The sequence below is a fragment of the Pleurodeles waltl genome, chromosome 3_1, assembly GCF_031143425.1.
Source record: "Pleurodeles waltl isolate 20211129_DDA chromosome 3_1, aPleWal1.hap1.20221129, whole genome shotgun sequence".
In the NCBI taxonomy this organism is placed as follows: domain Eukaryota; kingdom Metazoa; phylum Chordata; class Amphibia; order Caudata; family Salamandridae; genus Pleurodeles; species Pleurodeles waltl.
In genome coordinates this window covers 122,809,220-122,953,398 of record NC_090440.1, presented here as the reverse complement: position 1 = coordinate 122,953,398, position 144,179 = coordinate 122,809,220, and positions in this window count along the sequence as shown.

Here is a 144,179-nt window from a genome sequence, read left to right as displayed (position 1 = left end):
TACACTTGGTTGTACAAGAGTTGTACTAATAAGCTGCAACTGATGCCATGTGTCAATGGTAAGCTGTGATAGGTGATTGTGGGAAAACAGGGCTTATTGAAGAAGCCAAAATAATAATAAGTGCGGCACTCCACTCACAGAAACAGAGCATTATCTAAAGTTCAAAAACGTAGTCTTGAAAAGAACATACACTTTTAATTTGAATTTGCAATATCCAATCAAAGTAAGCATAAATTAAGAATCTACATACAGTGGAAAACCCTCCAAAATAACTCAGTAATATCTAAATTAAATTGTCCAAACTGGTACAACCAATCATCACAAATCAGTAGAAAATTGAGAATCATCCGTGGTCATAAAGTTACAGCCAACACGTGTTTCGTCAAGGGAAATTCTTATAAAATCCCGAGCGACTTCTTCAGGGCTGAAAAGTTTTTGAACAAATTAAAATAGTTAGGAACCAAAATGCTCAAACCAATAATTGCTTGATACATTTGATAGAACCCCAATTAAACACACCAATGTGCAGGAATCATTGCAGAAACCTATGTGGTGCTTCACAGGAATATTAATTAAACCACAAAGACAAAGAAACCAAAAGTGAAAGACCCCAGACAAAAAATATTATTTTGAAGTGCTCCCCGTATATTATTTGTCTGGGGTCTTTCACTTTTGGTTTCTTTGTCTTTGTGGTTTAATTAATATTTGAGCATTTTGGTTCTTAACTATTTTAATTTGTTCAAAAACATTTCAGCCTTGAAGAAGTCGCTCAGGATTTTATAAGAATTTCCCTTGACGAAACACGTGTTGGCTGTAACTTTATGACTTTAGGATCCTAAGCGCCTGTTATACCCTAAGTATTTCACCCCATTAGTTCATTCTTATTGAAGAAGCCCCCTAACGTTTTGCCACCATTTTTCACTCATACATTTGTTTTTCTGACTCTAATGGTGTCCTTGGCACTGCTAAACAGCCTGTGCTTTAATTAAAATGGATATGCAAATTAGGATAATTAAAATTGGCTGTACCAACCTACCTATATATCCCTAGTATATGGTAGGGCATGTAGGTTTAGGGACCCCAGCATAGGTAGTACACCCATAGGTGCACTGCTGTGGTACCCAGTGTCATTGTAAAGGCAGACATGCCTTGTTGGCTATTTTAAGTGAAGGTTAACCCCAAATCCGACTTCAGAATTAATCATACTTCCAAAGTCCTAAGCTACCTTATTTTTACATATAGGTCATGCCTAAGGTATGCTCTAAATGTGCCCAGGGTTGGGTGCAGTGTAACCATAAGCAGGGGTTTTATAAAAGATGTTTTATAAGCCATGGTGAGGGACAAAAAGCTATTTTTCCCTGTTGTAGTGAATGGGCTTCACTGGCAATCATGGAGAGACTTTAGTTTGAAAACATAAAGTCTTATTTTCCATAGAAGGGAGCTAAATGTGGCAACCTTCGTATCAAATTAAAAGTTATAATAAAGCCAACAACTTAGCACTGTTGAATTTAATGTAAGTAGGACCTACAAAGAGTTTTAGAACTCTTGCTAAAAGTTACCAACTTCAGCCCTGTAGTGCCCTTCTCTGATTGCTGAGCCTCTGGCAGCCTGAGCCATGCTGCCTGGATGAGGAGTGAAGTGTCCTGGGTTGAAACAAAGAAAGCATCTGGTAGGAGGAGGTCTGCCTCAGCAGATGGTATAACAGGATCATGGGAGAGCAGCCAAACTGGACTTCAAAAGAGGGAAGGACATTTGTGACATTAATTGTACCTCCCCCATTTACTGCAGCCCCAGACAACCAGGTACCCCGTGATTAGATTAAGGAAGGGGTGTGTTAAGGGAAACTTAGCCACACCAGTGGGTGGGCTCAGCCAGATCAAAACTCTAAGATTGAATTATTGCCATGTTGGAGTTTGGAGGAATGTTGCTCCCTGGGATTGATTTTTGCCTTACCTCCCAAGAAGTGGTCACTCAAGAGGGTGGTGGCCTGCATGTGATTGGGCAGAAGCACATCCTTGATTTCCACACCAGGAGCAAGGATCAAATTGACACAGCTGCACCCCACCTCAGACCCCTACAGGAACAAGACAAGAAGAAGACAGACTGCCCTGCTGGACCCCTGGCCTGCACATGGACCCTGCACTCAGGAGGACTGCACCAGTTGCATAATTGGGCTTCACCAAGAAAGTGACTTTGTCTGGCTTCTACTGTTTCAAGAAGGGACTCCCTGTATGCTACAGGTAGCAAATAGTAGAACTGAATCTTCAGCACCAAGATCTGAAGAAACTGGCCAGTCGACCAGTGACCAGTGGTCATTTTTGGAATTGAACCAGGTGCATTCTGGAAGTTGAAGTCCTAACACCAAGGAGCAACTCAGAGCTTCTGTAGCCTTGGAGTGAGATGTGGACACCTAAAGGCCCTTAAAATAACTTCTGGAAGAAGATCCAGAAGTTTAATGATGTTTGGAGTAACTTTGGAAAAAAAGTTCTATAAGTGGACCAACCCTATGTTGTGAGTCCAGCTGGGCAACGCCAACAGCACCCCAGCCTGACTTGCAGGTTCATCCCGCTGAAGACCTCCGGAGCCCCCAGCTTCCAGGATTTCACTAGCGGCTTGTGGAAATGCAATCAGAGGATGCTGCATCAAATTCAGCTTGCTGTGGAAGGTCGTCCAATGTTGGAGAGGAAAAGCTAAAAAAATGTTTCTAAGTCCGAAGGTAAAAAATTGACCAAGGCCTCCCATAAAGTGTATCCAAGGAGGGCTCCAGCGAGGTTGGCTTCAACTTTGACTTGGTCCCAGAGAAAGATTTTTATCCTAAAAATAATCTAAATCCAAACATAGAACTCTTCATTGAGGCCTCCTGAGACGCACATCTGAAGAGGGCTCCAACGAGGTCGAATTCAACTTGTGACTTCGTCACAGTTGGTGAGAGATCTTCAAACTTTTTTACTAAGTCGAAAGGTAAAACTTTAACAGAGGCCTCCCGCTCTGTGTAGCCAAGCAGGGCTCCATTGCGGTTGCGGTCAGCCTCAACGTTTGACTTTGCCCTGGTCAAGAGTGACTAGGGGGCATATTTATACTTTTTGGTGCAAAACAGCACTAACGCAGTTTTGCATCAAAAAGTTTTGCACCAGCTTGCACCATTCCTGAGCGCCAGCCGGGCACCGTATTCATGGAATGGTGCAAGCCGGTACAAAGGGTGGGCTAGCATTAAAAAAAAATGACATTAGCAAGGTGGGTGTGGTGGTATGGGAAAAGGGGGTTTTGCACCAAAAAATGACATTAGGCAGGTTAGAGTAAAAAAAAAAAAAAAAAAAACTCTAACCAGCCTAGAGTCATTTTCTGATTCAAAACATCCATACCACATGACTCAGAGTCATGCCCACCACCCCAATGGCCAGCACAGGGGACCAATGTCCCCTGGGCATGGCAATTGCACCCTGTGCCCTGTACGGGGTCCCATTTCAGGACCCTCAACGGCACTTTAAAAGATAAAATAAAATTACTTACCTGAACTTACCTATACTTATCTGGGATAGGGTCCCCCGTCCTCTGCTGTCTATCTGGTGTGGGTAGGGGTGTCACTGGGGCATGGGAGGGAACCTGTGAGCTTATTCCATGGTGTTCTACCATGGAAATAGGCCCACAGGCCCCCTAACACCTGCTCTGACCCAGGCGTTAAATAATAGTGCAAAGCAAGCTTTGCACCATTATTTGACCCCTCCTCCACGTGCGTGATTTTAGCAGGGGGGGATAAATATGGAGCTAAGGCCATAGAGTAATTTTTTGCATGGGAACACCTACCTTGCATCTCATTGATGCAAGGTAGGTTTCCAAGTCCAAAAAATGACTTTAACTCCATAACTTTGGTGCCAGATGGGTCTAGCGCCAAAGCATATATATGGAATAGTTTTGCACTGAATTTGCGTAAAAAAATTATGCAAATTTGGCACAAAACAAGTATAAATATTCCCCTAGATGTTCAGATTGGTGCTTTTTCTATGAGTTAGAAAAATATTTAATTTTTGAAAATTCATATCTCCGGTTCCCTTTATTGTATTTTTGTAGTTATAGTGTATTTTAAAGATAAAAATCTAATCCATTTTTATAAATTTGTGTTGGATTTTTATTGTGTTTTACTTGGTTACTGTTTTGTGATTATTGAATGCTTTACACACCTGTCTCCTAAATTAAGCCTAACTGCTTTTTGCCAAGCTACCAAGGGTTGAGCTGTGATTAATTTATTGAAACTCTGACTGGACCTAGTGGGGGGATTGTAGCCTATTGCTAAGTGTAGGTGTCTACCTACCCCTACCAGTAATACACTTTCCAACAGTGATTCGATGTTGTACTGACGAAGGAATTTGTGTACACACAAAACAATCACACACATTCATTATGCCTACATTCTCATACAGCAAGCCATAATAATCATTGGAAGACAAATTTCCCTTTGTGTCAGAAGCATTCCAACATACTTATAAACCTTATCCTGCTTAGATATTGTCATTTTCTGCACTGGAGTTGCTGTGCTTTGCATCTCTCTTTTCACTGAAACACTCATTCCTGCATCAATAAAATGGACGCAATCATACATACTATAATCAAACTAATGCACACATATTTACATTTACTGCATTTACCTTGTGCAGGGTTTATGGCTTCTGTAGAATCAGAGAAGTAAAGAAAAATGAAACATTTTAAAAGGAAAGGTGAACAAAAAAAAATCAAGTCCTAAGCAGCTTTTCAAAATCTTTTGCACTATTTACAGTAGTTATTGATCTTTAAGAAAGTTCTTTAAGATTCAACTAAAATCTCAAAATAGTTCAAATATTAGATTTCAATAAAAATTATAATCACTAATGGTCACCTCCAGATTGTAATGTTTATCAATTGGCAAGGTTATTTTCAAAACTCAGTTCAAATTCAGAATGTTTAACTGCATTCTCAAGGTCAAAACCAAAGGCCATAAACTTGTTATCCCATTCGTTTGTGTTACAAGATAGATCCATTCAGGTGATGACTATCTGGGACTTGGCACCATTTTCATTTTCGTTCTTCTTACAGCACCGTCTTCTTCACTCTGATTTGACCCTTCAACTACTTCTTTTACTGATGGGAGTTTATCAGTAACCAATTCTTGTGTAACTGCAGGCCATTTATCTCCTTTTAGAGATCTCTTTTCAGGCGCTTCTGGGTTCACAATGTTTGCTGTGTCGGAAGGAATTTGTTGACTTTGACTTTGCTCTCCTGCAACCTTTGACTGCACTCAGAGTGCATGCACCTTCACTCTTTCGCACGATTTCTGCTTCAGCCACTTGTTCAGTCCTCACAGCTTGTACAAGTCGAACCCCTTCTTCTGCATTTGCTCTTGCAAGACCAGACTCTGGTGGGCATTACAACCCTGGCGGTCGGTGTTAAAGCGAAAACCGCCACAAAGACAGCTACTTTAACACTCCAACCGCCACAGCGGTACAAACAAACAGTGCGGCGGTCACCGCCAACAGACAGGTGGGTGACAATGTACCCCCCACACTATTATGACAGGCCAATCCGCCACCTTTTCCGGGGTGGATTCACTGCGGATAAAAACATGGCGGAACGGGAATCCCAAAGGAAAAACACTCACCTCTACAAACCCTATGAGGAATGAGGACGCCATGGATCCGTAACTCCAAATTCTACCTACAATAGTCTTCCTGCTCCTCTACCAGGAGCACGAATGCCGGCGGCGAAGACCACGGTGAGTACTGCACCTATGACACAGGGGAGGGGGAGGGAAAAAACAGGGACACGCAACACCCCCACCCTCACCCACCACAACACACACACTAATGCATATCAATACATCACAGTTACACCCCACAAACCCCCCGGAAGAATGCAAAGACAATAGAAAATGAGTGTAACCATTGTAATATATTAAAAGCAAGTAGGCAGAAACATATATATACACCATGTACAAAATATATACCAAGCATAGTAGTCCAGGCAGTGCTCTAATAAAGTCTGTGGAACACTGGGACCACACGGTGTGGGCGAGGCCCACACAAGATCCCTGACTATGATGGAGAGAACACTGCAGGGGCATCAGAGAACAACTAAACAGGCACCTCTGGGGGAGGGAAATGGGGGGCACCTCAGCCGCTTGAGTGCATGACGCCAAATCCACGAGGGGGCCACATGCCCACTGTTCAATCCTGGGGAGTGCAAAGCCACAGTCTCACAAGTCTCTCCAGTGGTTGGTTTGCCCACTGTTCAATCCTGGGGAGTGCAAAGCCACAGTCTCACAAGTCTCTACAGTGGGTGGGTTGCCCACTGTTCAATCCTGGGGAGTGCAAAGCCACAGTCTCACAAGTCTCTACAGTGGGTGGGTTGCCCACTGTTCAATCCTGGGGAGTGCAAAGCCACAGTCTCACAAGTCTCTACAATGGGTGGTTTGCCCACTGTTCAATCCTGGGGAGTGCAAAGCCACAGTCTCACAAGTCTCTACAGTGGGTGGTTTGCCCACTGTTCAATCCTGTCGAGTGCAAAGCCACAGTCTCTCAAGTGGATGACAGTCTCTACTGGTTCTGGAGGGGGCCTTGTGCCCAGAGTGCTTCATCCTGCCAAGGACAGAGGTAGTGGATGTGATACTCCACTGGTTCTGGAGGGGGCATGGTGCCCAGAGTGCATCATTCACCCTGTGATGGACTCAGTTGCGTCAGTGCCCTTGCCGCTCATGGGCCAGCGGTGCTTGAGATAGCGGTGCCCTGTTCAGCGGTGCTTGAGACGGCGTTGCCCTGTTCAGCGGTGCTTGAGATGGCGGTGCCCTGTTCAGCGGTGCTTGAGACGGCGTGCCCTGTTCAGCGGTGCTTGAGACGGCGGTTCCCTGTTCAGCGGTGCTTGAGAGGGCGGAGACGGCGTGCCCTGTTCAGCGGTGCTTGAGATGGCGTGCCCTGTTCAGCGGTGCTTGAGACGGCGGTGCCCTGTTCAGCGGTGCTTGAGATGGCGGTGCCATGTTCAGCAGTGCTTGAGATGGCAGTGCCCTGTGCAGCAGTGCTTGAGGTGGCAGTCTTCATTGCAGGGACTCAGCTGCCGGCGGTCCTTCGTGGCCCAGCGGGGCTTTTGCTGGCGGTGGCCTCCTGGGCAGGTGGGCTTGTGCTGGCGGTCCTGTCCTGGGCAGCTGAGCTTGTTCTGGCGGTCCTTTCCTGGGCAGCTGGGCTTGTGCTGGCGGTCCTGTCCTGGGCAGGTGGGCTTGCACTGGCGGTCCTGTCCTGGGCAGCTGGGCTGGTGCTGGAGGTGGCCTCCTGGGCAGCGGGCATGATGGCGGTATTCTCCACCGTGCTGCTCTTCCCAGACTTTCCTGGTTTCTTGTGGCGCTTCCCCACCTTGGAGGGTGTCACAGCTGAGTCCACACTCCCACCGGGACCCCTGGGAGCGGATTTGGTGGCTGAAGCCTTCCCCCTCTCCCACCGGGCACTGGCCAACTTCTGATGCTTCACAGGTGGGGGACTGTCTGTGCTGTGGCTCCGTGCCACACTGGCTGCCCTGGTGGCCGGTGCACTCCAGATTCCGGTGACTACAGGCACCACTAGTCCCGGAGATGTTGTGGCTGAGGTGCCAGTTCGGGACCTAGGAGACGTCCGGGGTGGGGGAGGTGTGGGAAAGAGGTCAAGGTTGGACAGGAAAAGTTTTTTTGACACACTGGGATGGGTAGCTGCAGGGGGTTTGGTAGTGGAGGAAGAGGTGGTGGTTGTAGGAGGTGTTTGTTTGCTGACTTTGGGTGAAGGTGCATGCGCTGGAGGCTGTCGTGAGGTGGATGGCTGTTTGGTGGGTGTGTGCCTGCGTTTGTGTATCTTGGGAGGGGGAGTCACAGACACACTGGGAGAGGACACAGGGGACGTGTGAATGGTAGTGGGGGTGGTGACTGCACGTGAGCAGGGTGTGGTGGTGGGTGTGCTGGAGAGGGATGTAGTGGCTGTAGAGGTAGTGCATGCAGGTGTGAGTGTAGACGAGAAGTGGATGGGAGGAGGGAGACAAGGAGGAGGGGGACACAGTGGAGGCAGTGGATGTTAGTGTGTCTGCATGTGTGTGGTGCTTGCGTGAGTGCCTTTGGGATGTGTGGTGCTTATGTTTGCCTGAGCTTCCCTTGTGTGTTGACATGTGTGCATGCTGGTCTGTAGGTGTGCTTGGGATAGGCTGAGGTACAGGGAATTGGGTCTGGGTGGAGGAAGTTGGAGGGGGGAGGCTAGACACAGGGACAATGGCTGCCATCAGTGCTGAGGCCAGAGTCTGAAAAGCTCGCTGAAGGGCCGCCTGACCAGAATGAATGCCCTCCAGGAATGCATTGGTTTGTTGCAACTGCCTTCTACACCCTGGATGGCATTCAAAATGGTAGACTGCCCAACAGTGAGGGACCTGAGGAGGTCAATGGCCTCCTCACTGTGGGCAGCAGCGGTGACTGGGGCAGGGCCTGAAGTGCCTGGGGCGAAGGTGATGCCCACCCTCCCGGGTGAGCGGGCATGGGGCGAAGACTGAGGGCCTGCTGGGAGGGCGTTGCTGGAAGGGGGGGTGGCGGCTGTACCTGTAGATGGGGGGGCACAGATGTTGCCACCACCACAAGGGAGCTCCCATCAGAGGACGAGTCAGTGTCACTGGTCTCAGCTCCTGTCCCCGCCGTGGAGCTCCCCTCACCCTTGGGCTCCACTGCTCAATTCCTGGGAAATGCCCTACAAGGCTATGGACGACATCTGCACACATAGATGACACAGGGGCATGACTAGGTGTACTTGGCACTCTACAGAGGTGGGGTGGGGTGCCACATGGCCTGCCTTATGGAGGTACCTTGCCTACGGAACTCTCCCTGGCCGAGGGAAACCCACAGCCCACCTCCCCCACCCAGACCCCTCCACTGCGCGCAAAGTCAGCAGAATGCGAGTGTACTCACCCCCTTGTGTCTGCTGTGATGCCCTCAAGCGCCCATCCAACTCCGGGTAGGCCACCGGCAGGATCCTGAACATCAGGGGGGTCATGGTGCGACGGGCACCCCTCCCACGTTGGGAGGCCATCCCCAGCTGAGCCTCCGCCGTCTTCTTGCTCCAGTGGCAAATGTCCTCCCATCTTTTCCGGCAGTGGGTGCTCTGTCTGTGGTAGACCCCCAGGGTCCAGACGTCCTTGGCGATGGCACGCCAAATATGTTTTTCCTGGTGGGCGCTGACCAACATGAAATGTACAGGGGGAAGAGTAAGTTATTACCAACTGCACCGTCAAAGTGATTGGCCCCCATCCCTACCCTTGCCATGTGGCACATGGATTCACCATCGTCCATACACGCAGCACTCTCCCAGCTTTCTTCTTACATCCAGCTCTCCCCACACAGGCATAACCCATACAGCATGCTCCCAGTGTACTTACCATTTTTGTCTGGAGGACTGTAGAGTAGCGTTTACTGGGGTAGGACCCCCATCCACGAGTTTCTCCCACTCCTCCGATGTGAAGGCAGGGGCCCTTTCCCCAGACACTCGAGCCATTGTCTCTTCTAGACCGAGGTCAAAGCAGCACTTGCAGTGTAGGTCTTCTCCTGTCGAAGATCAGGTATCGAGTGATTGAACAGATAGAAAATGGCAGTCACGTTCGCGGTGGTGCATACCGTCACCTCCGGCGTACATCTTCATTGGCTCCTGGGACCCATAGGGTCCAATGCTAACCAATGCAGCATTGCGCCGCGGTCTTCGACCGCTTACCGCGACGGTGTACAACACCAGCGCAGTTACATCACATCCCATTGTCCCACTTTAGAGGTCAGGCAGCCGCCATTTCAGGGGACCACATGGAGTAATTTTCAACTGCGTCACACATACCTAGGCCTAGAATCAACACACATACAAGCCACCTTTTGTGTATGAATGGTGTTCTGTGTAAACTGTGGGTACGTACCTCTGAGTTGTTTGACTCTGTGCTCACTGTTGTCCTTCATAGGCACCGTCCGCTGGGACATGTGAGGAGATGGCGGCATCCTCCGGTGTACAGACCGTTGGTGGACCTATCGACAATGGATTGTGATTATCACATACAGGCTTCACTGTGCCAGAATCCAGGAACTGTGTACCCATTTGGAGCCAGACCTGATGTCAGCAATCTGCCATCCCACAGGAATCCCCCCTCAAGTGCAGGTGCTGTCAGTGCTCTATTTCCTTGCAAGTGGGTCATTTCAAACAACAGTGGCCATAGCATCAGGGATGTCCCAGCCTATGTTTTCTAACGTGTTGTCCAGAGTGTTGTCTGCCCTTCTGAAACACATGCGGAGCTACATCGTTTTCCCTCAGGTGGAGGATTTGCCTACAGTGAAAGGTGATTTCTATGCCCTGGGACATATACCCAACATCATAGGTGCCATTGATGGGACCCATGCAGCTTTGGTCCCCCCCCACAGGAGTGAACAGGTGTACAGAAACGGGAAGAGTTATCATTCAATAAATATACAGATGGTATGTTTGGCCGACCAGTACATCTCCAATGTGAATGCCATGTTCCCTGGCTCAGTGCATGATGCCTACATCCTGCAGAATAGCAGCATCCCTTATGTGATGGGGCAACTCCAGAGGCACCGTGTGGGGCTATTAGGTGAGCACCTGGGAGCAAGACAGTGGGAATGGTTGTCTGGGTCTGTTGATATCCCTACAGGTTAGTGTGTGTCTAACAGTTGTCCCTCGCCATTTGCAGGTGACTCTGGTTACCCCAACCTGTCATGGCTACTGACCCCAGTGAAGAATCCCAGGACAAGGGCAGAGGAACGCTACAATGAGGCCCCTGGGTGAACTAGGAGGGTGATCGAGCGGACCTTCGGCCTACTAAAGGCCAGGTTCTGGTGCCTCCATATGACAGGTGGATCCCTATTCTACTCACCCTAGAAGGTGTGCCAGATCATCGTGGCCTGCTGAATGCTTCACAACTTGGCTTTGCGACGACAGGTGCCTTTTCTGCAGGAGGATGGTCCAGATGGCGGTGTTGTTGCAGCTTTGGAGCCTGTGGATAGTGAAGACGAGGAAGCAGAGGAAGAAGACATGAACAACAGGGACTCAGTAAATCCAGCAATATTTCCAGTGAGACACAGGTAAGAGTACAGACCTGCCTACTATATGTACTTTAACACTACTACCTCTCTACTGTCTGTCCTTTTCACCCAGTGTGTTGGCATTGAGCTGTCACTTTCCCTTAAGATTTCACAGATGTGGGTCCCACTGTGTCACATCTGCTTAGATTCCTCATGGGCTAGAGCTGTGTGACATAGGTATGTTGACATTACAATTGTAAGAACATTTTGTCACTGTAATTGCTAATACACTATTTCAAAATCACAGACAGACTCCAGATTGTTTTGTCCTTTAAGTGTGTTTATTTAAGTGCTCAATATTGGAGGTGGTAGTAAAATGGTGAGGGGTGATGGCGGAGGAATGTCCATGGCAGAGTCCAGTCTATTAGTCTCACAGGTGCATTGCCCAAATGGGCATAGGAAGTGGAGCTGGGTCAGTTTAAGCATGGACAGGGTGATAAAGTGGGACAGTAGGATGACAATCAGGGTGGTCTCATTTCTTGGTGGGGGTCTTGGCATCGTGCTCTGTCTTTGTCCTGGATCTCAGGGACCGTTTCTGGGGTGGTTCTCCCTCTGCAGGGGGTGGGGTGCTGGTGTGGTGGTCCTGTGGCGGGGCATCCTGTCCTCTAGCGCCGTCGGAGGTTGTGGGCAGTTCATCGTACATGCTAGTGTCAGGGGCCCCTTGTAGTGGCACAGTGTCCCTCCTGGTGTTCACGAGTTCCTTCAGCACCCCTACGATGGTGCCCAGGGTGGAGCTGATGGTTCTGAGTTCCTCCCTGAAGCCCATATACTGTTCCTCCTGCAGGCGCGGGGTCTCCTGAAACTTGGCCAGTACCGTTGCCATCGTCTCCTGGGAGTGGTGGTAGGCTCCCATGATGGAGGAGAGGGCCTCGTGGAGAGTGGGTTCCCTTGGCCTGTCTGCCCCCTGTCGCACAGCAGCCCTCCCAGTTCCCCTGTGTTCCTGGGCCTCTGTCCCCTGGACCGTTTACCCACTGCCACTGCCCTCAGGTCCCTATTGTTGTTGGGGTGGTTGGGTTGGCCTGGGTTCCCTGTAGTGGTGGACACACTGCTGATTGACGTGTCCTGGGGACGGAGGTATGGACCCGCTGGGTGGGTGCTGTGCTGGTGTTTTCAGAGGGGGGAAGTTCTGTAGTGGCCTGTGACTTTGTGAGGGAAACCAACTGTCCAGAGCTGCTGTCATCACTGTGGGCCTCTTCTGTTGGTGGTGTGGACATGTCTGGACCCTCCTGTCCGGTGACATTGGGTAGGAGTCCTGCAGGGGTATAAAAGGATGGTTATTACATCTGTGTGTGCCATAGTGTGCAATGGGTGGGTGACCGTGTACCCCAGTGCTTGCATTCCTGTGTGGGACCTTGAGTGATGATGGTTTACAGGGTTGAATGGGTATGTGCTGTGGGCATGCTTTGGTGATGGGTGTCCATGCTTTGTTGTTGCATGCAGGGCTTGGTGTTAGGATGTGTGGTTTGTGATGTAGTGACATTTGTGAGGAGTTAGAGTGATGGGGGTGAGGGTGGGAGTATGTGCTGGCATGCAGGTAGGGTGGGGGATGTAATAGTTAAGATTTGACTTACCAGAGTCTATTCCTCCACCTACTCCTGTGAAGCCCTCAGGATGCAGAATCGCCAAGACTTGCTCCTCCCATGTCGTTAGCTGTGGGGGAGGAGGTGGGGGTCCACCGCCAGTCCGCTGAACTGCCAGGTGGTGTCTTGAGACCACTGAACGCACCTTCCCCCGTAGGACATTCCACCTCTTCCTGATGTCCCCCCGATTTCTTGGGTGCTGTCCCACTGCGTTTACCTTGTCCACAATTCTTCGCCATATCTTCCTTGCAACTGAGGTGTGCTGCACCTGTGATCCGAATAGCTGTGGCTCTACCTGGATGATTTCCTCCACCATGACCCTGAGCTCCTCCTCAGAGAACTTGGGGTGTCTTTGCCGTGCCATGGGGTGGTGTAGATGATGTGTGGGGTGGAGTGTGTGGTGATAAATGTGCTGATATGTAGTGGTGTGTTGTGTGAGGTGCGTGGAAGTTCTGTGGGTGATGGTGTTGTGTGCCTAAGGATACTGTTGTTCTTGCTGGTGCTGTCTCTCTCTGGCCTTCTTTTGGAATTTTTGGTAGTAGGGGTTTGTGGGTGATGTGGGTGTGTGTTTTATATTGGATTGGGTTAGTGGGAGTGGTGTGTGTATGTGTATCAGGTGTGCGTATTTCGAATTGTCCAATGTGGCTGTGTTTTGTAAATGTGTGTGTATTTTGAGCGCAGCGGTGTGTACCGCCAATGGAATACCGTGGTTGAAAGACTGCTGCGTGGATTCGTGGGTCGTGATAGTTTGGCCGTATTTCTGTTGGCGTGACGGTGGAGGTTTTGTTATCTCCAGTTTATCACTGACCTTTGGTGTGGCGGACTTGTGTGGGTGTCTGAATTTTGGCGGATTCCGAACTGTGGGTCATAATAGCTGTGGCGGAATTCCGCGGCCGCAGCGGTGTGTTGGCGGTCTTCTGCACGGCGGTAAGCGGCTTTTACCGCCAATGTTGTAATGAGGGCCTCTATGTTTTCAATGGGACAAAACTTTGTTTGCATGGCTTGTGTGAATCCAATTCAGAAAACCAGCACACCTCACAGCTGTTGTCTTAACCAAGACAACTTGAAAAGGTCCTTTCCACCTTGGCTCTAGACAAATCTTCCTTATGTTTTGTTTACTAAAATCCAATCTCCAGTCTTCAAGCTCTTACTCTGTTCTTGTGCCATTTGAATTGTTGCTGCTTCAACCTTATGGGACAAAGAGGGAACCACATCAGTGAGACCTTTGCAACAATCCACCACTAAGTCATCTATTACGTTCACAAGTGCATTTGTAGGCACTGTTGGTAACTTCATTGCACACCCCATAAGAATCTTCTTGGGAGACAGTCCTGTCTTCCTGTCAGGGGTGCTACGCATGCTCAATAGGACAAGTGGTAATGCATCAGGCCATTTCAATGTTGCAAAAGCACAAACCTTTGCCATTTGAACTTTCAGTTTTCCATTCATCTGTTCCACCAATCCTGATGCCTCTGGTCTGTAACTGTAGTGCAATTTCTGTTCAAAGTTCAGTTCTGCACAGAATAATTTTACGATCTCATTATTAAAATGAGTTTCTCGATCTGAATCCGAAGAAGTCGGGAACCCAAACCTCTGAATTAGTTACCTGAGCAGCGGCTTAGTTACAGTAAGACTGTCATTCCTATGTGTTCGATAAGCCTCAATTCTGTGAGAAAACCTGCACACAACAATCAATACACACTTCAATCCATTCCAAACAGGCATCGCAATTAAATCAAGTTCCATTCTGTTAAATGGACTGCCTGTTTTGCATATGTGGCTCAAATTAACCTCTGTGCATTTCCCTACATTCATTTCTTGACAGGTAACATATCTGTGACAAACCGCTTCTGCAATCAATCTAAATCTGGGGTTATGCTATATCTGTTTGAATGTGCAAATCATATTATCCCTGCCGAGATGAACCTGACCATGGTAATATCTGGCCACTGAGTTCAACAAACAATATGGCAACACAACTTTCCCTTAATTTGAAATCCAGACATCATATTCTTCTATTTGAAGACAACCTGCTCTATTCCATCCTCTGTGTTCTTCTTCTGCAACCTCTTAATTTCAACCCAGGTATCAACAACTGACATCAAGAAACTTTGATTTGTCTTACCGGTGTCCCTTCCACCACTCCACTGGTCATTGAAGTTGACACAATGGAATGCACAATATCTGGCAATTTGGTCAGCATAGGCATTGCCCAATGATACATGAGTATTTTACTTTTGATGGGCTGTGCAGTTCACAACCACAATTGTCTCAGGTAACTGCAAAACATTTAACAAACTATTAATAGTTTCACCATTTCGAATGGGTTACCCGGAAAGGTCATAAAACCTCACTGGTGCCATAACTGTCACAAGTCATGCACAACATCAAATCCGTATTGACTGTCTGTGAATATTTTTGAGCTGCTCAAAAAAGCAGCATGCTCTTGTAAGAGCAATTAATTCAGCCACTTGTGCAGACTCCTTGATGCCATGAAGCTTTGTCTACTCCTGAGAGGGTACAGACTGCAAAACCAGCTCACAGAGTACCTTTGCTGTCTCTTAAACAGGAGCCATCAACAAAAACAACTTGGTAATCCTCATCTAGAGGAGTATCATGAACAGGTCTGAGTTTGGTGCATAGTTCAGTGACAATGAGGATGTCATGTTCCATTTCATTAGCATAATTTGAAGCATTAACAGTAAAAGGCAAGAATGTAGCTGTGGTTAGCACAGCACACCTCTTGATAATTACATTGGCTGATCCAAGAATCAACAACTCATAATGGGTAAGATGGGTACTGGTCAGATATTTGGTCTTGGTCCATGTCAAAGAACCTCAACTGAATTTGGGACATAAACAGTAAATGGGTGTCCCATCACAATGCCTTCACGTTGACCTATACCTAAACCAGCAGGCGCTACTGCCTTTAAACAACCTGGCAAAGCAGCAGCAACAGGATCCAATGTGGTAGGAAAATATGTTGCAGGTCTGTTCGTTTCTCAATGAAACTGTGTCAAACCAGAAAGAGCACAGCCATCACATTCATGACTAGGCCTGGGCAACGTTTGCAGAGATCTGCAGCACCTGGTGTATGTCCCACAATGTAAAATCAGTGCGAACAGCACCACACGCAGCACAACAGGGCGTTGCTTTTTTTCTGTCGCTCAAGTCGATTTTCGACTCAAGCAGCAGCTTCCTCAGCACGAATGGAAGGTTTCTCAACGCAAGTGGTAGCGACCATCAGTGACCACTCACATTGAGAAATCTCATCAGGAGGTGGTCTGGTGTAAGATTCTACTCGCTCGTGGTCGCCAACTTAACGTGGGCAAGCATGAACAAGGAAAAAACTCCACTACGCAGAGTTTTTTGCAACTCCGTGCTCTATGGGGAGTGGGAAAAACTCTGTAAACTCCATGAGCAGAGTGGAGTTCAACGCTCACTCCTAATCATGACAAAACAGTGAAAAGCCTTTCTTTTTCAGGCATTCCCAAAGCTCTAGCTTGACACAAACTCTCTGTCAACTCAGTAAGAACTCTTATACATTCTTCATCAAAGAGGACAGGGTCTGTAACTTATTTGGGCATTATCTTTTTAAGTGGTTTGGAAATCACTGAATAATGTGGGATTGTTTGGCAACAGTAACTCACCATGCCCAAAACTATTCTGACATCTCTCTGTGTAATTGAGGGATTCATTTGCATTAAAGCTGTAACTCTCTCTCAAGACACTTTACTTGCACCTTTCTCCATTTGATGACACAAATACTTTACTCTCTTCTGACAATACTGTAACTTGGTAAGGGAAACCTTATGTCCTTTTTTCGCCCACATAATTCAATATCGCTATGGTATCTTGTCTGCATGCTTTCCATATTGGATGCAACCATCAGGTCATCAATATGCTACATTGAAGCAAACTGAAATGACATGTTCAAAGACTCTAAGTTATTCTTCAAAATCTGATTAGAAATGGACGGTGATTCTGAAAACCCCTGCAGAGGATGACACGGTTGCTGAATCTGAATGAGAAAGGGAACTGTTAATCCTCATGTAAAGACACAGAGAAGATGACCTGAACAAGTCAAACTCAGAAAACCATTCTGCTTCACATAAAATTTTAAATATAATTACTGCTGGATTTGGCACTATGAGATAACAAGAAACTACAATTGTGTTCACCTTTCTCAGATCCTGAACAATGTGGTATTTTCCACTCAGCTTTCGCAATCCCATAATTGGAGAATTACATGGGCTGCTGTTACTAGCTAGCGGGACCCTGGACATAGACTGCTTTCTCCTCCACTCCCTGTCGATTCCAATTGAGGGGCAATGAAAAGGAGTGGGCGGAGTCCCCTTGGGACATCTATACTCAAAACGTCCGGGATATGGAGAGCTGAGAAGCAAAGCAAGAGGATCCAGGAGGCGGCGTGAGGAACCAGAACGACGTAAAATCACTGATGGAAAAAGTCACTGTGAGACAAAAGACTGAAGATGCCAAACATCCAGAAGCAGATGAGATCTCCGCACTTGTCAAGGCAGAAAGCATTGCCCACCCAGCCCTGGCCTAAGCAGTATGGGAAGGAGCACACTGAGATGCTTCCAGACGTAGCCACATTCCAGGAGGTACGTGACTTTGGCAGGTGCGTAGCTGATTGCAGGCTTGGGGTGAACATGGCTGATATGGGCAAAACAAACCTTGGCATGCGCACTACTTTTCTTTTCTTATTCCTATTCTTTTCACATTCTTGTTCACAAAGTAACCACTTATAGCACTACCATTTTCTGAGCTATATTTCATCTCACATCTTCTTTCTGCCTTTCTAGACAGTGACACAAAGGGAGTTGGAGTGTATCCTGCATATCCTGATCAGCCATCTGAGCTGGAGTGAAAGGAGGAGTGGTCAGTTGCACTTGAATGGGCTTTGCCTGCCCTCACACAATGTAATGCAAACCTTACAAACCAGTACATTTTTAAAAACTCAACACCTAGGGGAAACCAGGATGGGGTGACTTGTGTGGCTCTCGCCAGGTTGTTTTACCCAGAATCCCTTGCAAACCTTAAACTTTGACTAAAAACAAATGTCTCTTACATTTCTGTGATGGGAAGTTCTGGAATCTGTACAGAGCCACAAACTTCCTTCCACCCAGCATTTTTCTAAGTCTTCTGATGATAATGTTACCTCACTTGTGTAGGTAGGCCTAGTGTCCACGAAAGGAAATGGCGTGAAACACAACATGGATATGCCAGATTTTTCCATGCAAAACTGACCATTTTTTGCAAAGTGGGTAGCTGTGGTTTTTGGGTCCTATCTCAGCCGGTGCCTAGGGAAACCTGGCAAACCTGTAAAATGTTTAAAACTAGACAACTAGGGGAATCTAAGGAGGGGTGAGTTACATGGATCCTATGAAGTTTTTTTGCTTGTGATTCAAAGTCCAGCATCAAGGATACGTTGTGCAGTGGTGAATCCAACGTAGTTGGAGGGCTGCAATGCAAAGTCTGTCATCCTCATTGAGGATGCTGTTGATGAGGTGCTTGTGATGCGAAAGATCTGCATCAGGGATGTGTAGTGCAGCAGTGGTTCTGAGGAGACTGCAATGCTAGGTTCAGTTTCAGGGACGTAATGTACTGGTTGCAGTTCCAAGTAGAGCTGCGAGGAGATGCATTGCGCTGCATCGGTTATATCCACAGGACAAAAGCTGTACTGGCAGAGCACCTTTAGGCCCAGTTCCAAGGATCTTGGAGAGGGGTGTCAGCACTTGGGGGGTAGGACCCACAGCAGACAGAGTCTAAGTGCCGCTTTTAAGGTGGTTTCAGCCTTTTCTGACCCTGAGGCACTGATCAGGAGGCCAGCTAACTAGCCCATTTGCAGTTGCTCTGGTGATCTTGAGTTCAAGACTCCATCCTTTCACTCAGGCAGCATGGCACCAGATAGCAGGGCAATATAGGAGCAGTCCTTTTTTCAGAGTAGTACAACAGCCATTCTGGGTCCTCCACAGGTTCAGAGGTGTACTGAAGGGTTGAGTTAGAGCGTTCAATATTTATACCTGATGCCCACACTGAAGGTTTCTTCCCCCAGAGGTGTCTGGAATTTCCTGCCTCCCTGCCATGGCCCCCTCTTGTCTAGGGTCACAAAAGACTAGTGACAAACCCTTTGTAAGTGTGCTCAGGCGAAGCCTTTGTGATGTGCATATGTTGTAGGTGGCAACTCTTCCCTCTCACAAGTCAGAGATGGCCCATCCTGCCAGCACATATCTTTCCTTTGTCTCACTGTGTGGGAGCAATACACAAAGAACAACTGCCTACTCATGTGACCCAGGATTCAGGCACCAAATTGTTAGGGCAAGAAAACACCAACTTTCTAACAAGTGGCATTTTCAAAATTGTGACTTTACAATTAAAGACGGTTTAAAATTACAGATGGTTAGACACTAAACTCATAATTCCTACCTTCTCTCAATTGTAAGTTACCACTTATTAAAAGTAATAAGTTATTCCAAAGCTATCCTAAGGGAAAGGTAGGCTTCACAGCAGTGAAAAATGAATTTAGGATTTTGTCATTACCAGTACATGTAAAACTTAAACGTACTTTTCCAATTTTATTCATGCACTGCACCCTGCCCTCTGGCATGCTTAGGGCCTACCCCATAGGTGACCTATATGTATAAAAAAGGAGGGTTAGGCCTGGCAAGAGGTTTATCTGGCCAAGTCGAAATGGCAGTTTCAAACTACACAGACTAGCTGCAATGAGAGGCCTGAAACATGTTTAAAGGGCTACATAAGTGGGTGGTACAATTAGATGCTACAAACCAACAAGTATCATTTAATTTACAGGTCCTAGGTGCATACCAAATATGCCAATTGAGTGTAAGCCACCTGCACAGCATGTATAAATAGAGTTATTTATGACTGTTCCTGTAGTAGACATTGATTCTCTTCTATGTGCCTCTACAACAAACCTGCAGCCATATCAAAAATGTATCAAAGAGTGCTACAGTGGACTGGTGGCCAACTTTATATTACCCACTTAAATCACACCAAGGCCACACATCTGGGTACCTATTACAGAACGTGCCATGGGGTGCTGCGGGCATGTGCACCTGCTTTGTGTTCCCCATGGCACTTTGTTATGACAGAAGGGTTCGCAGACACTTGTAAGGCTCCATCTGTAATACTAATAGAGCTAGTGCATATGTAGCTCCAGTGCTATCTCAATAGGGTGTTCCCTCATTTGCATGGGGGGGTGGCTCCAGGCGAAAGAGGGAATCACTTTACCTGTGCACACGTATCGAGCTTATCTCACAAAAATGGAACATACCCGTATTTTCTGGGCATTTTTCCCCAATAACTAGTCTTAGGTTTATCAACTCATCATTCTGATATTTATATATATGCTAACAAAAGGTTCTTTCTGCACATATCAGAATTTAATGGATAACTCATAATTAGGGCCTTTGAAGGGAACGAGAAAGCACTAACCACAGATTGATGCAGTCTGTGACACCTCCTCCTGTGAGGGAGAAAACTCTAGTCCCCATCCATAAAAGTGCCACTGCTGCAAACACCTAAACCTTACCTCCTCAGGTGTGTATGGATGTTTCGTTGATAATATTGCATAGGCGAACATGCACAGAGGCACTACCGCCAGTCTGTGCAGTGGTTATTGCAGAGAGAACTGCATGCTCATCGGCGATCATTCTTCGTTTGAGGAGGACCAGGTTGTGTTACTATGTCCAATATTGTGCTATATATGCAAGTGCTTTCTTACTGAAAATGCCTTCCGATTATCCATTTATTTTGTTCTTCTTCACATGTTTTCCACATATCGTGCAAGGGCTCATTTAGAAGCGTTAACACCAAATTCGTCAACGGAAACTGGTACACGTCAGTATTATTTTTTACATATAATCTTCAATAACCGATCATACACAGCGGCATGTTTTTAAAAATGGGGCCCCATATATATTTTAGATTGTGACCGAATTGAAATCTCCATTTATTCATTACATCTTATACATCTTCTGCCATTCTGAATTTGGTAGCTGTACGAACACAGATGTCAGTGTTACTGAACATATGTTCAAGGAGGATAACCTTTGGACCTTGTTAAGCGTCATTCTCCTAAAGTATTATTGCAAATTCAGTTTTTACTATAAGTATGCAAATGTTCCAAAGTTGCGTTTGTAAAATACGCTGACAATCTCAGAAAAAGACTATACATTTTCTGCAGAAAAAAAACATACACTCTCATTTGGTAGGATTTTTGCAGGGAAAAATTACATAGCAAGATATTCCATCAAAAAATATTCTTATTCATCTACTGTCATAGAGAGGTGAAAGGTTAGGCGAAAAATACCGTATGTAACTCTCCTAACAACTTGAATTTCAAAATATAATTTCGTTCTGGCTAACACTCTGTAGTTGATCTCTTGCCACCTGCTTCTAAGTGATTAGGCACAGTGTTATCATTACTTCCATCCAATAGGCGTGAAAAACAGCTCAAAACCAGTTCACACTTATTTAAAACAAGCAGTTGCAATGCAACGGGTCTCGCATTACGTCGAGTTAGAGCTATTAGCGTTGTAAACTCTTAACCAAACTTTTCTTGCCACATTAAATAAAAAGAAAAAAGAAAAATGAGCGCGATTGCGCTGCGAAATAAAGAGTAGTCCAGAAACCATACGGAAAACATGGAGCCTCATATGTTTGCAGTAGTTTACCAGTGCTTTCGAGGAGAGCATGTGCATGCCTTTCACAAATGAAAACAAGCTGATTTTAAAAAGCAAATCCACAAACCAATGAAAGTGACTGACGTAACATGGGCGTGGTTACAATCCCCCTAAAGAGAGATTAGAAGAGGGACGGAGCGCTTTGCGCTCGCCCCTAAAAATAAAGTCTGATCTGACTCATCTTAGTCACTTCATGGCATTTGCCAGAGCTGCCTGTTTTGGAGCTGGGGAGCCAGGTTTGAGTCTCGACGCAGGCTCAGCATCCTGTGATTCTGGGAAAATCACTTAATCTCCCTGTACGCACAAAAAATGAATGTGTCCTTGTGCAATATAACTGGTGCTCATGTTATCTCTCCAGTACCATGGTTGGAGCTCACACTATATAAAACAGCAAAAACAAGAATAATTTGCTAACAATAACCATTACTTAGTGTTCGTGGTATCAGGAGTAAATTTTTAATGGGCAGAAGTTGTGTGCTTCATCAAAAATAGTGCTTGCCCTCCAGGTCCAGGCTGTTGTGATCATTTTTTTATTTATCCAGTTGCCTAGGGAACCTTCAGGAGCACACAGGACACTGTTGCTTTGTTTTTTCTATCAGCAACACAGATGGGAAAAGGGCAGTCATTAACCAAGATGGATTTTTAGGTCTGGCTTTATAGTTATATGGTTTCCATTTTCAAACCAACTCTTTTATTTGTATGCAGCTGTTTTGCAGTTTTCAACCATAAGTAAAGGTGTTTCAGGAGTCAGGCATTCCAGTTCAGGGAATACCACAAACCGATTAGTAAAAAATAAAAAAATAAAAAAAATACCAAAATATGCAAATCTTTGCTATAAAGTTCACAACTGCACATCAGTACAGATTTGTAACCTTTGGATTTTCCCAAAGCTATCTGGAAGTAGTCTGAGAAAGAAAACCTGTGTAATTTTAGTGATGCATGCTCATCACCTAGTAGCATTTCCTGCTCCAGGATTGCCCAGCCAGAGAAATCATGGAGCAAAAAATTATGATATGGAAGGCTGCACACTTCCACAAACAATAGTAGGTGCCTTGGGTGGGTCAGTCTGGACAGTACTGGGAGGCAGGGCCATTAAAGATGGATGGATAGATTGGCCAGGGAATTCCGGAAACAGACCAACAGTCCATGCATGAAACACGTTGGGCGGGTTTGGTTCATTGCACTGGCTAGTTGAGAACCTGTGCATGGGGTCAGGACCCCAGGGTAGAGGACAGGTGGACCATCAACAGGCTACACCAGTCCCATGTGGCCAAAAGGGGTTCCACATCTCATCTTGAGGACTGCTGACATTGTCTTACGTATTACATAAAAATAGAGAGCAGATTTACAAGCCCCTCGCGCCTTTTAGCGTCACCTTACCGTCATTTCATTTAACGCTAATGTGGCACTAAGTAGGTGTTAGAAATTGGGTCTCTGGTTGTCAGTCAGTTTGGACTCGGTCCAAGCAGGGACCCTGACTCTAGTCAGGGTAAGGGAGATACACAGCTCAGACAACCCTTGCTCACCCCCTTGGTAGCTTAGCACAAGCATTCAGGCTTATCTCAGATGCAATGTGTAAATTATTTGTGCAATCACACACAGTACCAAAGTGAAAGCACCACAAAAGGACTCCACATCAGTTTAGAAAAATAGCCAATATTTATCTAAATCAAACAAGACCAAAATGGCAAACATAAACAAGCAAAGTTATGATTTTTTCAAAGATTAAACTTCAATATGGAACTTAGAAACACAATTGCTACAATTTGGTGTTAGCAGGGTGTTGTGATGGAGTCATTCTCAACAATACAACTCCAATGGTGCCGGTCATGGAGTCACGTGGCCGCCCAAGTACAGAACCTTTGGTAATGAAGAAACAAGCCGGTGCAGGGAGTCAGGGAGGTGAGGTGTCACTGGATCCTGTGCGGTGTGTGTTCCTTACTATAGAGCAGGAGAGGTGCTGTAACATTGTTGCAAAGCATTGGTTCCTTACGCTCCGTTAGGGTCAATGTCAGGTGAGTAAAGACACAGTGGGGTGACCTGATGGGGTTGCAGTCACTCCATGGGGCTGTGGGCGTTGTGGCGGAGTCACGTGTCACGGAAATTGGTGACATGCACTCAGGACTCACAAAGTCACAGGACTTCAGCTGGGCTGCAGCAGTGTCAGGCCTGCAATGTCGACAGGTTATAGGCAGAGTCACCGGCTCAAGCAGCTGCGTCGGTCCGAGCATTGTCCGGAGTCGGTGCAACTGTTTTTTATTGTTTTTCAACCAGCTTTCACTCCCAGAGGCCCAGAGACTGGAGTAGGCACCACTTGGCAAGCTTGAGTCCACAACAAGTAGAACCAGAGAATAGTAAGTGAAGTCTTTGCTGTCCCTGATACTTCTTAATAGAAGGCAAGCTCCTTCCAAGCCCTAGAAGACACTTCACCAGCAGGATTGCAGAAAGCAAAGTCCAGTCCTTTCCCTTATAGGCAGAAGCAGCAACATTAGGCCAACACAGCAAAACAACAGGCTGAGTGGCGTGTCCTCCTTAAGCATCAAGCTCTTCTCCTTGGCACAGGTTCCTCTTGGTCCAGAAGTTATCTAAAAATCTGCGGTTTTGAGCCCACTACTTATACTAATTTCTACCTTTGAAGCAGGCATACTTCAAAAGAAAGCCTTTGTTATTTATAAGATCCTGTCTTGCCCAGGCCTGGCCCCAGAGACACTCCAGGGGGCTGGAGTCTGCATTGTGTGAGGACAAGTACAGCTGTTTTAGGTGTAAGTGTCAGCTCCTCCATCCCAACTCTAGCCCAGGAGAGTCATCAGGATATGCAGGACACTACTGAGCTCACTTTGTGTCACTGTCTAGAGGGAATTCACAAACAGCCCAATTGTCAGTCTGCCCCAGACATGCATTCGGCAGGCAGGCAGAGGCACAGAATGGTTAAGCAAGAAAAAGCCCACTTTCTAAAAGTGACATTTTCAAACAGACAATCCAAAAAAAAAAAAACTCTACCAAAAGATGTATTTTTAAATTGGGAGTTCAGAGACCCCAAACTCCTCATCCCTATCTGCTCCCAATGGGAAACTACACTTAACAGATATTTAAAGACAGTTTCCATGTTAACCTATGAGAGAGATCGGCCTTGCACCAGTGAAAACCGAATTTGCCAGTATTTCACTATCAGGGCATGTAGAACACATCAGAACATGTCCTACCTTGTAAATGCAATGCACCCTGCCTATGGGGCTAGCTAGGGCCTACCCTAGGGGTGACTTACATGTAGTAAAAGGTAAGGTTGGGTGCAATTGCCAGGTTGAATTGGCAGTTTAAAACTGCACACACAGACATTGCAGTTGCAGGTCTGATCCAAGTGTACAGGGCTACTTGTGGGTGGCACAGTCAGTGCTGCAGGCCCAGTTCTAGCATTTGATTTACAGGCCCTGGGCAACTCTAGTGCACTTTACTGGGGACTCATTAGTGAATCAAATATGCCAATCATTGATAACCAATTACCAATACAAATTAGGTAGAGAGCACTTGCACTTTAGCATCGGTTAGCAGTGGTAAAGGGCCCAAAGTATCAAAATCAGCTAAAACTAATTACACCACAGGACCCAAAAACAGGGAGTCAGAAGCAAAAGGTACAGGGAAATCACACCAATCACACAAACAGTTGCTAGGTCTATCAGTATGCCATTCCCCCGCCATATTTAACACTTGCATTGCTCCACTTTGTAACCCCTTGCGCCACATTATGCCTGTGCCAGGGATAATGTTTTCAAAGGGGGTGTTCCCACACAGGTAGGCCCAAAAGAATGGTGCAGTGAAATTTACAACATTTCACTGAGCTATTTGTTTCCACTAATTTTGATGCCTACTCAAGGCAGGCATTAAAATGGTATACCCATATTAACCTATGAGCCTCCCTGTGCTTTGCTGCACTAGCGTCAACATTTTTTACAGTAGTTCAACAAAGCGCGACAATAGAATCAAATATTTTGACGCTATTGTGCTAATGACCGCCATACTGCACCGTATTATAAACACGGTGTAACCATGGTGTCGTTAGGTGCCGGCAAGGGGACACAAGAAAGGTTGTGCATCGGGACTGATGCACCACTCTCTTGTAAATCTGCCATTAGTGGTGGCTATGCCCTTTTTATGATCATTAACAGAGTCAAAAGTCTTTGTAACTTTAAATGCTCCAGTTGAGAGCTGCAGTAGTTTCAAGTTTTCAGAGGTACTTTTGAAAAACATCTATGACTTCCTGTATGAAAAACTAAGAAGACACTTTGGTGCACATAACTGCTAGGTGCACAATTGAACATAGTGAAATGCCTTTCCTTTGTGCAATACAAAAATGTTTTCTTTTTTCCTCAAGGGAAAATGTAATCCCTTCAAATACACCCACGAATTGCCTTCCCTTCTATAGTTTCCCGGGAACACCTCTGCCCCCAGTTTTTTTTTATCTCAAGCAAATTATTGCCTTGCAGGATAACATTGTGCCTATTGGGTTTGGGCTGAGTTGAAGACCACTTTTGCCCAAAAAATATTCATAAAGGCCTTCTTTCTGGCTCCCTGCCACATATTCGTGGTACAGGTGACCTGATGGTTGGTGGAAAGGAGCCAGTAGTTGTTTTTTTTGTCTTCTTTATAGGTAGAGCTTTTAGGGCATTGAGGATGGAGTCGTTAGTGTAGAAAGTAGCGATGCGGCTGCTGAGCGAGGCAGTCACATGGACCTCATTGTAGGCAGGCAGCAGTCATCGAATTCAGCCCATCTGGCTTGCCCGCTATTGCAGTGGGTTCCCCATGGCCGTGATAGCATGCTTGCTGCCCAAGAAAACAAGAGCGGTATCCCCAGGAGCTAAGGTGGTAAGTGTGCGCGGCTCCTCTGCCATTATGCGAATGACCTGAGTGGTGCTGTTAAGGGCAGGGCCTCGCCGCAGGGAGGGCCCAGTGGTGGTGCTAAAACAGGCCCTTGCAGCCATGCAGCAGTAAGCGAGGCTACAGTGCATGAGAGAATTTAAGCAGCTTTGGGGACCAGAGGCGAAGTGACATTGGTGACTTCTACAGCCCAGGGCAAAGCGGATATGAGAACGGCCCGACCACACAGGATGCATGTGTACAGGGCCACTCTATGCTAGAAAAGACAGCGGCACTGGAGCATGAAGGCAGGGGGTATGATTTAGGGTGGTGAGAGAGGCTTCAGAGGGCAACAGGGACTCCAGACCTGCGGGGTTAGTGGAGGTGCTTGGGGGGTTGGGGTGCCAGAGGGGAGCAGGTTTCGGGGGATAAGCAGTGCCATCTTGGGGCAGAAAGCAGTAGGCACATAGGGGACCTGACTGGGGTCCAATTGTCGGCCACAGGGACAGCCTCTGCCTTGCTGGGGTGGAGCGGGGAAGAGGGTGAGAGAGAGACTGGGGACTAAATGGAGTTTGGGTGCAGCAGTGCGATTGGCTAGTTGGGTGGGGAGCATGGGGACATGTGGTGGCACTTAGAGGGGCACATGAGGAAGCGCTGGGCAGAATGGATGGCCAGGTGTCCCAGAAGATGACATAGACTGGGTTAGGCAGGTGAGGGGCACCAGAGCACCAGACCTGTTATTTATTTTGCAGTTTGAAGAGTGTTGCAGGTTTCCAGACTCGGAGAGCTTGAAGTGGCTCATATGCACCGATGGTTGGCGGGGACTAGAAAGTTCACCATACATCAGTGGGGGAACCCTACACAGAGGGCAGAAGTAGGTCTGGCATGGCCTCATCGGTTCCACCAGGTTTAAGGACACAGGCAGCCTCCAGCACCTTCGAGATGACAGATAGACGAGGGTGCCTGCAGAGCGGTATGGTGGGGTTTTGATTGCACCCCTGGATGCCAGGTGCCATCCCACACATGGCCAGTGCAATGGTAACATGGAGAGATGTGAGTGCAGGTCCGAGTTGGGTGAGTTCTCAAGACACCATGGGGATGTCAATGGCAGGTTATGAGAAGGACAGCCTTGAGGAAGGGGGCTTACAAGATGGAAAAAGCCTGTAGGGACACAGGATAGAGAACATTTATGGGGGGGCAGATAGTATGTTCTTATCTAGTGTGTTACAGAGAAGTGAAGAAAAGCAAGGCATGTAGTCGGGGACACCGAGGTCACTGGCGAGGCAGCAAACATCTTTACGGGCACTGACTTTGGAATCAGGTAAGGGCCAGTACGCTGGAGTGAGTCCAGTTAAGGTGTCCACAGGTGTGGATGCAGGTTGTAGGAATGGGGGGGTAAGGGAAGGGGTGACTGCAAAAAGGTACATGGCTGATGTAGGAGTAGATATGGACGAGACAGCAGGCAGCATGCCTAGTGTGTATGGGAAGGTGACGAAAGGTAGCGGAGGCAGAGTTAAAAAAAAGACAAGATTGGGGAGAGTAACAAGAATAAAGATGGGAAGTACACAGAGGAAAAAGGTGACAGAAATGATCAGCTGGAAAACGAAAGCTAAAAATTGAGTAGCTGCCCTACATGGGTATGGCAAAGCCATTAGGAGCGCACTTGATGTTGGTAACAAAGGAGAAAAAACTGAAAGGGAGAATATGTGGAATTGTTTAAGCTCCTACATCAGGAGCTGTGATCCAAGGAGGGGTCGAAGGAAGGTGAGTTTGAGGTGGCCAAGTGGCTGAGGGTTTCACTAATGATCAAGACCTGGACTGCCATGTTTCTAATTTATGCCAATGTCTATTTTGAAACTTTCCAGACCTATCCATTGTGTTGTTTAAATACTTAGATATGATATGCAAGGCTCAATTTACTATCTGGGGGGTATGCTTGGGATCAATACGATGAGGAATTCCAGGTGGCTTGCCATGGGATCCTGATGCGAAGTGGGCAGAACTTGACACAGATCTCTGGCAGCATACCATGGGCCCTGCTAACTTTGGAAAGATGATTTTCACAACCGTTGGCTTGCTTATAGACTAAAGGCCATTCAAAGGTGGCATACCCCCTGGGGATAGGGGGAAACTACAGCAAAAGGTCAGAGCAGGTCAAGGCCATGTGTTGGGACTTCAACAAAGGTCGGTGTACATGGGAGTATTGCAAGCTTAGGCTCCAAGTGTTCAGACAAGCACACACTCACCCATTTTCTTGGGGTCACAGGTGGCAGTACAGGACAAACTAGATAAAGAGGATGTGAGGGCAGGATGGTGGGCCTCTTTGATGAATGGCCAATGGATGATTTGATGGTGTTACCTATTGGTGTGGTGCCCAAGAAAAAGTGAGGGCATTTTCAATTGATCCAACACTTGTCTTGATCCAAAAGTGGGTCAATAAATGATTACATCTCTAAACTCGTGGCAACCGTATCATATTCATCAGTAGACGTGGGAATGTCCCTGGTGGTGGCAGCAGGGCATAGTGCACCAATTTCAAAATGGGATTTGAAACCAGCTTTCCAGCTGCTTCTGGTTCATCTGAACGATTTTCAGCTATTTGGCATACACTTTGAGGGGAGATGGTACATGGACAAAGCTCTGCTGAGGGGTTGCTCGATTTCATGCACACTCTTTGAGTTTTAGCTCCTTTCTGCAGTTTCTGTTACATGGCATACATATCACACACTTGTGATGCATTACCTGGATGACATTTTTCGTGAGGGCACCCGGCTCAATGGACTGCCAGCGAGTGCTGGTAAGGTTCTAGGAGTTCATGGGTGACCTAGGTGTTTCACTATCTCTGGAGAAAACAGTGGGCCCAAGTATGGTGATCTATTTCTTGGGGCTTGAACTGGACTCTGAAAGAATGAAGGCAAGATTGCTACATCATCATGTGCACAATTCAGTGCGAGTCAAAGAGGATCTCAGAATGCGGAGGTTCTTCTTGAATACCTTCAATGGAATTCCATTGGTCCAGTAGGAGGATCTTGTTTGGGACATACAGATGTTTTCCGATGCAGCAAGAGGAGTGGGATTTGGTTTGGTCATCAGTGTGCAGAGGAATGGCAGGTAGCCTGGAAGGCAGGGGGCAGGAACATAGCATTTCTGGAACTCCTCCCCTTGGTGTTGGCAGTCACATTGTGGGGAACTAAGTTGGTACATAGCAGGGTGTTGTTCCAGGTAGGCAATATGGTATTTGTGCATTTCATGAACAGACAGTCTGCAAGGGATGTGCAGGTCCTGAAATTGATGCATGTTTTTGTACTGGGTTGCTTGAGACATGACATCTCATTCAGGGCACAGCATGTTCCTGGGGTGGACAATAACATTGTGAATGCTTTGTTTCACTGGCATTGGGAGAGATTCTTGGACTGTACAAGGATGCAGAGAGATGCAAGACATCCATTCTGGAGTGGTTGTGGTCAGTTGGCAACACAGGATGGTACAATTGGTGTGGGATCCTTAGCAGAAGATATGCTGAGGGCATATGGTCAGCCATGGTCGGAATCTTTGGCTTCAGGGTCACAGCGCAGGGTGGTGGGGTTGGAAAAGGATGAAGGATGTGGTTCGATTTATTTTGGACTTGACGAAAAGGGGCCTGTTGCTAGTTATGATGGCAGAAAAACTGACTGGGATAAACTTCAATGGGAATACTGAAGTGAGGATATGCTCTGTCAGCGGGGGAATTGGTATACAGGATGATCGGAAGCTGGGCAAGGGAACAAGGTTGATTGGGACATCTCCAGAGGCTTTCAACCTGAAGGCTTTTTTGTGGGGTGTTACAAAAGTTGTCTGGGATTTGCAGGGGAACTGAGGAGGTTTGCTTATTTCGCACCATATTGTCATGGGTGTTCTTTGGCACCTTTTGGGTGTTTGAGTTGTTGGGGTGCAGGGGCCAGGGCAGAGTGTTGTGGGAAGATGTCATACGCCGTGGCAACAGGGTGAAAGTCTGGCTGAGAAGCTCTTACATTGATATTACACTGATCAAAGAGTGTGGGGGATGAATGTAGTTCTTCAGACTTCACCAGCAACAGGAAAATACCTGTTGGCTCGAGTGAATTGTGGGTGGTGCAGAGTCAGCGGCAAAGTGTTTAGGTGGCAGTATGAGGCAAAGATCACTGATTTCCAACTTCTTGAAGTCTTATGCAAAATGTTGGTGGTGCTGGGGGTACCCCCAGCTGAATACAGGACAAACTTTTTCTGTATCTACATTGCGACTGCGACTGGGTGGGTAATTGTGGCTGAGTGCGGGAAGACATCATACGGTTGGGGTGGTGGTCATCCAATTGCTTTCAGCATTATGTACACTTCCAAGGCATCCTGCGTGAATATTTAGTACTTTTTCTTGTTTCAGATTCAGTTGCAGGTCCGGAGACTTAAGAAGTAGCCATTTTGGGTAATGGGACATTCATTCATCACATGAGTGGAGCGACAAGAAGCTGAGAGGGTTTGCAGAGCTCAATTGAGTTTTGATTGGCGATTGTTTCCAGTTACATGATGGGGTAAAGGGGGCATGAGAAGGAGTGAACTGACCAGGAGTTTAAATAGCACTTTGGGGAGAATGACCACGTTTCGAGGAAAGGTGTGGTGCTGATGAAGGCCATGAAGCAAGACTTGTTGCAGATCAAGGCCCAGTGCTCGGGATGTTTTGTTGTTAGAACAGAGTTTGTACTCCACTGGCATCGAAGTTGTGTGTTAACACCTTTGGCAGTGGACAGGGGGCACAGGAAGTTAAACAGGGAGATGAGTCTGTTTTGTAGGGAAATCGGTTTTGGTCACATCAGCCATGCAGATATCAAGTATGACAATTCAGAGTTTTCTAGGAGTGATGGCGTGTAGCATTCAAGAACTGTGATGTAATAGTACTTGTTGGAGTTCAAGGGAAGTGTTGTCTTGGACTTTGAACATTCGCAGGTACAGTAAGGGGCATCAAGTCAGGGGTGTGGCAGATAAAGTCAGCAGGCAGCCTTTGCTGGGTGGCAGTGGCCTGAAACATTTTGCATGAGTTGACAGAAGTTTGATTGGCATTGCCATCAGTGACCCACGTGGAAAGAGAGGGTAACAGGGAAGTTCAAGTGTAAGGGTAGGGCGTTTAGTTGTTTATAGAGTAATATAGGCAGTTAGAGGGTGTAAGGGGGAAGTTAAGATTTAAAATGTTGAAATGAACTATAATAGAAATTAGATCGTTGTGGAGTGGGGTATATGGGTGGGCCAGTTGGGGTGGGGATAGAAAATTGGATTGTTCATTTGATGTATGGCGAGGTTGTAGTTTTGTAAGGTGGTTTGCCATATTCAGGTTGTAATGTGCACGTTTTCCACACTATACAAGTGGGTAGGTGGGCTGTGCTGCACCCTTTTCTTCCCAATACTGCAAACATGAGCGGTGCTGTCATGATTTGCTTTATGTAGGTGTTTGATGTCGTAAAGGGCAAGCACATCTAATAAAATAAATAGTTGAAACTGATTTAAACATTTATGGGAACTGATTTAAACATTTATGCAAAACTGGGATCATTACATTATTATTACAGATTCTAAATCATTTTAACAGTATTGAAAAACAGATATATATTTAAAACGTTGTCTCATAGCATCCAAATGCACGATTTATTCTTCTTGTCCATAACTCACGGTATTTTCTTCCTTACACCACACTGTTTCTTCAGTTTTTTTTTTAATATCTAGCAGCATGGTCGGTCGGATCACTTTAAATATATGGAAATATACTTCGCCTGTCAGAATGATAAATCATTCGGTTTTAATAATGGGCTTCATACGAGTGTCTATTTAGATGAAGCTATTATTACGCCAAACGAGGCCAAGCGTTAAGAGGTTTGTTTGCTTCTTCTAATTATGGCAATCTGTAATAGTCTAATCACAATCGAAGCACGCTGTGCTTCAGCTGCTATTGGACATTTTCAAGGCGTACTTGGATTTCGTGTATTTTTCCTAATAGCAGAGACAGCACTTTTTTCATGAACCGGTCAAAATGTATGCATATTGCTTCAGTAGCAGAAATATACTACTTGGAAACTAATTCTGTTTTGTTCCTCTCACCACATGTTCATTTATTATTATTTAAGTTTTTTCCTTTACCTTTTCACAAGGCATTGACCTTCACTAATTTAGACCTAGCAGCACAAAACGTAAAAAGGTTTATTTATTTTGTCCTTACAGTTTTGAAGACAATTGCAGGGCCAGTAATACTGGGAACAATTTTTTCCGCATACTGGTAAATACAATGGCTATTCCTTCCTGGATCTACACCTTTCAGGTGGTAAGTATTTAAAACAAGCATTAGAAAAGTCTTGCCTAGGAGACCTATTGACGATGGAAATGATGTATAGTCTTGCTGTAAAGCAGCATGACAGATGTAAAAAAGTGATCTGACGCAGACGTTCTATCATTTTGTTAGGCATGCACCAACATGGATGCGGGCCTACGAAAAGAAGCAACCATTTTCATCATTTTGAAATGGACTGGTAGATAAAAAGTCTCACAAATGTGCTTTTGTCGTGTAGCACTGATGTGCTTTAAAAAAGAATAAAACTAACGGGGGAGTCTGTTGGTGAAAGGAGTGGATGGGGTAGGAGGTAATGTTGGAGTGCAAATTTTAGTAACGATTTTAGGGGCTTATTTATAGGCCCCTAGCACCGCCTTGCACCACATTAACATAATTTATTTTGACCGGGAGTTACATGTTTTCCTTCGTCACCTAAATTGTAGTAATTTTTTGTACTATTGTTACTCCCATTGGGGTGTTTTTTTCTATTTATGTAACTTATATTTTTTGTCTATACTGTTCTTGGTCTTGCCAAAAGTAGGACAATATCCTGAATAGTGGTTTCCCTGTCTGTACTAGGTATACTCCTTTTTGCATTAATGTGGTTAACAACTCTGAGAGAAAAACCCTGTTACTATAAAAATTATGTGGCTATACTTCTCTTATGGGACATGTTGTTTCACATGTATGATGGTTCGTGTGCTTATAACCATCGTAGAATTTGTTGATTTCATTTTCTACAAAGTAGTACTTTATTATATTTCTCTCATTTTCTATTTTGTAATACATTTGGTTCTTGACCTAACTACACATATGGTCTCATGGCTGCATGCTAATTTTGTACATTACAGTATATGTATTTTTATTTGTTCTACCTCTGTATGCTTAACTTTGTTGCAATCTTTAGGCCTGTGGCAGGACTGGGACCGGGTCTTTTCTTTCTCTTTTCTCTTTGTCTTCTACCTTCTTTTTCGTGTTTACTACACATGCCTTCTTATAACATTTCTTTTCTTTTGTCTCCGAAATTTTTTCCTTGCATGCTAACCACCCTTCGCTACTCGTTGTTCACTTAATATTTCAGTTTTCGTTCCTCGTAAACTTTCTCTTCAAATATGGCTCCCCCTTTTCTTCACCTTTTTTTTACCTTTTGTTGCTTTTTGTTTTCAGGTAGTACTTTTATTTTTTGTGGCCAATTGTAGTCACGTGTCTCTCGGTGACTACATAGACGCGTCCTCAGCGTTCTACCCAATACAGATGAAAAGATTACTATTCCTGGGCTGACTGCTTTTTGGACTGCTATTTGGTGAGTCACAACTTTGGTTCCGCATTATACTCATGAAGATGTGTGTAGCCTTGAGGACTTCTGGTATTACTGGCTCTTACGGCAAGTTGGAACTTGAGCTCCTGGGCTCTTTTTGCTTTCTTTGTTTAAAGGCAGGCTGTGCTTCCAACTCTTTGTGGGCTGAATGGACGCCCGTATTGAAACCATTATTAACCGTACTTTGTCTTAACTTCATAAGCAATGTCACGTGTCACCTCACTGGCGTTACTAGTCGTTTTGGAGCACAGTATTATATAGCCTTAGCGGTATTTATATAAGATAATTTTTTTGACCCTACTATTATTGTCACTTGTTATTCTTTTGGCAATACTAGGCATTTTACTAGTGTAACCCCGCATTCCATAACTGTTGTCAGGGGCGGTATTTCACTTTGTTTTGACTTCCCCTTAGGAATTTTTCGTCTTTTACTTTCATATAACCATGGTCTCTTATATTTTTCTTAGAACTCTACACATGGACTTACCATGGTCCCTATTTGATTGACAATCCCCTACCTAGTATGGACACCTCTTTTCCAGTATGGCACATTAACACCTGGCATGAAATAGTTACAGTTATTTCTAATATTTGGATACTTTTGCATCCCATTATTTTTAGTTTGAAACGGTTGTTCGTGTTTAACATGATTTACTCTAGTTCACTTTGTTTTCCCCCCATATTTTTAGACAATGTAGATTATTTTTTTGTACTGGATTACTACTTCTGATACCCTTAAGACTTACCTTGTTGTTTCCAATACGTCATATTAGGTATGTTCTGAGACCATTTGTCTCCTCAATTGTCTGACTTTTTGATTTCTGCTTGTGCCTAAACCTTTTTGCTATTTTCCTTAGTTTCATCACTTGGCTTTCGGTTACCTTAATTGAGCTCTCTTCCATCCATGTCACTACACTTGGATATTTCTTCTTTTTTCCATGCTACTCCATTTGGGGAAAACTTGCAATATTTTCACCTTTATAGACTTGGGTGTTTTAGGTACTCACAGGTAAAACTTTCTGGAATTTCTTAGCCATGTCCATGGTATTTATATTTGCTTGCTTGACTTTTTTGTTTTTGTCACCACGCGCACTAATCATTTTACACAATGGCATCCGTTTGTCACATATACTTGTTTTGGTGTTTGTAAATTTTCCATTTGATACATCAAGTATATATATATATATATATATATATATATATATATATATATATATATATATGTCTCTCTTGTCTCTCTACAGCCTTGAAAAAGTCACCAGTGTAACGAAACACATGTTGGCTGTGTTTGGAATGATGCTCTTTGCTTATTGAATACAACTCCGTCCACAATAAAGGAACTCACAAGACAAGATTTGAATACCGATGTGCCTGATTTCTTCATCTACCTTTTCTTAATCTAATACTACGAAATGTTATGACTCTTCTGTTCTACTATTGCGCATTGTGTGCTGTGATCTGTTTTTGTTTATAATTTATTTTGGCGTTAATGTGGTCCAGCGAGGCCAAAATCTCTGCATCATCTTTACAGAGTGCCGCAATGCATGTATTGTGCCACTCTGTAACCCTTTGCGCTACATTATGCCTGCACCAGGCAAATTGTATGGAAAGGGGGCGTTCCCCCATTAGGGGAGCCAGAAATATATGAGATTTCCTTATCCCATTTTTTTATGCACTTTTATCGCCCGCTCAAGAACAGGCGTTAAAAGGGGCCTTCCATCCTTTATAATGGGGACTATGTACTCTGCAGGAGTGTTGCTAACATTTTGGCACTACTCCTGCAGAGTACATCAATAGCATCATGAAAGATGACGCTATTGCCCCCAACTCTGCGCCATGGTGTGCCTATTTTAAATATGACGCACACATGGTGGCGGTAGGGGACTGCTAAGGGGTGCTGCACCCGGTGCACCACCACTTTCCATAAATCTGCCCGTTAGTGCAGTAGACGTCAGCAGTTGGCATCATTTATGTTCACACATAAAAGCCTAACAAAGCTACGCTGCACTGATGTATTTTAAAAGTGTACCCATTATTATTAGTGGTGCACATAGTGCTTACCATGGCAGACGTACCTACTAGAACTGACAATGTGCTAACATGATTTAAACAATATTACAATATATTTTAATCATTACAATGCATAAATTATTAATAGTAGAAATGAAAATGATATATAATGATTTATGATTTATTTAAGTTACATGTGCACAGAAAATTAAATGCACAGCTTTGTTATATTTTATGTGATGTTTTAATAAAGTTTGCAATTATTTATGAATTGGTTTTCCATATTCTGATGAGGTATTATTAATGCAGAGTTCATAATTTTGCATATTATCTGTGTTTTATTAATGCATTGTATTTCTTGTGTTAGTATAACTAGGCCTGAAGTCTTCACATTTGCAGCAGCATAAAATGTTGAGTCATTTATTTTTCTGTAACATGAATTTTTCCACTAGGATGTTTCATAGGATGAGTAAAGAGTTCCATTGTATTACATGCAAGTTTCATTTGCAGTGACGTTGGATATTGCAACATTAGTACATGAGGACTGGAAAGTAAAGCAGTACCATTGTTTAACTGTCTATTCCCATGTGAAGGAGAAGTTTGTTATGTACCATGAGAAGGAACATTTATTGCAACAAGCGATGTACACATTTTTAAACTATTGGAGTCTCACAGAAAGGAGATTACTTCACACCCACCATGAGAGAATATTGAGATGTTTCAAATTCAATTTGTGTTATGATTTCTATTGGATATTGCCCCCTTTGCGTACTGTGAACTCATCCAACCGATGAATCGAATTGCTTTGATTTTTCCAGAATAGGGATGAACATTTACTAAGGTCTGTGGGAGGGGTAGTAATCTTTGGAGTGTCTCAATCATTTCTGTTCTCCTCTTGATGTCAATTTGTTCTGCAGTCTCTCAATCAGACTCTCATGCTACTTTTTCTCCTGCTAGCTTTCTGAAACCCTTCATTTGTATATCTCACAGATCATCTCTTTCCTCTTCAGCAGCATCATTTCATTTTCTCAGGCATGTGCTTTCTTATATTTCCTTAACCTTTGCATACTTGTACTGTTGGAAAATAGGTTATTGGTAAGGGCAGGTAGGTACCTACACTTAGCAATAGGCCACTAACCTCCACTAAGGTCCACTTAGATCTCAGTAAATTAAACCCAGCTCAACCCTTGGTAGCTTGGCAACGAGCGTTAAGGCTTAACTTAGGAGACAGAGTGTAAAGCATTCAAATATCAAAAAACAGTATTTAAATAAAACACAAGAAACAGTTTAAAAATCAAAAAACAATTTATAAAAATAGATTATATTTTTATCTTTAAAATGACACAAAAACGAATAAAATCGGATAAGGGGAACCGGAGATATGAATTTTTAAAGAATTATTGTTTTTTAGCGCCTAGAAACCAAAAGCGCCATTTGGGTCATCTGGTTGCACCTCGACCGAGGCAAAGTCAAAGTTTAAGGCCGACCGCGATGGAGCCCTGCTCGGCTACAGGCCGCAGGAGGCCTCGATTAAAAGTTTACCTTCACACTTAGGGCCATATGAAGCAAGCCGTTTGCATGTCGCAAACTGCAAAAAACGCAGTTTGCGCCATGCAAACGGCCTCCCGCGATGCTCATTCCCAAATTGCGTGTTGGTACCGACTCGCAATTTGGTAATGCGACTCGCAAATAGGAAGGGGTGTTCCTTTCCTATTTGCGACGCGCATCGCAATTCAGACTTGCTTTGTGACCGCGAATGTGGTGGCAAAGCAACTCGCAGTTACCACCAGTGTCCCATGGGACCCCTTCCCCTTTGTGAATGTCGAAAAAAATATTTTTTCAGAGCAGGCAGTGGTCCTATGGACCACTGCCTACTCTGAAAAAACTAAACCAAATGGTTTTGGTATTTTTTTCATTTTGCAACTCGTTTTCCTTTAAGGAAAACGGGCTGCAAAATGAAAAAAAAAACTGCTTTATTTAAAAAGCAGTCACAGACATGGAGGTCTGCTGACTTCAGCAGGCCACCATACCTGTGAGTGCAGGGACTCGCTATGGGGTCGCAAAAAGCGACCCACCTCATTAATATTAATGAGGTGGGTCTTTGCGACCCCATAGCGAGTCGCAGAAGGTGTCTGAAACACCATTCTGCATATGTTTTTTCGAGTCTGAAATTGTGAGTCGCACCGACTCGCAATTTCAGACTCGCAAAAGCATATCTTGCTACATCTGGCCCTTAGTCTCTTTTTCGAAGATTTTCTTCAGCGGGATGAACCTGCCTGTCCAATCCGACCTCCTGGAGTCCTTCTCTGGATACGCGATGCGGGAATCCTCGGTGGAGATTTTTACCTTCGGACGTAGTAATTTTTTCGAGGTGAAAATCCTTCGACCGGGGTAAAGCTGGATCTTGATCCGACGTCCCTGGAGCCCTCCTCGGATAATTTGGCTGGGAGGTCCCGGTCAACTTTTTACCTTTGGACTTAGGGCCTCATTACGACCCTGGCGGTCATAGACCGCCAGGGTGGAGGCCGGAGGTAGCACCGCCAACAGGCTGGCGGTCGCCCAGCCGGGTCCGGCGGTTTCCCGCCGGATTTCCCCCAGCTGGGGGAATCCTCCATGGCGGCGCTGCATGCAGCGCCGCCATGGGGATTCCGACCCCCTTCCCGCCAGCCTGTTCCTGGCGGTTTACACCGCCAGGAAGAGGCTGGCGGGAACGGGTGTCGTGGGGCCCCTGGGGGCCCCTGCACTGCCCATGCCACTGGCATGGGCAGTGCAGGGGCCCCCTAACAGGGCCCCATTAAGATTTTCAGTGTCTGCTTGGCAGACACTGAAAATCGCGACGGGTGCAACTGCACCCGTCGCACCCCAGCAAATCTGCGGCTCCATTCGGAGCCGGCTTCATCTTTGCTGGGGCTTTCCCGCTGGGCCGGCGGGCGATCTTTTGAAGATCACCCGCCGGCCCAGCGGGAAAGTTAGAATGGTCCCCGCGGTCATTTGACCGCGCGGCGGTGTTTGGGCGGTCACCGCCCGCCTGGGTCGGAATGACCCCCTTAGTCTCTTTTTTGGAGATTTTCTCTACCGGGACGAACCAGCAAATCAGGCCGGGTCGTGGTAGAGGCAGGCCGGCTAGATTTGCTGCGGCGGGTCGGTCCCTCTATGGAGCTTTTTTACAAAAGTTCTCCAAACTTCCGGGGCTTCTCCCAGATGTCCTTTTTATAAGGTTCTTTTGAGGTCCACAGCTCACCCCCAAGGGTCCAGAAGTTCTGAGATGGTCCTTGGGGGTGCGGACTACAACTCCCAGAATGCACCTGGCGCAAACTCCTTTTTGGCCACTGGGCAGTGGCCAGCTGGTTGAGTTTTTCAGGAGTTGGTGCAGGGGACTCTGGATAGCAATTTTTCACCTGTAGCAAACAGGGAGTCCCTCCTTGAACCAGTTGAAACCAGGCAATGTCCTTCTTGTGGTGAAGCCCAAGTGTGCAGCTGGTGCAGTCCTTCTGAGTGCAGGTTCCAGGTGCAGGCCAGGGGTCCAGCAGGGTAGTCCTTCTTCTCCTTTGGTTCTTCCTTGTTGGAATCTGATGGGGATCTGAGGTGTGGGTGCAGGTCTGCCAGTTTTATCCTTGCTCCTGGGTGAAAAGCAGGGGGTCCTGGTTCTCCAATCAGGTGCAGGGTCCTTCCCCCTGTGATGACCACTTCCTTGCAAGTGTGGCAAAATTCAACCCCAGGAGGCAACATTCTCCAAAAATCCATCATGGCTGAATCTGATTTTTGGAGGTTCCATCTGGCTGAGCCCACCCACTGGTGTGGCTAAAAAATCATAAACAGACCCCTCTCCTGCCCTCTCCTAATCTAATCAAGGGGGCACCTAGTTGTCTGGGGTTGCAGGATGTGGGGGTGTTGCTGGTTGCTCCAAATGTCCTTCTCTGCCTTTGTAGACCAGTTTGGCAGCCCTCCCCCTCCTGCCTCACCATCTGCTGAGGGGAGATTCCCTCCCACAGGCACATTCCTTTGTGTGAAGCCAGGCCACTTCACACCTCATCAAGGCAGCCTGGCCAGGCTGCTAGAGGCTGGCCAATCAGAGCACAGGAGCAAAAACAATGCAGGGCTGAAATTGGCAACTTTTCAGGTAAAGTTTAAAACTCTTTACCTGAACAAGTTATATTAAATCCCACAACTGGAAGTTGTGGGATTTATTACAACAATTAATTTGATACCAAACTCTTGGTATCCATCATTTAAGGAGACTTTAAAAATTAAAATAAAGTCTCCCCATTCTAGCCTATGAAAGCCATTTCCTACAATGAGGGAAAAACAAATTTGGCTGTTTTTACCTCACCAGGGCTTATAAAACAAATTTTATAAGGTCCCTGTTTATAGTTACATGGCACCCAGCCCTAGGGGCACATAGGGCACACCTTAGGGGTGACATATATGTAAAAGAAAGGTAGTTTAAGACTTTGGAACTACTTTTAATTCCAAAGTCGAATTTGCATATAACTTTAATTTAAAAGCAGCCAGCAAGGCAGGCCTGCCTTTAAAATGACACTGGGCACCTCAGCAGTGCACCTGCACTACCTATGCTGTGGTCCCTAAACCTACATGCCCTACCATATACTAGGGACTTATAGGTAGGTTAACTTAGGCAATTATAATTAGCCTAATTTGCATATCCATTTCACACAGAGCACTGGCCCTGGGACTGGTAAGCAGTACTCAGGGCACAGCCAAGAGTCAGTAACCACCAGTACCTGTCCACAAAGTGTGGGGGTGACCAGGGCAAAAAGGAGGACTTTCCTACATGTACACATACAATGCACCAACTATGCTGTAGGAAATGGATATTCTTTTAGTTTTGCCCTATCAATATTTTGACAGGTATGTACCAGTTTAAAACACTTCTGCTAAGAATCACAATTACAATTTGTATAATTGTGATCATTGGTCTCTGTGCTCAGCAGAGATGTTAAGGGTTGGCTGAGCATATCTTCTAAACCCCTTTATGACCCTCTGACGGGGCAGTGAAAAACTCACACTGTCTTCAGCCTGAACTCCATATTTCTCAATTGTGCTCCATTATAAACATCCACCCACAACCTGACCTCAGTTAGACACTCAGAGGCAATTCTTGTTTTTTGTAAGATTTTATTGGGTTATAACACCAGACGTACACCTGTGCAACAGGTAGGTTACCTCATCCATCTCAATCATAGCACTTTAAAGGACAGGAGTTCTGACATCAATGACAGGAAGAATTATTTCACTGTGGTATGAGTCCAGATAAGTATCTGTGGGTCCAACTAGAAAAAGAAGAACTATAATATTTATTAAAAGCATCATAAAATCCCTATCAAACGCAGGTCCCAGAATCTAGCGTGTATTATATCGGTACGACCAAACAATGTTATAGAACATAATACTATCATGCTTAACAAGCATGTTAAATGGATGTAGGTAAGGAAGAAACGGAGGGGCAAAGGAGTGGACCGGTTTGTCTGAGAAGGGGATTAGTTAGATCTTAGTCAACATTGCAACCACCCTCCTGCCTTGTGGTGGGCAGAGGTATGTCAGGACATGGAAAGTTTCAAGGGGCACCCCCTCAATTCTAAGGAAGGGGAACCAGATGTTGGTAAATAAGTCTACTTTGTTCTGGATATATGATATATATATGATCTAGTCAGAAGACACCACCTTGTACATTTCTGCCAACGATTTGTCATGTGTAGGCACATGCCAGGATCTCCAATGATATAATTTGCATAGTTTGGTTGTGGCAAGGGCCATCATCAGCAGTCTACATTCATGACTCATAAGATCAGAGAGGTAGTGGGTATTGTGTAGCATGGTTAAGTCCTTTGCAGCAGGAGTGACAACTCCAGGACTCAGTTGAGTGTGTTTTCCACTTGGGATCACAAGCATGACACTGCAGGGCAGTCAGATGTTTATTGCAGTAAGGCTGGACACAACTCCAGCATTGTGAGTGGTGGAGGAGACCTGAAGCCACCAGTTTCTGGGTGGAAGGAGCAATATCCGTTTTAGATGTTTTAAAAAGGCAGAGTTTTGTTTGGGCTTCAAGTGCCCCCTATCTACGGCATCTACCACCTCTTTCCATTCCTCATCCATGTACCACACTTGTATTCTGCCAGATGGTGTGGAGCAGGTTCAGAAGGAGGTGGGAACGGATATAATGAACCAGCAAACTGTAGCACCCAAACATGAACTCTTGGTAGGACCACCAACGTTTCAGATACTGTTGAAAAGAAGGAATTTGGGTATCCCATGGTCTAGCACTGAGTTTGCCATATAGGCAGTGTTTTAATTGCATATATTGCCAGATCTGTGATTGAGGCAAGTGGAACTCCTATTACAGGAGACAAATGTTTTTAGTTCCCCAGCATGGAGGACATTGTCCAGGGATATATCTGTCCTTATTATCAGACGCCCTCCCACCTGGATGGCTGCATTTTTCTGAAGGGTTGCCTGAAGGTGTAGTTGAGCATGGCACTTTAATACCTCATGGAAGTGATTCCTGACCCTTACCATCATAGTCAGTGCAAAATGTGACTTATGGCCAAAAAAAGGTCCAACCCAGGACCGCTGTGGGTAATGTTGAGTTCCAATCATATCCAAAAAGAAGTGTCAGCAGCCCCAGGACACATGAAGGACAACTAAGCCAAGTTTAGGACACTGTAGTAGTATTCCATCCCCAAGCCCCTCACTTCCACTGTGTGCCATCAGCTTGGAGAATTTCAAATGTGGCTTGATGTCACCCCAGCAAAAAGGCAATTGAAAGCAGACATGGATCGCATCCAATGCACAACTTACCATCTGATTATGCTAATAAACATGGACATGGATATACTCACCAAGGACCTGGTCCCAAATCTTATCCATGACTGCCACATAGGCTTTGTACCTGGAAGATCTCCTAGAAACCATATAAGAACAGAGCGAATGTGGATAATAAAATTCTGCTAATCCTAGGTGCCAAAAAAGCGTTCAGTCAAGTTGGGTGGGGTACTGTTTCAGTACAGTTAAGAGGGCAGGGATAGGTCCAAATGTCTTAGCCCAAAAAAAAATGGCTTTACGCAGACCCCGCAGCACAAATTGACTTTGGAGAACATATTTCACAGTCCTTTTCCATGCAAAAGGGTGTGCAGGGGACACCCAGCAAAGGTAGTCTGCTGTCTCCACTACTATTTCTCCTAGCCCTGGCTAGTATCCACCATTCAAAGTAGTCAAATTAAGGGCAATGAAACTTGCTGTTGGAAGAAATGAAAATGATATTGTATGCAGCTGATATTCTTTTCATATTAAGTGATCTGGACACTTTAATACCACCCCTTATATCCTTAACAGATGTTTTCTGGCAATAAATTAAACTGGAGCAAAAGCAAGGCACTAGCCAGAACGAAAGGCATAACCAGACATGCCAACAATAACTATGTTGTCACATGAAAAAAAACTGACAAGTCTGGATCTACTTGTTAAAAGAGGTTTATAGAGCATAGTGTCTGATTTCAAGTTTGGCACAGAGAGTTTCTCAGTCACAAATGTGATGGATATCTTCAGTGCCAGCTTTAGGGCGGTGCGACCTGTGTGCCCGCACCAGATGCTGAACTGGATTAGAGGGCACTGACCTCAGTGGGGCGCTGTGTTTAACAATAACTTACGAAACTTGTGATTTAAAAGCACCTGCTGAAAAGTTCCTTGTGCGTCTAGCCTTCAGGAAGCAATTAAAATGTCAAGATAACTCTTGTGATTAATGTTCTTGCTAGAGAGGGATCAGTGTTTTGTTCGCAGTTTTGACTTGCCATAAAGTAACATAGAGGATTAATATGCTTATTGTAAAGAATAGGACTATGTTTTATGTGGATAGCTGAGTGGATCAGTAAAACCAGTCTTTACCAGTGCTTTGAAACAAATGAAATGTATGGGAGAGGGGCTCTGGAAAGATGAGGGGCACTTTTGCCGGGTGGTAGCGAGGGAATCCGAGGAGTTGATAATTGGGTGGAGGTGCACTGGGCACCACCTGCGCTAAAGCCGGCCCTGGAGATCCTGACGAGTGTATTACAATTCAATTATAGCCTGTGGAACTTGTAATACAGCAGACCGTATATCCGTCACTTTTGTGACGGAGTAACCCCTCTGCCAAACTTTTAATCGGGCCTATAGTTTCGGACAAACTGCAACCTATGAAGACAAAGACCCAGAAAAATGTCCTTAGCTGGCACTCCCTCCGATTTTCATTAGAGGGCACAATCCAAGTGGTAGAGATGGTAACAAGCCCCAGATTTTTTTTTGTCAATTCATTTGATAACTTGTTTCATTCAAAGTAAACATCACAAATAATATATTATGTCTTTTGATTGTTCCCAGTGCATTAATATACCTATGCAAGTGACGTTACAACAGCGCCTCAGTTGTTACATGTTCATTACAGTAAGCACCATATACAGGAGGTGTTAGTCAATAACCAAACAAACAGTGAAACAATAATAACAATCATCATACCCAAATCCAGCCAAATACATGGTCAAGCACGATGTTAGACCTGACAGCCTTAGGGTGGTCATCCCCCAACTTTTTGCCTGCCTCCCTCCACTTTCCTGACACTGTTTTTACTGGTTTTAGGATTTTGCACACTTTACCACTGCTAACCAGTGCTAAAGTGCATATGTTCGGGTGGTGGTCTAGCCGTCCTGCAAGATGGGCGCCACTCTGTGAGGCTCTTCAGGGCAGTTGCATAAATCCTTTGTCAATCTGGACGGATCAGCCACCCGAGGTGGTCTTTATAATGCACACCATGTGCTGAACTTCTGAACTGCTGAGGAGGTGAGAGCTGGTGAAATGGGGCCGGCTCGTGGTGGATGGCGTCAGCTGACCCGATTGCCCTGCTGGCGGTGAGGCCTGGTGGTGAGGCCTCTGCCTCGTGAACCGCCGGAGGATGTGCTGGCCGGGCGGGGCCCCGAGGCGGGCTGGTGGTGACGGAGGACAGCGTGGGGGGGTATTTCTTGCCCCCCGGAAGACGAGAGCTGGCAGTCAGGAGCCATGATTCCCCTGAAATGGGCGGTGGGTGCCTGAGGGCCAGGCTGACGGCGAGGGTCGGACTGCGGGCCCTGCAGGTGGTGTGCTGGCGCAGCAGGCCCAGGATCAAGCAGGTGGTGGCGAAGGTCGGTGCGGGTGTGCACTGCCTGGCCCCACCCCCCAGCACTGGATGCTGGCGGCTGACAGAGGACCCGTTGAGTGCATCTGACGGCGTGCCTGGCTTTTTGGAAGAACCGGCACTTGATGGACACTTACTAACTGCGTGCCCTGCCTGGCTGGCCCCCATGACATGCCGCCTTGGCCGGGGCCGCTGGAGGGGTGGCATAGACGGAGAGCGCAAAAGCACCTGGGAGTGCCTGGTCCTGGACTGGGTGTCTGCAACATACGCTTTGGACTGTGTGGCCTCCCCAGAGGGTGAGATCCTTCTATGACGGCGAAGGCTGACCACAAACAAGCTAAGCTGTAATTTGAAGGCAAAAAAAGGGCAGCCAAGTGGGCAAATCGACAGACGAACTGCCTCAGGAAGAAGACTCCCAGTCGACCTCAGTGAAAAGCCTGGCGGGTATAGATGCTAAGCTAGACCACCTGAGGGATTGAATGGATTGCTTAAAAGATAGGGTGGATGATCATGTTACCAGCCAGGTGGAATCTCACACTTCATCCTTGAAGGACAGCCGTCACGGGGAGGGTGAGCGTCTTCTTCAAATGGAGCAGGTGCTGGAAGTAATCTGGGATAAAAATGAAGATCTTGAATCCTGCTCAAGATTAAACAACATCCACATTTTAGGTCTCCCGGAAGCAACAGACATGGAGAGCATGGAGGACTATGTGGAGGCTATGTTGTATGCACTTTTCCCTGTTGAGCTTTCCACTGTGCTGGTAGTGGAGCAGGCTCACAGGTCACTTGGTCCGCAGCCGCCGCCCGGAGCGACGGTGCATCCTGTCACTGCGCACCTGATAAACAACAGAGACACGGATGCTAAATACTCCCTTATTTACCCTGCTAAGATACGTGTTCAACATAAAGAAAAACTACATTTTTTCATAGACCCTTAACAGGCAGCAAAATTTGCAAAAAACATTCCCAAAAGAGTGGTTTCGGGCTGCTTGCAGGAAAATGAAGAGGGTGGAAACAACCTTAGTGATAATTACTGAGAGCAGCCATTCCTGAGGGGCGTCTGTGTGCCTTGGCTGTGCCCCGTGGCCTGCTAGGGCCTGCACGCGAACTGAGCTTCGGCAACGACCGGACCATTGGGCTCCTGGTCATATGGCGGCTCCTGCCCACCTACCCATATTGGGTGGGAAGTCTGATGGCCACGCCAGCACCCCATTGGATGAGTCCAAATAAGTTGTTCACTATTATGAGGTGGGGTATGATTTTGGGTGGGGGTGGGATGGATGGTCTGGCCCAATTGGGGGGACAGATTGGGTAGGGGGTGGTAGATGTATTGTTGGCTACTATGTTTGATGTTTTCCCTCTGTTTCTTCTTACCTGTACCTCTCTGTCCTCGCAGCTGATTCAAGTTGCGGCTAGGTTAGGGGTGGTTGTGGTGCAGTTGTGATGTCTGCCATGATGGCACCCAATGATGTGACTCCTGTGAGATGCTTGACCTGGAATGTCCAGGAGTTGAATGATGGTCGCAAGATGAGACTGGTATCAGCTTATATGCATTGCCATGCGATAGACATTTTCATACTTCAAGAAACTCATCTGCCTAATGCTACGAAACACAGGGTGAGGGCTGGATGGATTGGGGAGAGCCATGTGACAGGGTTTTCAAGCTATGCAAGGGGGGTGGCCATCCTGCTTAGAAAGGGGCTGCAGTGGCGTACTGAGAAAGTGCTTACAAACCCGCTTGGCTGCCATGTTATGCTGCAGGGTACATTACAAGACGCGTTTCAACTGGTGGCAGCATATGGTCCTAATGTGGACGACTCAGAGTTCTTTGGGGAGGTGTGGCACCTGGTGTGCTCTTCAGGGTCTCTACTATGGGGAGGTGATTTCAATGGGGTGTTGGACTCTGAGGCAGATCGTGAGAGCCGAGCGCAGCCTCAACATGTGGCAGCTTCCAAGGCCGAGGGTGCTGTGGCAGATCTATGGAGGGTGAAGCATACCACTGAGAGAGAGGGAACATGCCTTAATACTACTGTAATAGCTAGTCATGCATTGATAGATGGCTCGGAACCAGGGACATAGAGCTCTGGACGGAGCTATTGAATATCTGCCCTGCACTCATTCTCAGATCATTCTCTGGTTCTACTGAAGATGAGAATTCCTGGGACCCGCACTGCGATTTCTCGTGGCGGCTGTTCGACGCTGCGCTTGGAGATCCAGCCTTTAGGGAGAAGGTTTGAACCGCTATCGTGGAATACTTCACTGTTAATCAGGGCTCGGTATCCTTGGCGGGCACCTTATGGGAGGCATTTAAGGTAGTGATCCCGGGGGTTGTCTGGCCAAGCAATACGGTGAGCTTAGAGGGATCCATTGTGAGTTAGCAGACTTAGAGGCCCAGCTGGCCATGCTGGAGAAAAGAATATGTGCAGATATGTCTAGTGCCCTCTTGTTTGAGGTAAGAGAGAAATTGTCACAGTATGAGGAAGTGGCACTCTGCGAGATTGGTTTTCTTGGAAAGGAAGCCAAGGTGAGGCAGTACGGAGAGGGCGAGAGAGTACCAGTAGGACGCTTGCGGCTATGCTACGACTACAGTTGGTGGGGAATTATATTGTAAAGCTGCTAGATTCGGCTGGTGTACGCCATGCTGGCACTGAGGGGGTCAAGCAGGTGCTAACTTTCTTCTACACTTCCCTTTACTAGGAATCCGCGAGGCAGCACCCGGAGATGTATACAGAGTACTTTGTTGACATTATCCTGCTCTGCCTCGAGAACACGCACAGGCAGTATTTAGACTCACCGTTGAGGACATCATACAAGTTATACGTGGCCTGCCGGGAGACAAGGCTCCTGGCTTGGATGGGCTCACGGCGGCCTTTTATAAGGAATACGTAGACCTATTGGTGCCTCACCTACTAGATGTATATGTGGAGGCACTTGAGAGTGGGATTCTCCCTCTTCGCTGCGTGAAGCCCTTATTGTTGCCATATTGAAACCAGGTAAAGACCTGTGCCTTTGCGACTCATATAGGCCACTATCACTTATAAACATGGAAAATAAGATACTAGCAAAGATAATTGCGGCTGGACTGCAGCCCCTGCTCCCATCTCTAGTGCTACCTGACCAATCTGGTTTTGTGCCTGGCCGCTCGACCTTATATAACCTCAGTACCTTTTTTGCGGTGATCCGAATGGTGAACCCTGAAGACCGCGCTTCCGCTGTGTTCCTTGATGCAACAAAAGTGTTAGACTCCCTCACGTGGCCATATATGTTCGGCCTATTGGCGAGGGTGGGACTGAGCCCTAGATTCATCTAATTATTCTGCTTATTGTACTCAGCTCCAACGGCGAGATTGAGAATCAACGGGATAATATTGGAACTTTACCCGTTGTCCAGAGGCACTCGACAGGGCTGCCCCCTCTCGTCACTGCTATTCGGGGTGGTAATCATAACCAAAGGGGATTGGCGTTCAGACAATGCCCAATCCTGGTATCTATGAATGCTGATGATGTTGCTCTCTACCTGCAGGACCCACAGATTCATCTTGACATACTAGTAGATGAGATAGCACACTTTGGTCAGCTCTAGGGGATTACAATAAACTGGCCCAAGTCAGTAACTTTCCCCCCGTTGGCTGCTACGACACAGTACCGTCTAAAATACCCATTGATTTGGGCTGGTGGCCTGGTGCGCTACCTGGGCACATGGCTCAGCAGGGAGGTGGATGAGTTATGGTCGACCAACTAAGACAAGGCCATTATGTGGCTGGAGGACAAGGTGGCGTTCTGGCGCTCACTTCTGCTCTTGCTGACCAGCCGTATAGCCATAGTGAAGATGGCAATTCTGTCCAAATTTCTCTACTTGTAAACTATTATTCACCTCGCTCTCAAGTCCAATTTCATGAAGCGGCTTAGATCTGCACTCATAACTCTGGCCTGGGAAATGCTAACGCAACCGTTTGAACTGGGCAGCCAGGCTGCCCCAGATCTGGAATTTTATCATAACTGCGCACAGGCTAATTTTGCGCATTTTTGGATGCACCCTGTAAAATATTTACTGCATTTGGCTCTGGAACATGATTTTGTTTGGCCCAATAGACTCTCTGGAGGTAATTATGTGCCACCCAGGCTTAGGGCGTGGGGTGTTGACACTGTTGTATGCACGGCGCAGGCTTGGCGGGTGCTCCTGCGGCGTACTGAGACTGGGGAGCCCTTTGTGCCCTCGACACTGGTGCAGGACATTATGAACCCGCTGACATCGGAGGGTGGACGGATCTGCAAGCATCTGAGCAACCTGAGTATGGCTACCCTGGGGTCCAGGTATCCATGGGGCTCGTTCATCTCCCTAGAAGCTGTGCTTTGTGAGCCACACTATACTGCGCTATATCTCTTAACTTACCTATGAATCAGGGCACTTTTGTGGGCTAGATACCCGGGCTTCCCTGGGACGCCCTTGGTGTGCCATGCCCTGGAGCTGGTGTACAGGTCCCCGTCTCCCCGTAGACTCATCACAGGCCTGTATGTATGCATGCAGATGACTGCACCCTCGACAATGCCCAAAGCCAGAGTACATTGAGACATGGATTTCCTGCACCTGCTGTGGAGCTGCGGGGCTTTGCAGGGATACTGGATGGCTATGCTGGGTGCGCTTGAGAAAATGTTCAGGCTCAAGCTTTCGCGGTCTCACAAATTTGCTCCCCTGGGGTATGTCAAGGAGGTTCCCCCCGAGCACAGGAGACTAGTGGGGCTGCTGTTGGTGCTGGTGAAGCGTAGAGTGGCGATGTGTTGGGGTAGGAGACAGACACCTCGCTGTCAGGATTGGCTGCGCAATGCTGCGTACTGCCAGGAACAACTAATAGCCTACTGGGAATTTATGCCGTCTAACTCCCAGATACAAGATATTTGGACTCCCATGCAGTCCTACCTTGCATCCAGGCCGTAGTGGTGTGAAACGGCTGTAGACACATAGGACCAGATTTGACCGCAATGGCCCCCCTGATGTGACGAGCCAACGCCATACCCCTTCAAGTAGGATGTTATAGTTGCGAGGACTCCTCGTCACCTTCCCCCTTCCTTCTGTCCTCCCTCTGTTTTTTCCTCCCTTTTATTGTTTCCTGGTGCAGACGGTGACCTGCATAGCTGAGCTGTATGACCCTTTTCTGCTTAAGTCTTACCTGCATGACCTTATGCCACATGGTTAGTCACCTGACAATGAACCTGGGTGGCTATCGGACTAAAAGTTGTTTGTAATGTATGAACAAGAGGCGTGCTTACCAAAATTTGCTCACTGTGCATTTTGACCAAAGTGCTGAGGCTGTCTTGTTATGTTCTACTTCACTTTAATAAAAGCAATAAAACAAAAGTGCATATGCTATCTCCCTTAAACATGGTAACATTGGTTCATTCCCAACTGGTATATTTGGTTTACTTGTAGGTCCCTAGTAAAGTGCACTATATATGCCCAGGGCCTGTAAATTAAATGCTACTAATGGGCCTACAGCACTGATTGTGCAACCCACATAAGAATCCCTTTACCCATGTCTCAGGCCTGTAATTGCAAGGCCTGTGTGTGCAGTTTCACTGCCACTTTGACTTGCCAAGCCGTAAACACCCCTTTTTCTACATTTAAGTCACCCCTAATGTAGGCCCGAGGTAATAAATAGGGCAGGGTGCTATGTAGGTAAAAGGCGGGACATGTACATGTGTGTTTTATATGTCCTAGAAGAGGAAAACTCCTAAATTTGTTTTCCACTACTGTGAGGCCTGCTCCCTTCATAGGGTAGCATTAGGACTACCCTTGTATACTGTTTGAGTGGTAGATTCTGATCTGAAAGGGGTAACCTGATCATATTTAGTATGGCTAGAATGGTAATAGAAAATCCTGCTTATTGGTAAGGTTGGACATTATATTACTATTTTAGAAATACCAATTTAAGAAAGTGAACATTTCTCTGCACTTAAAATCCATCTGTGCCTTAAAGTCTGTCCCCAAATTAACGTCTGGGCTGGGCTGGTTGACAGCTTCCTTGTGCATTTCACCCAGACAACCACAAACACAGGACACTCAGTCACACCTGCACTCATCTGCATACTGAATGGGTCTTCCTAGGCTGGAAGAGTGAAGGGTCTGACACTTACATTTCAAAGGCTAGTGGCCTGTCCTCACACACTAGACTGCCAAACCTCATCCTGGGACCCTGGCAGACAGAACTGTACTGAAAGTGGAACGTGTGTACTTCAAAACCACTCTTTGAAGTTTTCCCCACTTTTGGGTATAGAAACTTGGTCTCTGACCCCACCAACTCAGACACTTCTGGACCTGAACCTGCAACCTTTCAAAAGGAAATGCCTGGCTGCCCAAAGGACTCATCTGGACCACTTTGCTGAGAAGGACTGCTGCCCTGCTGTTGCCCTGCTGCTCTGCTGCCCTCTGACTTTGCTGAGAAGTACTCTCCAAGGGTTTGGATTGAGCTTGCCTCCTGTTTTCTGATCTCTCAGGGCCAAAATGACTTCATCTCTTCAAGAAACTCAATGTTCCCTGAAAATCGATGCACAGTCTGCCAGAAACGATGCAAAAGCTGCCTTTCGACCGAGAAATCATTGCACAGCTGAACCGGAATGGCGCAGCCCGACTTCCTGAGTGGAAATTTGAAGCAGTGCCTGACTTGCGACAAAAATTCGATGTACCACTCTACTGAATCGACCACAACTGAACCGGAAAGATGCAGCTAATTCTCAGCATGGAAAATTGACGCAGTGCCTGCATTAAGTTGAGTTGTGCTGCGTTGTTTCAGAGTAATAGCTACGAGGGCTGCATTGGGTTGCGTCATGCTTCATTGGTTCGGACGGGGATCACAGCTGGGCTGGCAGAGCACAAGCATCCATGACTAGGGAGGTCCCACCTGGGGTGTTAGGACTCACAACAGTCCAGGTTCAAGGTTGTTTGATCTTGTTATGTACCTGTTGCTCAGAACAGGAGGCCAGCTAACTATCCCTTGGAGTCACTCATGTACTCCTGGGTTCAAGAAGCAGGCCCGGTCCTTTTTCCTTAGGTAGCAGGACAGCAGAGTAATCCCTCTTGCAGGCAGAGCAACAGAGTAGCAGAGACTTTGGGCAGTGTTTCTTGCAGGCCAGCAGCACAATCATTCTTGTGAGTCTTCCAGCAGGACAGTCATTCTTGTGAGTCTTCCAGAGGTCCAGAAGAGTGGGTATGAGGGTTCCCTTTTAATACCTGGTGTCAACATTGAAGTGGGAGAAGCATCTGATGTTTCCCCCTTCTGAGGTGTCTGGGATTTCCTGCCTCCCTTCCCTGGTCCCATTCTGTCTGGGGAACAATAGGCTAGTATGAAGTCCGTTGTGTGTGTAAGCTGGGCAAGTGCTTTTGAAGTGCAAGTGGAGTAGGAGATAGCTCCCATCCTGCCAGAGATTTGCTGACCAGTGCTAAAGTGCATGTGCTCTTTCCCTAAACATGTGACAATTGGCTTATCCACAACTGCGTACCCAATTTACTTATAAGTCCCTAGTAAAGTGCAGTATATGTGCCCAGGGTCTCTAAATTAAATGCTACTTGTGGGTCTACTGCACTGAATGTGCCACCAACTTACTTAGCCCCTTAACCATGATTCAGACATACCATTGCAGAGCCAGTGTGTGCAGTTCTAAACTGCCATGTCGACCTGGCAAGTTAACCTTCTTGACAGGCCCAAACCTTCCTTTTCAATACATATAACTCACCATTAAGGTAGGCCCCTGACATCCCCAAGGGCAGGGTGCAGTGTATTTAAAAATGTGGACATGTAATCTTAAGTTTTAGATATCCAGGTAGTGAAAAACTCTTACATTCATTGTTCACTACTGCAAGGCCTATCTCTCCCATAGATTTACATTCAGATTGCCTTATTATACTTCATACTTGTAATTTCCAATTGGGAAGGAATGGAATCCCCAAGTTTGGTGTTTCTGGAATCACAATTAAGAATCCTAACTTATGGTGAAGTTGGATTTTAAATCATAATTCAGAAAATGCTACTTTTAGAAAGTTGGCATTTCCTTACTTTAAATCATCTAGTTCATTCTGCCTGTGCCTGAATACATATCTGGGTGGGTGAGAGTTGGGCTCTTGTGCATTCCCTCCAGGTGGCCACAAACAAAGAGAGCTGAGGTGTGAATGAGTGATCATCTGCACGTTGATGGCCGATGTTAGGAAGGATGGGACACATACCTGAATGAGTTGGGTCCTGAGCCCTCGGAAAAGGCTGCATAGCACTTAGAGCAGGAACATCAGGGACATTTTACACTTCAAAGGCCTCTCTTTGAGGTCTCTCCCACTATAAGGTACCACTGGATAGAAGAACTGGCCTTCTGACATTACCAGATCAGTGCATTGTTGTGCCTGAAGACATTCTGCCAAGAAGGACTGCTGTGCTGTGGAAGGGACGGTCACTCTGCTGGACTTTGCTGGACTCCTGCCTTGCTGTGCCTGCCTTACTGCCTGCTGCCTTCTATTCCTCAGAGTGAAAAGGACTGGACCTGCATCTCTCCATCCCCAGAACCAAAGTGATTTCAAGGGCTTGCTGGTTTGCCACCTTCGCTGAAGTCTCAGGGACATAAAACTTCACTCAACTCTGCTACAGCTTGTGGGCTCTGCCAAAAATGAGTTCTACCCTGCCGAGGGGTGCCACTTCAGTCTGGGCCCTTGAAAGTCAGGTCTGCAACTGTTTCTCCAGAAATCCATGCATTGTTGCCACTGTGCTAATCGGAACAACCACATTTCTCCTCAATGCTGACACATTACCACTGCCGCTGAGGACAAAGAAATCACAGCATCAACTGTGCAACTCGGAAATGATGCATTGTTGTCAGTCCCGACACATCTCTTTCACATCTCCGGCTGCACTGCTCAACAATGATATATTGCCTTCATCTCAAAGGGTTTGACCTGCACCCCTGCTAAAGGGCATTGCATCAACGATTGTGTGGCTCAAGGACGATGCATCCCTGACTGCATGGGTTGGAACGAATGCATCATCTTTGCATCATCCCCTCTGCATCTCACATTGGATCTTCAATGTTGATGCAACCCCCCACACAAGGTACTTTTTCAAAAGGGTAAGGTTGGTCCCTGCAAGTGACCCGCACTCTATTGTGGTTGGCCTAAACCTTTGGATTTGCCCCAGTCTAAGCACTACATTTGCAGATATTCCTTAAAAAAATCATATCTCGACTTTTACAGATTGGATTTTTGTTGTTTTGATCTTGTTTTCTTCCTGAAACTGACTTTTATTTTTCTAACCTTTTTGGATGTTTCCCCTGTTTTACTGCTTTAAATGTTGCACATTTCCTTCTAAATTAAGCCTGCCTGCTCTGTGCCAAGGTACCACAGGGTGCGCAAAGGTTATTTTATGTGTATACCTGACTAATCTTAACTAGGATTCTGGTTCCTTCTTGGACAGGGGGCATACTTCTGCCAACCAGAAACTCAAATTCTAACAATGTTTGTTCAAAAGAAAAAAGGAGGCAGGTTCCCCAGATATGGACGCTGTTACACCCTGTCATTTTTCCTTCTAACCTGTTTTTATGATATACTGGATTCTGTTCTGTTTTTGCTGGTTTATTGGCTCTGCGTACTTTACCACTGCTGAGCAGTGCTAAAGTGCAAATGTTTCCTTCGTAAATTGTTTTGGTGAATTGGTTGATCCATGATTGGCTTATTTGATTTACTACTATGTGTAGGAAGTTGGCTCTGTATATACTATCTTAAAGTGTGTGATAGTGTGCACAGAGTCTACGGGTTCCCTTAGAGGTTAATAGTGGCAAAATTAGATAATACTAATGCTCTATTTTGTGGTAGTGTGGCCAAGTAGTAGGCTAATCAGAGAGTAGAGTTAGGCATTTGTTGTGCACACACAGGCAATAAATGAGAACACACACTCAAAGACAACTCCAGGCCAATAGATTTTTATAATAATAAATATTATTTTCTTAATTTATTATAGAACCTCAAGATTCAGAATTCAAGTAAATACATAAATTGTAAGGTACTTGCCATAGGTAAATATGGAACTTTGAATTAAAACAGTAATGTACACAGTTTTGGCAAAAATGCCAAATAGCTATTTTTAAAAGTGGACACTGCAAAAATCAACAGTTCCTGGGGGAGGTAAGTAGTGGTTAGTTTTTAAGGTAAGTCAAGCACTTACAAGTTCAGACCCCGGGGCATAGGCAGCCCACCGTTGGGGGTTCAAGTTAACCCAAAACACCTAGCACCAGCAACACAGGGCTGGTCAGGTGCAGAGATCAAAGTAGGGCCCAAATAGCATGGACACTTACAGAGAGCAGGGGTACTCCGGTTCCAGTCTGCAAGCAGGTAAGTACCTGCGTCCTCAGGGAGCAGACCATGGGCGTTTTGTAGAGCACTTGGGGGATCACAAACAGGCACACAAAATACACCCTCAGCGGCAGAGGGACAGCTTGGTGCAGTGTGGGAAGTAGGTGTCAGGCTTTAGGTAGAAATCAATGGAGAGACCTGGGGGTCACTCTGGCAATGCAGGCAGGGTACAGGGGGGTTTCTTGGGCTAGCCACCGACTGGACAAAGATGAAGGCTGCCTGCAGGTCACTCCTGCATCGGTAGCTGGTTTCTCTCAAGCCTGGGTGCTGCGGGTGAAGGGCTTCTTCCAGGCGTCGGGTTCCTTTGTTACCAGGCAGTCATGGTCAGGGGGAGCCTCTGGAATCTCTCTGCAGGCGTCACTGTGGGGGTACAGATAGGTTGTCGTAGCGTATCCACGTCGTTGGAGTTGCCAGGGGGGTCCTCTTTGCGGTATTGGTTCTTCTGGACATGAGCCGGGGGCGTCAGGTGCAGAGTGTTGGGGACTCACACTTTCGGAGTGAGGCTGGAGTCCCTTTAAAGATGGTTTCTTTGTTGCTGTTTTAACAGAGCCGCTGTCCACTCGAGTTTCTTGGTCCTTTGGTTGTAGGGCAGTCTTCTGAGTCCTCAGAGGTCGCTGGTCCCACTGGGTGCGTCGCTGTGCAGGCTCTTTGAGTCTGGAGAGAGGCGGGTAGGGCTGGGGCCAAGTCAGTTGTTGTCTCCATCGTCTCTGTGGGGCTTTCAGGTCAGCAGTCCTTCTTATTGTTTTAGGTCATCAGGAATCTGATTTCTTGTGTTCATGGTCACCCCTAAATACTCAATTTAGGGGTGTGTTTAGGTCCGGGGGCAGTAGCCAATGGCTACTGTCCTTGAGGGTGGCTACACCCTCTTTGTGCCTCCTCCCTGTGGGGAGGGGGGCACACCCCTAATCCTTTTGGGGAGAATCCTCCAAAATAAGATGAAGGATTTCCTAAGACAGGGGTAACCTCAGCTCAGGACACCTTAGGAGCTGTCCTGGCTGGACGGTGACTCCTCCTTGTTTTTCTCATTATCTCCTCTGGACTTGATGCCAAAAGTGGGGGCTGTGTCCGGGTGGTGGGCATCTCTGCTAGCTAGAGTGCCCTGAGGTGCTGTAACACCAGGCTTGAGACTTTGAGGCTCCTTGCCATGTGTTACAGTTCCTGCAGGGGGAGGTGTTAAGCACCTGCACCCAGTACAGGCTTTGTTCCTGGCCACAGAGTGACAAATGCACTCACCCCATGTGGCCAGAAACCCATCTGGATGTGGCAGGTTGGCGGAAACTGGTCATCCTATCACTAGTAGTTGGGCTGGTATACAGGGGGCATCTCTAAGATGCCCTTTGTGTGTATTTCTCAATAAATCTCACACTGGCATCAGTGTGGATTTATTGTGCTGAGAAGTTTGATACCAAACTTCCCAGTATTCAGTGTAGACATTATGGAACTGTGGAGTTTGTCTTTGACAAACTCCCAGACCATATACTCTTTATGGCTACACTGCACTTACAGTGTCTAAGAATTGGCTTAGACACTGTAGGGGCATAGTGCTCATGCAGTCATGCCCTCACCTGTGGTATAATGCACCCTGCCTTAGAGCTGGAAGGCCTGCTAGAGGGGTTACTTCCCTATGCATCAGGCAGTTGGTTGTGGGCATGGCACTCTGAGGGGAATGTCATGTTGACTTAGTCATTTTCTCCCCACCAGCACATACAAGCTGTGAGGCAGTGTGGATGTGCTGAGTGAGGGGTCCCCAGGGTGGCAAAATACATGCTGCAGAGACCTCCCTGGCCACAGGGCCCTTGGTACCAGGGGTACCATTTACAAGGGACATATCTATGTGCCAGGGCTGTGTCAATTGCAGAGACAAAGGTACAGTTTAGAGAAAGAACACTGGTGCTGGGACCTAATGAGCAGGATCCCAGCACAATTTCAATCATAACCAGCCTCAACAAAAGGCAAAAAAATAAGGTGGGTAACCATGCCAACAGTGGCATTTTCCTACAGTATGTCCCTAGTAAAGTGCACTATGAGTGTCAGGACCTATGAATCAAATTCTACTGATGGGCCTGCAGCACTGATTGTGCTACCCACATGAGTAGCCCTGCAAAGATATCTATGATTTGCTACTGCAGTGTTGGTGTGTGCAGTTTTAAACTGCCAATTCAACCTGGCAAGTGCACCCACTTGCCAGGCCCAAACCTTCCCTTCTATTACTTGTAAGTTACCCCTAAAGTAGGCCCTAAGTAGCCCCATGAGCAGAGTGCAGTGTATTTAAAAGGTAGAACATGTACTGGTGTGTTTTACTTGTCCTGATAGTGAAATACTGCCAAATTTGTTTTTCACTATTGCAAGACCTATCTCTTCCATAGGTTAACCTGGGGACTGCCTTTAAATATCTTATACGTGCTGTTTCTCATTGGGAGCAGATAGAGATTTAGAGTTTGGGGTCTCTGACCTCAAAATTTAAAAATACATCTTTTGGAAAAGTTGTTTTTTAGATTGTCTGTTTGAAAATGTAACATTTAGAGAGTGGGCATTTTCTTGCTTAACCATTCTGTGTCTCTGCCTGCCTGTGGAATCCATGTCTCAGTCAGACTGACAGTTGGGCTGATTGTGAATTCCCTCTAGACAGTGACACAAGGGGAGCTGATGTGTGTCCTTAATATCCTGATGAGTCTTCCTGGGCTACAGTGGTGAGGGAGGAGCTGACACCGGCACTTGAAAGGGCTGTGTCTATCCTCACATAATGCAGTCACTAACCCCCTGTCGTGCGTCTGGAGCCAGGCCTGGTCAAGGCAGGATCTTGTGAACAACTGAGACTTTCCTTTGAAGTTTGCCTAGTTCAAAGGCAGAAATGAGTATAGGTAGCAAACCCAAAACCCAGACCTTCAGAACACTTCTGGATCAAGAGAAACCTCTGCCAAGAAGAAGAGCTGGAGGAGGAGTACTGCCCCTTTACTATGTGTGCTTTGCTGGGTTGGCCTGCAGTTGCTGCTTCTGCATCAAATGTGTGACATGGAATTGATACACTGCTGTAAGTCTTGACGCATCTCTTTCACCTCTCTGGCTGCACTGCTCAACAACAACATATTTCCTTCATCACAAAGGGTTTGACGTGCACCGCTGCTCGAGGGCATTACATCAACGATTGCGTGGCTCATGGACCATGTTTTCCTGACTGCATGGATCAGAACCAATGCATCGTCTTCCCATCATACCCTCTGCATCTCACATTGGATCTTCGATGTTGATGCAACCCCCACACAAGGTACTTTTTCAGCAGGGTAAGATTGGTCCCTGTAGGTGACCTGCACTTCATCGTGGTTAACCTGAACTTTTGGATTTACTCTAGTCTACTGCTACCAGGTTGGAGCTTTATGATTCTAAGCACTACATTTGCAAGGTATTCCTTAAAAATTCATATATCGACTTTTAGATATCATGTGGTGTTTTCACTGTTTTACTGTTTTAAGTGTTGCACAAATACTTTACACATTTTCTTCTAAATTAAGCCTGCCTGCTCTGTGCCAAGGTACCAGAGGGTGCGCACAGGTTAATGTATGTGGGTGCCGGACTTATCTTGACTAGGATTCTGGTTCCTGCTTGGACGGGGTGCATACCTCTGCCAACCAGAAACCCAAATTCTAACAATGTTTCTTCAAAAGAAAAAATGTTGCAGGTTCTCTCGATATGGACGTTGTTAGACCTGGCATCTTCCGGTGTGTTTCCCCCTGTCATTTTTCCTCCTGACCTCCTGTTGTTATGATGTACTGTACTGTGTTTTTGCTGGATTATTGTCTCTGCTCACTTTACCACTGCAGATCAGTGTTAAAGTGCAAGTGCTTCCAGTGTAAATTGTATTGGTGAATTGGTTTAACCATGATTGGTATATTTGAGTAAGTCTAGTAAAGTGCACCATATGTGCTCAGGACCTGTAAATAAAATGGTACTAGTGGGCCTGCAACATTGATTGTCTCACCCAGAGAGTAGCCCTGCAAACATGTCTCAGACTTGCCACTGCAGTGTTGGTGTGTGCAGTTTTAAACTGCCAATTGAACCTGCCAAGTGCACCCACTTGCCAGACCCAAACCTTCCCTTTTACCACATGTAAGTTACCCCTAAAGTAGGGACTAGGTAGCCCATGGTCAGGGTGCAGTGTATTGAAAAGGAAGGACATGTCCTGACAGTGAAATACTGCAAAATTCGGTGTTCACTATTGCAAGGCTTATCTCTTCCATGGGATAACATGGGGACTGCCTTTATATATCTTATAAGTGCTGTTTCCCATTGGGAGCAGATAGAGAATTGGAGTTTGGGGTCTCTGAACTCACAATTTGAAAATGCATCTTTGGTAGAGTTAGTGTTAGAAATAGGGTATTTGCTTGGCAGCCAGGTTACCCCCTGTCCAAACAAGTACCCTCACTCTAGTCAGGGTAAGTCACACACAATCCAAATTATCCTGTGTCCACCCTCTGGTAGCTTGGCACTGAGCAGTCAGGCTTAACTTAGAAGGCAATGTGTAAAGTATTTGTGCAATAAATCATACAATAACACAGTAGGACACCACACAAATACACCACTCAGTGTTCAGAAAAATATATAATATTTATTCAATAAGGTGCAGGTCAAAACGATAAAGATGCAATAAGTATATGTTAAAAATATCATTTTAGAAATTATATAAAGTGTCTTTAGTCTCTTAAAAGCAATAAATGTCTCGTGCAAGCACAAAGTATCTGGTTTGCGTTCAAAATCTCTGCAAAGAACTGCAGGAGAGGAGATGCGTTGAAAACAGGGTGGTGTGCGTCGATTTCTTGAACCAGACACAGTGATGCGCCGTTTATTTTCCATGCAGGAAAGGCCTTGCGACGAGTTTGGGTGCTCCGTCTTGGATCCTCTTCAAGTTGGGGGGGTTGTCGGTCACCCAGGGGATGATGCGTTGAAAGCCGATGCTGTCAGGACGAAGTCACTGGGGCTGCATCAATCCGGTGGGTGTTGTGTGGAAATTTCTACCGCACAGCATGCGCTGCGTTGATTCCTCTCTGGAAGTCGGGCTCTGTGGTTCCAGCTCAGCTGTACGTCGATCCAGTGGTCTGTGCGTTTAATTTCCGGTCACTACACTGGTGCTGCGTCAATCTTCTCCTTGCGAAGTTGGGCAGCGTCGTTCTAGTTCGGCGTGCAGTGAATTTTTCACCACAAATCAGGCTATGTATAATTTTCTGCTGGCTATGCATCGATTTCCGCCGCACAGGGAGTTCTTCTTGAAGCAATGAAGTCTTTTTGGTCCTGAGACTTCAGGGAACGGGAGGCAAGCTCTATCTAAGCCCTTTAGGAGCACTTCTTACCACAGCCAGAGAGCATCAAGGCAGCAGGGCAATAGAAAGGCAGCAGTCCTTCACAGAAAGCAGTCAGGTGAGTCCTTTGGGCAGCCAGGCAATTCTTCTTGGCAGGTTGCAGGTTCTTGTTCAGGTTCTCTTCTCCAGGAAGTGTCTATGACAAGAGTGTCTTGTTGCGAAGTGTCTAATGAAGTAGAGTGTCTATTTCAGAAGTGTCTGAGTTGGTAGGGTCAGAGACCCTGCTTAAATACCCAAATGTGCCTTTGAAGTGGGGGAGACTTTAAAGAGTGTCTTAGAAGTGCACAAGGTCCCCTTTCAGTTCCATCCTGCCTGCCAGGTTCCCAGGAGGGTGTGTGGCAGTCCTTTGTGTGAGGGCAGGCTACTGTCCTTTGACATGTAAGTGCCGAGCCCTCCACCCTCCCAGCCCAGGAAGACACATTCAATATGCAGATGTATGCAAGTGTGACTGAGCATCCTGTGTTTGTGGTTTGTCTGAGTGAATGCACAAGGGAGCTGTCAACTAAACCTAGCCAGACATGGAATGGAAGGCACAGAAGGATTTTAGTGTAGAGAAATGCTCACTATGTAAACATAGGCTTTCTACAATAGTTATATAAAATCCAACTTTACCATTAAGCAGGATTTTGTATCACCATTCTGGCCATATTAAATATGAACTGGCTACTCCTTTCAGATCAGGATCTACCACTCAACAGTATATGAGGGTAGCCCTAATGCAATCCTATGAAGGGAGCAAGCCTCACATCAGTGTAAAAACGAATTTAGGAGTTTTACCCTACTAAGACATATAGGACACACATGTTCATGTCCTGCCTTTTACCTACATAGCACCCTACCCTATAGGCTACCTAGGGCATACCTTAGGGGTGACCTATATGTAGAAAAAGGGGAGTTTAAGGCTTGGCAATTACTTTTAAATGCCAAGTCGAAGTGACAGTGAAACTGGACACACAGGCGCTGCAGAGGCCAGTGCTGTATCCCTCTAGTAGCATTTAATTTACAGGCCCTGGGCACATGTAGTGCACTTGACTAAAGACCTAAAAGTAGATTAAATAAGCCAATTGGGTCTGTGCCAATGTAACCATGTTTTAAGGAGGAAGCCAGCAAAAATGAGGTCAGAAAAAGAGAAAGAGAAAGAGAAAGGCAAAAATGTTTGGGGGTCATCCTGCATAAAGACCTTTTGCAACAGTTGGCTTTTAGAAAATGGGAATGTTCTTGCTTAACCCTGCTGTGCCTCTGCCTGCCTGTGGAATCCACACCTGGGTCAGACTGACATTTGAGCTGTTTGTGAATTCCCTCTAGACAGTGTCACAAAGGGAGCTAAGGTGTGTCCTGCATATTCTGATGAGTCTTCCTGGACTAGAGTGGGGAGGGAGGAGCTGACACCTGCACCTAAAAGGGCCTTGTTTATCCTCACATAATGCAGTCTCTGATCCCCTGGAGTGTGTCTGGAGCCAGGTCTGGGCAAGGCAGGATCTTGTGAACAACAGAGGCTTTTCTTTGAAGTTTGCCTAGTTCAAAGGCAGAAATTAGTATAAGTAGTGGACCCAAAACCCCAGAGTTTCAGAACACTTTTGGATCAAGGAAACCCTCTGCCAAGGAGAATAGCTGAGGAGCTGGAGGAGGAGTACTGCCCCTTTGCTGTGTGTGCTTTCCTGGGTTGGGCTGCAGTTGCTGCTTCTGCCTTAAAGAGGACAGAGACTGGACTTTGTTGTGTATTCTGCTTGTGAAGTTTCTCTGAGGGCTTGAAGTAGAGTATGCCTCCTGTTGGAAGTGTCAGGGATATCAAACACTTCACATTCATCTGCCTACAGCACTGGCAACTGTAGGTTTTGTGCTGCAACAGAAGAAAAATACCACAATGCCATCAACGACTCCTCTGCCTGTACCGTGACCTAACGATGCACAGAGCTGTGTCTACTTCTTTTTCTTTTTTTTTTTGTCTCAGCGATGACGCCACCTGACACTGTCACTGAGCCGCTGCTTGCACATGGCCTTTGGGCCCCACACTCCGCATCAACTTACTCACACGCAGCCTTGGTATCCCTGATGACGATGCTCTTCGAAGACACCAATGCCGCTGCCTGCATCATGGCCTGAGGACACTGCTCGTGAGGTACACAAAGCACCATGCCACGCACCACAGCCCCGGTCCACCGATGCTATCACCAATGACTCCAGTCTTCACCGTGACTCATGGGCACTGCACGGAGCCCACCCCGCATCGTACCACTGCCCTGGTCCTACCAACAAAGGTTTTTCAGCAACAACAGTGCCGCTGCCTGCACCGCAACCTGGAGACACTGCATATTGCACCACCCTGCTTCACACTGCAGCCCTGGTCTTACGGACGCAGCAGGATGCCATCACCGAGCAGCTGCCTGCACTATGACCTGTGGCCACCACATTTCGCGTCGTCTTGCTTCGCACCGCAACCCTGACACCATAAATGCCAGTGCTTCAGACTTTGTCATCAGCCCTGAGTTCAATCTGCAACACATGTGACTTCAAGGGCCCGATGACCCCTGCACCAACCTCTGGAACTGATACCTGCCAATGCCAGCGCCACCACGTTACAGATCTCATTGCAAGAATCATGACTCTCTACATTTCCAAGGTACTGTTTGCGGGTCTTCCCTACAATGTAGCTGGTCCACAGCGCCACAGTCAACCTGAACTGTTGGATTTGCTGTTCACGATGCCTTGATAGCCCCAGGTCGAACTATTGACTTCAAGACACTGTATTGTTAAGTAATTCTTGCAAAATTCATATCTTTATTACTGTATGTTGGATTTTTCATGGTTTGGTCTTGCTTTACACAGATAAATATTGGCTATTTTTCTGAAACTGATGGTGTCTTTTTGTTTTAGCTGTATTACTGTGTCCAAAGACTCTACAAACCTGGCATTGAGGGGACTGACCTCGTCTGGATCACATCCTACCTTTGAAACAGAACAAATGTCATCCATACTACCCCTTTCTCATTCAAACTATACATCACAAAAGCATGGTCCCTCAAGACTCTATCACCTCACACATGATTTTCAATATCTCCTTGAAGTCATTACCGGCAGTTATCAATGAATTTCAGCTCACATCCTATAGAAGATGAAGCACAAATACTTTTTAAACTGAAAAGCCACAAAGACTTTAGAAACTCAAATTCTTTGCTTGCCTCAGAGATGGTGATCAGTGAATGACAAGAAGCTACCTCATATCGAATGCTTCCAAAACTGAAATGCTCATGTTTGGCACACTCTATGCATAGCCTTACGATCTAGGACAACCTCCTAAAACCTTTAAGGAAATAAGAAACCTTGAAATTACCATGTCTAAACTTGATTACTCCACTGGTCTGGCACTGGCCTCTGCCATGGATCACCTTTATCAACTTTGATAAAGCTGCAAAAAATTCAGAACTCTTCTGCCAGACTACCATACATGTAAAATCACAAGCCCACATCTCCCCTGCCTTGAGGGCCCTACATTGGTTACCAGTTGCCAAAAGATACACCTTCAAGCTGCTGTCATGAGGCCTTCTTGGGCCAACATTTGTTCTTCATCTTAGCTTAGTTTTGTATTTTACCTTTTACACATTTTAGGGTGACATTGCTTTATAGCAATGTGATTTTACCCACTCTATGTTTGTACAAAACTACCCCAAGAATACATTGTACATGCTGCTTGATTTTAATTAGCCTTTCTCTACATGTAAACTATACACTCTCAAGGCTAGCAACATAGAACAAGATATCCTAGTGCTTGCATTGTCCATTCAGAGACAGCTAGACATATTATTGCACCAGAGCTGTGCCTCTAACAAAGTGTGGCTTTAACTATATAAATGATACTCTCCACTAGCTCTCCTGTCACTACTGTCTTGGAACGAATCCTGTGTTCGCCATGCAGCTCTGCTAAAACTGATCTTCCATCTTGCAGAGGATTGTCAACCTCACTCTAGTGGGTGGTATGTTTACTATTCACAGGTAGTGATGGAATACAGAATGAACATAGAACCAGTTATGTAGGGACAGCCAATAGCAGTGTACTACTGGTACTGCCATTAGACTTTACTTCCTAGGGTCTTGATTGCTGGACATTAAAGAATATTTTAACACAGAGGAAGACTCTGAGGGGCAGATTTGGGAGCCCCTAGCACCTCCTTGTGCCACATTAGTGTCATTTTTTTAATGCTAATGTGACCCAATGAGGCCAAAATTGCTGCACCAAATTTATAAAGTGGTGCAATGCATGCGATTTGTGACCCTTTGTGCTACATTATGCCTGCGCCAGGCATAAGGAATGCAAAGGGGGTTTCCCCATCAGAGCAGGCATTAAAAGGAGGCTCCCTCCTGTTTTAGTGGGCCTCTGGGTGCTTTGCAGGATTGGAGTAAGATTTTTTTACGCTAATCCTGCAAAGCGCTGAACTAGCATAAAAAATTCTGACTCAATTCTGAAAAGTTCTCTAACTACCGTCATGGTGCGTCGTATATTAAATATGGCGCACGCATTGAAGCGTTAGGGGGGCACTAAGGGCGCAAGACAAGTGGCGCTGCAATAGGTGCAGTGCCACTTTTCATAAATATGCCCCTAAGGCTGTTAACAATTCTCAATTTATGACTATTCTAGGGAATGTTTGTGGAATTGTTTCCAATAGACGGCTCTTCCATTTTCTTTGTTTAAAAGGACAGGGACCTCAGCTGACAGTCCTAGAGATTCTTGAGAGGAAACTAGCAGGAATTTCGGCTGTTTCACTCGAGAGAGACATCGACAGGCATCCAGAAAGCCAATTTATCACCAGCTGTAGTGTAGCCCCTTTGGCAAAGTTCATACTGAGCTGCTTTCCTCCAGCGGACAGTGGTGACAGTTCAATTGTGCTGATTGCTACCATGTGTTTCTTAAACTTTTAATTAATCCTCTTTGAAAAGTTTTAATTTGTGTTTAACGTGCTTGTTCAAGAAAGGATAAAGATAAATTCAGCCCACCAAGGACTGTTTTTCTTCAAATACATCAGATCCATTTCCTATTTAGTTTCGCTTTCCTAATAAATTACTCTCTGTGACTCAAATCTAATATGGATGCTTAACGTTCTTTATTTTTCTCACCGTGCACGCATCACCTACATGCAGTTTCTCTTAGGACTGCCTTGTGGTCAGGGAAATCTAATTATTGCGAGCCAAACTTGAACGCTTTGAAACCGATTTCCCTCTTAGGGACCTTCTGTTTGAAAGAGTGAGTGATCAGTGGCTGCTCACATTATTGGAGTAACTTCCCTCTTTTCTGCATAATTTTCTGCAGTTTTCTTAGTTATGCTCTGTTCTGTAACATTTTCTAACTCCATATTCACAATTCACATTTTCAAATAGATAATACTTTTAGCGATGCAACTCTCAAGTCGTTTCTTCTTAACGTGCATTTTTACCGAGGTACTTGTGAACAACTGTTTGTCAGTCTACAGCACATTCTTGCATTACCAACATACTGTATTCATAAGTCTTCTGATGTAAATAAACGGCTCTCCGTGTCATCAATTCTTCATTCTTATATTTAAATAATATTATGGTCATATACTTGTCGGGAAAGGAAATAACCTTAGGCTAAACAATCATATAAGTAATTTACAAAGAGCATTGAATAACAATAACAAAGTCAGGGACGTGGCTTGGTTAGTAAGACGGGAGGGCGTGGTTTGGAGGGGGGGATAACAGGGTAAGATTCAGATTTCCCAACAATCACTCTGGCAATAACTTTGAAAAAATAGTAGTATAGGGCAAGGAGGGCGCATGAGAGGGATTTAAAGGGAAGTGGGAAATGAGAGGAATGCAGTTTGGTAAGGGTTAATAAATGAGAGAAAACACAATATTTTGAAAAATAACAAATGTTTTGGAAGACTTGCAAAACAGAGAGAGGGAGAAATTGTGTGTGAGTGTTTGTCTGTGTGAAACTCACCAAACCCGACTGAAATCGCCTGTACCCGACTATTGACAAGAAAATACATTTATTGAGGGGATGGAACACCCCAAACAACCCCTATACCTCACCCTCCACCCCCTCGCGAAGCTACACCCCTGTAAAATGAAGTGATGTGAAAAGCCGATTGTGATGAATGAAAATTGGCAATCTCCCAAGTAGAAAGATTCCATTCAGCAGTCAAACCACTGGAGCAAACCCCATTGTTTCTGTGTGGGGATTTTGTTTTCCCTCGGTTATCAGAAGACAATAGGGGATTTACCACAGCTTTACCTGTGATACACCTATGTCAACTACAAAAATATTTGTTTTTAATGCAAAGACTTCACAGATTTCCTTAAACTATAAAAGCTGGTGTGTAAATGTCCTCAATGAACTAATCATGCATGCGTGTTGACATAGATGGTTTAAGTGTTGACTGCTAGTTGGCAATGTCCAAAAGGTGTGAATTTGTTTATTGCTTTAAGCCCCTTGCATTGCTTACAATTCTGTTTCTTTTTATTGTGTTTGTGTAGTGCACACTACGGACCTTAATTGTTGCTTGCACTTTTAGAGAAAAGAAGCAATACAAACCATAAAAGTGAGAACAGTTACAAACTTCCTTTGTGCTGTACATTCACTAGCCTCATAACACCCCTACAATGAGAGGGTCCAATCAGTGCTTCTAACGTTCTCTTGCATGACATGTTTCTTGCCTGAACATTCTAACAATGGGTGCCACAAATTCTGCAGGATTTTCGTGTGGTGCACCCTGTGGAACTGAATTCCCCTGCCCTGTAATTTAACCCAACTGGCCCTCAATCGTCAATGACTTCAAATGCATGCAATATGTTTAGGTGTGCCTAGGTGTCCGTGGGATGTATAGGATAATGTACCTATTACACGTTTCACTTATGATTGGTTCACCCACTTACTTAGTGTCAAAATCTAGTGATGCCATCGGGTACCAAAGTGCATGATGTTACTTCCTATGAGGACTTATTACCTTGACATGGAGTCAATGGACGGGATGCACCATCACTGCCCCTATGTGTACAGGTAAATGATGCTGTCTTTTGAAATGATACATTTGCATCAGTGCTTCGAAGTTTCTATAGAAGGATGAGTAGAAAATATCTCAAAACTTTCCACGACAGAACTCTATATTGAGCCTGTGAATGACAATGCTGCTTTACACTCCTATTTACACCACTCCCAGTCACAGACTACTCTCTAAAGATACCACCCACCCTCTTCACCTCATTCACCTCAAATGACCACTCCATATGGCTTCTACTGACCAGACCCCATCTCAGTCATTTAGACTCAAACAGATCTATTGTTCGCTCTCTCCTCAAACACCCCCCCTTTCACATTGGTCTGGACCACGTGATTAAACAGCGAGGGGGGGCTGCATTCTCCCCTTCCCTATTAATAAATTTCTGCATCTGGGTTGAGGTTCCCTGGGCCTCAAAGAGGCTTGAGGTGGGGGACTGTGTGCCACCTTCCCCTTTGTTAAACACCGTTTACCCAGGCTGCTATTTCATTTTGAAGGGCGTCTGGATCCCTAACAAGTGCTACTGGGGCAGAGTATCCATACCCTGCCCCCTTATATCTTTTTTATTGAATAATATCAGGAATAAAGCCCCCAAGTCCTGTAATGGCTGCCTGCAACATTCTTTTCATGTTGCAGCTGGGCAATCAGCCAAGGGAAAAATAGCTGCGTAGGCCAATCGGGGTGCTCTATTTTTTAAACTGGGTTTGAGGGACTCTTGCAAGAGTCTCTTGAATCCAACATTCCAGAAAAACAAACATTTTTGATCCTTATTTTCTCAAAAGCCACTAAACAGATTTACACTAAATCCCGTTGTGCCTTGTGGGTGTTACCGGTGGCGGGGTGGCGCGCAAGGGTGGAGTAGGTGGGGTGGGGACCGGTGAAATATTAATGCAATTTAAAAAATAAAATAAACTTATCTGCACCCCGTGCTCCGCCGCCGCTCCTCCGTCTCCTCAGCAGGCTGCAGTCACAGGCTCCCAGCCTGCTCTGCGCCCAATCCTGAAGCTGGTCAGAGCAGCGTTAGGATTGGTTGGGAGCGTCCAGTCAGGGTGCTCCCAGGCAGACTGGGAGCTTGTGCCTGCCTTCTCCAGTTGCTGGGCTGGAGAGACCACAGTGCTCACGTGTGTTTGGCCGGCCCTAAACAGCTGGCCAAACATACATGCGCACTGAGGGGAGTGCACAATGAGCTTCCCTCATCCCTGTCATCCCCAAAGCCCCACCCCTTTAACATTGAAAGGAATAAACTTAGGCCAATGTTTAAACTTCGGCGCAAACCTAACTCCAAACTTATATTTTGATGTTAGACACACCTAATGTCAAAATATAGGAGTTTGCACCATTTTTTGGATGTGTGCACCTACCTTGCATCAATAAAATGTAAGGTAGGCGATCCCATATAAAAAATGGTGCTATCCCCATAGCCCCATATTTATTCCCCGTGCTAAAATGACGCACGGGGGAGGAGGGGATAAATAATGGAGCAACGCTTGCTTTTCACCATTGTTTAACGCCTGGGTCAGACCAGTCGTTAAGGGACCTGTGGACCCATTTCCATGGTTAAACACCGTGGTATGGGTCCACAGGTGCCCTCCCCAAGCCCCAGGAACACCCCTACTGGAGGGACACCGGAAGATTGGGGCCCCATCCCAGGAAAGTCCAGGTAAGTATTTTTTATTTTACTTTTGCCATCGGGGTCCCTAACGTGGGGCCCCCTGCATTGCACAGGGTGCAATGGCCATGCCCAGGGGACACTTATCCCTTGTGCTGGCCATTGGGGTGGTGGGCATGACTCTTGTCTTTCCTAAGACTTGAGTAATTTTTTTGGTGGTTGTGTGCCAGGAAATGGCGCTACTCTGGTTAGAGGCATTTTTTTTGCCTCTAACCAGGCTAGCGTCATTTTCTGATGCACAACTCCTTCTTTCCCTACTGCCACCCCCACCCAGCTAGTCTCTTTTTATAAGCTATCCCGAGTTCAGCACAGGCATGCGCCATTCAATAAATACGACACCCAACTGGCATTGTTAAATGAGGCAACAAAAAGTTCTGCAAAACTGCGTTAGCCCAGTTTTGCAGCAAAAAGGATGAATATGGGCCTTAGTTTATTATCCTTTGATTTTTATAGGATTTGCAGCGGTTGCTGCTGGGGGACGACGACGCTCCTCCATCATAGCAGAGGAGCCGCTACTGACTAAATCACAAAAAGCAGGCTTTCTGCACCAAGATTTAGATTTCCTGTCATATTTGGTGTAGTTCTGTTCAGGTGTTCTTGCTGTAGTGCTATTCACAAAAGTCTATGGAAAATACATGGGGATTTTTTGTTTTGGGAGCCCTTTTTGTCTCCCCTGACGGATCACTCCGAAGCTTTCCATGAAGAAACTAGTAAAAAAAGATCAGTTTTTAAGAAAGTTTTGTGAAGATTTGTCAAACAGCACAGAAGTTATTATCAAACCAAAAATGGCATTTCCTACGGAAATGTAGGTCTAACCATAAAACCCAAGGTGAGAGCGCAAATTAAAGCCAATGTAGGGCATGTGTCATAGTTACTTGGGATAAATGGTGTATTTCAGTAGTTTCAAAAATTAAACCTGAATGTTTTAACTGACATTGTCACCTAATCATAATGCCCCTTTAACCTTTGTTTTTTTCAGTCAATTTCTAAGGAATTTGTTAATGCAAAGAAAAAATATAATTATTACACCTACCTATAATGTCACTTTAACATTTGTTCTTTCCAATGAATATCTAGGATTTTTTAAATCAAATTTAACATTTTATTACCATATGTAAATCAATCCTCTTGCCAATCTTTGGTCATGCACAGCAGGGATTTGGCTACTAGGCATGTCCTGTGGCCAAACCCTCTCCCCTTCACTGCCCACCAACCCCTCCTCCTCCCTCTTGACACCTAACCCCTATATTTAAAATAGATCTATCATCTATCTCCAAATTCACCACTCATTTTAATCTAATATATATTTCAATAATACACATGATGCACTATTTAGTAATATTGATTTCTTCAAAATATGTAATAAAGTTTTATACAACTACTTGTTTCTGACTCTTTCTGTTTACATAATTTGTATTGTAAGTAAATAGTCAGAGACATATATCTTCTTAAGAAAACTTCTTTGAATTATTCTCTTAATATTTTTCAGCCCCCCAAAAAAATAATCATAAAGACAACCACATATCAGCTTTGAGATTCCTTTAAAAATATATGGTTAGTTCTCACAGGATCAAGGTTTCAATGACACAGGAGTCTTAGGGCCTGAATACGACTTTGACTGTCGGACTGCTGAAGGAAGCTGGCCTGGTGTGTGGTGGGTAACTAAGGTACTCACACCTTATACCAGGTATCCCCTATTAGTGAAGTGTTGTCAGTGTCTAGAAGCCAGGCTCTCTAGAGGTAGCTATGAATAAGCAGCCAAGGCTTATCTAGGAGACATGCAAAGCTCATGCAATTTCACTGTTTTCACACCACACTTACACACATGAAAAAATACACTCAGTGTTACAAAAAATAAACGTTTTGTATTATGGTGACACAACACCAAAATGACTATATAGGCAATACTTCCCTAGGAGGTAAGTAATACACAAATTATTTACACAAATTGTCAGAAATAGGCATAAGAATAGTTAGAAAGCAGTGCAAATAGTGTAAAACAAAATGGAAAATGGTGGACCTAGGGGGAGCACAAACCATATACTATAAAAATGGAATGCAAGAGCTGCACCTACACCTAGGTCAGTGGAATGTATAAAGGGGAGCGGGGAAACTAACAAAGTACAAAAATAAGTACCACAACATCACCCAGAGACCAGAAAAGCAGGGGTAAATCACTAAACCTTTCCCAAAACAGCCACTTAGAAGAAAAGAAGATAAATGCAAAACCTAGAGATTACTGCAAGAAACCAATGCAGGACTCCTGAAGAGGAAGACCTGTGGAAAGAGGGGACCAAATCCAGAAGTCACAGCAGAGTCCGGGGGGGCAGGAGCCTCTATTCACCATGCTGAAGATAGCAGAAGTTGGTTGACGGTGAACAAAGCAAGTCAGGACTGCAGCTCTGGAGTCGGGGTCCAGTTCATGAAGGATGCAGGTGATGTCCCACACTATATGGAAGACTGCAGTTGGGTTTGGGTGTTCAAATTCCACCAACAAGCCTTGACACAGTCCTGTCAGGGACCAGCAAGGCCCAGGAGGTCTCAGGAGAGTCAGTAAGGGAGCTGTGCATCACAAAAAGGAGTGCTGGGGGCCGGAGCTAGAGGATGCCAGAAGACCTCTTGGAAGAAGTGCCAACAAGTCTTTGCAGCTGCACAAAATGTGGTGCATCGGAGTACTGTCCTATGTGGGAAGGCAAGGGCTTACCTCCATACAAGTTGGACAGCTGGTAGAGTGGACCTACGTGACCGCTTCTGACCACAACCCATGATGCAGGGTTCACGTAGTTCAGCAGAAGATGGGATCCACACAGCCGGTCGCTTTTGCAGTTGGTGCCTGCAGATGCAGGGGAGTGATTGCTTCCCCTTAAGCGAGATTCCTTCTCCTGCAGACTGAAGACGGGTGCACAACCGGGGAAATGTTGCAGAAGCTGGAAGGAGCTGTGGAAACAATATTTCAGGCAAATTCCTCATCTTTTTTGCAGATTGTCAGGTCTTGGAAAGTCCAGATGCAGTTTATTTGGTCATAAGTTGAAGTAAGGGATGAAGAGGAATCCTGCTGGAATCTTGCAGGCTGAATCCGAGGAACCACCCAAAAGAGAGACCCTAAATAGTTTTCAAAGGGAGATTAGTCACCTAGTTGGGTGACCACCTATCTGCAGTGGGCTCTGACATCACCTGCCTGACCTGGCCACTCAGATGCCCCCAGAGTTCCCTGTCAACCTTGGATTCAAGACAGTCAAACCAAAGGACCCTCTGGAGGAGCTCGGGGTACCACCCTAGGTGGTGATGGGCAGGGGAGTGGTCACTCCCCTTTCCATTGTCCAGTTTTGCACCAGAGCAGGGACTTGAGTTCCCTGAACCGGTGTGGACTGGTTTATGCAAGGAGGGCACTAAATGTGCCCTTCATAGCATACCAGTGACCTGGAGAGGCTACCCCTCCCAAAACAATAACACCTGTTTCCAAAGGGAGTGGGCTTGCATTGCTCAAGGAACAGGAGGGCAGAAACCTGTCTGTAAGGTGGCAACAGCTTGAGCTGCCTGTAGAAGGCTACAGGAGCAATGCTGGAGGGCCTCTAAGGAGCCCCCAGAGTGTGTGGAATCATACTTCCAATACTTGCAACAGTATTGGGGTATGATTCCAACATGTTTGATAACAAACATGCCCAGGTTCGGAGTTAGCTGGACATAGGTAGTAACCTATGTCCATTACACACTTAAAATGGCATCCCAGCACTCACAAAGTCCAGGAAAATGGATCTGGAGTTTGTGGGGGCACCTGTGCTAGTGCAGGGGTGCCCTCACACACAGGTACATGCACCCTGCCCTCTGAGCTGAGAGGGCCTACCATAGGGGTGACTTATAGTAAACTGGTGTAGTGACCTGTAGAGAAAACAGGTGTATGCACCCTTTTTACGTAGACTGCAATGGCAGGCCCGCAGAACCCTTTGCATGGGCTCCCTATGGGTGACAGAATAACTGTTGCAGCCCATAGGGATCCCCTGGAGCCCCAATGCCCTGGACGCCTGGGTACCATATTCTAGGGGCTTACATGGGGACACCAGTATGCCAATTGTGGGAATACCAAGTTACCAGCAACCAAATGTATAGGAGAGAACATAGCGACTGGGGTCCTGTTTAGCAGGATCCCACTTGACGCAGTCAAACACACTGACAAACAGGCCAAAAGTGGGGGTAACCAAGCTAGAAGAGGCCATTTTCCTACAACCGCGAGACCGCCATGTTGGCACTCCCAAAAAGACCATTGCGCTGGTAGTCCCCAGACTAACGTATTATGATGCAAAGAGGCAGAACCACCAACTGCCAAATTAAAATGCAGTCTGCCAGCAGTGCAGCAGTCTTGTATCTTGATGGTCCGACCTCCATCACCAACAGTGCCGCTGTCAGCCATCAATCCTATTACAAACAGTCATCGTGGTGGTCTCCTTGCAGTGGTTAGCCAATGGTGGTCGACCATTGCAGTACACATCCAGCACAGCAACAGACAAGTGCAAATTGGATGAAGTAAAAAACAACACAGCTCACACACATTGATCCAGTGGACATACATGCAAATCACACTATAATACACACCCTTACACGGACAACAATCCTTAGCATCTCCTCTGTAAGAAAGACACCAAAGACAACTGTTTTGTTAACGTTGATAGATAAGGCATCCATTTTTTCACCAGCCCTTTTAACACCCTGAACACACTTTTGTCTATTTACTCCCTGTTGCACTTCCCCTGCTAAGTAAGTCCCTGTCAGCCACTTTAGTTATCCATCATGTCACATGCCAAAAATCTCAATCTTTCTGAAGATGAGTTTAGACTCATTGTGGATGAAATCATAAGAGTAGAGCCACATGTGTTTGGAGCTCAAGTCCAGCATATGCCTCTCAGTAGAAAAATGGAACGGTGACAAAGGATAGTCAACAGAGTGAATGCTTTAGGCACGATTGTGCACACAAAGGAGAACATAAGGAAGAGGTGGAACAACCTGATGGGCAAGGTCCGATCCCTGGCCTCCAGGCAACAGATGGAGGCCAACAAGACTGGTGATGGCTCTCTCAGTGCCCCATTAGGCTCTTTCCATGGGGGAAGAAGGTCTTGGCTATCCTGCATCCTGAGGTGTTGACAGGAATATGTGCGGGAGTGGAGTCTGGTAAGTTACCACACAAAAACTGTTGCAAAACTACAATGCCCTGCCTGCTCAGAGTTCAGGTTTTGCCACTGTGTTGTTCATGTACTTCACCAACATTCAACACCTTAAATATTTTAGATATAACACTGTCAATTTGGGTTGTTGGACCCAACAGCACAGCTACCAAGGCCCATCACATGCCATACCTCGAAATGGAGCCTGTAAGTCTTTCAATATCAAAAAATCATCACAGAAATCATGGTATGTGTTAGACTTGGCATCATTGACATGGTCTCCTCTAACTTTTTTCCCCTACTTCCTAGGTTCTTTCTGTGTACTGGACTCTGTTTTTGCTGTTTTGTTTGCTCTGGACACTTCACCACTGATGACCAGTGCTAAAGGGTAAGTGTTCCCTGTATAAATTATATGTGTACATTGGCTTCTCCATCATTGGCATATTTGATTTACTAGTATGTCCCTGGTAAAATGCACTAGAAGTGCCCAGGGCCTGTAAATCATATGATACTAGTGGGCCTGCAGCACTGGTTGTGCCACCCACATTAGAAGTCCTGTAAAAATGGCTTAGATCTGCCACTGCATTGTCTATGAGTGCAGTGTACCCACTTCCTGGCCCAAACTTTCCATTTTTATACATGTAAGGCACCCCTAAGGTAGGCCCTAGGTATCCCCATGGGCAGGGTGCAGTGTTAAAAGGGGGGACATGTACTTATGTGTTTTAGATGTCCTAACAGTGAAATACTGCCAAATTCGGTTTTCACTGTTGGAAGGCCTATCTGTCTCATAGGTTAACATGGGGGCTGCCTTTAAATATGATTAAAGCTCAGTTTCCATTTGGGAGCGGATAGACATGTGGAGTTTGGGGTCTCTGAACTCACAATTTAAAAATGCATGTTTTAGTGAAGTTGTTTTTTAGATTGTGTGTTGGAAAATGCCACTTTTAGAAAGTAGGCATTTTCTTGCTTAAACCATTCTGTGACTCTGCTTGTTTGTGGATTTCCTTTCTGGGTCAATTTGACAGTTGGGCTATTTGCACCTCTCTTCTAGACAGTGACACAAAGGGAGCTGGGGTGTAGCCTGCATATCCTGATTGGCCATCTGGACTGAGGGGAGGGGAAGAGTGGTCACTTACCCCTTAAAGGGCTGTGCCTGCCCTCACACAATGCAGTCTCCAACCCCCTTGTGTGAGTCTAGGGCTTGGCCTGAGCAAGGCAGGGTCATGAAAACAACAGAGACTTCTCTTCGAAGTAGGCCTACTTCAAAGGCAGAAAGGGGTATAAGAAGAGCACCCCAACCCCATGAAAATCACATTATTTCTGGAACAAAGAGGAACCTCTGGCAAAGAGAAGAGCTGGAAGCCAGAGGAGGAATACTGTCCCTTTGTCTGTGACTGTGCTTTGCTGAGTTGGCCTGCAGTAGCTGCTTCTACCTGAAAGAGGGCAAAGACTGACTTTTGTGTGACTTCCCACTGGTGAAGAATCTCCAAGGGCTTTAGCTGAGCTTGACTCCTGTTGTTGAAGTCTCAGGGACAACAAAGACTTCTCTCTGCCAGCACTTGGGATTTCTGCTGAGAGTCCTGCCTGCTAAGTGGGGCCCTAACCTGTCTCTAGGCCCTTGAAAGGTGCAGCTTCTGGAAAAGGACAGAAATCCACGCAAAGACCACCGTGCGGGGAAGCTTTTGACGCAGTACCTGTCTCACAGCTGAAAAACAACACGCAACCGGCCTCGGGGCTACAATCGATCCTCGACCTGCATCGTGGCTGGGAGATCAACACAATGCGGCTGGATAAATGACATGTAACACCTGCAGTGGCTGCTATCAATGACGGAAGCCCCCACGCAGCGCAGTTTCCTGACACTGTGCGACCGGATTTCAACGCAACATCACTGGGCGCAGAAAATCAACGCAAAGATTGCCCTGACCTGAGGTACCCTTCCAGATCGACGCATCGCTCTCTTGTGGGAGAGAAGAAACAACACACACTGCCCTAACTCGATGAGGAATAACACACAGTCTTACTTGCAAGGGAGAAATCGATGCATCGCTGGCCTTTTTTGAGGCACACTCACCCGTGCGGCTTTATTTTTAACGCTACCAAGGTACTTAAGTGCGCTAACAGTGTTTTCATTGTTTTGTAAAGGTTTAAGACTGTTATACTTTTTAAAATTCATATCTTGACTAGTGTATGTTGAATTTTTGTCATTTTGATCTTGTTTTGTTTACTTAAATATTACCTATTGTTCTAAACCTGTGTTGTGTCATTTTGTAGTGTTTTCACTGAGTTACTCTGTTTGTTGGTACACATATTTTACACCTTGTTTCTGAAGTTAAGCATGCCTGCTCATGCCAAGCTACCAAGGGGGAGAGAGGAGGTTAACTGAGGGTGATTCTCATCTACCCTGACTAGAGTGAGGGTCCTTGCTTGGACAGGGGGTAACCTGACTGCCAACCAAAGATCCCATTTTTAACAGTATGTCTCTACATGTAAATGTATGCTGAAACCTAACCTAATATTTGTCAAGTGATGGGAAGTACAGAGAGTGCCATGACTACAACTACCAGGAGGCCCTGTTTCTCCAACTCCAACCACCAACACATTGGTCACTTGTCCATATCCCCCTGTTGGATAACTCTCAAATGAAATTTACTTGCCTGGGAGGATACCATTTGTAAAGTATTGGGAAGGAGACGGAGTGACGTGGCTGCAACTCACAATAAGCTCTGTGTCTGTAATTCCAACCACAAGCCCAGTGTTCATTTGCCAAAATACTTCTTTTTGTTAACTCTCAAATAAAGTTTACTCGCCTGGGAGGTTACAATTTGACAAGTGTTGGGAAGTCAAGAGAGTGTCCTGACTGCAACTCCCAATAGGCCCTGTATCTGTAATTACAACCAGCCCAGTGTTCACTTGCCCATATACCCCTGTTTGTTGACTTTCAAATGAAGTTTACTCACCTGGGAGGATACCATTCACCAAATGTTGGGAAGTTAAAGGCGAAACCTGATTGCAAAGCCCAGGATGCCATGTTTCTCTTACTCCAACCACCAACCCAGAGTGCACTTGCCCAAATCCCTCTGTTTGTTAACTCTCAAATGAAGTTTGCTCCCCTGGGAGTATAACATTTGAGAAGTTTTGGGAAGTAGAAGAAGTGACCTGACTGCAACTCCCAATAGACCCTGTGTCTGTAATTCCAACCACCAGTCCAGTGTTACCTTGCCCAAACACCCCTGTTTGTTTACTCTCAAATTAATTTTACTCCCCTGGTAGGATACCATATGTCAAGAGTTGGGGAGTAGATAGAGAATCCTGACTGCAAATCCCAAATAGGCCCTGTTTCTCTAACTCCAACCACCATCCCAGTGTGCCCTTGCCTAAGTACCCCTGTTTGTTAATGAATTTTACTCACCTGGGAGTGAGCAAAATACAGATCATGCTTAACTCAGAGATGTGTCTGTCTACCTAGCTCTATCTTGACCTGCTAACCCATCATCAAACTATTGTGGGAAGGAATGACACCTTACCAAGTGTGTACAAAAGGTATTCTCATGGCCTCAAGCTGCATCACCAGATTAGTATAGGCAGCAAACACATTGACACAGCTCTGCACACATAACGACTGCAGTCACATATACAACACAGTTTTTTGATTGCCTGTATCTCAGTCAACTAGGCCTCTAAATGGTCAAACACATATGTTACCTCTCCACTGTATTGGCTTCACCGTTGGTAAGATGTCATTTTCATTTCATCATCCAAAATTCAACTGATCTGAACAGCTCATAAGCTGCTTGATTCTAATAGTTTATGAAAGCTTCACACGTCATGTCAAGTACACTGATAGCATGGTAACATAGCATAATAGGTTAACCTACAACATAAGGATTTCCAGTGTCTCTGCTAACTGAGAGTGACATGACTACATCTACAAGGAGGCTGTGTTTGTCTAACTCCAACCACCAGCCCAGTGGTCACTTGCCCATATACCCCTGTTGGTTAACTCATCAATTAAGTTTACTCAACTGGGAGGATACCATTTGACAAATGTTGGGAAGCAGAGGGCGTAACCAGATTGCAAAGCCCAGGAGGCCCTGTTTATCTAACTCCAACCACCACCCCAGTGTGCACTTGCCCAAATGCCCTGTTTCTTAACTCTCAAATTACGCTTACTCACCTGGGAGTATACCATTTGACAAGTTTTAGGAAGTAGAAGGAGTGACCTTACTGCAACTCCCAATAGACACTGTGGGCCTCATTCTGAGGCTGGCGGGCGTCGAAAGACCGCGGAGCCATTCTGGTTTTCCCGCTGGGCTGGCAGGCGACCGCCAGGAGGCCGCCCGCCAGCCCAGCGGGAAACCCCTTCCCACGAGGAAGCCGGCTCCGAATGGAGCCGGCGGAGTGGGAAGGTGCGACGGGTGCAGTTGCACCCGTCGCGTATTTCAGTGTCTGCAAAGCAGACACTGAAATACTTTGTGGGGCCCTCTTATGGGGGCCCCTGCAGTGCCCATGCCATTGGCATGGGCACTGCAGGGGCCCCACGACACCCCTCACCGCCATCCTGTTCCTGGCGGTCAGAGCCGCCAGGAACAGGATGGCGGTGATGGGGTCGAAATCCCCCATGGCGGCGCAGCAAGCTGCGCCGCCATGGGGGATTCCCAGGGCAGCGGAAAACCGGCGGGAGACCGCCGGTTTTCCTCTTCTGACCGTGGCCAAACCGCCGCGGTCAGAATGCCCTGCGGGGCACCGCCAGCCTGTTGGCGGTGCTCCCGCATCCCCGGCCCCGGCGGTCCTTGACCGCTGGGGTCGGAATGACCCCCTGTGTCTGTAATTCCAACCACCAGTGCAGTGTTCAATTTCCCAAATCCCCCTGTATGTTAACTCTCAAATGAATTTTACTCACCTGGTAGGATACCATACGTCAAGAGTTGGGAAGTTGAAGGAGACACCTGACTTCAAAGCCCAAATAGGCCCTGTTTCTCTAACTCCAACCACCATCTCAGTGTGCACTTGCCCAAATACCCCTGTTTGTTAATGACGTTTACTCACCTGGGAGTGAGCAATGTACAGATCATACTCAACTCAGAGATGTGTCTGTCTACCTAGCTCCATCTTGACCTGCTAACCCATTATGAAACTATTGAGGGAAGGAATGACACCTTACCAAGTGTGTACAGCAGGTATTCTCAAGGCCTCAAGCTGCATCTCCAGATTGGTATCGTCAGCAAACACATTGACACAGCACTGCACACATGAAGACTGCACTCACAAATACAACACAGTCCTGTGTTTGCCTGTATCTCACTTAACTAGGCCTCCAAATGGTTAACGGCATATGTTGCATCTCCACTGTGTTGGTTTCACTGTTGGTAATATGTCATTTTCATTCCATCACCCAAAGTGCAACTGATCTGAACATCTCATCAGTTGCTCTACTCTAATAGTTTATGAATGCTTCATACATAATGTCAAATACACTGATACCATGGTAACATTGTATAATAGGCTAACCTACAACATAAGGATGCCCAGTGTCTCTGCTTACTGTAACACAAAACCTTGGAGGTAGATGTCACGCTTCAACCAGTACAGTGTACGTCATTCATCAACAGGCCGAGCTGCCCCTGGGCACCCAGAGGCCACACAACAGACTACCACTACCCCCCAGGATGAAGCCTTCAGTGATGATGAAACTCCTAGACTTGTGAACATGGAGGAAGGTCCTGGCCCATCCGGGCAACCTGGTCAGATGGCAACAGTGAGTCTCACTGTGACCTCTTTATCACCTCCCAGCCCGGTTTCCTCAGCTTCACAGGCAACCATGCATCCTTCCTTGTGCTTCCCAGTCCTGGTTACTGAGGTGCAACTCAAAACTCTGGACACTGAGGGTCCAGGACCCAGTTGAAGAGGGCACCCTGTGCCAAGGGCACAGGCTCGTAGGGGTAGGGTATGTGGGAGGGATGCTTTGGGTCAGCAGAGTGAGGCCACTGGGGCTGTCATCAACAAGGACACCATCAGCCATGTCTTGGGGTTCTATCTGGAGTCCCAAGGCATGATGGGCCAGGTGTTGACTGAACTCCAGGACATTAAGCAGCATCAGAGGGTCATAATAGACAAAGTGTATGTCCATAAAAATGAAATGGGCACACCTGAGGGAAATGAATACTACACTGAACAGGGCTTTACTCTCAACATCTACCCTTTCCTATGTGGCAAGAACATCATGCTACACTACATCTGTGGCAGACACTGGAAGGGAGGCCCTGCCAGAGGTACAAACCACCACAGACACCCATGCCTCTACAAGAGCTGATCCCCCCTTTCGCAAGGAGGGACATCCATGCAAGAATCCAGAAGGTGAGGTTGGCAAGACACCCTCTGCTGCCAGCAATAATCCTCTTCAATAATGTCCTCCTTTGTGTGGCACTCTGTGGACTGATACTGAACCACCTTCCATTTCCAAAGTGAGGAAAACTATGAACTTTGGAATTCCAATGTTGTGACAGCTACTCCAATTATTTCATTCACCATGACTGACCCCTTCACATTTCAATTTTTGTTAATTCATGTCACAAATCTTTTCTGTTAGTCACAGCTTCCCAATCAATTCACCTGTCACTAACTAATTTTCTACTGTCTTTAATTTCACATTTTGGCATGTAGATATGTCACACCATGTGAACTAGACGATGATGATCTAAGGTACTTGTTCAAGATGGGATATGTTGCATGTATACAGTATCCAGCTCAGGATTACAACCATTCCATTTGTCTTGTCAAAGAAGAAATGTTATTCCCTTTTTAAGCACATAGGCTGTCAATATGTCTGAAACAGAAAAAAATCATACATGATTAAGTCATACTGGGTAAATGAACATATTTAAAGGTGCAGACCTCCAGACCATGGAAGGAAGGGATTTATCAGGCATTGATCTATAGAATAGGCAAACATTAGAGTGGGTGATGTCGTCAGCTGGAGCCACATCACCTGCCCAACCAAAGTTACCCAACATCATATTATGAAAGACTCAGACAGATGGCAGTACACCACTTTGTGGTCACAGGGCCATTACAATCCAGTGCTTATGCATCTGGTGGTATTACACAAACAAATGTCAGTGATTTGGCACAGGCACTTTGGCCTACAATGATGAAACACTTCAACAGCTACATACAGTCATACAAAAAGAGTGTTTAGCCAATGTGCAGGGTAACTACACTGCATTGGGCTACGACTATATCATTTCTGACTACATGATGACTCACATGTTGCATCAGGGCCACCACGTGACACTGAACAAGTCCAATGGAGTCTTCTAAACTTCCACCATATCCATGTGCAAGCTGTCTTGGCACAGTTCTCCTATAACCAAAGTATGTGACCTACATTCCCTGGATCAATCCATGTCCACTTCATATGTCAGAACAGCATCACAAACCTGTAAATGTCACAACTCTGAAATGCCCAAATGAAGATGTCATGGTGAAGGTACTTAAAGAAGCAAGGATTATAGGCATAAAACCATGCATATGACACAAGTCACATAGCAAGCATCCGGAAAACAAAGTACATTGCAATAATTCTGACACAAACAACGCAACCTGATCATAAGGGTGTACCAAAAGCTATTTCATCCAAAACTACTTACACAATATTTACTACACACATTATCACAACTACAGTACATTGTACAGTCAAAGTATGACATCACATGACATACACTCCTGAGAAGAAGCTGTCAATGAGATCTTGTCTCAAGTCAGCTTTTTCCTCTCCACCACTATCATCTTCATTTGGCTATTCAGTGTATGCTCTCTCCCAGTGGCACTTTAGGCTCCCCCTTCTCTGGGATGTAAGGGATATTCCTCTGGAGGGCGATGTTGTGGAGCATTCAGCATGCCATAGTGATTTGAAAGACATTTTTTGTTGAGTTGAGGAGGGCTCCACCAGTCCTGTCCAGACAGTAAAATCTGACCTTCAGGATCCCAAACGCCCACTCCATTACCACTTTGTTTTTACATGGCCCTCTTTGAAGTGGACTTTCCCAGGCATAGTTGGATTCCTCAGGAGTGTCAATAACCAAATCTGGTTTGGATATGCTGAGTCTCCTATTTAGGAATGCAACAATGAGTCACTCCATGATTGTAGCACTTGACATTTCTCACACACAGTCAGCACAGATGTCACTTAACAATCAGCCAGGCCCTCTCTGGCTGCAGTTGTGACATCAGCTGGGGTATGGTGCTGTTCCGTATTATATAGGAATCATAGGCTGATCCAGGGAAACTGGCACATACTGTCAGGAATCCCCAAGATGCCTCCTGCCTTATCTGTCAGCATCCCCAGGGGTTAGGGTTAAATTATACCTCTGTTCTTGGTTAAACCTTCATGTTTCTAAGGAAACATGATGTGTTGTGTTACACAATTGATTTTATCAATGCTTGTTTTACCAATGCTTGTTTGCTAATGTGAGCAGGTGTAGACATGTGCTTCTAATTGGGTGTGGTGTAGACATGTGCTTCTAATTGGGTGTGGTGACTCATCCACATGTGGAAACTCAACTGCTTTCCTGATTGGCTATAAATAGCAGAGTGAAGCATACCTCCCTGCTTCGCTTTGTTTTGCTTCCTGATCTCAGCATCTGATTTAGCTGTCCAGCTCCTGCTGTCATCCTCGTATTCAGGACTTTTGAGGCAATTGTTTTCTTCATTCCTGTACCAGCTGACACCAGGTATTCCTCCGGCACTCCGGAAAAGACTACAGCTAAGTGACTAGTATTCTCCAGGGAGTTTGTTCTTTGAGCGCTGCGCTTTCCTAGAACAGCTGGTGTATTTCAGACCTCGTATTTTGGCAGAGTGCTTATCTTGAAGAGATAAATACATTTCTGAACATTCTACATTATTATTGCAGTTACTTGCCTAAATGGGCTTCAGGAAATCTGCTTGAGCTCAAGTACTACATAAAGTGACAGTGCAATTTAAAAAAAACATTTACGTGACTTTTCTTTCTCTAATAGCGTAACTCTTGGATTTAAATTGTGTCATTCATGCCTGTGTTTCAGGTTTGAGGAATTTGCTTTTGAAGGGTTTTTCACACACACAGTGAAACCAAACCAAACTGTGTTGCCCTAACTGTTTAAACCCAGAGTGGACATTTGTATTTCTGGAATTGTTTTTGTTCCTTTTAGTTTCACCCTATGCATGCAGGAAAGTTATACATGATATAATTAATGCCCTTGTTTGTCTTTCTTGTACATGATAAGTGCAACCACAGGTCTAATTGTAGTGTGCAACAATGAATCTCTGTGAAGCCAGCCTTAGTGTTGCAGTGCTTATTGTTATGGTATTAAGTTTGGGTTTTTGATAATGCAATATTAGTAATTGTGCCACCAGTTATTATCATCCAAGAAAAGTGGTGGAGCATCCCGGTGTTCTTCTACCGCTCCCGTGCCCAAATCGAAAAGAGAGATTCAGTTTCAAGGAAGTTGAGTGCATTAACTCTACTATCACTCTGTCAACAACGACCTGCCCCCGAAGATACAGGGTGCCTGGCTGGACCGGCAAGACGTGGCAGTGTTTTGTCTCTTTCTCTTCCACTCCCCCTTTCTTTTTGGGACACCTGCTGGGGTTTCTGTGTCCACCAGGAAGTGCCGAGAGGTGTTCCAGGAGGTCGAGGGGCATACCATCACCCATGCAGACATCCTGCTTTTCAGGTGGGTGGCCCCGTCTCGACACATACGTTTGAGATGTAGAGATCGGCCAAACTGACAATTGATAGAATGAAAGTTTTTCCTGTTGCGATACACTTATTCACTGGCCTGCGGTTGCACTAAAGCAAATTGTGTGCCTTCAATGGCTCCCACCACATGTGGGAGGTGAGCAAAACCATAGAAGTCAGCCTTCACATTGGCTAAATCCTCATGTCAGGGGAACCTGATATATCTGTCAATGTGTTCCATCCTTGCTGATAGGGCATCTCTTAACATGAGACTGAACATAGGTTGGGATATACCATTTTGGAATTACCCTACTGCCAGGAAGTGTAATACTGCCATTAGTCTCACAATGAGTGATATGCATGTTGAATTACTGTTTGCAGGTATTGAATTGGGCTCCAACTAACAACATAAATCTACAATAGTTTGCCAATTCAGATGGAAGAGGTTTACTATGTGATGTTCTTCTATGGTGTGAAGGTCTGGCAGTGGTCGGTAGACTTGAGCTTGTCACCTCCTCCTTCTCCCAGGGTATATATTTGTGACATCAGATGAGTTGGAGCATTACTAAATGTATGCACACAAACATACATGATGTATACAACAAAAGTCCATGTGACAATGCAGGAATGACTGGAATAATATTACACCCATTACACATCCGAACTGTATACTACTCAAGGGCCAAATGTTACTGCCATGGCTATCTTCACATGTGAGTACAACATGAATTTGGACATCACCCAACAATCTGCTCCTCATGTGCCCCTCTGAATTTGATGGTCCATTCCGGCCGCCAAAAATACTGTCACCGGCAGTGAACAGGAACCCTCGTTTTTAGCCATCTGTGACAAGCAGCACAATACACTTATGATTATGACTTTGAATCTACGTAAGGAGGCTGCTGTACATATGTTGAGAGGTTCTGACGCCGCTAAAGATGTTGTGATGCATTTAAAAGCCCCAACACTGTTTTTATTACCTCCAAAATTCTGGATGCCTGACCCCCTACATTGGACAGTAGGAATCGCCCGTGGCCAAGCATGTGGTGGGCAGTTATAACTGCTGCAGACACAACCATAGGCTAACGTTGTTGACTGTGACAGTCGCTACCTATTGGCTGTGTCTGACGGCGGTGATGACCTTGTACATGTCATGGTTTGGCAAAGTCACTCACTTGACTCCTGACACTGCTGCCTTCAACACCTCTACCACTTCAGCTACTGTGTGCCACCTCTGGGAGCAATCATGCCAGGCCAAACAGGGGAAGAGGCCCCAGCCTTTACTTCAGAGGAGCTGGAGAAGCTTGTGGAGGATGTCCTTCCCCTATATGGTGAGCTCTATGGCTCACCAGAGGAGCATGTAGGGAGCTCACAGGCAAATGTGCCTCTGTTCAACACCTTCCTTTCCTTCCACAGAGGCTACAATGCGCCTCTGAGTGCCAGTGAGTTGTATTGGGTACCTGTTGTCACATTTTTAAGTCCATATATAGGATGTAGATTGTGCTGGTAGTGGAGAGCTGAACTTTGCGTATGATACATTATCATTGTATTGTGTGGTAAGGCCCCTTCTGTTGCATACACATATCTAGGCAAGCAGACTTTACAGTCATACAATGATGTATCTTTGGATATGATTTTTGAAAATGAAGGCCACCATGTCTTTGCATTACAACATGATCTGTGTATGTTTGCTACACAAGGCTGAGGCTGAGTTACTGTGGCTATGCAACTGTTGACACACACCCACTTCTTGTAGACCTCAGATCCTTGGATGTGGCCAAAATGAGTCTTCAGAGTCAAGACTTGGCCAGAATGCCTTTGTAGATTTGCCTCATTAGGAATGGGTACTGAGGTTCACCCTTGACACACTACATACTATTGCATACATCCATTGAGCACAATTGCATGACAGGCCCCTTACACACAAAGCCTTTTTGTCACATTTTCATTAGTCATAGTTACACAGTACAGGCGTATTTCACAACTGACAAACCTATAATGCTGATAGTTTGGTATTTGGAGGAAGAGCATTTCATGTGACTCATTGGCTTAACACATGCAACAAAATAGACAAAACATACCTTGGTATGTTTGATGTCATCTCCGTATGAGTAAAACATGGTAAAATGTGTGTTCAGGGATACTATTCTACACTACACAAACCCACTCAGGAGTTGTATTTTTATTCCATTGGGTCGCCCACATGTCCCTACATGGATAGGGAAGAGGCTTTCTATGACACTCATGCCAGCTCTTTCCTTATCACTTAAGTGTTAGGGGGTGGTGTGTGCTATGGTATTTGTGTGCAGGGACTGTATGCATTAAGTCAAAGTGGCTGAATGTAAATGTGTCTGTCCAGTCATGGCAAGGACTTTGCCTGCAGAAGGTCACAATTGTGTATTGTTTCATTATGGCTTACATTTCAGTACATGCTGCTTGTGCCTTGCCTACCTGATGTCAGTGGTCTTGCTTAGTCAGTGTAGGCCAGGAGGAGGTTTGTGGGTTAGTCTGCAGATGACTCCTATGTTCATGTATGTTTTACACTTGTGGTCTGTTGACAAATAAAATTAGGTTGTGGTTGGTGTTTGTACAATGTGTGTGTCACAGATATTTGTTCTGAAAAGTAGATATGTGACCTCTTCATTTGTCTTTTGCACCCATACAGGCCAACACCCATCAGAAGCAAGGATTTTGGAGAGCCATCACCTGGAATATGTGGACCCTGGGGGTCCATTGCCGGCGGGACTAATCATTGTCGAAAGAGGTGGAAGTACCTGAGATGCTGGACCGGAAGATCGTAGAGGTCCAGCTGGGGGTGATCTCCTAACATCAGTGGGCTGCATGCCCCCTCTGATGGCCCGCAACCAGCAACAGCTACCAGGGGTGAGTCCTGGCAATATCCCTAGCTATTACATTGCAGGGATAATGGGTTAGAGTCTGCCATCTCCCCCTGGGAACTGGCAATGGACAATGTGTGACACACAAGTTATTGCTTGTGTAGGTATGGAAGAGTGTAGTATAGAAGACGGATTCAAGATCATTTAGTTATCCACATATTTATTCTCAAGTAGAACAGGACAAAAACCCCAACCACCAACTCTGTCTCCAACTGCCAACCAATGTCACTAACACATTATTTTCCAGAACCCTTACAAGATACATATGTAAGCACCACACCACTTCTCTCACATCACATAAAGTATACAGTACACATTTCTTAAATTTGAACTTTACATACTGCACAACAATATGAAAATGGTATTTAAATTTCATTCATTAGCTTTATTTCGGTAAATATAAATACCATAAAAGCACATCACACAAAAAAGGAACAGCAAGCTACATGATAAACAATTTAAGTCATAAAAGATTAAAAAGGAGAGAAAAAAGAAAAAAGAAATATTTACACATAAGCAGTTCCCTACTAGAAAATCGCACCTTATAGTTATGTAAAAACACATTATAGGTAAAAGAATAAAATACAAGCCTGGCAAACCATATCAGATAAAAAGGACATTTCTATTTAAAAAAATATCTAAGAACAAAATAAAATAAAAACAGCAGGTAGGGAATGCGTCTGAACCAATAAAAGAGATATGTGCATACAATGATAAATCCATCAATTGTTGTTTACCACATTCATTGTTAAATTTCCCTCTGCTTTTTTAAGCGTGTTCAGTCTGATACGCCAGATTGAATCTAAATATTTTGACAAACAACAAACCACTAAAACCGATGAATCAGATTTAAAAATTCTCAAAGCTAGCAAGCAGTTTTTAAAACCCTTACTTCTGCACAGAGGAATAATCCAACGGGCTCTTTGTTTGGAGTATGCGGGGCATTGGAAGAGAATATGAGTTACTGATTCTTCTCTGGCACAGCCCATCGGACACATCTTAGAAGAACAACTAAAATTAGACCATTTATGAGTGAGGGAACGCAAAGGAAGAGAGCCCACCCTGAATCTAATGTATAATGAACGAGCAAACGGAGAAGATACTATATCCATATATTGTGCAAATTCATAATGGCATTTAAAATATAGAAAGTTTCCCGTCATGGATGATGACGAGACAGCGGACAATTGGGAAAGTTGAACGTGAAGCCAGAAAGCATCCTTTAGTGTCTGGGTAGCGTTCTTAGGGATAGATAATGGTTCCTTCCAATAGGACCCCAAACCAAGAAGCGAGAGGGTCCTTTCTACATATGCACACCACTTGATTTTGGAGCTAGTGTTGTTGGCCATCAAGTTAGCTAGCGCACATCTATAATGGACAAGAGAATCTGATGACCATAAGCGAATCCAGTACAACAGGGGCTTGAGTGCAACGATCTGGCTGATAGAAGGGAGATTTAGGTCCATGCGTATTGGGAGCAGTGGGGTACTGGAAGGAACTCTTAGCAATGACCTTAAAAAAGAGTTCTCCACTTTTATCAAATCATCCAGGCAACAGTGGCCCCACAGTTCAGCTCCATAGATTGCTCCCCCTCTTGCTTGTAGTTTATAAATTTCTACTGCGGGCGTCATGGCAAAGCTAGGAGATCTGGCTGCAAATCTTGCAATGCCACTCGCTCGCTGTTGCAATCGTAAAGTTGCCTTCTGGATGTGGCACTGCCACTTGTGCGAGTCTTCTAGTTTCAGGCCTAAATAATCAAAATCGCTGACTCTTTCCAGCGCGACACCCTCTAAATAGATAGGTCGTCTCATTCTGCCTTTCCTATCGCCAAACACCATGCACTTGGTTTTTAATCGGTTGATTTCGAGCCCATAATCATTGCAATAGTCAATGAATCTTGAAAGCAGGGTTGAAAGGCCTGTGGCTGTTTGAGAAACCAGCAGGGTGTCATCGGCAAAAAGGAGGCAGGGGATCTTCTGCCCTCCTATTTTAGGCGAGTCGTTAGAGCACTCCATAAGATAAGGGATGCATGCGTTTATGAAGAGAAGGAATAAGGTAGGGGCAAGAACACAACCTTGTCTTACGCCTCGGGCAGTAAGAAATTTTTCTGTTAATTCACCTTGTGGGCCCCATCTAATTCTACCATAGTTGCCAGTGTAAAGATCCCTGATAATATTTAAAATAGAGCACGGGACTCCTATTTTAGACAGAACTTCCCACAGTTTGGGGCGGGGTACTAGATCAAAGGCCGATTTTAGATCTACAAATGCTACATATAGGTGGCCTAAGTCAACATCGACAACTTTCCATTTAATAGAAGTAAAACGAAATATCTGATCTAATGTGCTAATTTTTTCTCTGAAGCCCGCTTGTAGATGATTTAGGATTTGATTTTCAACTAGCCACTTATTCAGCCTGCTCAACAACTGATAACAGAAAATTTTTTGAAGGTTGTCGAGGAGGCTGATGGGTCTATAATTACCCGGGTTGTTCCTCTCTCCTTTCTTATGGATGGGCACTATAATCGCCTCTTTCCATGAATCAGGATAAATTCTGCTAGTCAAGATGGCATTAGAAAGTCTGTTAATATATGGGCCCCAGGTGTTCTGGTCCACTTTAAACATGTCAGAGGGGATCCCGTCCATCCCAGGGGCTTTTGCTGCTTTCTGGGCTGCAATGGCCGACACAGTTTCGTTCAGTGTAAAAGGGGGCAAGAGAGACATAGACTCGTCAAAAGTTGTTGGCTCCTCCGAAATTATGTCAGAAATATGACTTGCCAACAATGGACCATACAATTCCTTAAAGTAGGAGAGCCAGATGTCAGGAGAGATATAAGACTCCAGGTGAGATGCGCGGTTCTGATCACCACAGGAAACTAGGAGCCAGAACCGTTTTGAATCATGGACGGTAGCTGCCTCAAGTAAATTGCTCCATAGCCCCTCTTCATACTCGAATTTACTTTTATTGCAAGTAGAAGCATAATGACGTCTAGCAATGATGATGCCTGATCTGTCCTTGGTCTTTAGCGCAATGGCCAAAGTATTTTTGGCCTCCCTACACCTCTTGTTGAACCATTTAGTATGTGGTCGAATACAGGAAATAGTCAGTGGCCTTGAACGTTTAGTAAACAGCTCTTTCAAAGTAGAAAAAAGGTCCAAATGAAGAGGCAATATTTCTAATGGAGCCAGAATAAGGTTGGTATCAAATAACTGATGAGAGGAGGTTAGGGCACGCAATTTTCCTTGAAGCTTGTTTGATTGCACAAAGGAGTCCCACCTGACTGTGCGCCTATTACTAGACAGCTCCATGGCAGTAGAGGAGACAGGAGGAAGTACGACCCCTACTAGGAGAGAACTCTTGTATGTGATCTGGAGGGGAGCATGATCACTAGTATGGGGAAGACCCACCTCTAAGTCTAGAATATGGTGCCATAGTCTTAAGTCAAAGAGGATATAATCCAGTTTGTTACTATATGAGCCCCTGAAGAAGGTTGGTCTGGCCGGAATGTCCGCTGGAAAATGGTATTGAAATGGTAATTAACAATATTTTCACCTAACATAGTCTTTCATAAAGACAGGGCACTTTCTTACTCGCTGAGGCATACATTTCTGTGCAGGATTATCATATAGTGTTTTTTTATTTGCATTGCTTCCATCACCTACCGGTATAAACTTTGCTACTCTCTTCAGATTCCATACTATATGGTCACTCAGCTTTACTGCATTTTTTAAAACTTTAATCACGTTATAAGGTTGACTGAATTTAGAAACACCCTCTTTCCTGGGTAATTTTACCTTCACCCAGTCCCCCACACTTACCACTGTGTCTTTCACCGCCTTCCTCACATCATACAGCTCTTTTCTACACAACATTTTCTTCCTTTCTCTCACTCTCGAATTTCCAGTTTCATCAATCTAGCTGTCCTCCATCATCTGTTTCTGAGATACCCACAACAGCAGGATCTCAGTGTTGGGCCTCCTTCCTCTGAATAATTGAAAAGGTGCAACCCCAGTAGAAGAATGCAGAGTAAAACGATATTCTCTTACTTTCTTTCTTATGGCTACTTAAGTGAAATGCACACCATTATCTGAAAGGATAGAAGTCAGAAACCCTTCCTTCTCAATTTTTTTTCTAAAAACTCAATAACTATCTTACATTCCACAGAACCTACAATTTTAACCTCAGGCCAATGCGAAAACCTATCCAAGCACACCAACACGTACCGATCAAACAAGTTAACCCTTATGGGTCCTAAAATATCAATCGCAATGTCTGACCAAGGACTGCTTGCCTGTTCTCTCAACACTATTGGTTGTGTCCTACATTTCAATCCTTTTTCACAAGATGTGCATTCAACACAATCTCTTACCATTCTCTCAATCTTTACATCCATAGCAGGCCACCAATATCCTACTCTCTCCCTATCCTTAGTTTTAACTATTTTAACCATGCCCATGTGACTTGCAGGAGCATGTTTTACTAGAGCTTCTCTTATGTTTACTGGGAGAATTAGTTTTGTTACTCTCATAAGCAAACCATCCACCACTGATAGTTCATTTTTGACTTGCTAAAGGCCTTTAAAATCATCCTCACATCTACTTTTCTCACACCATCCATTATTGACCATAGAGATTACCTTTCTTAAGGACACATCATTCCTCCATTCATCTCTCCACGTTTCTTCACAAAAAGTCCCTTCAGACATTTTGCACACATTAACTTCCTCTTCCAAATTTTCCTCTTCCTCTTCCTCTTCCTCTTTAACATTATTTTCTATATTCACCATCCTTGATAGACAGTCCGCTAACACATTATCAACCACTGGTATATATGCCACTTCAAAGTCACATTCCTGCAGTGCCACAACCCATTTCCGTATCCTATGGGAGACTAAGTTAATGCCCTTCTTGGAGAACACTTCTCTAAGTGGTTTATGATCAGTTTTGATTAGAACTTTCTTTCCTCAAAAAACGTCCTCAGTTTTCGTACTGACCAATACACAGCAAGTGCCTGTTTCTCTACTACAGAGTAATTACATTCTGCACCCCTCAATGCACGAGATACAAACAAAACTGTACGCTCAACTCCATTCTTTTTCTGCATAAGTACTGCCCCTAATCCTTTCAAACCTGCATCAGTCAAAATCCAGGACACATCCTTTGTGTCAAAACTAATAAGATAAGAAGCAGAGTTCAAACATTGTTTTATCAAACAAAACTCTTCACATTTTTTAGACCATTCAAATTCTTTCCCTTTCAGTAACAATTCTTTCATCGCTGACGTTTTCTGAGCCATATTTGGAATACATTTGCTATAAAATTCTGCCATACCTAATAATTTCATTACCTCCTCTTTGCTTTGGGAGTTTCAAGTCTACAATTTGTGTTTAGCAGATCAGCTTCAGGTTGAATTCCTTTATCACTCACAACATGCCATAAATACTTGATCTCCTTCACATCAAATTTACATTTCTCTGCTTTCAATGTTAATCCAACATCCTGTAACCGTGACAAAACTTCCTGCAGCCGATCGTCATGTTCTCTACCATCAGATCCAAAGATCAATACATCATCTTGATGAACCTTAACACCATCTAGTCCTTTTAGAATATGCTCCATTACTCTTTGGAAGACCGCAGCTGCCGAAATCAATCCAAACGGCATTCTCACAAACTTAACTGTTCCAAAAGGTGTCACAAATGCAGTTAAATCTTGACAGTCTGGATGTAGAGTTATTTGATGATACACATATGCTAGATCTACAGAAGAACAGTGCTTAGCACCATCTAGAGAACACAATAATTCACAAATATTAGGAATGGGGTAATGGTCCACAATCACCATCTTGTTAAGCTCTCTAAAATCTACACACAGTCTTACTCCTCCAATAGCCTTTCATTCCATGACCACAGGAAACAACCATTCAGTGGCCTCCACTTCTTGTATAACCCCTTCACTAATCCATCTGTCTAACTACATCCTCATGTCTCTTTGCACTAATAACGGTACACCCCTGACTTTAGCTACTTTATGTATAACATTAGATTTCAGTTTGATAAAGTGACAATAGTTCTTGAGACAACCAATCTTTTTAGTAAATACTTCTGGAAAATCTCTCATCCATTTGGCATCACTGATAACAGAATCCCCTGCTTGTGCTGTGGGTTTGATATCACATACATTCTTAACTGAATCATTTCTAACACATAATGGGTGATCCTCATTCAGATCTAGATACACATTGAGATCATGTTGATGTAACCAGCTTAGAGGAGAATCCCCTTTAATGGAGATGTATATTTTCCCTGGTATAATCCTGTCCTTGAACTCAATAGTGCCCCAAAAATATCCTAGTAACCATATAGGTTCACGCTGATAACCTCTTGGTTTAATGTCCAGCTTAAATAGTTAAACACTTCCACCCAAATTTTGCTCATAAAATGTTTTTGGAATATGTGTAATCTTTTCTCCAGAGTCAAACAACATGTTGACTGAGTTTCAATTCCCTTTGACCACTTCCAAAGGACCATTGCTAGAGAAACATTTAACTTGAGAAATGTATTTTTTCTTGCACTTTCTTTTGATCTTTCGCCGATCTGCAGCATCTGGTGAAGTGACCCTTTCTTCCACAAATTCTACACAGAGCTTTCCATCCAGGACATCCTTTATTAATAGCAGAGTGAACCTCATTGCAACATCTGAAACACTTTCCTTGTATATGCTTCATGTTAGTGTTGCTAAACTCCGATACTTTGTTGAGAAGTTTATCCTTTTGTACAACCTGTACCAAGTTTCCTTTCTTGCTTTCACACCCACCGTCACTTAATAATGTTTCTTTATTCAAAACCTCAGAACAAGCTTTTGAATGTTTGACATTTTTTGCTGCAATTAGGACTTCTTGCAAAGATGAATTATCGTTGTGCCACATGCTTTCCCAGGCTTTATCAGTAGCATATCCTAACATCAACTGATCTCTCAGCCTCTCATCAAGTGAAGCACCAAAATTGCATATAGAAGCTAGTTTTCATAATTCTGCAATATATTGTTCCACAGATTCCCAGGAACGCTGTATTCTCCATCCAAAATGATATCCCTCAAAAACATACTAATCTTTGGAAGGTAGTGCATGTCTAATTTCTTGATGCATATTTTATACTCATTTAAGCCTGCAGCTTCTTGATCGGAAAGATCAGGGAGGCGTTCAAATATTTCCTGCCCTTCAGATCCCAGACAGTGCATTAACAGAGAAGTTTTTCTCTCCGCACTTAACGATGTGCCACAAACTCTAGCATAGTGAGTAAAATACTTTTCTCCACTTGAGCAAAGGAATAGGTGGGTCTCCTGGAGATGACAGGGGGGAGGGACATTCTGCATTTTATAATTAATTCTATTGAAACATCAAGTGTAAACAACAGTTTTCCTTTTTTTTTTAACAAAAACAAGGAAAGTGCCAAAAGCTTTTAAATTTGATGAATCTGCAAGTGTAGTTTGCCGGTAAAGCATCGGCCTAGGGATTAGACAAGCATAGGCGTGGCTATGCTGTTTGCATTGGCATGCAGATAAGTACAGGTTGAAAACGTGCTTGCGTCACTCCAAGTCCGACAGTGGGAAGCAGTGCGCATAATCGAATGTGCTGCACTCGTTTGTGCGGATTGTGAAGAGAGTGTTCAGCGGTCGATATGAAGCACAAGAGGAAATATCACGTGGCATTTATTTTCATAGGCTGCGATGTATGAAGTGTTCAGTGCTCGAGATGAAGCGTGTGAGAGAACACGCGAGGAGGAAGCGCTTGAGCGCGGTAGGCTCCCGTTTTTCTGAATACGTTAATTGTGAGAAAATTAAGTTTTGAAAAACTGCCATTAGTCCCATACTGCCTTTTACTCACGTTGAGTATGATGCACTTCACGAAGTTATTGTGCGCAACTGCTGAAGAGAAAATGTCGGTGTTAGGGTCTTTTCTTTTCTCAAAAGTTTTCTTTGACAAATCAATCTGTTCTTGGGCTCGTCGCCAAAAGTGTAGTATAGAAGATGGATTCAACATCATTTAGTTATCCACATATTTATTCTCAAGTAGAACAGGACAAAAACCCCAACCACCAACTCTGTCTCCAACTGCCAACCAATGTCACTAACACATTCTTTTCCAGAACCCCTACAAGATTCCAGAACAAACATATCTAAACACACAAAGATGCTGCATGCTGCTGTGTCTTGACAGATTACAGTCCACAGCCAATATACTCTCCTAGGCGGACACACGGCTACAGTGATCAGACACTTCATGTTGTTTGGTGTTGTGGATGTCATTTATTCCTAACAACCCAATTATCTTCAGTGTATTAGCCACAACATCAAACAACATGAGTTCATAGATCACTGTACTCAGCCATGTGTCTGCTCACGTGAGTATGTTGGCATCTGCCCCCCGTTGGCCACTTGTCTTCAGTATGTCAAGGGTGCTGGTGCCCCAATAATGTCTTAACTATGATATTGGCCATCATACATGTGACATAGCATACGTTGTCCTTTGGGTGAAGTTACACAGCAGTACTTTGCCTTGGTAAGTACGGAATGTACAGTGACCTGATTTGGTACAGACACTGTTGCCCTCATTCCTTCGGGCCACAGGTTATCAGGTGTCCCTTTCACTTTTGTCATATCATGTACACTGTTTCCTACATGGTCTACCTGTCTTCATGTGATGATGTCTGATTCCATCACATATGTGTGCATGCCAATATGTGTTTGGATTCGGACGTATCTGATGAGTATCCTATTTATGTGGTCCCCCAGACAGAAATTTGTCACCATTGATTGGTGACTTACACATACCCTAACCGATCACACCATGACATTTATCATGTACAATTCTAGAAGCAATGAGGGCATGTACGGTAGGACTACAGTAATTACTCATTTTGTGCATTTCCACCCCATCGCTGTGGAAACCTTTTTGTTAGTGGTTTGCACGTCATCTGTTGAAGGTTCATTACCTGACTGTTGCCATGCATCAGGGAGTGAGTTGAAGGAATGTTTAGAATTATATATGAATCTGTACACTCATTCATCCAAGGGAATCTGTGTTTGCATGACAAAAAGGGACAAGTATGTGCCTTCCCATTGGAAAAAATGTTCAGACCTTCTACAGGTACTCGAGATTCCCTGAGCCTCTACAACATTCAATGGACTATTGACCCTTACTCCTGCAATTTTTAAAGGGTGTTCTCCGCAGTACCTAACAGGACAGGTGATTTCCCTGGAGCTAGCAGATTCATTGTGCTATGGATATATGTAGACAAGTCTACCAGACATCCTGCAATACTAGTCGCCAGTGTACTTTTCTGTACAAGATGTGGCCTTCTTTGAGCTACTGTACTTCTTTCTGCAACATGGCTGGGTTATGTGTCCATCAACTTATCATGATGTGTTGTTGAGTATGTGACATTTTGCTGGATGCATGACCTTTTTTGGGATGTGTGAGAATGAACTTGGCATTGCTAGATTCTTTGATGAAAACAGGTTACTGAGGGATCCAACAAGAGCCAAGCCATTCAGGGTGACAAAGTCTCCTACTTGATCCATGGATTTTGTGACTGGACAGCTACACTCATGCAATTTGAGATGTCTGTGATTCTGAATCTCCTTGGGCAACATTTTATAGTTCATTTTAGCACGGATGCATTGGTGTTGAAAATGTTGTTGCCACTGTGGTGGAGCTTGTGTCTGGGAGCTTCTGCACCTTATGGTACTCTTTGTTGATCACAGCTGTTTTTCAAGTGTGATCAGGCACATGGACTGACACTATTTGTCTTTGTAATTTCACCATCATCACAGCCAAGTAGATGAGACAGGCCCAGTGGGGACGCAGCTGGTAACGGAACCTCCATCTGACACGGAGGGATCCAGTGGCCCAGAGAGTGAGGGGAGTGCCACGGAGGAGACAGGATCTACCTCTCCATCTCTGGATTCATCACCCAGTGGCCACTCACTAGTGGTGGTAGAAAATCAGGACATGCATCTGTACCATCTTTGTCCGCCGCCCCAAAGTTCATCTCCACCCTCCCTGTTGTTTCCCATACAGTTGGTCATTCCTGTTCACCCAAAAGTGTGGGCGTCTCCTTTGCACCAAGCACCTCCCCCTGCCCACATTACCCCTGCCGCCCTCAGCGAGGAGGTTATTGACCTCCTGAGAAGTATCTGTGTGGGTCAGACTGCCATGCTCAATGCCATCCAGGTGCAGGGTAATCAGCTTCAACAGGTGGTTACGTACCTAGAAGGCATCCATAGTGCCATATATGGGCTACAGAGATCTCTTCAGGCTCTGGCTTCCACACTGATGGCAATCTTCCACCCCCGACCTTCCTACCCATCACCACATTCCTCTTCCCCCTATAATTTACCTGTTCCCATACCTCTCCCAAGCATACAAACATATTTGTATGCACCCACCTCAACAGCCATAACAAACACCTACAAACACAAACAACACATAACACACCAGCATGCAAGCAGTCAATAGCCAGACACACACACCATCATACCCAACATTCACCCATTCACCACCCCCAGTGATGCAGACCCACACAGCACACAACCCATACCCCCAGACACTACCCTAACAGACACATCCACCACAGACACATCCCCATTCCCATCCCCTCCACCTCACTACCCACCAAGGAATGCAAACGCACAGTCATACATCACAAACCCAAACATAGTTCAGACATCCACACACCAGTATCAAAAACACACACATCAGACACATCCACTCCCTCAACCTCCAAATCTCTACCCCCTTCTGATGTTCCTACCCATTTCCCCAGTGTTCCCTGTTTTACCTTGCCCTTAGCCCTGCCAAAACCACCCCGTAAGACCAAGAAGACCCCACCTAAATCCCAAGCCAACCCTACTACCCCTAAGTCCTCCCCTGTTACCCCTGTCTCCACCACCTCTGGACCCAGCCAATCCCCTTCCACTCCCTTGAAGAAGTCCAACCCTCCTAAATTGAATACCACCCCTCCCCATTCTAAACCCCCCATTCCTAGACCCGACCCCACCACACCCAAGGGTGATAATTGAGATGCCTGGCATGGCCACTTTATGTCCCTTGCTGTAGAGTGTTCTGTGGCAGTGTTCAGCAAGTCAAGGTGCCGTGAACAGCAGTGTGCAATCCATTTATGGACATTTGGACTGGCCATTGGCCTTTACTCCTCTCTGGAGTTATGCTTCATAAAGCAGAGTTGTTTGGTTTGTTACACATTTGTCCTGAAATTTATTTTCTATCTCTTTGCAGTTCCTGAATAATTAGTGATGCATGCCTACAGTTGTGTTTGTTTCACCCTGATTGCTGACCCATTTGCTGTGTTTGTCAACATCTAACTTTGGGAACAGTGCTGGAGTCACCCAGTACAAAGGGAAATGTTCAATAGGTGGATGTGTGAGAGGTAATCCAATCGGGGTGTCACTGCATTGTGTGGTGTTTCCTCCGGCAACTATTTCATTTTGGCTTGACCACTGTCAACATCTCTTGTGTTACATTTGTCCAACGGATGTATGTTGCACATTGGTATTTTGTGTGAGCTGGAGTTTTGTTTGCCCACACATGGACAGTGTTCAATTGTGCTGCCTTCCTATACCTTTGAAAGGCCATGTCCATTTTCATGTGTGTATCTTCCAGCTAGTTCATCTAAATGTGTGACCCATGCTGCTGCTGTTATATTTGTTTTTTTGACTTCCACTCCCTCGTTTGGCACATGGGCATGGCACTTGTTAGTACTATTGGTTATCCTTGAGATACATGAGGCTCCAGTACCTGTGCAAATAGTACGTCTGCGTCATGTGCATAGTGACATGTATCCCAGTGCAGCATCCTTCCTGGGGTCCCCCTGATGCTGCCATCCATATTCTGCATATATTCATCAAATTATGGCCCTCATTACAACCCTGGCGGTCGGTGTTAAAACGGCGGTAATACCACCAACAGGCCGGCAATAAAAAAAAATGGGATCACGACCACGGCGGAAAGCGCCAACACAGACAGCCACTTTAACACTCCAACCTCCATGGCGGTAGCAACCAACACCGTGTCGGTCACCACCAACAGACAGGTGATAGACAATGTACTGCCCACCACATTACAACCCGCCAATCCGCCAGCTTTTCCGGGGTGGTACCAATGCCATCAAAAGCACGGCGGAAACAGTGTTTGGAAGGGAAACCACTCACCGCTCGACACTCAACGATGAACCAGGATGCCATGGAGCCCGACCTGCAGGTCCTGCTGATGCTGGTCTACCTCCTCATCTACCAGGAACACCAAAGACGGCAGTGACAATGACGGTGAGTACTGCACCTAGTACACATGGGAGGGGGAGGAAAAAGAGAGTGACATACACACGCAACACCCCCACCCTCACCGACAACACCATACACACAAACACATCCAACAACATTACAGATACCCCCCGTAACCCCCTGGAAGAATGCAAGGACAAAAGGAATTGAGTCAAACCAGTGATAATTCAGAAATAGGCAGATATACCATAGAATTTGAAAAACAGTATTTACACTAATATACAATATGTACAGAAGTCCGTACATTGTCCTTCACAAATGTCCGTGGGCCATTGGGCCAAAAATCATGGGCCAAGCCCCCACTTGACTCCTGCCTCAATAAGGAGAGAACACTGTAGGGGCATCAGGTCGAAAACACACAGGTACCTCAGGGGGATAGGGAGGGGGGGCACCTCAGCCGGAAGATAGTACAATGCCACTGCTTCTCGAGGGGGCTCCATGCCCACTGCTAGGTCCTGGGGAGTGCAAGGCCACCACTCTCAAGTGGGTGGTTTGCCCACTGCTTGGTCCTCAGGATTGCAAGGCCACAGTCTCTCAAGTGTGTGGGTTGCCCACTGCTTGGTCCTGGGGAGTGCAAAGCCACAGTCTCTCAAGTCTCTCAAGTGGGTGCACTGCCCACTGCTTGCTCCTGGGGAGTGCCAAGCCACAGTCTCTCAAGTCTCTCAAGTGGGTGGGTTGCCCACTGCTTGGTCCTGGGGAGTGCAATCCCACAGTCTCTCAAGTGTGTGGTTTGCCCACTGCTTGCTCCTGGGGAGTGCAAAGTCACAGTCTCTATAGTGGGTAGTTTGCCCGCTGCTTGGTCCTGGGGAGTGCAAAGCCACAGTCTCTCAAGTCTCTCAAGTGGGTGCACTGCCCACTCCTTGCTCCTGGGGAGTACAAAGCCACAGTCTCTCTAGTGGATGCCTCCATCCACCGGTTCTGAAGGGGGCTTGGTGCCCAAAGTGCTTCATCCTGCCAAGGATAGGGTGAGTGGATGCATTTCTCCACTGGTTCTGGAGGGGGCTTGGTGCCCAGAGTGCTTCATCCTGCCAAGGATAGGGTGAGTGGATGCATTTCCCCACTGGTTCTGGAGGAGGCTTGGTGCCCAGAGTGCTTCATCCTGCCAAGGATAGGGTGAGTGGATGCATTTCTCCACTGTTTCTGGAGGGGGCTTTGTGCCCAGAGTGCTTCATCCTGCCAAGATTAGGGGGAGTGGATGCCTTTCTTCACTGGTTCTGGAGGGGGCTTTGGGCCCAGTGTGCTTGATCCTACCAAGGATAGGGTGAGTGGATGCATTTCTCCACTGGTTCTGGAGGGAGCTTGGTTCCCAGAGTGCTTCATCCTGCCAAGGATAGGGTGAGTGGATGCCTTTCTCCACTAGTTCTGGAGGGGGCTTGGTGCCCAATGTGCTTGATACTGCCAAGGATAGGGTGAGTGGATGCATTTCTCCACTGGTTCTGGAGGGGGCTTGGTGCCCAGAGTGCTTCATCCAGCCATGATAGGGGGCTTGGTGCTCAGTGATGCAGTGCTTGGGGTGTGCCAGTACACATTCCCTCACCTGGGTGTCTGAGGCTCAGGATTTGCAGGGAACTGGTAGCATTATAGTTCATGGAGGCAGGGCTAGACTCCATCCTGAGGCGGCTAAGGCTGCTAAGTGGTGGTAGTGCCGGTGCTGGTAGGGGTGCTGCCAGTGGTGGTGGGAGACTCCAGCTCATCTCCTGCAGCCTCGGACGGCCGCCCACTGGGGCTGCTGGTGCTGGTAGTGGTCCTACTGTCAGCGGTGCAGGTGGCGGTGCTTGCGGCGGGCTGCTGAAGGTGCTGCACGTGGTGCAGGTGGCGGGGCTGGCGGTTCTGCTGGTGGACACCAGGGCTTCACCTGCATCCTCCTTTGGCTGCAGTGCCTTGTCTTCAATTTTCTTCCCCTTCCTCATCTTGGCAAATGCTGTTGTGCCCTTGGCTCTGTCAGCTGGAGGTTTGGAGGAGGCCTTGCTGGGTGGGTTGTGCCCCTTGCCCTTGCTGCATGCTGCCCCCTTCTTCACCTTGGCAGGTGGCAGAATGGTTTGATCCTTTGCAGGAGTTGGCGGTACACTGGCATTCCTGACGGGTGCCCCCTTTGTGCCTCTGGGAGTTGCAGGTTCCACAATGGATGGCGATTTGGTGGCCAAGGTGCTGGGCTGGTATCTGGAGACCCTGGCCAAAGGGGAAGGACGGGGGAGGGGTAGGGAACAGGTCAAAGTTTGCTAGGAAAAGTTTTTTAGACACACTGGGGTGGGAAGATGGAGAGGGTTTGGGAGTGGTTGTAGGAGGTGTCTTTCTGCTGAGTTTGGGTGCAGGTGCATGGGCTGGATGCTGTTGTGAGGTGGATGGCTGTTGGGTGGGTGGGTGCTTGCATTTGTGTACTTTGGGAGGAGGGGTCACAGACACAGTGGGAGAGGACAAAGGCAATGTGTGCATGGTTGTGAGGTTGTGAATGCTCGTGAGGGGTGTGTTGTGATGGGCGTGCTGGTGATGGAGGTAGTGGATGAAGATGTAGTGCATGCAGGCTTGAGTGGAGTCGCAACTGGGAGGGAGGTGGATGACGAGGAGGAAGGCAACACAGTGGAGGCAGTGGATGTTGGTGTGTCTGCCTGGGGATGGTGCTTGTGTGAGTGCCTGTGAGATGAAGTGTGGTGCTTATGTTTGCCTGAGCCACTTTTGTGTGGTGATTTGGGTGAATGCTGGTCTGAAGGTGTGCTTGGGATAGGCTGGGGTTGAGGAGATTGGGTCTGGGTAGAGGAAGTTGGAGGCTAGACACAGGGAGAAGGGCTGCCATCAGTGCGGAGGACAGAGCCTGAAATGCTCTCTGTTGGGCCGCCATGCCAGAGTGAATGCCCTCCAGGTATGCAGTGTTTGTTGCAAATGCCTCTCGACACCCTGGATGGACTTTCAGTATGGTTGACTGCCCAACAGTGATGGGTCTCAGGAGGTCAATAGCCTCCTCAATGAGGGCAGCAGGACTGACTGGGGCAGGGCCTGAGGTGCCTGGGGCGAAGGAGATGCCCACCCTCCTGGGTGAGCAGGCACAGGGAACACGCTGATGGGCTGCTGGGAGGGTGGTGCTGGTAGGGGGGGTGGCGGCTGTACCTGTTGTTGGGGTGGGCACATCGGTGTCCGCCACCACCAGGGAGCTTCCATCGGAGGAGGAGTCACTGTCTGTGGTCTCCCCTCCTGTCCCTGTCGTGGTGCTCCTTCGCCCTCCGTCCCACTTCCAGGCCCATGTGGGATGCAGCTTCCTCCGTCGCCGGTGCCTCTACTCCTCCGCCAGATGATGCTAATGCACACAAGCACAGAGTGACAAAACAAAAAGGGTGGGAAGAGACAGAGGATACACTTGGTCAATGCCAGCAACACCACTACCCTTGGCGTACACAACACACACAGAGCAGCCCTATGCACTAGGCCATGCCCAACCATTTACTAAGACAGTCACCAGCCCATGGGGTACAATGCCTAGCGCCATCAGCTGCACTCCAGAAACCCACAGGGCCCTACCCAGTAGTAGAGGCCCAATAACACTATTGGGGAAGGAGTGCTCCATAGCCTGCCCAACAAGGGACCTACACTGCCATCTCCGTCCTGGCCTAGGGTCACCCACAGCCCACATCCCCCACCCAGGTACCTCCTAATGCGTGCAAAGTCAGGTTTCAGGATCTGTACTCACCCCCTCGTGGCTGTTGTGAGGCCTTCAAGCGCACATCCAAATCCAGTTAGGCCATAGCCAGGATGCGGAACATCTGGGGGGTCATGGTGCGACGGGCACCCCTTCCTCGTTGGGAGGCCAGCCCCAGCTGGACCTCCGCTGTCTTCTTTGCCCAGTGGCGCAGGTCCTCCCACCTCTTGCGGCAGTGTGTGCTCCGCCTGTCAAAGACCCCCAGGGTCCACACCTCCTTGCGGGATAGCACGCCAACTACCCCTTTTTTGGTGGGCTCTCACCTGCAGGAGAAAGGCAGCAGAAAAGGGAATTAGTTAACTGTCTGGACCATCATACTCATTGCCCACCAGATCCCACACATCCCCTGAAGCACATACATTGACCACCTTACATGCTGCACTCTGGCCAGGACCCCTTTTTGGCTTACACACACAGCAGTCAATACATCCATGGCCCATGCATCATGCTCACAGTTTACTCACCTGTTTGTCTGGAGGACCGTAGAGTAACATGCACTAGGGTAGGACCCCATCCACCAGTTTCCCCAACTCCTCTGCAGTGAAGGCAGGGGCCCTTTCCCCAGACACATGAGCCCTTGTCGCTTCCAGACTCAGGTCACAGCAGCACTTGCAGTTTAGGTCCTCTCCTGTTGAAGGTCAGGTAGCAAGTGAGTGAACAGATAGAAAATGGCTGTCACGTCCTCGGCGGTGTGTACAGTCACCACGGTCGTCCATCGCCAATGGCTCCTGGAACCCATAGGGCCCAATGATAACCAATGCGAATTTGAGCGGTGGTCATCGACCGCCTACCGCGACGGTGCACAACACCAGTGCAATGACCTCATTTCCAGTTTGTCTGTCCTCACAGGTCAGGCAGCTGCCATTTCAGGGGGGCACAGGGCATGGCACCTAATGCGTCACAGCAGTCATTGGCACTTCAGTGGACTCCCAACTTCACATACTGTTTCTGTAAAGTCAACAATTCATCATTAGTGCAATAGATGTGGGAATATGACCCTCTGCTCACCATTCTCTTCCATAGGCTTCAACCGCTGAGGCAGAATATGATATGGTGGCATCCTCCGGTGTACAGACCCCTGGTGGATCTAGCGACAATGGAGGACAGACACATTATCATTACCTACAGACTTGATCGTGCCACAATCCAAGAACAGTGTGCCCAATTGGAGCCAGACCTGATGTCTGCTATCCGCCAACCCACAGGTATCCCCCCTCTAGTGCAGGTCCTGTCAGTGCACCATTTCCGGGCAAGTGGTTCCTTTCAAACAACAGTGGCCATGGTATCAGGAATGTCTCAGCCAATGTTCTCCAACGTGTTTACCAAAGTGTTGTCTGCTCTGCTTAAACACATGTGCAGCTACATCGTGTTCCCCCAGGTGGAGGATTTGGCCACAGTGAAAGCTGACTTTTATGCCCTGGGACATATTCCCAACATAATTGGTGCCATTGACAGTACACATGTGGCATTTGTCCCACCCCGGGGAAATGAACAAGTTTACAGGAATAGAAAACGCTATCATTCAATGAATGTCCAGATGGTGTGTTTGGCGGACCAGGACATCTCCCATGTGAATGCCAAATATTCTAGCTCTGTGCATGATGCCTATATCTTGAGGAATAGCAGCATCCCATATGTGATAGGCCAACTCCAGAGGCACCGGGTGTGGTTAATAGGTGAGCCAAAGGTCCCCAAACAGTATGAGTAGGTGTCTGGGTGTGGGGTTGTCCCTAAGGGTTAGTGTGTGTCTAACAGTCGTCCTTCGATGTTTTCAGGTTACCCCAACCTCTCATGGCTACTGACCCCTGTGAGGAATCCCAGGACAAGGGCAGAGGAATGTTACAATGAGACACATGGGCGTACAAGGAGGATTATAGAAAGAACCTTCAGCCTCCTGAAGGCCAGGTTCCGGTGCCTCCATCTGACAGGTGGATCCCTCTACTACTCACCCAAGAAGGTGTGCCAGATCATCGTAGCATGTTGCATGTTGCACTACCTGGCCTAGAGACGCCAGGTGCCTTTTCTGCAGGAGGATATGCCTCGAGATGGTGTTGTGGCAGCGGTGGAGCCTGTGGACAATGAGGAAGAGGAGGCAAAGGAAGAAGATGTTGACAACAGAACCAATGTTGTTCGGCAGTACTTCCAGTGACACACAGGTAAGACACTGTAACCTCACTTAATATTTCAGTTATCTTTTGGACATTGTACAAGGCAGCCTGTTTCCCTATATCTATGGCCCTTTGGAATCTCCATTTTCAGATCTCTGTGCCCCACTCTGGCTCCTGCTATGTATACTGCTGCCCACCAAAGATAATTTCAAAGTAGATTTCACTGTACTTTTGATTTGCAATGCTTTGATAATGTTGTACTAATACATATGTGAATCATTTGACAGACTCCAGATTGGTATTTGTTCTAAGGGTGTTCTACTTAGGTGCTCATAAGTAAGAGGGGGTGGTGCAAGGGGCTGGGCTGATGGTGGAGGGAAGTTTAGGGTGGAGTCCAATCTCTTCGTATCACAGGTGCATTGCCAAAGGGGGCATAGGAAGGGGAGCAATGGCAGTTCAAGGTGGACAGGGTGACAGAGTGGGACACAAGGGTGACAATCAGGAGAGTCTTATTTCCTGGCGGGGGTCTTGGCAATGTTCTCTGTCTTCTGCCTGGATCGCAGGGACCGTTTGCGGGGTGGTTCTCCGCATGCACGGGGTGGGATGCTAGTGGCCTGATGTTCCTGTGGTGGGGCCTCCTGTCCACTACCGCCGGCAGAGGTGGAAGGCTGTTCATCGGTTTGGCTAGTGTCAGGGGCCCGTTGGTGTGCCACTGCCTTCCTCATGGTGTTGGCCATGTCTGCCAGCACCCCTGCAATGGTGACCAGGATGGTGTAGATGTTTTTGAGGTCCTCCCTGATCCCCAGGTACTGCCCCTCCTTCAGCAGCTGGGTCTCCTGCAACTTGCACAGTATCTGGCCCACGGTCTCCTGGGAATGGTGGTATGCTCCCAGGATGTTTGTGAGTGCCTCCTGGAGAGTGGGTTCCCTGGGCCTTTCCTCCCCCTCTGGCACAGCAGACCTCCCAGCTTCCCTGTTGTCCTGTGCCTCTGTCTCCTGAACCGTGTGCCCACTGACCCCAGGTCCCTGATCGTCCTGTGCTTGTGGGGTTGCCTGAGGTCCCTGCAGTGGTGGACACACTGCTGATTGACCTGTCCTGGGGACAGTGGCATGGGCCTGCTGGGTGGGTGCTGTGCTGGTGTTTCCTGAGGGGGAGGCTCTGTGGTGGGTTGGGACTGTGGCAGGGGAACCGACTGTCCAGAGTTCCCGGATGGGCCAGGTTGGTCATCCTGATCCAGGCGTGCAGAGCTGCTGTTGTCACTGTGGGCCTCTTCTGGGGTGGGACTGGATGTAGCTGGCACCTCCTCTCCGGTTAAGTTGAGAAGGGGTCCTGTGGGGATGCAAATGCAGCGTTAGTGTATCTGCGTGTACCATCTTGTCCCTGTCAGCCTATCCTTGTGTGAGTGGTGATTTTGTGGGCTGGGTGAGTCTCTCTACTGGGCATGCTGTGGTGATGGGTCTGTGATGGGGGTCCATGCATTGGTGTTACATGCAGGTCTTGGTATTGGGATGAGTGGGTTGTGATGGTGGGGTATGTGTGAGGTGGTGGAGTGATGGGGTGAGGGTAGGAGTAGGAGTTTGTGATGGCATGCAGGTAGGGTGTAGGGGATAAAGTAGTAAAGATTTGACTTACCAGAGTCCAGTCCTCCTGCTACTCCTGCGAGGCCCTCAGGATGCTTGATCGCCAAGACTTGCTCCTCCCATGTTGTTAGTTGTGGGGGAGGAGTTGGGGGTCCTCTGCCAGTCCTCTGTACGGCTACTGGGTCTCTTACAACCACGGAAGGCACCTTCCCCCGTAGGTCGTTCCACCTCTTCCTGATGTCATCCCTTGTTCTGGGGTGCTGTCCCATGGCGTTGACACTGTCCACTATTCTCTGCCATAGTTCCATCTTCCTAGCTATGGACGTCTGCTGCATCTGTTATCTGGAAAGCTGTGGCTCCACCCGGATGATTTCCTCCACTATTACCCTTAGCTCCTCCTCGGAAATCCTGGGGTGTCTTTGGGGTGCCATGAATGTGGTGTGAGTGATATGTGTGAGGATGTGTGGGGTGATGTGTTGTGGTGTATGCTGTGATGTGTGTGGATGGTGTATGGATGATGGTGTTCTGTATCTCTGATTGAGTGGGTGCTCCTGTCTTGTCTCTCTGTGTGCAATGTTTTTTTTTTCTCTGTAAGGGGTTGTGGGTACTGTGGGTGTGTGTTTTATAGTGGTGTGAGTGTGTGGGTGTGTTGTGTGTATATGTGTCAGGTGTGTGTGGTTTGAATTGTCTAATGTGGTGGTGTTTTGTTAGTGTGTGTGTATTCTGAGTGCGGCAGTGTTTACCGTCAATGATTTACTGCGGTTGAAAGACAGCCGCAGTGATTCGTGGGTAGTGATACTGTGGGAGTATTCCTGTTGGCGTAACGGTGTGGGTTTGGCTATCGCCAGTTTATCACTGACCTTTGGTCTGGCGGACTTGTGTGGGTGTCTGTATAGTGGCATATTTCTCAGTGTGGGTCATAATACCCATAGCAGAATACCACCGAGGTCACAGTATGTTGGCGGCCGTCAGCACGGCGGTACGTGGCATTTACCACCAGAGTTGTAATGATTGCCTATGTGTTTAGATATTGGTCTCACTAAAGGTTGTGCATCTCATTTAGCTTGGAAACTCCTGCAATGAGTGTGATATGTTTGAATCCTTTAGAGGTATGTTTCAGAGAAGGGGTGTTTGTGTTCAACAACACATCCATACATATGTGTCTTCAATATCAATATAGCCATGGCACATGATGAATGTGCGTGTGTCACTTCTATTTGTATGTGTGTTTGAGATGTGAATTTGCTGTTGTGTTAGACAATGTTATGTCTCCATCACTGTCTCTAAAACTGGGATGTGCAGACATGTACGGTCTTGACAAATGTGTGGGTGCACTGTGAGTGACATGACCAAAGGGGGCGGTATGGGGGTGGGATTGTGTAATAGGTGTATGTATCTGAGCTGGCATAAACATGAAATACTGGGTCCACGTAGCACAGCCCCCAAAGCTGGTGAATGGTGGACCATTGATTTTCTGTGGAGTTTGTGGTGACAGGTAGGTATGTTGTCTTACCATCAGTTACATCCATGGTGGCAGGGATTTTGGGTGCCATTTATCATCATGAGCAGCGGCAGGACGTGCATGATCATCTCCATGGCAGCACATGATGTGTCAAGCTGCTTGTGGGTGGATTCCACCCTTATATTTCTCCCTGTCTGCCAGCTGAGACATGGTGGTTCGACTCCCACATACATGTCAGCGGAAAGCATCATCACTATCTGCCTGGCGGGGAACAGTGGCTGTCAGTCCTCTGACATTCGTATTGTGCTATCGGGCCACTGCCAGAAAGTGCTAGTGGGACCACAGCTGTCTTTGGTCTATGGAAACACATGCCTCATAATACAGTGGTCTGACTGCCAACCTGATGGTGGTTGGACCACTGCTGCCTCCACGGCGGTCCACGGACTGCCAAAGTCATAATTGGACCATCACTGTTTTTTGTCTAACTATGCTGTGGGGGGTGAAGAACTTCCTGCAGCCCCCACAGCATTACAAGAAATGGTGGAGTCCCTCCCTTTTCAGGAACATCACTAAAATTTCTCAAAAATAGGGCATTATGGAGTGTTCCTTGAAGAAGCAGTGAATAATAAATGAGCTGCTCTGGCCACAAGCCCCCTCCCTTTAGCTCGTTTTACAGCTCCAAGAGAACCTTTTAGGCTAGGGGAGGCAGTCACTCCCCTACCCTCAACAAATGTGCCACCCCCAGGGCCCTGCCCATCTTTTTTTTTTTTTATTTGTTATAAAAGGCGGCAGCCTGCATTAAAAAAAAAATATATATTGTGGATTTCCGATCCTCCGTGTATCCACAGTAAAATAAAAAAACAAAATAAAACTTTTTGGCTCCAGGTGGAGGTCCCCTCAGATCCCCCTCCACCAGGCCTAGGAGGACAGAATATTCCCATCCTGCTGCCTTATGTTTTTTAATGTTTTTCTTGGGACTCTGGGCTGAGTCCAAGAGATCTGTCGACCAGCAGACCTTCTGCAGTGAGATCTATACAAAGCTTTTGAGCAATAATTGCTCAAAAACTACTGAACAGATTAACATCAAAACACACAAAGCACTATTTCTGGAGCAAGATCTAGCTTTCTGACAAATTTGGTGTAAATCCTTTCAGCGGTTTGGGCTGTAGCTGTGTCTAAAGTTCTTATGGAAAGATAAACGGGGAGACACTTTTTGGGACCTCCCCAGCCTTTTTCTCAGCCCCGCTTGAGAGTACAAATATGTAAGCACAATATGTTGGTTCCCACTATTTCTGGTGCAATATTTGTGTACCATGGTATTTTTGTTTCCCAGTATACAAGTGAGGCCCTGTATAAATGTTTAATGCGCTCATATGCCAACAAACGTAAAAAGAGAGTCAGTATCACAAGTAGAGAGTAAAAATTTGAATTGGCTGAAACAAACTCTTCTGCTTCCACTAAAGTGCCCACAATAAGAAGAAAGATGCTCAACACATAACATCGATTTGGAACCAATTTTAGATGCAGGTTGATTTTATTACCATACTAACGTTCTGTATTTTGAATGTATAAATGATTACCAGTGTCACGTAGGCTCTCATTATTCTAATGAGACTACTGGATTTCGAGCGACAGAATCGTTGCGGCATGGGGGACCCTCATTACAACTTTGTTGGTCTTTTAAAAAGACCACCGAAGCTGCTGGCGCCAGTATACTGCCGGTATATCTGGCTCCCTATTATGACTTTTCCACTGGGCCAGCGGATGGTAACAGTGTTTCCATCAACTGGCCAAGCGGAAAAGTCACATCAACATTGCAGCCGGCTCGTAATAGTTGATGTGATGTGCAGCAGGTGCAGCAGCACCGTCGCGCATTTTACTGCCCAAAATGCGAGATGGGGCTGTGCCTGGGGCCCCTGCACTGCCCATGCCAAGTGCATGGGCAGTGCAGGTGGCCCCAGGGGCACCCCGAGTCCACCCTACTGCCAGCCTTAACATGGTGGTGTTTACCGCTGTGGACAGCTTGGCGGTTGGGGATTATGACCACCAGGCAGAAGCCTGGCGGTATGTTGGAGGGGCCGGCGGTATGGCCGTGGCTAATGCGCCACGGTCATAATAGCTGGAGGAACACTGCCAGCCACCAGGGTTGTAATGAGGCCCTAAGTCTTACCCATTGAAGGTGACGACTGTCGCTCCAATCCGGGATTTGCTCCGGCCAACTAGCAGTGCCTCATTTCTACCAGAGGGCAGGGATGACTGGGAACATAATTGGCATAATTGTTTTCTCAGGGAAGCCGTGGTTACTCAGGCCCCATCCGTTTCTCTCAGTTACCTTAGTCTCATATATAAAATGACAAACAGAGGCATTATGGGGGTGATTCTAACATTGGCGGGCGGCAGAGGCCGCCCGCCAATGTTCCCCCCACAAAATACCGCTCCGCGGTCACAAGACCGCGGACGGTATTTTGAGATTTACCCTGGGCTGGCGGGCGGCCGCCAAAAGGCCGCCCGCCAGCCCAGGGCAAATCTACCTTCCCACGAGGACGCCGGCTCCGAATGGAGCCGGCGTAGTGGGAAGGTGCGACGGGTGCTGTTGCACCCGTCGCGTATTTCAGTGTCTGCTTTGCAGACACTGAAATACTTTGTGGGGCCCTCTTACGGGGGCCCCTGCAGTGCCCATGCCATTGGCATGGGCACTGCAGGGGCCCCCAGGGGCCCCGCGGCACCCCCTACCGCCATCCTGTTCCTGGCGGGAGACCCGCCAGGAACAGGATGGCGGTAGGGGGTGTCAGAATCCCCATGGCTGCGGAGCGCGCTCCGCAGCCATGGAGGATTCACCCGAGCAGCGGAAAGTCGGCGGGAGACCGCCGACTTTCCGTTTCTGACCGCAGCTGAACCGCCGCGGTCAGAATGCTCGAGGGAGCACCGCCAGCCTGTTGGCGGTGCTCCCGTGGTCGGTGACCCTGGCGGTCACCGGCCGCCAGGGTCAGAATGACCCCCTATATGTTTTAATAATGATTTTAATAAAATGACTGCATCTTAGATAGCAAAGCATGAGCTGCAATAACCAGAACGACACAGCATGACAGTATTAAAATTGTGATGAGGAGAGTGAAGCATAAAAATAATGCTATTATATTGTCACTAAGGTCAATAGACTAACTCCTACCTAAGCTATGATAGAGCACAGCGTGTTAAGCTCTAATTCTGCCCTTCGGGTTCCCCTGGGAAGACATCATCCCCCATACCTGAGCAAAGGCCTGTAGTCTGCGTTAGCATCTGTAGCAAAGCATTTGGCAATCAGCATACAGTTGTGGTTTTCTGGTTGGAATCTCCCTCTAAAGTGTAAGGGACAGGGAAGTGTTTTTACAATAACACAGCTGATGTTCTGAGAAAATGTCCCTACGTAAGGATGTGTGTTTTCTATGAATATTGGAGACGATTGTACTACGGAACACCGACTTTAAAAACAACTACTGCCTTAACAACGAGGTCGGAACACCGACCTCGTTCTTACTACTAATGATTTTACCACGAATGCCTTAACGATATTTCGTTGTAAGGGCATTCCTGATAAAAGCATTAGTAATAGGCCCCATTCACCCTACATCCCTCACCCCACCCCCCCAACCCCACCCCAAAACCTAAAACCCCCTGACCCCTCACCCCCTCCCCAAAACCAAAAACGCCCCACCCCCCCAACCCCACCCCAAAACCTAAAACCCCCTGACCCCCCACCCCCTCCCCAAAACCAAAAACACCCCACCCCAAAACCTAAAACCCCCTGACCCCCCACCCCCTCCCCAAAACCAAAAACGCCCCACCCCAAAACCTAAAACCCCCTGACCCCCCACCCCCTTCCCAAAACCAAAAACACCCCACCCCCCCAACCCCACCCCAAAACCTATAACCCCTAACCCCCCTCCCCAAAACCAAAAACGCCCCACCCCCTAACCCCACCCCAAAACCTAAAACCCCCCCACCCCCTCCCCAAAACCTAAACCCACCACTTACCTTAGTCGACCCCTTCTCACCTGCGTCGTCCTCCTTCGCCAACTCCCTTCTTTGTACCTTAACCACGCATGTTTGTTGTTCAGAACATACGTAGTTAAGGCAAAAAAGCGTTGTTGCGCTTTCGTTAACCATGACTTTCGTAAAAAGAAAGTCGTAAAAAAGGATGTTTCCCGTTGGAGACTAAACTTATACCACGTTCACCAGTGTACCGTGCTGTAGCCTTGGAAAAGCACATAGTGAGCAAGTATGTCTTGTTTGAGAACAGAGTGCTGTCCTAGGCAAAAACAGTTAGATAAACAGAAAATAAAACAAGACCGTAGAATTGGCTATTGTAACAATAATAAAATAAAGCCAAATAACATATATCTAGGTTAGCGTGCACAGCGGCTTGGCCTAGTGTGTTAAAATAACGTGCATGGAGCTATAGCTAAAATGACTACACAACACCCTCCCTTTGTCGGTTGAAGGTGGTTCAAAGCCTAATGACATATAAAATTGCTACTAAAAATCTCAACCTAAGATATACATGTAAAAATTAATGTCGAAGGGACACGTGAGCATATAAAAGGACAATTTAAAATGTGATCATGTGACATAAAAGCCCGAATTTCAATAGTCAAAGTTTCTGGGACCATAGAGAACAGGAAATCTTACACCTCGACAGGTGTTAAAGTTTGAAAAGCATAGCCAAGAAGGACCAAGGAGCCGTCGTGTTCCATAGCCTCAGCCTCAACCAAGTCGGCATTCCGTGGAGTACCCAAAGATGAGTTAAAAGCCACATCCTCCAGGAATGGCAACTCATAAGTAGCTTCCTGTAGCAAAGGCAACCTCAATGCGCTTGTCTGGTAATGAGCCCTCAGCTAGAACATCAACAGATCAGCGTCCAATGAAAGCAAGCTCTGCGTAGAAAGACAGACTTCCAGTGCATGTTCGAAAGAGCACCAGAGGCACCGAAACACGGGCTGCACACAATTCAAGACTGATCTGAATGACAGAGATCAGTCACATTCCAATTGCTCTAGGAGTGTTGCTCTAAAATACTGCATCATGCGTTCACGACACAGCTGCGCTGATGGGAGCGCTTTCATTCCTCCTTGTTGCTGCGGGACAGCCATTGTACATAAAAAATAGCAACAGCAAAATGCCAATGGAAATCCCACAAAAAATACTAGAAAAAATTGAGTGGATGGCCGATGGTATTAAATCGAATATGGAGGAAAAGGTGTGAATGAAACCAGAACCAACAGCCTTAAAAAAGTTTGCGATTCCAGTTGTACTGGACGCATTACATATCCATCCCAAGAGTTCAGCAAGGTGTCTCGGAAAGTTTGTACTTAAAAGGGACTGTATCTCTGTTGACGACCTTGCCACCTGAAGTGCATAGGTCTCACGTGCAGATGTGAGGGCCACATGCTTTTGAAACAACAAAGCCTTGAGTTTGGTCAACTTGTCAAAATTCACATTCGAAGTAGCAATGTGAGGCCAAATGTCAGCTACTTCTTTTATCTCAGTAGGGGGGAAAAGTACATTCCTGCAGCATGTAACGATCTTGAAGACCAAAACAACATAAACTATTCCGGCTCGCATCCCACAACAGTACTCACCACTGAGGAGGACATAGCTGCCGTTTGAAAGCACCTGGAACGTAGGTCTAATCAAGGGGACCAGAACTCCCTTCAGATAACAAGCTAAATTTGCAGCAGATGAGTTACACGCCCCATTCAAGGACAGCTGTTTACAAACCATCGAACGGCTGACTGAAGTCTTGCATGCACTACCACTAAGAAAGACTCCTTTCATGCTACTGAGATGTTTGTACGAGAAGAGTAGCTCCCACACCTCATAAATTTAACTATCTCCCAGCCTTTCACATCTGCCTACCGGAATGTGTTTTAAACAAGAGCTGCATTGAAGTGTAGAAAAAGCAGATGAATGACCCCGTGCATTAGCCACTCAGCAGATGGTATTTCAGCCACAGTAAAAGGCAACTTCTCTAACGTCTCGATGTTTAGCATGACATAAGTCGCTTCTTTCTTAGCCATTAGTTGTTGTTTTCCACATTAAATTGAAGGAAGAAAATATTTTCCTTGCGCTGACATGTTGACAGGGAACGTGACCCGCCTTCAGCGTTTGAAGTGTCCTACCCAACTGCATAATGGACCTTAGCTGACTCTGTCCATAGTGTAAGGAAGACATATCTGTTTGTATAAGGTCTATAGCTGAAGAAACGATGCTATGTAAAGTGTATATCCGGTCGGACAGGGTATTAATCCCATTATCAACAACAGCTAATACTTTTTTAGATTTTCCTGATCTATTTGCCTTAATCGGGCAGCTGCTTCTTGTTGAAAAAGCTTACAAATTTCATTATATACTTCATATGAGAAACACTTTCTGCTGTTTTTTCTGGGGCCTAAAAAGAAATCCTGTAAGTCAGTATTATTAGACAGGAGACTGAGGTGTTCTCTAACCGCATCTAGTGAGGAAGTTCTTAACCATTGCTGGCATAGTTTCCCTACACTGTATGTTGTAACTGTACCTGCATGTTCAGATGATATATAGCGAGGGTTCGGCCTATTAGTTCTAAAACCCCCTGAGGAGTTGATAAAACGTTGGTGACACCCATTGGTATCTACTGGCCACAAAAACCACCCGCCAGGACTTGTCAATGAAGCATTAAATGTACCATTCTGGACCCATTCGTCAAGCTGATCTTCAGTAGCATTCGTATATTTTTGCCCTTTATAAAATCTTGCAGGGGCAGGTATACTGGGCGTGTTTAATTCTTTGATCTTTGCTAAGCCTAGGCAACTTGTTTGTTGTACTGTTTCATTTAAGAATATCATTTGTACAGGTATCCGGAATGCTCTGAATAAAGCGTCCTTCCCCCTTATTTGCCAATGTCTAGTTCCCATCACACTTTTTAGGTCAATCGACTTCAGCCAATATTCAAAGCCTTCTATAGTCAACCGGGAAACAAAGGAATCCAAATATATGAATTTTGTATTTGTAGATAATCTGTGTATGTTTTAGTAAGTGGCAATTTTAAATAATACGACTCAACATTTTTTAACATCATGCCCAGAAAAATATGTAAACTTTCAGAATATGTTTTGGAACTCTCTTGTGGTGGAGTAGGACAATGTTCCCATTGTGTATAATTAAAAACTGTTTTGGGGCTGATTTCTCTGTGTATGAAATGGTGCCCATAATAGTTATAGCGAAACTCATCACCATAATTTTCTTTAGATTGATAAAGATCTTCGTTTTCAAATACAGTATAATACTACAATTCAGTCATCATAGAATCAACTGTTTTCATATCCCAGTCATCTTAAACAATGCCCATTATTATTATATCATTCATGGAAAGTTTGAACACATATGGTATTTGAATGACCTCTGTGAGACCATATATATCAAATGTTACTTTATCCCAAACAATCCCATCAGGAATTGGTATCGCGGAGATGTTCACAAAAGACAAGTCTCTTCGGACCTGGTGTGATGAAAAATGTGGTTTTAAGACCTCATCCACCAGTTCAACTGTTGATTTTTCAGAAAGAAAATGACCATGTATTAGTAAAAAGAAAGTGATTAAAAAACAAATCCAAAGTTGAAAAGCTAGTACAGTCAAGGAGAGACACAGATCATTCCATGGAAAAATCAAGTATGTTATTTTAAGCCAGTTCATTAGCTTACGTGTTCTTGACAGTTCAGGTGTTGAAGAGGCGAATGAGTCTGAGACGTCATCATGGATGCCAGCAAAACATCCAGAAGCAGTTTGTGCAAAAACTGGAGCTGTATTAACTGATGAAGTTGGTGTTTCTCGCGAACGCACGGAATAAATAGCACCATATGTTTGTGTTGAAGCTGTATCAAACTGATCAACTATTTCTGTATTATTTGATGTTAGTGGAACCAATGCAAGATAATTTTCCACCCTCCCCAAGCTCGGAGAGGTGTTGGTGTTGCTGCTTACAACTTGTAAAGGGACTTCTTAACAGTAGTGAGTGGGATTTGGGAACTACTGGGTGTTCCTCTTGGTCTGCTGTGCAGGATCGGCCACATGGTGTAGTTTGACATTGTCGATAGAGACAAAACGATTTTCTTTAGCACCTGCCAATGGTTCTGGTACCGTGTATCCCCAAAACTGGGCCTGGTGCTCGATAAAAAGGACCAAATTCCTTTTTCACAACAACCTGTTCATGTACTAGATCCCTGACTCTAGGAATCCAGCCGGTAGATTACAGGTACATCCTTAATTCCTACGGAGGCAGTACTGGCAGAAGAGTTGTCGTCATGGAACTGTTGTAATTCCGGTAAGACAGTGACACGTTCAGTTATGTCAAAAGGTGTTTCTGCTGCCTCCATGCCAGGACCATCAAGATCTGGAACATACATTTGAGTTCCGAAAAGGCACTCATATAAAGTACGACCCCCCAGGGACCTTCTAGGCAGATTGTTAAGTGCTCTCTGAACTCCATACAGGTGTTTAAGCCAACTACGACCCGTACCTTAGACTCTGGCTGTTAAAGATTGCTTAAAAATCATGGTTTAATCACTCCACAACACTATTTCCCTCAGAATGAAATGGAGACAAGTACTGGAGTTGGACCCCGAACAAAGCCATGGCGTCCCTGAATGCATTGGAGCAAAAGCAGGGCCCTGGTCCGAGTGGAAAGCCGCAACTGCATATGTACCGATAATGACTCACAAATCTTTCATTTACGGCTGTGCAAGCAGCAGATTATTGATGCTTTGTGCCAATTGCAGGCTGTTCAGAGCCATCGGTGTCCATGACTCTGTGATATTGTCCGATAGGCAAAGTGTATGCTAGAATTGAGTATTCCATCTCATATTGCAAAAATTCTTGAGTTTGTAACTTTGGGTCAAAGCTGTACATCTACATCAGTGGCTGTCAAAGACGTGGCCAATTGTATCCAACATGAATGTAGTGCTTTAGCGTTTGGGATGCCTGCTTTTGTAACACCCTCTCGGGGTGGAATTGGAGAAACAACAATAATGTGTTTGCCCTGGGCTAGAGGTCTTTTTTTGATAACAGCCATCTGAACGGCAGTGAGAATTTTCTCTGTGGGAGCAAAGCGTTTTTCTGCTACTGAGTACAAATGTGATTTGTAAGCTATCGGGACGGTCTCACCCTCATTAAATGTTACATAAGTGAAACCAATGGCCCCTGTGATTACGCTGATGACCAAGTGTGTTTTGTTGTCCCTCGTATGTAGGTGTTGTGCTACAAGCATGTCTGTCTGCAGTTCTCTAAGTATTCCTGTGTGTTCTACTGTCCAAATTTACTTGAAAAGTCATGACGTTAAGTCATATAAAGGTTTAATGTGTGATGCATAATCTGGAATGTAAATTCTGCCAAAAATTAGAAAACCCAATATAGATTGGAGTTTTTTATCGTGTTTGGAGGTCGTAGTTGTGTGTATTTTTCTAGGAACTGTGGCACTAGGCTCCTTCCTTCACTTGATAGCTGATATCCCAGGAACAGGATGCTAAGGAAGGCAATTTAATCCAAGAGCACTAAAACATGGACTCCTTTCAAAATGTATTGTGCTTGCCTCCTGAAAGAGCACATCAATAATAGTTACAGCAGGATTCAAATGCTTGCATCTCACACTGTGAGGCATACGTACGAAGAGGTGGCACAATGCACCACATCATACAAAGCTGCTGTGCGTTACAGGGAGAGAGCAAGAAGAAATTGTGCAATTCTGCTCTTTCCTTGCACTGGCACTTTTGGTGCTGCCTAGGGCCAATGCAGGCGGTTTAGTGCCACAATGCAAGGTTTTCTGCATTGTTGCCAGGATAGTTTTTGGGCAGGAAGGGATTATGCCAGCCCCGGGCAGGAACACAATTTTGGCACAAATTTATGTCTGCATATCTGTGTAAAAAAGAGTTTACTTCACAGTCCATGACTCACCCAACCCAAAGTAATGAAAGGAAGTGCAATACGCTGTATTGCGTTACCTTTTTCATACAAAGTCAAGCAAATCAACATTTGCGTGGGTTTGTATATCCCAAAAAGGGATTTTACAGCAAATCTTCATACAAAATATAATGCATCTCTGACACAAAATTCTAGTAAAGCAGGGCCTATATGCGACTCAATGATAAACTCGTCGTAGAAAAGACTGAAAAGATGCAAAGATTTCACCTGCACTGCCGAAAGCTGCTATTCTTCAGCCCTAGAGCCCCTTTATTCACACATCTTCGGTCTCCAAAGAAACACAAAGTCTGGTCTGAAAAATAAGATTTGGAGAATACAAGGACACTGTAAACCTTCAAAGTGTGAACTTCCAGCTTGAATAAGCAGATACAATATATTTCAAAAGAAGGTTATATAGCTACCTATTTAAATTAGGCCTGGGCAAAATGTTAATTACACCAGAGTAATCGTAGTAATTTCAGTAATTTTCTGTCACTCTTGTGATGTGAAATTACAGCAATTTTGACTGTGCTCATCATTTAGAGCAATTTGGAGGAAAATTGCCTAATGCAAGAGCACATGAATAGAGCGCAAGTGCCTGCTGGCTGCTGCTGATAGCAATCTGTTGCATTTGGTGATATTTTCTTAGTACAAAGTCCATTTTGGATGCAAGAGTGCCTTCTGTGTTAAGAAAATAGAGCTAGATGCAGGTCTACGCTCCTTACGTAATATTGCTGTAATTCCGCATAATTACACTGCAGTACATTACACGGATTACTTGTATCCCTAATTTAAACCAACGTTTTTCCCTATTGAAAGGACCTCCTTCAAAAATAAGCCCTTGTTTGCCCAACATTTATAAGGCGCTGTTTACTTCTCCAAATCAGCTTGGTGTTTTCTTAGAGCAGTGTATAATCAAAATGTTGGCGGAAAAGTCAGGGAATTTTTCCATATTGCAAAGTCAGCTGCTGTTTGCAAGTACACATGGGGCAAAGTTTCAGCCCTAGTCCCTTCACACAATGACTGGTCCAGGATGGACAGTATTCAGTGCTTAATATGTGCTTGCTGTTTCTGGTGCTTGCTGTTTCTGGTGCGGAGCACCAGCACTTATTTTTGAGGGCCGGCACTTATTTTTCTGCCTCAATCATTTACTGCGAGCAATAGACACATATCTAAAAGACGGAGGAAAACAAAAACGAAAAAGCGCCACAATGGGAGAAAGCAGAAAGCTCCAGGAGTGAGCTGAGGGGGCAGCGAGCAGCTGTAAATGCATTGAAGAGGCCTGAGATGGCTTCAGGATTACACTGCCACAGTATTTCGCACATTGAACTGCGGCAGCCACGTGCTTAAGAGGAAGGCTTTTGGACCCGGCACAGTTTTATTTACGAAATAAGCACTGGCATTACTACTGGGAACTGTTTTCCCGACTGTCAGCCATGTCTGCCTGTAGCCCTCAGCAGCAAATGGGAAGTACAACTGTCACATTGAATGAAAGACGCCTTTCCAAATACAGTGAGTGAAATGTAGAAACAGTTTATTCAAATAGAGCTGATCGTAGCGACGCCTCACCCATCCACCTTCAATCACCGTCCACGCATTCTTTAAACGCAAGAATGGCAATGGAATGCCCACACAACCATGACAACCACACGCATACACCTTTATCACACTCACGTTCCAGAATCTTCTTTTATGCTAGCGCTTTAGAGAAGCGCTTTGGAGATTACCTCACACCTCCCTTCCATAACTCTCAACACAGACAAAGAGAAAATACCACAATAAAAAGAACTGTACAAAAATTATCCAACAAGAAACTTTGAAAGTAATAATCTACTATGTTAAAATAGAGGGCCTGATTACAACTTTGGAGGAGGGGGTTAAACCGTCCCGCCCGCCGTATTACGAGTCCATTATATCCTATGAAACTCGTAATACGGTGGGTGGGATATCCGTCACATTTGAGACGGATTAACCCCTCCATAAAAGTTGTAATCAGGCCCATAGTCTTTAAGATGAGCTGGTCTTCTATTGATTCTTCCTTTGACAATCTCCAGTTCCTTATCCTGAGGGATATCTCGCTCCAACCACAGTCCATCTTCCTTCCGACTCATTAATCTGCTACAATTCACCACTCTGTTCAAATTCCAGATGCAATGATCTTCTATTTTTACAGCATTTTTTAACATTTTAATCACTCTCATACATTTCAACCACTTACTCACACCTTTCTTCACACCTGGTAACTTTATTGTAACCCAATTACCTACACCAACCTCAGTTACCTTGACTGCTTGTCTTTTATCAAAATACCTCTTTCCAGCTTTCCTGATGGTTTCCTCCCTGGCAGACCAATTCTCGGAGATCACCTTCTTTCCCCTGTGACTCAAGTATCTATTAACCCAAGATGGTTCCAAAATAGTATTGGGTTGCCTACGTCTAAACAGAGTTTCCTTTGTGACCATATGGGGAGTAAACCTGTACTCACGCACCTTTCCCAACACCTTTTCCTTCCAGGGCATGTGATTATCCTTGGCTAGAGAAATTGTTTCTTTCACAACATGATTGAACCTTTCGACCACACCATTAGTCTCAGGATGATATAAAACACATTCCTGTGAACTATATCACAACCTCCCAAAAACTCTTCCATTTCTCTAGATACTAATTGCACACCATTATCCATTAGCAACATTTTAGGAATCCCTTCTCTTGAAAATAAGTCTTTCAAGAACTTAATGACAGCCTTAGTGTCAATACCTCCCACAAAATGCACCTCCGGCCACCTGGAATAAGTATCCATCACAACAATAACGTAATCCTGAGAATTACCACTACATATCGTCCCTACAATATTTAAGGCTACATCCTGCCAAGGACCTGTGGGAAGTTTCCTTAACACCATGGGTTGAAATCTAGCTCTCAAAGACTTATCACACAGAGAACACTGCATACAATCCCTTACCAACCTTTCAGTCTGGATGTCCATGCCAGGCCACCATTACGACATTCAAATCCTTTCCTTAGTCTTTGAAATACCTGAATGTGATTTATGTGCTTGTTCTAACAACTCCCCCCTCAAACTAGTGGGAAGGATCAGTCTGGTACCCCTGAACAATAAATCCTTTTCAAACGCCAGTTGATCGTTAACCAGCCAAAAGTCCTTACATTGCAAACCTCCCTGGTCCTTGTGTTTCGATCCAGACTCAAGCAAACTCCTCACAGCGCATAAGGTTTTATCAGCATTAAGTTCCTCCCGCCAACGTTGTTCAGATATGCACTCAAAACCAATTTCACAAACACACTCCTCTTGATCAAACTCATCACTACATTCATTCATGTCAACACATTCAGAAGACACCAACCTGGACAAAGCATCAGCAGAAACATTATCCACCCATGGAATATACTTCACCTCAAAGTCATATTCCTGGAAACCAACAATCCATTGAGTAATCCTACTGGACACAGCATCAATACCTTTGGACTTAAATACCTCACACAACGGTTTATGATCCGTCCATACTACAAACGACCTACCCCAGAAATATTTCTTGAGTTTCCTGATGGCCCAGTAAATGGCTAGGGCCTCCCTTTCAATGACCGAATAATGCACTTCATCCCCTTTCAAGCTCCTGGAAATAAACATGATGGTATTCTCAGACTTCCCATCTTCTTGTAGAAGCACTGCCCATAGGCCCTTTAAACTTGCATCTGTGGTCACAATCAAGCGTTTGCTAAAGTCAAAGTCTTTCAACTTGGGAGCCAGCGATAATCTACTCTTCAGTTGTGCAAACTCTTTCTCACACTCTACATCCCACTCAAAAACAACCCCTTTCTTTAACAATCGTCTTAAGTTTATAGTAACATCAGCAAAGTTCTTGAATGAACTTACTATAATACTCTGCATTCTCAGAAACCTCATAAGTTCCCTTCTGTTTACAGGAGGCACCAAGTTCTGAATAGTACCTAACAACTTTGCTTTGGACATTAGTCCACCCTCTGTTAAATTGTGGCCCAAGTAATCAATGGTGTGACTACCAAACCTACACTTATCAATCTTAACAGTGAGGTTGTACTCTTGCATCTTCCCAAGGACCATCCTTACTCTTTCCTCATGCTCCACCTCATCCTTACCTTTGCACAAGTATGTCATCCTACTATACCCCTACACCACTTATATCACCAAGTAGACTTTCAATGACACGCTAAAAAACTGAGGCTGCTGAGACTAACCCAAAAGGTAGCTTGTTATATCTGAAGGTACCAAATGGAGTGACGAAGGCAGTGAGATCTTTTGATAATTCCTCCAACTGAATCTGGTGATAGGCAGAGGCAAGATCAATAGTGGTAAAAACTTTCGCCCCACCTAACGTCATCAACACCTCTGAAATATTAGGTAGGGGATATCTGTCAACAATCACACATTTGTTAAGTTGCCGAGGTCAACACACAATCTCACTCTCCCATTTCCTTTCCTAGCAACAACGATGGGAGCCAACCACTGTGTACCCTCCACTTTCTCAATAACCCCTTGCCCCTCAAGCTTCTCCTACTCAGCTTTCACTTCTTCTCTAACCGCTAAAAGGACGTTCCACACCTTACTACACACAGGTTGAGCATGCTGGGATAACTTAATTTTATGTTTATAGCCTTTCAAACACCCTAGCTCATTGCTAAAAACAGCAGGAAACTCTGCCCTTAATCTATCCCACAGAGACACATTATCCTCCTCATCTTTCACCAATTTAACGTCAGGCCTCTCTTTCAATGTGATAGGCGGGGAGCTATTGGGATCTAACATTACACCTAAATCCTTCTGATGCATCGAGCTTATTATGCTACCCCCCTTTTTTGACACATAAACTTTCCCCGTGGTAAAGCGTCTCTCATATTCAATGAGGCCTACGAAATAGCCATGGAGTTCAATAGGTTCTCCTCCATAGGCACAGGGCTTCATTAAGTTGATCTTTCCTCTCAACTGATCTTGATAAAACCTATTTGCAATGATAGTAATCATTGCGCCAGAGTCAAATATAACCTTTGTTTTTTCTCCTTTCACCTCAATCAAATCAGAATGACCTTTCCCAGTCCCCACTTGCAAAATTATTTGCCCACAACCAAGTTCAGTGTCATCCTCCTGAACTCTGCTACGAACAGCAACCTCATTTACCACCTGCTTGGTTTTCTTTACTCTGCAAGCCACCGCAAAGTGACCTCTCTTTTTACAAAATGAATTAATCCCTTTCAAGGTAGGACAACACTTGTCGTTGGCAAAATGTTCTTCCCTGTCACACCTGAAGCACTTCTTCACTGCTCCCTTTTTGTCCAGAGAGACAAAGGATTTTTTATCTTTTTTCCTTTCTTGTTGGAGTGCCAACACGTCCTGATTAGGTTTCTCTCCTATTTTATCAGAAGAATTCTTCATAACTTCTACACATTTTAAAGAATGTTCAATTTTCTTGGCAACATTAAGAACCTCCTCTAGCGATGGCTCATCTTTTAACCAGGGTTGATCACAAACTTTTTCAATACTGCAACCAAGCATAAATTGATCCCTTAGTCTCTCATCAGTGAGGTTGCCAAATTTACAAGAAGAAGGTAGGTGCTGTAAATCAGTGATATAGCTTTCATTGAACTCTCTTTCCAAAATATTACCTTTCTAAAATGGTACTCACTTTAGGTAAGTAATGCAAGTCCAATTTCCTCAAACATATCTCATATTCGTTCAAGTTCACCGCTTCAGTATCAGGTACATCGGGGAGATGATCAAACACTTTGTTAGACTTTTTGCCTTACGCAGGGTCATCCCCAGTCATTTTGCCTCCTTCCTCCTGGTTTTTCTGACCTCTCGCTGTTGGCTCTAGGACTCTGAGCACTTTATCACTGCTGACCAGTGCTAAAGTGCAGGTGCTCTCCCATCTAAAGTTGGTGTGATAGGCTTATACCTAATTGGCATATTTAATTTACCTATAAGTCCCTTGTACAGTGGTATCTCTATACCCAGGGCCTGTAAATTAAATACTACTAGTGGGCCTGCAGCGCTGCTTGCGCCACCCACTGAAGTAGACATTCAAACCTGTCTCAGGCCTGCTAGCGCAGGGCCTGTGTGTGCAGTTTTCTGCCACAGGGACCTGGCATCTAAATTTACTTGCCAGGCCCAGAACTCCCCTTTTACTACATGTAAGTCACCCCTAAGGTACGCCGTAGCTAGCCCTATGGGCAGGGTGTCATGTATGTAGAAAGGCAGGTCATGTGCCATATTGCGTGGCCTGTCCTAGTAGTGACAAACAGCCTAACTTGGTGTCTCACTGCTGTGAGTGATGCCTTGTCATAGGATTGCATTAGAAATGCCCTGCCTTCTGTGTAAGGGGCATTGTCTGATTTATGAGGGGTAGCATAGGCGTGTTTGGTGTGGTTGTGATGGTGATAATAAATGCTGCTTACTGGTGTGGGTGTATTTTTTATTACTATCACAGAAATGCCACTTCTAGAAATCTGTGCTTATGACTCTGGTGTTTTGCAGCTTGACTCCAATCCACGTCTGGGCAGAGTGACAGTTGGGGCTTTGTGCATACTTTTCAGACAGCCTGTACACAGGGAGGGTGGAGGTGTCACAGAGGTGCATCTGCATACTGAATAGTCTTCCTGGGCTGAGAGAAGGGAGAGGCAGGGCACACCTGCATTTGTAAAGACTGTGCCCTGGCCTCACTCAATAGGGTCGTTAACCCCCCACTGATATTTGGAGCCTGTGCTTGAAAGGAGAGAGGGGGCACTCCCAGAACCAGTTGTAACTGGCTGGAACCTCCTCTCACTACCATTGTAAAACACTGTAAGAACTGACTATAAGTATAGGGGAATTTTCCCAACAATTTAGAGACTCTTGGAATCATCTTGGAACTGGACACCAAAGGCTGAAAGGACTCACCAGGAACCGCCATGGACTGCTGCTGCTGTGCTGACCTGTGACCTGGCTGGTCACTGTGAAGGACTTGCCACTTGCTGCCTTTCCCTTGTGCTGGCCTGTAGCTCGGCCCTCCACCTGAGGACCTTGTCTTAAGATTCTGCTCCCCAGGGGCAGGATGCTGTGGCCCCTGACCCCTGCATCCATTTCTTCACAAGGGGTGCTTCTCCGTGGTTTCGGCTGCCATAGCGCTGATTGCAGCGCGCTTATGGAGCCTTGGGAGCTCGTAGGCTCCTTGCTGCATTGTGCCCCTTTAAATAAGATCACCGCAGCAGCCCAGGAAGCTGGAAGAACACTCGCGCACCGCATCGGGTGCAGGCGAGTGTCTGCTCAGGCCCCAGGAGGGGTCTGATCATCTTGTGGCTTCACGGCAGGACCAGGGGAAGGCGCGGGGAGTGCCCCCTTCCCCCTGGCCTCTGCGTTAGGAGCAGCACGCTCCTTTTCTGCTGTTAGGTAAAACGGGCATTATTGTGCCCCCCCAGCTTGGTGGAAGGGCCAGTGGAGGCCCGGGGGGTGGGGCCAAGAGATCGCTGGTCCCGGGAGGGGCCTGTCATTAAACCAGAGGGGGTGCGTGGTGCCCCCCTCCTGCCCTACGTTGTTTTTGCTGGCTTTGGCCCCCCTCGTGAGGGCCGGTTGAGGCCCTGGGAGGCCCCCAGTAATCACGGTCCCCGGAGGGGCCTGTCTATTAAAGAGAGGAGGTGCATGTTGCCCTCCTCTGACCCCAGTGTTCGCCTTCTAGGCAGTGGAGGTGCCTTCATCCAACCAGGTACTGTTTGAAGGACCAATATAGTTGCAATCCAAAGTTCTTTCTACAGACTTTTGTTTGATTCATATATTACCTACCTGCGTTTGATGTTTTTACATATGTGTATGTGTTGGAAAATGGGTTATTGGTAGGGCAGGTAGGTACCTACACCTAGCAACAAGCCACTAACCTCCACGTAGGTACAGTTAGGTCTCAGTAAATTAATCCCAGCTCAACCCTTGGTAGCTTGGCAACGAGCGTCAAGGCTTAACTTAGGAGACAAAGTGTAAAGCATTCAAATATCACAAAACAGTAAAGACTTGCTGCCCTTGCCCTCCTTAGTCGGGAGTCTGTGGCCCTTTCCTCCCTTTGGAGCTGTGGCTGGTGACTGTCTCTGGGTGGTGTCCGGGGGGGATGTAGAAGCCGGGCTCCTGCGGCGCCCCTTCCGCCTTCTGCTCCTCTTCCCAGGGGGTGGGCTGGCTGTCCCCTTGCTGCTGGGCGAAGATCCAGACATGCGGGCTGGTGGGCTCCAATACCCCTGCACCCTTGTCAAGGGGGCTGCAGGGCTGGTGGTGGCTGAGGTGCTCTTCTTACCCCGACGAGAAGGAGGGGGGGGCTCAGGGTCAGGAAAGAAGTTAGCAGTGGCGAGGAAGAGTTTCTTGGGACAATGAAGAGTGGTAGGTACAGTGGGAATGGGAGTGGAGGGAGAGGATGTGGTTGTAGGTGAGTCACGTTTGCTGTCTTTGGGTGCAGGTGCAGGAGGGATAGGCTGTCGTGAGGTGGATGGCTGTTGGGTGGGTGGGTGGCTGCGTTTGTGTGGTGTGGAAGAGGGGGTGACAGACACAGTGGGAGAGGACACAGGGGACGTGTAAATGGCAGTGGGGGTGGTGACTGCACGTGTGCGGACTGGAGTGGAGGGTGTGCTGGTGATGGAAACACTGGCTGATGGTGAGGTGAATGGAGGTGTGAGTGTAGACGTCACAGGGAGGGAGGAGGGAGACGAGGAGGTGGGGGTCACAGAGGTGGTAGTGACTGTTGGCATGTCTGCATCGGAATGTTGCGTGTGTGAATGTCTGCGTGATCTGTGGTGCTTATGTTTGGATGAGCTTCTCTTGGGTGTTGAGGTGTGTGCAGGCTGGTCTGATGGTGTGGGTGGGACAGGCAGAGGAACAGGAGACTGGGAGGAGGGAGTTAGTAGAGGGAGGCAGGAGACAGGGACAATGGCTGCCGTCAGTGCTGAGGCCAGAGCCTGGAACGATCGCTGATGGGCCTGACCCGAATGAATGCCCTCCAGGTACGCATTGCTGCGATGAACCTCCCTCTCCACCCCCTGGATGGCATTCAAAAGGGTAGTCTGCCCAACAATGAGCGTTCGGAGGAGGTCAATGACCTCCTCACTGAGGGCAGCGGGGGTAACAGGGGCAGGGCCTGAGGTGCCTGGGGCGAAGGAGATGCCCGGCTTCCTGGCAGAGCGGGCACGGGGCGAACGCTGAGGGGCTGCTGGGAGGGCGGAGATGGTGCGCTGGGTGGCGGCTGTACCTGTAATGGCGGGGGGCACGGATGGTGCCACCCCCGCAAGGGAGCTCCCTTCCGAGGACGTGTCCGTGTCGCTGCAGGGTCCAGTCGTCCCCGTTGTGGAGCTCCCCTCGCCCTCCGTCTCACTGGTCCAGTCTGACTCTGTGGCATGGCCCTCCTGGGCCATGTGAGATGCAGCTCCCTCCTGCCCCGATGCCACTTCTCCTCCGCCTGATGATGCTGATGCACACAAGCACAGAAAGACAAACAAAAAGGGGGGGGGGGAGAGAGAAATAAAGGGATATTGAGTACATGGATCTCCGGTACAGTTAGCGGACATGACAGACACAGATGCCCCCTGCACTAAGTTGCGCACTTGGGGTCCGCTACGCATTCCGTGGAACATGCCCTACACGCCTAGAGTTGACAACTGCACCCATGGATGACACGGCCCAGGGATGGCTGTACTGACAAACTACTGAGGGTGGTGGCTGGGGACACAGGGGCTTACGGGGGTGCCCATCCTACAGATATCGCCCTGGCCTAGGGGGACCCACAACCCTCCTCCCCCACCCAGACACCTCCAATGCGCGACAACAGAGTAGATAATGCTTGTACTCACCCCCTTGTGTCTGCTGTGCTGCCCTCACGCGCCCATCCAAATCAGGGTAGGCCACCGCCAGGATCCGGAACATCAGGGGGGTCAGTTGACGGCAGGCACCCCGCCTACGTTGGGAGGCCATCCCCAGCAGAGACTCGGCGGTCTTCTTGGTCCCGCGGCGGATGTCCTCCCACCTCTTGCGGCAGTGGGTGCCCCGTCGATGGTGGACCCCCAGGGTCCGGACTTCCTTGGCGATGGCACGCCAAATCCCGATCTTCTCATGGGCGCGGACCTATGTGACATGTACAGGGAGGGAGAAATACCACATTCAAGTTTGTCTGCATTTTCCTTGCCAGTGGCCCAACGCCCCCCATCCCCGCCAGGCCCCCCGCCATGCCCCCCGCCAGGCCCAACATGCCCCCCATCCCCGCCAGGCCCCCCGCCAGCCCCAACATGCCCCCCCATCCCCGCCATGCCCCCCGCCAGGCCCAACATGCCCCCCATCCCCGCCAGGCCCCCCGCCAGGCCCCCAAGCCAGGCCCAACGCCCCCCATCCCCGCCAGGCCCCCCGCCATGCCCCCCGCCAGGCCCAACATGCCCCCCATCCCCACCATGCCCCCCGCCATGCCCCCCGCCAGGCCCAACATGCCCCCCATCCCCGCCAGGCCCCCCGCCAGCCCCAACATGCCCCCCCATCCCCGCCATGCCCCCCGCCATGCCCCCCACCAGCCCCAACATGCCCCCCCATCCCCGCCATGCCCCCCGCCATGCCCCCCGCCAGGCCCAACATGCCCCCCATCCCCGCCAGGCCCCCCGCCAGGCCCCCAAGCCAGCCAGTGGCCCCAAATCCAGATTGAATTAAACTCACTTGTTGGTCTGGAGGACCGTAGAGTAGCGCATACTGGGGGAGGACCCCATCCACAAGTTTCTCCAACTCCTCTCCAGTGAAGGCAGGGGCCCTTTCCCCAGGCGCAGCAGCCATTGTCCCTTCCAGACCGAAGTCACAGCAACACTTGCAGTATAGGTCCTCTCCTGTGAAAGTTCAAGTCGCAAGTGGATAAGTAGATAGAAAATGGCGGTCACGTCCGCGGCGGTGCGTACCGCGGCGGTGCGTCCCGCCACCGCCGGCGCCCTTTGCCATTGGCTCCTGAAACCCATAGGCTTCAATGTTAACCAATGCGGCTTCGCGCCGCAGTCTTCGCCCGCCGCCCGCCGCGGTGTGCCACGCCAGCGCATTGACCTCACATCCCATTGTCACACTTCACAGGTCAGGCAGCCGCCATTTCCAGGGCCCACATGGCTCAATTTCAACTGCGTCACACAGGCCTAGGCCTTGCATAGCCACTCAGACACGCCATTCACTGCATAGAGAATCGTTTACTGTGCTAGCTGTGAGTACGTACCTGTGGGTTGCTTGACTGTGTGCTCCATGTTGTCCTTCCTAGGCACCGTCCGCTGGGTTTGGCGAGGAGACGGATGAATCCTCCCGTGTACCGACCGATGGTGGACCTGTCGACAATGGAAGAACGCCACATTATCCTGACCTACCGTCTTAACCGTGCCACTATACATGAACTGTGTGCCCAGCTGGAGCCCGACCTGATGTCCCCCATCCGCCAACCCACAGGGATTCCCCCTCTGGTGCAGGTCATGTCAGTACTCCATTTCTTGGCAAGTGGTTCATTTCAGACAACAGTGGGAATTGCTTCTGGGATGTCTCAGCCCATGTTTTCGAAGGTGTTATCCAGAGTGTTGTCTGCCCTGATGAAATACGTGAGGAGCTACATCATTTTCCCTGAGGTGGGCGAATTGGCTGCAGTGAAGGGTGATTTCTACACCCTTGGACATATTCCCAACGTCATTGGTGCCATTGATGGGACCCATGTGGCTTTGGTTCCCCCAAGAGACAGGGAGCAGGTGTACAGGAACAGAAAAAGTTACCATTCAATGAACATCCAGGTGGTGTGTTTGGCTGACCAGTACATCTCGCATGTAAATGCCAAATTCCCTGCGTCAGTGCATGACGCCTACATCCTGAGGAATAGCAGCATCCCTTACGTGATGGAACAGCTAGAGAGACACCGTGTATGGCTATTGGGGGACTCTGGGTACCCCAACCTGTCGTGGCTACTGACCCCAGTAAGGAATCCCCGGACCAGGGCAGAGGAACGGTACAATGAGGCCCATGGGCGTACTAGGAGGGTGATCGAACGCACCTTTGGCCTCCTAAAGGCCAGGTTTCGGTGCCTGCATATGACAGGTGGATCCCTAATGTACTCACCTAAGAAGGTGTGTCACATCATCGTGGCCTGCTGCATGCTTCACAACCTGGCTTTGCGCCGCCAGGTGCCTTTCCTGCAGGAGGATGGTCGAGACGGTGGTGTTGTGGCAGCGGTGGAACCTGAGGAGAGTGACGAGGAGGAAGACGACGGGGCTGAAACAGACAACAGGGACAGAATCATTGAACAGTACTTCCAATAGGACACAGGTAACAATTCAAAGATAATTTAGTAAATGTGAACTACTCTCCTGCATCTCTGCTGCCTGTCTATTTGCCCCAGTGTATGATGACTGAGTTGTGGCTTTTCCCTCCCTATTTCAGATCTGGGGTCCCCACTACGAGTCCTGTGCTTCGTTTCCCCATGGACTACAGCTTTGTGGCAGCTGTTTGTTGACTTCACTATGTACAAGGACATATTTGCACTGTCATGTCAATTACAATATATTGAAATCACAGCCAGACTCCAGATAGTTTTGTGCAAAATAGGTGTTTATTTAAGTGCTCAAAATGGGATGGGTGGTTTCAAGTGGGTGGGGGCTATGGTGAAGGAATGTCCATGGCAGAGTCCAGAGTAACAGTCACACAGGTGCATTGTCCAGAGGCCTGTGGAGAGATGGAGCATGGGCAGTTCAAGGATGGACAGGGTGACAATGTGGGACAGTGGGATGACATCAGGTGGTATCCATTGCTGGCGGGGGTCTTGACATCCTACTCTGTCTTCTTGCGAGATCTCAGGGCCCTCTTGCGGGGTGGTTCTTCTCCTGCAGGAGGTGGGGGTCTGGTGGGCTGCTGCTGTGCGGGGGCCTCCTGTCCACTAGCGCCGGCGGAGGTGGTTGGCTGTTCTTGGTCCAGGCTAGTGGCAGGGGCCCTTGGGTGTTGTTGAGTGTCCGTCCTGGTGTTGACGAGGTCCTGCAGCAGCCCTACCATGGTAACCAGGGTGGAGGTGAGGGCTCTGATGTCCTCCCTGTACCCCCGATAGTGTTCCTCCTGCAGTACCTGGATCTCCTGGAACCGGGCCAGTACCGTCGCCATCGTCTCCTGGGAGCGGTTGTATGCTCCCATGATGGTGGTGAGGGCCTCGTGGAGAGTGGGTTCCCTGGGCCCGTCCCCCCCCTGTCGCACAGCTGCCCTCCGAGTTGCCCTGTTTCCCTGGGCCTCTGCCCCCTGGCCGGTGTGCCCACTACCACTGCCCCCAGGTCCCTGTTGTTGTTGGGGTGGTGGGTTATCCTGGGTGCCCTGTAGTGGTAGACACACCGCAGATTGACGCGCCCTGGAGACAGAGGCATGGGCCCGCTGGGTGGGAGCTGTGCTGGTGTTCCCAGAGGGGTTTGGGTCTCTAGTGGCCTGGGCCTGTGTGAGGGGAACCGACTGTCCAGAGGTCCCCGATGGTCCGGGCTGGTCATCGGTGTCCAGGTCGACAGAGCTGCTGTCATCGCTGACGGCCTCTTGGGTGGGGGGTGTGGAGAATTCTGGGCCCTCCGCGGCGGTGTGTTGACGGTCGGGTCCTGCAGGGGTATAGAGGTATGGTTATAGTTTCAATGTGTGGCATATGGGTGTATCTGTGGGTTCCCGTGTCCCCAAGTGCTGGCATTCGTGTGTGGGGGCTTTGGTGAGGGTGGCTTGTGGGGGGGATGTGTATATGCATTGGGCATGCTTTGGTGATGGGTGTCCATGCTTAGTGGACGCATGCAGGCCTAGGTTTTGGGATGTGTGGGTTGTGATGGTGAGACATTGGCAGGGAATAGGTGTGCTGGGGGTGGGGGTGAGGATGGTGGTGGGGGTGAGGATGGTGGTGGGGGTGAGGGTGGGGGTGAGGATGGGGGTGGGGGTGAGGGTGGGGTTCGAGGATGGGGGTGAGGGTTGGGGTATGATTTGGCATGCAGGTGGGGGGGAAGCAGTATTGAAGCTTCAACTTACCAGTATCCATTCCTCCGCCGACTCCTGCGAGGCCGTCAGGATGCAGGATGTTCAAGACTTCCTCCTCCCATGTTGTAAATTGTGGGGGTTGAGGTGGGGGTCTTCCTCCAGTCTTCTGCACGGCGATGTTGTGCCTGGATACCATGGAACGCACCTTCCCCCGTAGGTCGTTCCATCGCTTCCTGATGTCTTCCCGATTTCTGGGGTGCTGTCCCACAGCGTTGACCCTGTCGACAATCCTCTGCCATAGCTCCGTCCTCCGGGCAATGCTGGTGTATTGTATCTGTGTGCCGAACACCTGGGGCTCTACCCGAACGATTTCCTCCACCATGACCCTGAGTTCTTCGTCTGAGAAGCGGGGGTGTCTTTGGGGTGCCATGGGGTGGTGTGTATGATGTGTGGGGTGGAGTATGTGTAGTTAAGTGTGTTGAGTGTGGTGGTGTGTGTTGTTTTGTGTGTGGATAGTGTGTGGGTGATGGTGTGGAGTGGCTGTGGCTGCTAGTTTGTGGATGGTGGTGTCTCGCTCTGGCCTTCTTTCAGAATTTTTTGGCGTAGGGGTTTGTGGGTGATGTGGGTGTGTGTTTTATATTGTATTGTGTGTGTGGGAGTGGTGTGTGTATGTGTATCAGGTGTGTGGAATTCAAATCGTCCAATGTGGCTGAGTTTTGTTCGTTTGTGTGTATTCTGACCGCGGCGGTGTGTCCCGCCAATGGAATACCGCGTTTGAATGACCGCCGCGTGGATTCGTGGGTCGTAATGGCATGGGCGTATTTCTGTTGGCGTGACGGTGGAGGTTTTGTCACCTCCACTTTTCCGCCGACCGCTGGTCTGGCGGTCTGTTGTGGCTGTCGGATTTTCGGAGGTTTGCCTTCTGCGGGTCAGAATGACCGTGGCGGGTTTCCGCGACCGCGGCGGGATTATGGAGGATTTCTGACCGGCGGTAGGCGCCTTTTACCGCCGAGGTCAGAATGACCACCTTAGTCTTTATTTTGAAGTTTTTCTTCACCGGGATGAACCTGCCAGTTGAATCTGACCTCCTGGAGCCCTTGTCCGGATATGCGATGTGGGTTTCCTCGGTGGAGACTTTTACCTTCGGACTTAGTCGTTTTTTCGAGATGAAAAACCTTCGACCGGGGTAAACCTGGATCTTGATCCGACGTCCATGGAGCCCTTCTCGGATACGATGGCTGGGAGGTCCCGGTCAACTTTTTACGTTCGGACTTAGTCTCTTTTTTGGATGTTTTTCTTTACCGGGACGAACCACGAAGTCAGGCCGGGTCGCGGTTGAGGCAAGCCGGCTAGAATTTCCGCGGCGGGTCGGTCCCTCTCTGGAGCTTTTTTCCAAAAATTCTCAAATCTTTTCCAAACTTCTGGGGTTTCACCCAGATGTTCTTTTAAGGTTCTTTTGGGGTCCACAGCTCACCCCAAGGGTCCAGAAGTTCTGTGATGGTCCTTGGGGGGTGCGGACTTCAACTCCCAGAATGCACCTGGCGCAAACTCCTTTTTGGCCACTGGACAGTGGTCAGCTGGTCGCTTTCTTCAGGAGTTGGTGCAGGGGACTGTGGTTAGCAATTTTTCACCTGTAGCAAACAGGGAGTCCCTCCTTGAACCAGTTGAAGCCAGGCAAAGTCCTTCTTGTGGTGAAGCCCAAGTGTGCAGCTGGTGCAGTCCTTTTGAGTGCAGGGTCCAGTTGCAAATCTTGTTGATTTCTGGAGGGGATCTGAGGTGTGGGGGCAGGTCTGCCAGTTTTATCCTTGCTCCTGGGTGAAAAGCAGGGGGGTCCTGGTCCTCCAATCAGGTACAGGGTCATCCCCCTGTGATGACCACTTCCTGGGAAGTGTGGCAAAAATCCATCCCAAAAGGCAACAGTCTCTAAAAATCCAACATGGCTGAATCTGATTTTTGGAGGTTACATCTGGCTGAGCCCACCCACTGGTGTGGCTAAAAATCATAAACACACCCCTCTCCTGCCCTCTCCTAATCTAATCAAGGGGGCACCTAATTGTCTGGGGTTGCAGGATGTGGGGGTGTTGCTGGGTGCTCCAAATGTCCTTCTCTGCCTTTGAAGACCAGTTTGGCCGCCATCCCCCTTCCTGCCTCACCATCTGCTGAGGGGAGATTCTCTCCCCCAAGCACATTCCTTTGTGTGAAGCCAGGCCACTTCACACCTAATCAAGGCAGCCTGGCAGAAGCTGCTGCAGGCTGGCCAATCAGAGCACAGCAGCAAAAACAATGCAGAGCTGAAGTGGCAACTTTTTAGGTAAAGCCTAAACTTTTTACCTGGACAAGTTATATTAAATCCAACAACTGGAAGTTGTGGGATTTATTACAACAATCAATTTGATACCAAATTCTTGGTATGTAACATTTAAGGAGACTTTAAAATTTAAAATAATGTCTGCCCATTCTAGCCTATGAAGGCCATTTACTTCAATGAGGGAAAAACGAATTTGGCTGTTTTTACCTCACCAGGGCTTATAAATCTATTTTTATAAAGTCCCTGCTTATAGTTACATGGCACCCAGCCCTAGGGGCACATAGGGCACACCTTAGGGGTGACTTATATGTAAAAATAAGGTAGTTTAAGACTTTGGAAGTACCTTTAATTCCAAAGTCGAATTTGCATATAACTTTAATTTAAAAGCAGCCAGCAAAGCAGGCCTGCCTTTAAAATGACACTGGGCACCTCAGCAGTGCACCTAGGTGTGCACCACCTATGCTGTGGTCCCTAAACCTACATGCCCTACCATATACTAGGGACTTATAGGTAGGTTAACTTAGCCAATTATAATTAGCCTAATTTGCATATCCATTTTACACAGAGCACAGGCCCTGGGACTGGTTAGCAGTACCCAGGTGTGCTGCTTTACTCTTCAGAATATCAAAGCTATGCACTTCAGGATATTTTAAGGCACAATGTAAAGCAATCACTCTCAAACACCTTCGTAAGTAGAATAATCAAGTTTATTTAAGGGGCAAGTTCTCAGCTAGCAAAACTAAACCACACTAATATATATATATATACATCAGGAGAATAACATGAGAATAATGATAAAGATATAAGCACTCTGTGAATAATTGCAAGAGTAAGTGCATATAATACAAGCACACACAATATACCTCAATGCTCAATAGCATGAAAATGACTGCAAGAATAAGTGCATATTACGCGCGCACACACAATATACTTCAATGCTCAATAGCATGAAAATGACTGCAAGAATAAGTACACATTACGCGCGCTCACACAATACACTTAATACATTGAAAAGCTTCACCGAAAAGAGCGTCTGCATCCCTCCGCCGTACACAAAGCTGGGGAACCCAAATCAGCTAGCACAGGGAGCCTCTGTTCGGGACAATCAGTCCTCCTGACGTTGCGTCCAACCCAGAAGAGAGTTCCTAAACCAGCCCATCCAGGCCCCCAACTTTTATAGTATTTACTAATGCCCAGGAGTCTTTTCTAGAAAAAGACCCCCTCCTTTACAAATTGTGCAATCGGCGGTACCTTGTTCACCCTTCGAGACGTCTCCTCAGAACGGGCCAAGTTCCCAGGAGAGGACTCCAAGGTGAAGCTTGCATTCCTCCTTGTGTACAGGCGCATCCCCCTGTTGTTCTAACTGATAGCTCGTGGAATGTAAATAGCGCCCTTCGTACCAGGCAGATGGAGCGAAGTTGAGCAGAAAAACACCCCACCCTTCAGCTTGCCGAAGCTTATGGAAAAACACAGAACTGTGCCTTACGCACCGAACCAGACCTGACAAAATGGAGTCGTGAACCAAAATGGAAGCGAAGGCCAATGAAAGCAGAGGCCAATGGTCCACACTCTGCACCACTGTTTACCTTGCACGTAGTGCTGCCGCATGCACGTAGTGTATGTAGCAATACACCAGGGCACCATCAAAGTCAGGAAAACACCAGCAAAAAGAGGAAAATGGGGGCAAAAAGTTATGGGGCCTCTGCAATCAGCCCTGTTTTCTCACAGTATGCAAATGTTCCTTTTATGGACATGCTTGCTAATATGTTTTTCTAACTTGCCATATGTTTTCTAATGTTCCTACTATGGGCATTTTATGATATTCTTATGACAAGTGCTGTGATGTAATAACGTGTTTTCCTGACTACTGCTTATGTTGCAGAATATTGAGTAACTTGTGTGCTATGTGTGACTACTGCTAGGTTGCAGAGTAACTAATGTGTAACGTTCTGACAACTGCTAAGGTAGCAGGATAGTACTGATATGTGATGTTTGGTCTGATAATTGCCTTGTGTACAATACAGTATATTTTCATATAATCTGGTGTTGTGTTTCCTTTGTGGTGGGGATATTGCGTCACATGTGTTGTGTGTGTTGTGCAAACGCTTTACACATTGCCTCCAGGTTAAGCCTGACTGCTCGTGCCAAGCTACCAAGGGGGTGAGCAGGGGTTATCTTGGACGTGTAACTCCCTTGCCCTGACTAGAGTGGGTAAGTTCTGCCTGGCTGAGGTGCATACCCTAGCCAACCAGAAACCCCATTTCTAACACACTTCTTGACCTTCAGCCCCAGGACAGTGAAGTAAAAGAGCTGTCCTTCTCTTCGCACTCAACGAGGTGCCACAAACCCTCGACTATCTCTCAAATACCTTTTTCCATTTCGCCCATTTTATTGGAGGTTCACCTGGATGAGCCAAGAAGAAAGGAGGAGCTGCAACATTCTGCATGACGTAAAGGCAATAGCGTGAAGGAAGAAACTCAAGGATTATAAGGAAGATGGTAAGAGCTTTTAGTTCCAAAATAAATCTTCTTTTTCATTTTCCTCTCCTTAAAAAACAAAAATAATAAGTAAAGCTATTTCAAAGTTGGTAAGAATAAAGGCTAAAAAAAACTGATGAAAAACAGTTAAAAAATACTGAAAAAACGATTAGTCCTTCATTTATTTTTAGGCCTCAAGCCACTAGTCCTTTCACTATTGTTGTGCCTCCACTGGATAGCGTTGTCATATACAGTGCCAATTCAATACCGGCACACGCACATCGTGTGCAGAAATACAGGAACAGTCCAAATAGTCAAAACCTGCCTGAAGAAGAGTACTTCGTACTCCATTTCCTTCCATTGGTAGTGTCCAGAAAGTACACAAGCAGTCGGTTACCAAGATCGTGACAATGCCTTCCTTAATCTCAGCGCGTTGTTGAGGCATCGGATCTTCAAGTGTCGGTTCTCCACAGCTCGTCGCCAGTGTCACATGGAATGAAAGACGCCTTTCCAAATACAGTGAGTGAAATGTAGAAACAGTTTATTCAAATAGAGCTAATCGTAGTGAGAGAGTGTAGTTTAAATATTACCTATTCTAGATGTGAAATGCTTATAATTAACAATGCTGCACTAATAATATTATTCATTGAAACGTATTTTAAACGTGAGACTTTTTCACATGCATAAACTAATGTCGACTGTAAGCAATAATTGTCTGTATTATGATTAATTGAATATGTTAACACGTACGAAGACTGCATTTATTAGAATCCATAAGCCTTAAGTTAGCATGAGTCGAAAACTAGCTGTGTAGATCTCATGTTAAAGCGTATTTTTCTGTTTCTCCAGTGTACTGATTTGCAAAAAGCCAATGAACCAGCAATTGTTCTTTTCTTCACTTATTTGCAACAATGCTAAATTTTCTCATCCGCATGCTAGTGGCTTTAGTATAAAATGTATGGACTTCGTAACAAACATGGACACTTTCAAGGACATTAAATCGCAGAGAAGAGAACTCTTGACCCGAAGTGTGTGCCAGAAAATGAAGTAACCCCGGATGTGCCACCTACGAAAAACGTCAATTTTGAAGACCAATTAGAAGAATGAAACATATCATAGAATGACAAATGCATTACTTAATGTATAATTTGATAGGTTACAGATAGTGGGGTGTAGTGACTGACCAATAGAATTTTGGGGGAATGTATTACGAAAAAGGGATAAAAACCCATGACACAAGAGACAAAGGACATTAGGTAGGGAATGATATCGATTGCATCCAGAAACTCTGTCACTCTATTTGGTGATTTGAGACTTAGACAAAACCATCCTCACCCATAGACTGCCCCATTACACTTTCTTCCTTATGAGGGAGGTGTCCCCTGCCCTTAGCTTAGATAGACTGACGGCGATTTAACTGATGTCCTGAAGACGAAGACTGACCCTGTCTGCTGACCTATTCCGAGGAGGGTAATTATACTGTTTCTAATGGAAATTCATTTATTCTGCCTTTCCTTTCTAGGTACCAACTGCTGTGTGTGTTTTGATTAGAGACCTTAGTTAGACGTTTTTCCAAATTGATGTTCTAAATTGTTTTGCATGAAGCCCAAGATGCTGATGCTAATTGTGGTTAGATGAGGCATTTCATCTTGACTGACTTAACTGACGTGACTGACATGGTGCTATGCTGAACTAAGACCTTTAGGAGGTTCTCTGTATTTTGATTTGTTATCTTCATATGATTATCTTGTATTTGTGATCTTTGCATTGATGGAAACTTACCATAGTTGCCGCTTTGTGATAATGTTCTTTGCTTCTTGGTTTTGAGATTAATACATCTGCTATTAGATGGTAATCAATAGGGAATAAAATTCACAAAACTTAAATAAGGTGTGGTTATTCATGACTGAAAGGTCATGGTTGCGTCGAAGAATTATTAATGTCTATGGTGAAATTTATTGTGGTGATATATGTTAACAATATTATAGACATATGGTTTGATGTATTGATCAGTTGTCTCGTCTTATGGTGTCTCACCACTGGGTCCAAAGATTCATCGACCTAAAACGAGGCCTGATGTGTATAAATTAACATAGACGGATGCGTTAACAGTTCTGGTAGCAGAGCGATGGTTTGGCCCTTGGGGGCCCTAGAAGGGAGTTTCATTGTTTAATTTGTTTTTCTGTGATAATGCAATTTGGAGAGATGATGAGTTGCTAGGTTCACCATGGCTTTCCCGGGATCTCGGAGCCTGCCTAAATGAGTTGGGAATGTTCTCGGCGCCATAGTATGTGTGGTTAGGGTCTTTGCGCTTACCTAAGCTTATGCATCTTGCAGGTGGTTGTGAAAATTTGCGTGTATTTAGGCCAAATTAAGTGTTGTTTAGCAGGAGTGGGCGTACTCCACAGTATGATAGTAGGGAAGTTGGCGTACTTCATGTGAATGTAGCGCTTATTGCTCAAAATTATCCACATGGTTGGTTGTTGTGTCCGGACCTGTTGAGGTCTAAGACTCCGGAGTATGATGATAAATGTGGTTTATGTTGTAATCTGTGCGGTTTAATAGGTCAATCGGGCGTGGTTGACAAGTCGAGTTTGAGTTAAGATGTATGTGTGAAACCTTCGATGGAGATTTGACAAATTCTAAAGTGCACTAGAAGGAGTCATTGAAAAGTCGAGAGTAGGATTTGCAGGTTGAATTCTGCTTGCGTATGCGGGAACCGAGAAGGAGAAAGTAGCGGCCGAGGCTTCAAGTGAAATCTCTGTAAAGTTCTGAAGCGAATGTGTTACCCTTCCTGTAGTAAACCGACAGATTTATGTTGTCATTTTAAGGTGCTCGCAATAATTTGCATTAGTTTGTATGAGTTGAAAGGGATCAGTGAAGAGCGGACGAGCCGCAAGACTTTGTCAGCTGCAGTGTGTATGAGTGTGACGTCATTGGTGCCCTGCTGAGATAGGTCAGATTTCGAGAGGGGTCGCACACGGATTGGCTGCTGTCCGTGAGAGGCAATAGGTTGAGAAAAGGCAGGTGAAGAGCGTCCTGGGAACTAAGCCATTTTTTTGAATAAATACGAAATAAAGAATTGCAAAAATGAATTTTGTCAAGGCATTCAAAAGTGCTTTAAAAGGAGATGTATATATTGTTGCAACCGATGGGGAACCTACACCACCTGAGGGTACTCCAGCTTATACAGTTATGGAAGAAAAGGGTGTTGCACCTTGTTTATGGATGAAACAATGGCGCAAATTAACAGAGAAAGAGGGGTGTCTAGCGTTTCCAGAACATGGGACATTTAATCCAAAGGTGCTAGAAAATTTGAGGTGGATGTTAAGTATGCAGAAACCACCTCTGAGACCGGCACAATACGAGGCTTTGGCAATCTGGGACTTGATGGCTATTAAACATAGACAAGAAAGGTTTCAGAGAAGACTGAAAAGGGCGAAAAAATCCTATGCAGAAGCTAGATGGGACAATGAGAATAAAATGTGGAGACGGGGAATTGTAGATGGGTTGAAGTTATTTCCGGCAATAACACAGGGTGAAGAGACACAGGGGAGGAAAGCCTCCTGCAAAATCGACAAAGATTCAGGCAAAACTAAAGAAAATAAAAGGTCCTGGGAAGAGGAAGATGATTCAGATGATGAGGAATTCATGGATAGATTGTTACATGATTGTCCGCCACCGTATGCAGTGAGTGACAGTGCTGCAAGTACTAGCTTGGATCCTGGGAACCAGAAGCAGGAGAAGGGATTTACTGATACAGTACAGACTAGCGATACAACCTCGATACAGAATGGTGTCAGTGTACCCACAGCACCAGACTTGCCGATACAGTTGCAGCTTCCACCGCAGATAAAAAGAATTTACCCTGATGTCCCAGTGCTTGAGACTACTACGAACTTGGTAGTGCCGCCAGACCCGATATATACAAAGCCAAGGTTAATACAGATTGAGTCGACTCCGAAGCTAGTGTCGCAACCGCCACAGCTGATACCTGGGTATAACCCTGTAGCAGGACCACCGTTAGTACCTGTACTGGGTACACTGGAGCAGACCTATGGTGTTGCAGCTCCAAGAAGCTTAGGGTCAGGTCAGACACCTGCCACTATATCGCTACCTATTACTGTTGGTCCCCCGGTGCCGTTGTATGCACAGGATAAAACAGGGACATGTGAACAGGGAGTTATGACTCAGGAAGCGATAAGAGGAGGGCCTATGAGAACTCCACAGATAATGGCCCCGGGAGAACAAGTATATGAACAATCGAGACCCTTGATGGACCTTAGTCCAGTAGGAGCATCTCTTGAAGCGATGCGTTAAGCAGGGTTGGGAGTCTTGACTCCCCAAACTATGAGTACGAATACCTCACATTCGCCAATGATACATGCAGGGAACATTTCACTGCAGGGTTTTTCAGTACAACAGCTAAATGAGTGGTTAGAGAAAACTTGCACCTCACAGAAGACTACAGTGACCACAGTTGAACCTGAGAAAGAAAAACAAAATGAGTACTTGAATTTTGTACGACTAGGGGCAGAAGCTGCAGAGTTAGTGGAAGGAACAATGGGAGTAAATAGGTTGGAATCATACACTGAGGCAGAATTGAGGTACTTGTGCCCCAAGATTACCAAAGAGGTGAGCAAAGTACACCAGAAATTAGCGAATTTGGCAGACACATACAATATCGATATCGGAAACACTAAACATTTAAAAAGAAGCTACAGATTAGATTTTGATTCTAAAGATTTTGAACACATGAGATCTGCAGGCATGAAGGCACACCTGAAAGAACTGTTGCAAAGTGCACAGATTTGGAGTGCATTAGAGAAATGGGAAGGCCGACGGGCAAAGAAAAGAGATAAGGGAAAAGGAGATAGCCAAGGGTCAAATAAAGTTGGGACCACACCTAATCTAGATACAGTGAAAATCTTACCTATGAGAGAGACAGCTGGTGGTGTTTTAGTGCATGTGCCATGGACTAGAGGAGACATTTTATCCTTTACGAATGATTACCCTAGGTTAAGAGAAAAAACGATCGAGTGGTATCAACAGAGATAGGTTTGTGAAGCTTGCAAAGTGTCTCTGGGAAGACTTGAATACTTTGTTTGAGATCATTGTTCCGCCAGATTTGTGGCTTGAGTGCAAAAGAGGGGTAAATTGGCCCACGAAGGAGCCGGCAAGAGATAAGGTGACTGGAGCACCTTCAGAAGAGGTGATGAAATATTATCATAAAGTAATTGAGTTTTTGAAACAAAAGGTGTCGCCGAAGGTGACCGATTGGCAGAAAATCGACCGGACCTCTCAAGAGGTTAAAGAGTCAATACATGCGTATTACAAGAGATTGTTAAAAGCGTTCAAACATTACAGTGGTACCGAGACTATCGAACCGAAGGACATGAATCATCTTGTGTTTAGGTTCGTCGAAGGGCTGAGACCGGAGGTCAGCCAGATGATCAAGAATCATTTGATTTGTTGGCAAGCTAAACCGATTGATGAAGTATTGCAGTATGCAAAATACTGTAGTGATGAGATTGAGTTGAAGCAGAAAAAGTTGAAGGAGAAAGTGATGGTGATGCAGATAAGGGCTGCACAAGCTGGAATGCAGGGGAATGGAGTTCAGCAAATGATACAGCAACAACCGCAAATGAATGGTGTGTTTCAGGCACAGCCGAGAGGTAGAGGTCGAGGATTTGTGAACCGTGGTTCGGACATGAATAATGTTATTATTCAAAATGACGGTCAGGCAGTGAAAAAGATGTCACCATGTCATGCATGCGGGGGCATGGGGCATTGGAAACGGGATTGTCCGAATATGGTGCAGGATGGTGCAGTTCAGCAAAGCATTAATATCGGTACATTACAAAATCCACGAGGTCCAAAAATGAGACATAAAAAACAGAATTTTCAGAATAATTTGGTACAAGTGCCAGGGGTACAACCCATGCAGCAGATGCAAATGCCGCGTTTCCAGTCAGTATCAGTACAACCAATGCAGCAGCAGATTCCAATGGTGCCTAGACAGCAAATGCAATTACCCATGGCTCCGATGGGACAGCAACAGGTGATGCTTCCTCAGCAGGTCACAGGTCAGGTAACCAACCAAAACAACACTGTACAACAATTCCCATTGCGAGGTGAAAGTGACATGAATGGAGATTGGTCAGATGACAGTTCAGATAGTGAAGAGTGCAGGCTTGCAGCATCTTTAGAGGTGGATCAGAGAGGCCCATATGTAGAGGGAAAAGTAATGGGCTATAGGGTTTCATTTTTGGTCGACACAGGAGCTACACGCTCTACAGTTCGAAGTGCAGAAGTACCAAGATTACCTCTCTGAGGGAGTACCATACGAGTGGTTGGTGTGGCAAACCAATATCTGACTAATCCGATTACTGATCCAGTGCAGGTTGAAATTGGTAGTTTCCAAGGCTTGCATAGATTTGTTGTATGCGATTCAAGCCCAGTATCCTTACTAGGAAGAGATTTACTATGTAAGACAAAATGTTCGATTACCTGTTCCAATGATGGAATAGAGGTACAGACGAACAGTGACGATGAGGGGGATGAGAGTCAATTCATGGAGGAAGGAGGAGAGACTAATGAAGATTACCCTTTAATTACTTTATTCCCAATGCATACTTTGATCGACCTACCTGTCGATTTACAAAGAACTGTAACAGAGAAAGTGTTGGATTTGACTGGGAAAGAAGTAGGGTTAATCAAGGGAGTAGAACCAATCAAGGTACAGATAAAGCCGAATGCAGTGTTCCCACAAGTGCCACAATACCACATGACCCAAGATGTTCTCATTGAGGTATCACAAATAATTGCAGATTTTCTCAGACAGGGAGTCCTGAAAGAAGTTTTGAGTAGTCTGTGCAATTCTCCCATTATGGGTTTGAAGAAGCCCTGTGGAAAAGTTCGAATTGTGCAGGATTTGAGAAAAATAAACGAAATTGTAACAAAATGCTGCCCTGTGGTACCTAACCCAGCAGTAATAGTGTTCCAGGTTCCATGTGAT